Here is a 111,970-nt window from a genome sequence, read left to right as displayed (position 1 = left end):
TAAAGAAAATAATCATGATCAAACAACCCAAGTCTCAGACGTAAATTTGCGGGATATTGCTAATCAAAGGACCATGATACGAATCATAACTCACCATCAAACTGCTCAATAAGCTCCTCACTATTCTTTGCCACATCTTCTTCTGCTGAAATTCGTGCACAATTGACCTCAACGACATGTTGCTCATTGCCATCAGTAGCATTCCTGAACCAAACAAAACGGCAACACCCTATCAAATCGCATGGACCATTCGTGAGGCATCAAAGCAGTAAAATGGCCCAAGAAAAACAGAGGTAATAACGACATTAGTGCAACACTCCCTCTTCCCGCCTCAAATTTAAAGATCGGCAGCAAAGAGAGGCTCATTATATTAAGCATTGGCTCCGCCATGACACACACGGTTAATGTCCAAAATATAAAATATGGTTACAGTGCATATGACTTGCATGACAAAATTCTCAACACAACTAAAAATCATATAAAATCACTACAAAAACAAATTTCCAAAGTTTTATGGTTTTTCCATAATAAGGGTTCTAATAATAGAATTTTAAGAAACATATATCATGATAGTTAAAATAACTAGCTAAGTCTTACGAAAACAAACGTCGCACAAAAATTTGTGTTGCAGCGGTATCTCAACTTGAAATTTTATTTTTTCAATTGTATACGGTTAAGAACGGTGGGACACGAAGACGTATAAAACACAGTGATACGTTATTCTAGAAAGGTACTAGTGCTTAGGACTCATTACAATCAGTTTGCCACGCACCTGACAATTGATTCTGTTGCCGAAATATGTTTGGTCCCCATCTCATTCACAGCATCATGTGTCCTCTTTGTATGCTCAAAAGCCGACTTAGCAGTCTTAAAACTAGGGATTTAAAAAAGAGTGTTAGATTGTGAGTGAGAGTATCCGGATAAAGAAAATTTGGGGAAAGAACACTTACCTCTGCTGCATGAGCACCTCCATACGGCAATGCCTAGCAGCAGAAAAATCCGAAGTGTCTTTTGCATCCTTTTCTGCTTGCACGCAAAAGGCCTGCCATTTCCTTTTAGCATTGGTAACAATATCTCCCATTGAAGACAAATGTCCATCCAAGAAGGACTTGTTCTTCATTCCGCTTTCCCTAAGATCAACAAGCTTTGAGTCTACCTGCAAGCCGAACATCATTTGATTTCTATATGAACGACAAACTAAACTGACAGGAACATAAAATTTTCCGACCCTTCCCCCACAACCACCACTCAAAATAAAATGAACAATCCAAAACTGACCAGATCCATTTGTCGCCGAATGTGATCAGAAACTAAAGTAGTCATATTAGCAATAAGTTTCTCTGTATCTGATTTTGATTGTTCCTGCACAGAATAGAATAAGCTTTCCACATCAGATGTCAACAACCAGAACCATCTTTCAAATAATACTTGTTGGTGCAAAGTTAGAACCTCGTAAGCTTTTTTAAACTCATCAATGCTCTTCATTTGCACTTGGTCAGCCTGTGAAGCGTAGTCTTCAAGCTTTTTTGATTCTTCAAAAAGCTTATCCACAAATTCTTGAGAGCGCTCGGAGATATCCTTTATTTGTTCAATGCTGAGATTGAATTTCTTTGATTTACAATACACAATAATATAACAGTCAGAAGAAGATAAAAAACCATCAGTCTGAACAGAAAAAAGAAATAATAACAGTTTTGTACAGGACAGAAAAGAGAAAAGCATAACACGTGACGATTTAGTTTAGAACTAACAGAAGGAAAACTTGAAGCACGTACATTTCGTAACTCGCTCGCAAAAACTGCCAATTCACCCTGCTGAGTTGAAAGGGAACCCTGAAGATCATCAAATATTGAACCAGCTTCGGTAGCCTCGGATGCAAGAAACTAATTTATCACGAATTATAGATTTATATTAGTACTAGCAATGAAAAGCTTAGAAAAAAGAGCACACCACTAGCTAAAAGTTGAAACAAGTAAAACATACTTTTTCTATTGAATCGCCATTGGAGGATATAACAGAAGTAAGTTCCTCAAAGGCAGCATCAGAGTTCGCTTTATGCAAGCGCACGACATTTTGTACTGCCTCGATATGAGATATATACAAGGACCTCAGAGATGTCACTTTCTTTTTAAAATCAACAACGGCCTACAATAAACAAAGAGGAATTAGAGGATTTAGAGATAAAATATAACAAGACACACAAAAATACGGGGAAAGCAAGGATTTCAATGAAGTGGATAAGACCATGAAAGAAAGACAAACAACAATATTGGATTCTTTATGTACCCACCTTATCATGAACGTCCAAAAACGAATGACAGAGCTTCTTCACACCTTCCAGATGTTCATTCTGTTCAGACAATGACGTTGCAACAGTGCTGCACAGAGAACCAACTTGCTGAGCGAGCTCCGCCTGGTAATTGTTCACTACAGTTCTGTTATTTGAGTTCAACTTATCTTCTCTGCCTATAAATTAACAAACAGGTAAACAAGTTAATAGATACAACTTCAATTCTTAGTCAACAAAAACAGAGCAAAGAATAAGTCATACCAATTTTCAAAAATAACGAAGCATTATCCTGAAGAGATTTCTCCAAATCAGCACGTAAAACACATGCTTGATGATGCAGTGCATTTTCTGTCACACATAATTAACATAATCTAAGAGGACTATTAAACAAGAAACAGGGATAGAACATGATCATGTGTTTGGCATACCTGCTTTTCTCTGCTCAGAAATGATGAAGTCTTTCTCTTTCAAAGTGTACTGACATTTTTTTAATTCTTCCTCTCTGTTGGCAAGCAATTTGCTAGTCTTGTTCAAGTTTTTCTGTGTGGTTTATCACAATTTCCCTATAAGCAAGGATGTATATCTCATAAAAATAATGAGCACAAATTTTGTTAACTCACCTCGGTACTATCGAGTTTGTTGCTCAAATCGGAACACTGTTGAATTTGGTCGACTAATTTGTTTTGCAAATCCTCAAGTTGCTGGTTGAAACATAGAAAACAAGTCAGATATAACAGGAAAGAACAAGCAGGCACGCCCTATCTTCTAAGCATAATAGGTTGTTTAATAAAACAAACCTTTTGTTGCGTTTCTATTGTGAGCCCCATCTGTTCAATTTGATCTGACATAGCCTGAACAAAAGAAAAGGATGCACCAATGAAAGGCCTCAAAAGTGATTTTAACAACTATATCATAAAAATGAACATCAAACCAATATATATCTACCCATGAACAATATTAAAATCCATGCAAGAAAAAACGTCCAGGGATCTAAAATAAAATTATCTTCACGATCTGGGCACTGAAAGTTACATGGAACAATAGTACTGCTCTAAATGAAATTTTCATATTAATAAAAGATAACAGACTAATAGAAAGAAGAGAAAAATAACCTTCTTTTCACTCTCCTCCTGATAGAATCTTTCCTTTGGAATATAGACACCATTTTTCTCACGCGTAGCATAAACCTCTGATGAAAGTCACCAATTAAATGATTAATATCTTAAATAAGACAATATACCAAGAAACCTGAAGAACCCAAGAGATACTTCAGCAAGGACTAATGAGCCACACATTTCACCTGCTTTAAGACGTTCAATTTCACCATAAAGGTCTTTGATAAGTGTTGATTTCATCATTTTTTGGTTAACCTAAAATATCAGAAAAGAAAAACTAGGTTAAGGGAACAAAACGAAAAGCATCTCATATCCTGCATACCTTGTCCAAATAAAAACAGCTAAACTAGAGCTAAATAGATCAACACAAATCTATTCTTAAAACGAAAATGTCCCTAACAGCACTCGTTCAGTCCTTAAACAAAATGAACAAATCATGCTCATAATTTTGTCTTATATCCTACCTAATCCTAATACAAAAGAACATTCAAATCAGTCACTCTGTTTAAGACAGTTTTATCGTATACTAAGACAATAAATCTAAAACACAATGCAGTCAAATACTTTAAATATCTTTGTAGAAGCACTATGCTTGTAACATATTTACGTGAAATGTTTCAAAGACATTATCACTACTAAAGATGCATGGTATCATGGAGATTTTTAAACACCATGCCAATCACTAACAAACCTCAGGCTTATTTTTTATGTGTTTTGCCCTGTGTGCATAATCCAGCGTGCTCAAAGTTTCCTCTAAGCAATGAACTGCAGGAGACACTGTTGCAATGATGCATGTCTTGGTTCTTCCCCCGAGTGAATCACGCAGTAAGCGAGTTAACTTACTATCCCTATATGCCAACATTTCCATGTGAGCACACCCAGAAAAGGATAATGCTAGAGACTCAATAGAATGAAGCAGTGTCAAAGGCACAAAAAAAGAAAAAAACCTGTAAGGGATGTGACCAAGGTGCTCCACTAATGCATTGATTACTCGTCCTAAAGTAAGCAAACTTTTGTTAATTTCCCCAGCTTCCCTTGCACGGCCCTAACAATTATCAAACACAAATATAAACTTAATAGTTCAAAATTAATATGTATTAGGAGAAAGCCAGAGCGTACGCTGAACAAAGGGTATGTTCATGATAAATACCTCCCTGGCACCAGAACGAGATATATTCTCTGACCCAGCCAGATCAACCAAATTAAGTTTACCACATTTAATTAGTTCTTCTCCTTCCGGGGTTGCTTCCTTGATATGGATTGTAATTGAAAACAACGAATGTGACCGACTGTAGACAAAGAAAGTATTGGTGAGAGATATGAAAACATGATTCCACCACCTGTCAATTAAGGAAATAGAAAATAACAGTCACCTTGACTGCTTGTTCAACAAAGTTTCAGCAGTCCGTCGTTTAGCAGACCCTCTCTCCAGAAGCGTAAAAATCTCACTAGCACTTGTCACAATCTCTTCCTCCAATCCCCTTACAAGAACTCCACCTTTACCATCCTCCATGAGAGGCAGCTGTTTTTTCTGCTTCTCCTCCAAAGAAACCTTAGAAATCTCCTCCGGGGCAAGCAAATCAGTGATCTCTTCATTATACAGTTCCAAAAAGGTGACCTTCACACTATACTCCGCATTCTGGCCCTCAAGTGTGTCAAAAATCTGCTTGACAGCCCTGGGAATGACTCCAGCTTCCGGAGGTAACTCTCCATTGGGACCACTCTGTTTTAGAATAGTAAAATCAAATTACTAACATTGCTCGTTAACATGCGTCACATAAAATCAGCACACCTCATAAAATCAGAGCATACCTTGGCCCTTTTGCACTCCCCTTCCATAGTGTAGGTTTTCCCTGTACCAGTTTGACCATACGCAAAAATAGTACAATTAAACCCCTCAAGAACTTCATTAACTATCGGAGTAACAGCTTGTTCATAAAGATCCTTTTGCCTAGCAGAAGGACCAAAAACCTACACAAAGCAAAAGTGAACATATTTCAGATTTGCAATCCCCCTAAAACCTACTTCTCTTCTCACTATTTACTTTTCAAAGTGAGATTATCAAACAACAGAAAAGTGTGAGCAATACCTTATCGAAGGTGAAAACCCTATCGATGTGCTTGCCGGCGATACTCTGAGAGACGGCGACTTCTCGACTGTAATCATTGCAAGTCACAACTTGCGGTGCGTTGCTCCGTAACTCTTCGTCGCTGAACGGCCTGCGATAAATCAAATTGCGGGGTTAGAGTTGCAGAACGCAAAAAAAAAAAACGAAGAAACAAGGAAAATGGAAACGTAAACGGCATACCTGCAACGGAGGAGGACCTGGACGTTGACGCCCTTTTCTTTCTCGTGGCGCATAGACATTTTCAGTCACAGATCCGCTTCTGAAAGTTCCTTCCTGTCTTTCTCTGTGTGTGTGTGTGTGAAAGGTGTGAGAGCGGGGATGAAGGGTGGTGAGTTTGAGATTTGAATTTTTGAAATCCGCTCTTCTCATTTCCCCTTCCATATATATCTACGGCTCAGAGTTGGGGGGTCGTGATCTAACGGTGTTCCCATCTGTCTAAGTTTTACTGTTTTGCCCCTGTCTTTCCCGTTTCTATATTATCGTTGGCATGTTTGATTATTCGACTCAATTGGACTACCCTAACAATCAGTCCAAAATCCTCTTTACTTTTTACACCTCCCGTAATTTCTTTAGGTTATAGTAAAATACTGAAATTAATCTTTTAAAAATTTAATAATGTCAAAAATATTATCTTATGTGCATATATAAAAAAAAATTTCGAATTAAACTTTTCGAAACATTTCAAGAAATATTGATCCTGTAATGAAAAATTTGAAATGCATTCAAAATTTAATTGACTCTGATTAATTTTAATTGCTTTTAATTAATAGTTTTAATAACAAAACAATTTTCCTGAAATGACTTCAAATTTATTCCAATAAACTTTCATTTTATTTTCCGTAATAGTTTTTTAGAAGGTTACGAAAAGAGCAATGAGAACGCTACATGGCACTCCGGAAATATTTATATGATTTTTTTAGATATTTAAAATAATGTATTGTGTTTATTTAAACTTTTATTTATAGTTATATCAATAATTTAATAAATTTAATATATATTTTTTTGTAAAATTTTTATTTTAGGTTGAGAAAGTTAAATCTCACTTTTATTTAAAATGTTTTTGAAAAATATAACACTAAAACGTTTTTTTTTCTACTTCCAAAAACAAAGAATTTACCAAACATGTCTTCGAGACTATCCGTTTCTCATATTTATTAGTTTTTTTTTTGCATAAACTATTGTTTGTTTAATGATCATTCATCAAATTTTGAGTACTAAATAACTATAATGCGTTAATTGCTTATTGTCGAAATATATTCATAACGCTAGTTTGAAAATAACAGTTTAATTAAAATATTTTTGAATAAAAACTTACTATGAAAAGGTTTATATAATATCGAATTAAGTAAACTTAAAAAAAGTAAAATCATTATTGAAAATTTAAAACTAATTAAATAGTTAATAAATTTGCAATTTCAGTTGATGCATTAAGCAGTGAACATATATACACATAAAATATGAAAAGTTAAACAATTAATATATATATATATATATATATATATATATATATATATATATATATTATAAATTAATGCTGATACAATTAGTTCCTTCAATAGCCATTTTGATATAATTTATTACAAAACATTTAATATAAAATAATACAAGTCATCGTGTAAAAGTTGGATTAAATATTTAATGATTTTTTGCTAGTATGATTTTATGTAACTATAAAATCAGAGTTAAATATCTTATTTGACAAAAGTTGTTCAATTCCTTTTTTACAAATATAACCTATATGCATGTGCCATAATGTTTCTAAATCACAGTCTGTCGATTTTATGTTTAGTAATATGTAATTTTGTATTTAAGAATTCATGGTAGAAAGTCACTTTATCAAACATACATAATTTATAATGAGTTAAAAGTGAATCAGTTCCAATAATATTTAAATTTAAAGATAATATGAATTCATTATTTCCAATTGAAAAAAAGTATCATAATTTGTCCAAATAAGAAGTCAAAATCAAACTACACTTAAATGATAAAAACCAATACATAGTAATAATTCAAAATGTCTAATAGCTTCAACCTCCACCGATTTGTCATCTCTAACATCTATCCATTTTTCAAAATCATTTGACTTCTGATAGTTTAGGTAACCTTACATTCAAACACTGGTGTTAGTAGTGGTACATGAATCTAACCACTAAATGTTTTTTAGTATTGAAGCTAAATTGACCTTAGAACATACCAAAGTAATAAATGTACCTTATTTGCACACCAAACATGATGTTTTGTATCGTTCTTCTTTATATCTCCAACCATATTACAAAAGAAACATTTATTATTTTATATTTGTTTCTTTTGTAGTGAACCTATGTGAACTTCATTATTTGGATTCTCAAATTTATTCATTTTTGCCTTTATGTTTAAAAGTACGTGCTAAATGAACATTTTCACTATTTTATTGTTTTAATCTCTTATCTTATTGTACACAATATGAAATGAGCTCATTAAGAAACCATTTTTCTTCCTAACAATTATAAGACACTTTAAACTATCCAAACAATGAGAGAATAAATATCAAATTAATTGCATGAGTAAGTCTTCTAACATATAAAGTTTCAACCCCTTCAATTTTGAGGTAATATTTGACATTTTCAAGATGTATTATCTCACATTTCCTTTGCCATGATACTTTATGAAAATCAAACTCCGAAGAAATACGCTTATTTTTGCATTGTCGCTTTTTGCAATCTATTTTTCAATCTCAACAAAGAAGTATTCAACACTTGTTACTTTTTCAAATATACACTCTTAAAAACCTATTGAATGTTACGCTTAATGATTATTAGATTCATGTTATTTGAGCGACCCCACTTATCATAATATTTACTTTTTAAAGTGGTGCTTAAGTATGTAAGAGAATGAGTTTCTCAGTTTTAGTACAAGGTTGAGATCCATGTAACAAAAAATTATCTCCATGTTCAAGTCCTTAAGGCTTTGTTCACTTTAATGGATTTGGGGGAGAGTGATTGAAAGAATTTGAGAGGGTTTGAAAATAAATTTTGTGTTGTTTATTTGAGTGAATTTGAAGGTAAGTGAGAGTTGATTTAGAAGTAAATTTTTTTAATATGTCACATAAATCAAATTCTACACTAATTCTTACAGACTTTACTTCAAAAATCACTCACTTACTTCCAAATCTACTCAAATAAACAACAAAATTTACCTTCAAATCCTCTTAAATTCATTCAATCACTCTCTCTCAAATTCATTCAAGTGAACAAGACATAAAATTTGTTCCATTGAAAACCATAACTAAATTTAGATTCACACATTGAAGCAATTGTAAGTGTATTTAAAATAAGAGAAATAATATAAATAAGTTCATATCATAAAAATAATAACAAATATGTTCAAATAATGTAACACATCTCAAGATACCTTACGCACTATCAATATCAATTTTTTTAACAAGAATATTAATTATTAAGGATATCTTGGTGTAATGATATAATATGTATAAAAACAAACCTATCGTTAAATTGATTCAGCACACATTTATTATAACAAATGTGTATGCAATTTAACCAAATATTAATCTTCGTTTAATCAAATGAACACTTGCATGGATATACATAAACATTTAAGATTATAAATAAAAATCAAAAGTTAACAATAACCTTTTAATATATATATATATATATATATATATATATATATATATATATATATATATATATATATATATATATATAACTCACACACATGTAAAGAAAAGAAGCGTGTGATCCAAATTAGAAAACAACTACACTAAAACTAGAAATTGGAGGAAAACTCATACTAGTATTCATGTAATTTGGGAACAAAACTTAATTACAAATCTAACATGTTTTTTATACCAATTATTAGATTTTACATTAAAATCACATCAATAAATAATAAATAATTAAACCTTAAATTAAATTAATAATTCCCAAAACTTTTTTAGAACCGTACGTAGAAACGTCCTTGGATTGACGATTGTAAAGAATGTAAATGACAAAATGTGGTATTTCTATAAACTAAATCAGGGCTATAATCTAAATTAACTTTTAACAAGTAATAAGATATTTCTATAAACTCTCTTGGACAAATTTCACATGCTCATAACATTAATATCGTATAAGTTTCAACAAGTTAATTACAAGCTCTTTCACAGCGGCCATGTAAATTTGGTTACTCAGTGTTTAAATCTGAAGACTTTTGAATTTGTACTTTATTTTCTTAGAAGGTGCGTGCGTGACTTATGCGAGGATTGCTTCACATTTTTGTTTACTTCTTCTTAAATTATATTGTTTTAAGTAAGTCCATCCTGACTTAAAAGAAAGGAAAAAGTGAGTCCATCTTAATTTTAATTTTAAATCACTATACAATAAACGAAATTAGAATACCATAATTTAAATAATTTTTGTTTCGTAACTGAACTTGTAAATAACTATTTGATGGGTTTTAAAATTAAGATTATGTTTATTTTCTCAATTGTGTTTGTTAATTGAACCTATAAAACATTCCTATATCAAGGTTTAGCTAAATATTTACAAACAAATATTTTTTATAAAACATTCCTATTATCAACTGTAATTGTTTCTTTAAATCCCATAAAAACTAAAGTATAATTTGTTCAAAGTTTCAAGTCCACCAAAAATAAATATCAATTTAAAATATATACATAGACACAAAAGCTTATCTTACTTATAAGTTTGTAAGATTCAGTTAAGTTTAAAGTTCGATTTTTAACATAATCATGAATTAAAAGGTTATAACAACGAAACGATACCAGCTTCTTCTTGAGATCTGGTTGTTATGTTAAGTTCAATTGATACGATGTACTGCTCTACTATGTTCCTGCTTCTCACTAATGATCCGGAAATGCATTAAAATTATAAAGAGTGTTGTTGCAAGATCATGTGAAGATGCAAATCAAAGTAAAAAAATAGATAGAACCGCAGACCTCTAAAAGCATCAGAGTTGAAGAGAAGAACCGCAACAATTGACTGTGTATTGAATCTTCAAAATTTTACTTTTGAGGTAGATTCTACGCGATCTGTTGAATCTCCCCAGAATTATAAAATGAAGATATATGCAACCCCTGCATCTCAGCAATATCTTCATAGTTTGTACAAAAACGAAGGTTTCTGTTTCAAGCCTCAACCTTAACTCCCGGTTGACCACTAGAAATGGATGATTTACTTATTTCTTTATTCAACTATTTCAATCTACAAGTTCAAAATAGTTTCTCACCAAATCAAATTATAGCCATCAAACACAAAAATCCTTTCCTGTTTATAAGGAGATCAAATCCTGCTTGATACGCATATTAATTAAGAAAATCTTGCGATTAATTTAATGACACAACTGTTACTGGATGATATAGCTGTGATCCAGTTTCAAAATCATTAAAGTAAAGTTCGAACATGGAATCAATGATGAAAATTGTGGCTTGGCCATGTGAAAGATTAGCTAAAGGCAAAGACAGAAGATAAACCAATATTAAAGTTCATCGAATCACTATTTTAAGTCAGATCTATTCTATCTGAAAATGTTGCAACAACACAACATCATGCAGAGTTAAAGTTAAAGCTATACCTATCTGGAGTGTTGTGCATTACATGTGCGTGTGATAATACATTATAGCTTGAAAAAAAAGAGACTCTGCGTTTCATGCGATTCAAACAAACTCTGCAAAAAACTTTCCCAAGTCAAACTTGCCGTTGTTGCATTCTATGGCATTCAGAACCTCCTCAAACGTGGAAACACTGCATGGAACTACTAGTCCATTCCTCTGCGAAAATCCAAACTCATTGTAAGTCTTCTCCAGCAGCATCTTGAACAAGGGGTGAGAAAGGTAGCGCGTTGGAACCACGTATCTTTGCCGCTCTTCTCCGACATAAAGAGCAAAAAACCCTGTCGGGGGTGAGTTAGTCACACATTTTTCTTCATAGTTATTGAGCAAACCCTCATGATGAGCAGGGTAAGGATCAGGCTCAAATCCACCTACCCCCTTCACCCTTTTTGCCAGTTTCTTGAAAGATACCATCTTTTTCCCTAACATGTTCAAGGAAGATGAAGGATAGGTCAAAAAACTACGAAGAGGAACTAGCTATTGAGCAAATTGAAGGGATGGTTTATATATATATATATATATGATTCAATTTGAGTAAGATAACCGGTAATTAGAGAGAGACAGAGAGAGATTTTTTTTAAAAAATGAAACTAATGAGTAGTTTCATACTTTGAACAGAGGACAGTCCAATATTTTGAATGTGGAAAAGTAATCGCATTTTTTTATTCCAACTTTCAGTTATCTTGAAGTACCTCATGGCCAAGCATGACCCTAATCATTTAAAAAAAGAGGGTCGTAGTTAATACTATAATACACTAATAGTCCAATTTTTTCCACTTAATTAAATTAACTCTGAAACCACCAACAATAACATCCTTGGTGTACGGCACGGTAAACACATTAATTAGCGTAACATAGTTGGGGTGGTTTCAGTTTACGTGTTTGTTAGTTAGTTGGCCTTTGAATGTTGCCAAACAATAGGTTAATTATGGCTATAAAAAACTGATATATATATATATATTCATGACATTCAATTAAACAAACATCTGACATTCGTAATATGAAAAACGATACAAGATTATAATAATACCGCAGGCGTAATAATCAGTGGTCCATTATTCGCATCAATTTTTGTTTAAAAATATAAATGGCTTTATTATAATTATTTAATTTTTAGATTCTTCTTTTGCATTTTATATTTTTATTAATACGTGCAGGCTACACCCAGATCGCCCTTCACGTTTAATCTCAATTCAAATAAAGATAAGTGACCATTCAACGAACAAATAGTTTAACTTATAATGTTCCAATAATGGATATGGACTTTGGAGTGCTTACTTCAAGAACTTTATAAATCCAATTCAATGTTGGTGAAATAAATAAGTAAATGATTTTGTCATAATCGGAAAAAGATGGAATAGGTTAATATATGAAGCTATATTCATCAAAGAAAAACACGATGAAGAATATGCGCGGAATCATCCCAATTATCGCATTTATATTTTAGTATAAAAATGCGTATCGCCAACTAACCAGACTCTTACAGCAAACAGTATGATCTGTACGGAAGTTTGGAAAAAATAAGGGGACGCGACAATTTAAAAGGAGAAAAAAATGAGAAGAATGAAGAGTGTTGGAGACGGCTTGAACCAATCAAGAGTAATATATTATTGTAGAATAGATTGGTTGACTAAGTAAGTGAAAGGCCTTAACACAAAGACAAGTGTGTGGAAGGTAACACACGAATTTGTCTCCGGCAATGTCACGAATTTGTGTTGACAACGATCGATGATATTGTACTTCATTCTTGATTTTTCGTACTGCATTCTCTTTGTGTGGCGTTAAAAGAAGGAGACTCGGGTCTTCGGGTGTTATATACCGTAACTTTCCTATTCTTAGATAAGAAAAATAGTCTGTCGATAGGCCAATGCACCATTTCGGGCAAAAAAGAGAATGTCAGGTTTTAATTTGGGAATTCCAATGAATTCAATTCGTCAAGTCCATAGTCAGGTTAGATCAATTTGCAGGTTAAGTTTGAGTTAATGTCTAAAATAACAGTTTTTTTTAACTCCAGAGCTCTACATTATCTATTTTGTGTAAAAAGTAAATAATTTTAGCTTATTTTCATATTATATTAGATTTAAAAAATATATAAAAATGAGTCACTTTGACAATTCAATAAATCACACTGTAAAATTCAATTCATTTTCAATTAATTAGTTAACTCCATTCGATCCATTTTTATAAACTAATATCAAACTGGATTTAAAAATACTAGATTGGGTTATTTCTAATTCTTAATTACTTCTCGAAACTATGGTTTATTGCATCAATGTTTTAAATATTTTAATGAGAAATTTAATATAAAGTGTTTTGGATATGAGTTTGAGTCACTTCAAATACCTATATAATTTTTTTGGGATGCTGTCTAGTAACTGTTCGTCTATTCCTTATTTTCGTTTTACCGTTTGGAGGTGTACCTTTCTCTGATACTTAAGTTAGCAAATTGTCCTTACGAGAGTTCAGTATAATGGTAATAAATGCACAGTAAATGTCATCAACTACCTCTTACCTTTGACCTATATTTATAGTTTTTGACATGGACTTGAGATCAGTGAAACCTTAACCTCGACTCAATCTTAACCCAATTATCTCTAATTATCATTTACCTTAATCTTGTAAAAAAACTTGTTTATTAACTTAAGGCCGGACTTACCTTGATACTGCCACATTCAATCACTACTTAACCATCCAGGTCATACAGTACATAAAGTAAAAATTAAAATGAAAATTAATAAACGTTATTTTGATATTTTTAATTGTAGTTGGATTATTTATGAATTGGATTAATATATTAATTAATGTTATGTTTCGTAATCTTTTCTCATAAGCCACTAATGCAATCAGGACATGAGAAAAAAAAATGTTTAATCATCGGAAGTTCAACGTTTTCGTGAAGTTGGATGCTTATCTTGAATTGATATAACGCAATCCGATGCTAATTATATCAAATATGGTTGGAGATCATGGTTCAAATGTTTTTATTTGAAAATAGGATCTTTATCTTTTGTATTTGTATATAATTTAACGTACTGTATGTATGCACATCTTGATGTTCTCGCTCAATATCTTTACTAATGAAACCCGTCGTCTTTATTTAATTCATCTTTTGAATATTTAAATATAGTAATTTGTTTATAGATATTTGTTCACGAGAGGAGGATAAAGTAAAATGATATTCATTGTAGGTTCAGATTGAGGATTTTATAACTTCAAACAAAATTTAAATTAATTTCAATTCAAATATTTTGTTTAAATTTAATATTCTTTAAATATTTTATTTGAATAAAGTAATTCAAAAGTATTAAATTTTTAATTTTTTGAAAATAAAGTATTTCAATTAAAATATTGACAAAAAATATATTAGTATTAAATAGTATTTAATCAAAAAAATATTAATTTAGTGATTTTTTGTCCACTAAGACTAAATTCACTAATGTTTTTTTAAATTAAACTTAAAAAAAAAAATCAATTGATGTTGATAAGAGTTTTAATCAACTGACATGATACGAGTTTTTATAAATTAATATAAATTGATATTATTTTTAACTTATATTATCCATAATTATTTTAATTGACATGAGTTAGTAAAAATACTTAATGAATTTTCATAATTTAAATTCATTATTTTTTTTTCTAAACAATGTATTTTGATATAAAATATTTCAAAACTTTCAATAAAAGTAAAATATCTTATTAAAGATATTTATTCAAACACATTATCAAGCTTTGTAGTCGAGTTAAATAAGTTTAAGGCATGAAACTATTTTCATAATACTTTTAACTAAATTAAGTTAAGCATCTTCGATATATGAAATGTAGTTGAATATGTTGAGAACACTAAATTTAGCTAAAAGTGTTATGAGCACAAATAAGAGTGAGAAACTCCATAAAAGGTTTGTCTACATTTGTGTGATTGTGTCTACATGTGTGTGAGAGGTACACTATTATATTTTGTGTCAAAAGTTTGTCCATGGAAGATGATTGCACTCACATGGGTTTTGAAGACATGTTAATATCAAAACTACTTTATTTTTCTCTACTCTATTAATGTAATTTACATATTAATCATAAAATATATCATATTGTTCGATTATATACTTTATTTTTCATTTAATTAAAATATCATCTAATAAAATTCTAAACTAAAATATCGTACATAAAATATCACTAACTTAGTCTATGACTGACTAAGTTGATTAAATACATTTTTTTTGCGTCAAATTATGTACTTATTTATTTAATAGTAAAACTTTGTTATTAGAGGATTTCCTAAAGAAAAATGATGTTATTTGAAAAATAAATTTTGAGTGCATTTATTTAATTCTTTTAGTAAATTAGAATTCGGAAAAGAAAAGACTTTTGAGTATTTTGATAAGTAAATTTGATTAATTTTAGAAGTAAAAATCAAACAGAACTTCCAAAATAAAATATATTTTGAGAATTGACTGAAAATATTTTATATTTTGCATTACTTAACTCTAAAAATAAATTTTCCCATTAAAGAAAATGAAACAAACGGGCCTTAAGTATTGAAATGGGCTTCCCCTTATTTTGGTCCGTGATTTTTTGAATAAGAGATCCATGGGCCTTGTTGCAATTAAGTTTCATTTTCACGCTCGGCTTCGAAGTACAAAGAAGAGGGAATATTGCAACCGAAGTTAGGTTTTGGTTTTGGTACATTCGTGAAGTGAACCAAATTTTCTTTGCCACTGTTATCTTTCATCTCATCACCATGAGCAGATCAGGGCAACCACCGGATTTGAAGAAGTAAGCGTTTCTTCCATTCTCTACTTCAATTTCATTTACTTTCTTCGTTTTAATTTTCTCAATTTTCGCTACACTCACTGCGAATTGATCTGCAATTGTCTTTTGTTCGAGGATGCGGCAGGTACATGGACAAGAAGCTTCAGAGTAAGTCTGATTCTCTATATGTTACTTCTCTTATTCTGTATCTTAACCTTTGCTTGTTTTGTTTTCTAAATCGAACCACGTGATTTATTTCGAGCTGGAGTGTCGGTGTTGTGTTTTAGGGTTCAGGGTTTATCGTTAAACTCCAAATTTCTCTATCTTTTTATTTTTCGCGTTGAATTTATTGTAGCTTAAGCGGTTTTATTTTATTTTATGAAACAACTGTGTGGAATGAAATGTGCTTTAGTCCTGTTGTAGTTTCAGCTACTTTTTTTTTTTTACTTTAGAACTTAAGTTTTCAATGTCTGATATTTCAAGTTTTGTATTGTTTCTTTGACAATGATTTTTTTTCTTACATCGAAAATCATGACAATTGTTTGTGTTAGTCAGAGTGTCATTACACTTATATTTACTTCTATAACTGGGTTTGTGGGAACTTCTTTATTGGTTACTTTGTCAGTTATTCGTAAATATTTACTCATCAGGGAATACGTATACTTGTTTTTGTCTCTATCGTTTTTCTTTTATATATATATATATATATATATATATATATATATATATATATATATATATATATATATATATATATATATATATATATATATATATATGATGTCTATGGCATGCATATTTTATTATTATTTTTATTTTTACTTGTATTTTGACTGATGTATGTCCAATTATATGCCCATATGTGCTAAATTGAAAACCTAAACTTATTAGTTAAAGAGCCTCATATCTGGAAAGATGTATTACAATTGGGTGATAAATTATACTAATTGGTCGGTATTTTCTTGCAGTTAAACTGAATGCTAATCGCATGATTGTTGGTACTCTCCGTGGCTTTGATCAGTTTATGAATTTAGTTGTTGACAACACAGTGGAAGTGAATGGCAATGAGAAAACTGACATAGGGATGGTGGTGAGTTCTTTTGCATCTTCTTTTAAACATTGCTGATCAAGATATCGTTGTTAACAGATTATGATCTTGGATTTTGAATTGATAATTTTACCCCCTTTCTGCAGGTAATTAGAGGAAATAGTGTGGTCACTGTTGAGGCGCTTGAACCCGTGAACAGAACCTGATCCCTGTTTCTTGTAAACATTTATAAGTACATTTTCTGGTTTTAATAGCTGTGTATTTGAACAACGTAGCGGTTGAGATTAGCTTGTAATTGGGGACCTTAAGAGGGTCATCTTGGCCACTAATTCAGGGTTCGTTTCTGGCTAAATTGTGGGGGTGACCTATGATTTTGGCTGTGACTTGACTCTATTGAAATGTTCGTATCTATCCCTCTCAGCGAAGTATTCCTTGTCTTTTTATATTATATTTAAGTCGGAAACCTCTGTATTTCTTTCTGTTCACCATCTAAGTGTAAACGTGGGGTTGTTCTTTGAGCTATTTGAAGTTTTACCATAACGCTTTTTCTAAGGAGTTAGGAACTATATTTGTTGTTACACATAATTTTAGGCTGATTTGTTTGAATGTGTGAAGCTATATGTGGTCACGCATGTTTGAATGCTTCCGATAACCATGTCAATTAATTCCTTCTTTATATTTGTTTGTTGAATTCAAGATATGCTTGGCTTTAATGATAGATGGTTCTTATTCATTATTTATGTTATTGGATAAATTGTCGTTGTGGATTTTACATATTGAGTCATCTTGTTGCTAATTTTATTTTCTTTCAGTCTATTTTATCTTCTTGCATGAGTCATGAGTTTGAGGAGAAAATTGGAACTGTTATAATTGTAAAAATCTTCCAAACAGTTATTTCTTGAGAAGTATTTAGCTTGGGTAGTTTTATGATCTATGTTTAATGTGTTTTATAAATTTACCTTCGATATTTTTACTATTGATATCATCTATAGAATTAAGTTCAGTACAACTCTACCCAATTGATCTTGGATATATTGCTCTGCTTGTTTGCCTAACTTGCAGATTTTAAGATGTGACCAATGTGGTTTGCTTTCTTGTAGAAATATGTTCTTTGATTACTATATAGTGCAATCTTGAGGGATGTATTTACTGTTTTTTAAAACAAGGCGGGGTTCAAAACTTGTTTTGAAAACATAGACATGGCTTCCACTTGTCTGCGCTTTTTACCCTTTCATCTTTAAGAGAGCGTTTCAAAGACGGAAACAAGTTTTGGTTTGCTAAAATTATATTATGGTCACGATTGTTTGCTTCAAACTATGATAACATTGTATGATCCAGGGTGTCTGGTTGTTATTTAATAATAAGAAATTTTCCAGTACCTGCGCTCTAGATTTATGATAACATGTTTTGTTCTTATTTTATTTGCATGCTTCTGGTGACATGGTTAATTTTTCATTTTTTTGTGCTTAATTTTTACCTGTGTAATGAAATGGACTTTGGAACGGAATTCCGGATGTTCAAACTTGACTCTCTGGTAAGTTTTTTTTTTCCTAAATGTAAAAGGATGTAATCGGATGAATTGAATTGGATGAAGTATGAAGCAGCTTGTATTTCAGTTTGGATGTGGGCGACTTAGTAGTATTATTCACTGCCAGAGTTTGGCTAAATCTACAAGACCCATTTGATGGGCATTTCCGAAATCAATGCAGATCCAAAAGATCTCAATGAGACAACTAGAAGTTCATAACCATGCTTGATATTTTGCATATCTTATTTTCCTAGTATCTGGCTTGATAACAACTTGTTAAGAAGCAGTTTGGTGCAATGCTCAATCAAATCCAAAGCATTTGTTGTGCTTATTTTAAAACTAGTATTTAAACGGGATTCTATAGGAAGTTAATACATGACATTTGCCTCATTTTTCTTTTAAATCTAAATTATAAATTTTACTTTTAAAACCAATTTTAAATTTGGTTATAGATTTAAGTCATAAATGGTTTCTAAACTGGTTAAAAGAGATCAATATTTATCATTTAAAGTATGATATGAATTGATTTCTAAACCTTTTATTTAAAATCTTCTTATTAGGCAATACGTGTTATTACCGTTCTTTTTTGAAGGTGAAATTGATGCTATTCGGAAAGGTCGTTTTTAATTATAAAACAGTGTTCTTTCGTATGCATTTTGGAATGGTAGCTACGCATGCATGACTGCAAACACTAAATTATCTCGTGTAGTTGCCCAATGTGTTTGGACGGGCGTTTAGCAAATTAACATAAAAAATCTCAAATCATGCAGAGGCAAATATATATTGCTTCATGTTGGATGAAAACCAATTATATTCTTTAATTCAACTGCAAGCTTCATTCAGTAAAAAAATATTTGCTCTGTTTGATTTTGCTGTAGGGTTGTAGCGTAGGACCCTAGGAGCCTTATGTGCTGTCTTCAAAACACCAATAATAGAACCATAAAGCTGTATAAATGTCCCTTAAAAAAGGAGCTAAGCCCTTTTCATGGAATCTGGACTCGGAGAGCTACGTATGTTTGTGGCAGCCATTTTGAATTTTAGCATAATCGTTTATGCGACTCCTTCTTTAACATCATTGTAGTTACCACATTTTTAAACGTCAAGATTATTGTAAATTATGGGTCTTTTTAGTAAAATAAAAGAGAGAATACTCTAAGTAGTATTCACAACGGTTTTCTTCCCTAAAGTTGGTTTATGAACGCAGTACATAAAGCTTGTACAAGCAAGTCTCTTTTCTCACTTTATATCTAAACTTTTTGCAACGGAACAGAAATTTTATCAGTTGTTGTTACTAAATGTAAACCCTTGTCTCGGTATTATATCCGTTACCAAAGAAGTACCTCTTTGCAATTCTTTATTTATTTCTTATTGCTTTTAATTGTCCCTTTTTTTAAAGTTTCGTTTAACGATACTTTTGAGGAAACAAAAGAATTCAATAGGTTCTCTTAAAATTTAATAGGATTTTTCAAGTTTTTTTTTTCATTTCTACATTATAATAAATGTGTATATATGGAAATTAACTAAATATTAAGTGAAGGATAAAAATACAATAAAAAATTTGATATTAGTGTTTTCTACATTGAAAAGAAAAATTAAACAAAAACAAAAATCTTTCAAAACTATGATAGTAAATTTAGAATTTTATTTTGATAATATGCTATGCATTTAATAAAATATAATTTTTGAAAGTAAAACTTGAAATTTAATTGGTTAACAACACCAGCTTGATCAATATTGTAAAAAAGCTTCCATGGTTGCTTGCTTTTTTAATTCCCAAGCAAATTCATTGCGGACATTGTTCCTTGTTCTATCCTTTGTCATAGTAATCCAAACCTCATTTTTTATTAATGATACATTCACGAGAAAATGTTTATTGAATATTGAAATTATATAAAATTTTACGATCTCATTTTTATTTTTGGGGTGAACTTTTGAGATTGGTATATACGAAAACAATCATAAAAGAATGCAATTGACGCATGAGATAATTATTTACAATGACGAATTCTTTAATATTAAAATAATGAAACAACCCATCAAATTTATTGCATTCGTAATAGTTTATTGTAAAGAGCAAAACAATTGGAGAAGACGACTTTTAGGTATAACTTTTTACCAGCAGTTACACGTGGCATTATTTGGACATCCTTAAAAAAATCAATTATGGACAAGTGAATCAAGCACAGTTCGAAAACAACAAATAAATGAAAAAAAAAATAACGTGACATATAAATTTTTTATATTCATATGATATTATTTTTATTTACTTTTTACTTTTCTTTTTCTTCTGAAAAATATAAAAATTCACTAAATAAATATAAATAAGTGTCACCTTACAATTACTAAAAATTATTTTTATGATCTAGATTTAAAGCAATTCTGTATGTATTTTTTAACCGAAGACAATTTTACATGTCTTATTTGCTGTTAGGATAATTTATTTTAAAATTTTAAAGGTAATATAAGAATTTATTTCAATTTCAACAAATTTAATAATAAAGTCCACGATACAAAGTGAAAAAAAAAATGTAAAATATCACTACAACGAATTGATTAAGATTGAATGCGACTAATTTCGTTGCTTAACTTTCTAGACACGAATCCTAAAACTTTTATTATTCATTTTGAAAACATAAGAAGCATATATTAATATATAAACTATTGACATGTGAATGAAAGGGACACTTTTTTATTTTTTAAAATACAACATATAAAATAACATAAAAGGAAAAAACACTAAACAAATACAATTCCAATTTTCAGCACCTCCACTTCAAAATTCTCATCCTTTCAATGAAAGAAACACCGAATAACATAGCCACATACCACACTGCTATGACTAACTATAATTTTTCTGTGAAAAATGTGACAGTATACATTATTACTCATAAGATGGTTATAGTTTAGAACTACACTAATCTACCTTTCCAGAGTTTGAAAGGCCCTCATCAGAAGATGTTGCAAAACCTTATCTTTATTAAATTTTCTGAGACAGTGACAAGGATGTTAAAGACATGTGGAGACAATATTAGAGTTTCTGAGATGATTTAACCTACGATGTTATGTGGTGGAGTTGCATGTGGACCAGGGAGGAGGTGCACACCACCATACCATAATCTGTTTAGGTAGATTTTAGTGAGACTAACCCTACACAGAACATCACAAACATGCACAGTTAAAATGACCCCAACCAAAAAGCATGCTCAATAATAAAAATAGTAGGTTCCAAGAAGAGAAAACAGTGACAATTCAGTGAAAAAAGTGAGAAATGGATAGGGCAGTGAACACACGTCGTGATCATGGCTTCATTAATCATCTTGTTGGATTTTGGACTTTAGATTGGTTTGGTGTGTGAGAGTAATGCTTGTTATTCCCTATGAAATGGACACACAGATTAAAGAGACTAATAGTACATTACATACTTACACGCCACCCTACACAAACTCAATTTCAAAACATAACATTCATTTTTGCTGGTGTAGAGAAGTTGGCATTAATCTTGCAATAAGTTCACCCCAACTGAAATGCTGCACGCAGAATTGGACCAAAGCTGACATGTTAAGAACTGTAATTAAGTTTTCTTTAATACATTAGGTCAGAACTTGATTCAATGTCAGTTTTGTTTTCCAGTGTAAATTTAAAGTTGCATCTTAACTGTGTACAAGCATTAAAAGTGAACTGGTAGATCAGTTCTAGTAATTAGGTAACGTTTACTCAGAAAATAAATTATGTAACAGATAACTTGTGTTTGATCTTATCAAAAAAAGTTATCAGGTCACAATTATAATCCTGAAAAAGAAACATTTAAAGCATGTCATAAACGTTTCTTTTAAAAAACAAGACTGATTTCTATGACCATGAAGTAAATAGTTGTTACAAGATTTGGAATTGCTATCTATACAAAATCAGATTAACATGTCCAGTTAATGCAGAAACTGCTTATTAATTGTGGATAAATGTGGAGAAAGAGTATGCATATGAATCTGTGGTTAATGTAAAAAGTGTTACTGTATATACATAAACTGTTTGCTAAAAGTGCTATGTGAGAAATTTGTATGTAATTAATGTGGTATTTAACAATGGTAAAACATTGGTATATTAAGTGAGACCCAGAGGGTGTTGAGGAGAAGTGGGGTCAAAGGTGTGATCTTTGGAAGTGAATCTGGGAAGAAAGAGAATTAGATAGGACTCAAAGGGTGGAATTATATGAGTACCAGATTGGCAAGGTGTGAGGTGGAAAGCATCGCCAGTGCCACCACCAAAAAGATGAACAAACATTAATAAATAATAATAATAATAATAATAATAGCAACGACAATTCTTACATTATGCACATCTCTCTCTCTCTTCTTCTCATCATCTGCAGCAGTTCACCCTAACCATTTCCAACAACCGCATCTTCTTCTTTTTCTTTTCTTTCTTATATGACATGATTCGTCTCCGAAGGCAAAGCAATGATGGTAACGTCTCACCTTCCGAGACCCTTTTCTTGAAGGAAACTCTACTCCACCAAAATCTTGGCTTTTTTCGGTGAGGAAATAGGAATTAGAAGGAGAGGAATAATACTAATAATAACATAATAATAATAATTAATATATTATTATTGTGTTGTTGTTATTAAAAGTGGTGGGAAGGGAAAGAATCAAATATGACGGAAGTGCTTCAGTTGCCTTCATCGTCAAGCTGTGGTGGTCTCACACCCAATGATGGGTCGCACCCAAGTTCCCTTATTAACGCTCCCACTGTGGAAGAAGGGGTGCTGCCACAGTCCCCTTTGGATTTGGAAGCTGAAGAAGAAGAAGAGGACGAAGAAGAGAGAAAAAGGGAAAGAGAAAGGGATCAGCTTTCTATTTTGACCCTTTTGATAGCTACGTTTCGGAAGTCTCTGATTGGCTGCAGCACTACAGCTTCATCTACTTCTTCCATGGAGATTGGGTGGCCTTCCAATGTGAGGCACGTGGCTCATGTCACCTTCGATCGCTTCCATGGGTTTCTTGGTTTGCCTGTTGAATTTGAACCAGAAGTTCCCAGGAGGTCTCCCAGTGCTAGGTTTGTTCTCAAGGAAACTTGGGGCTTCTTCAAAATTTAATCTTTCATAGAAATTTGCTGTCATTGAATTGGACCTTTTTTTAAGAGGCTGGGTTCTGAAAAGAGTGTTTTGTTAGAAATCTTTATTAACGGGCTCATTTTTGGTTTCATGCCTGGAGTTTTATTAATTGAACTTGTGTGATATGGATTTTTAAAGTTGGTATCCAGTTCTTAACAGATGTGGTGAAATTTACAAGTTTATGTTTCCATATCGAGTTTTTTAGGTTATTCTGCGCTGACTGTGGTTGTATCATTGCATAGACATGGATATATCATTCCTTTGACCTTTTTCTATTTCCCCATATCAAGTCTCTGCTCTCATGATTTAGTTTTACATTGGTCTTACTTTCTAAAAGAGTTGAATGGTAGATACAATTGAAGGCTCTCTATGACATATAATTATACTTTGTTTTTTTCAGTCAGTGGTTTCTGTCATGTTATCCATATATAATTTGGTTAATTTCATACTGATAAAGTCTAAGTTGTCCGTTTTCTGAAGTGGATTTGGTTCATTGTAAAAAGTAAACGGTATAAGAAAAATGAGAGGCAGGGAAAGGCCATTTTATTTACTTGTTTGTTCATAAACAATTGATTATTTCTTGCTACTGGCACGGCAAGTAATGATAAACCCTGGTGATGTTATTTTCACATTTCAGTCAAGGGGCTGCCATTGTTGATACATAAGTACACAATGCCGAATTTGCGTTCAGTGTATGCAACCTATTTGTTTTATCAACTACTTTTCAGCGATCTTCTCCTATACCTGGCTCATTATGTGTTCGGTGTATGTATCCTTAATTCTATTATCCCCTAAACGTTGATATATTTTTTTATTTACTATCCGCAGTGCAAATGTTTTTGGAGTTTCAACAGAATCTATGCAGCTCTCTTTTGACGCCAGAGGAAATAGTGTACCTACAATACTGCTGTTAATGCAAAGACATTTGTATGCACAAGGAGGCCTGCAGGTATTTATCCTAGCTCTTAGTCCTTCCTTACCTTGTGGAGAATGTAAAGGTGTTTTGAAGAAGTGTGCTTCTTTAATAGTAATGTAATGTGAGTCACTGGATGACCAATTTCCACATTATTTTTACCATGTTTTGCTTGTGATTTTACCAGAAACCTTTTGTATAATTGTTTTTTTAATTTTAATTAGACTTGAATCTTGAAATTTAAATGTATATATCCAGGCTGAAGGAATCTTCAGAATCAATGCTGAAAACGGTCAAGAGGAGTTTGTGAGGGAAGAATTGAACAGAGGAGTTGTACCAGATGGCATTGATGTGCACTGCTTGGCAGGTCTCATAAAGGTAACTATTTTTTCCCCGTCAAGATCACAGATTTTTTTTTTCTAATTACTTTGAGATTTATTTAGAAGTAGGGTCTATGATTGTTGGATTTTGTTCTGGTCTTCTATTTGAAAGTTGTCTAGGTGAATTTAATAATATGTTGATTTTTTCCCTTTTTTGAACCAATGGGTAAGTGGTGGATGCATTCATGACATTATTTCATTAATTTTGATGTGCTTGTGTTCCTTCACAGGCTTGGTTCAGAGAACTACCTACTGGGGTATTGGACCCTCTCTCACCTGAGCAGGTAATGCAATCCCAGTCAGAAGAAGAATGTGCTCAGCTTGTGAGGCTTCTTCCTCCAACAGAAGCTGCCTTGCTAGATTGGGCAATAAACTTAATGGCAGATGTTGCTCAAATGGAAAGCTTGAACAAGATGAATGCACGTAATATTGCAATGGTTTTCGCACCAAACATGACCCAAGTAAGACTAGATCATTTTCTGTTACAAATGTAGTTTACAGTTCTATTCTTAGCCCCAATTTTTGTTATTGAATTCTTACAATACAAGTGAACCCCATCTTATTGAATGTAACTTCAGTGAGCGGAGCAAACATTTTTTGACATATAATGATACGTTTTTGTATATGTAGTAAAGTTAGCTCAATTGTCTTCAACGGAATGAATACAGAAATTGGTGAAAAAAGAATTGCAATATTAGTTTTTTCAACCTTAACAGGGGTTCAGGATATTTTTGAAGATCTGGGAAAACATTGATGTAAAAAGTCTAGTAGTTTCAGGATTTTAATTTTGAAATCGAGGCTTTGGGTAAATGTTAGTTATTACCGGAATTTATGCTATGCTGGATTATCTAATTCTAATCTAGAATAAGGTTAGCTTATTATGTTGAGTCTATAGATTGGCCACCACTGTAATCATTTTTCCTTTCCTTATTAATTATAGTTTTGAGATTTTATCTTCTTCAGAGACTATCTGACACCCTAGGCAAAGGGAGTACACTTCCGTAGAGGGCTAGAGTTGTAGCCTAGGTTCATTGTTCTAAATCATGTGCTTGTTGTGGAACTAGAGAATATTGTTTAGATGGTTGAATATTCATTCAGGATGGCGTGATATTTTCAAACCAGACCTTTTAATTCTTATGAATATTCAGAAAAAAAATTACACTTTAGTACCATGTAAATTTGGTAGTGGTTTCTTGCATTGCTAAAGTCACTGTTTTGGTGAAAGGTTATGGTTGATTTATGTTGCAACAGTGGGAATGTGTTTTTGCTCCATTAATCTTGCTTCTAGAGGTATTTTTTTTTTATGTGGTTATGATGGTCTATATTGTAATAACAGTATTTCTGTCTGGCATGTCTACTACAGATGGCAGATCCTTTGACTGCTTTAATGTATGCAGTACAAGTCATGAATTTTCTCAAGACACTGGTCGTAAAGACACTTAGGGAAAGAGAGGAGTCTATTGTAAAATCAAATCCTGGTCCAAACCTTAATTCTTTTGACGATGATGGACACCATAGCAATTCAGAAATGCTACACAAGGTTGACAGTGAAGGTGGAAATGATTGTAGTGACGATGAGGAAGATACACTATTTGTCACTGCAGAGCCATCTCAACAAAGCCCCAGTCATCTTACTGAAGATGCCTGTGAAACTGAATCCAAAAGTTTGCCGACATCTACCGAAAATTTGATTTCTGCAGGAACTAGGTTGTTGGTTGACAGTTGTCCCTGCAATCTTTTATCTCAAATTTGTTCTTTGGCAATTGGGCTTCAAGACTGTGGCCTCACCACTGGGCAGACAAAGGGGGATCCTGCAAAATTTTGCAGGAGCAAAAGCCTTCAGTTGAGTACTTATGATATAGAGAAATGTTCCAAAAAGGTGGTTGAGCTTCCGGTAGCAGGAGCTGCAGAGAAGAACCTCGGAACTGCCATCATTGGGCGATTAAATTCAAGAACAGAGTTGGCTGAAGCTTGGCGTTGAAAAGTTCTGATCCTTTTATCTTGCTTCCTGAGGGACAGGATGACAGAAGAGAAGTGGTACTCCCATAATGTTTCTGCAATTGTGATTTCTGCATAATTGCTGATGTCATGATGGAGGGCATCAGTGTTGTGAAGGCACCAACATGGGGAAGGAAAGGGAAGGGAAAGGACAAGGTGTAAAGGCCAGATCTCTATTTGTGTTTCCACGTTTGGAAATTCTCACTACTACTACTACTACTACTAGATTGGTGTTTGTGTTTTTCTGTTGTTGTTTCTTGCTGTGGTTTTTAACCATGTTTCTTTGTTCTCTGTCATTAACCATGCAGACTTTCCTAACGATTTTCTTTCCGTTGCTGAAGTATAGAATTTAACGAATTCAAAGTTGTCTGTGTGCTTTGTTCAACACATTTTTTGTATTGTCAGTTTGGATATTTAAGGAAGAGAGAAATGGTTTGAACATATGAAACATGATATAGAAATATTCATCAAAGTGTAGTAGTGTTGTTAAGAAATGAAGTCCTGTCTCGTATTCTGAATGAAGCTACTAAAAGGAGAAGAAAAATGGTGTAATAATGGAATTGTATCAGACAAAACTGACCTTTTGTTGGTTCTGCATTTTCAATTTAGTGTGTTATTGTTCTGTAGCTAAAAAAATTCACTTCAACAATGTTCTTGTCATCGCATAAACTACATCTTGAACAACAGTGGTCAGAAGCTAAGAAAGGTTTAAAATTCGCACTCTTCTTTCATTATAATTCGTAGTTATATTCGGAACACAACAAAACACAGGCGATGATATGAAAAACACGAGAAATGTGAAAATCTCATTATTCAAAATACTTCCAATTAAAACAATAAAATTAATATCTATGTATTAAGTGCAATATTGTGTAATATATTAACATAAACCTTTACATTTCTTCATATCTTGCAACATAAGGTGATATGCATAAATAAGTTATCTAGTAATTATAGAAGACAATATACCAACATGTTATTCAATATATAAAAGAAATAAAATACAAAAAATTAATTAAAAATAGAAATATTTTAAATACTTAATATATAAAAATTTAATTAAAATTATCTAAAATTATAAAAGACTTAAAATTTACATAAAATAAGAAACACGTATAATAAGAAGATAAAAAAAATCTAACACGATGTTTGATCACTAATAAAATAAATATGAATAAAACAATTTTTCCGGATTTCTTAAACAAATAAAATAATTTTTTAAATGACAAAGTGATTATTAAATTCATTAAAATTGATTAATCATATTTTTTAATTACTAATAAAGAATAGATATTAAAAAAAAGATGATGAAACATTGAGGCATGCCACGTTGTTACAGTGTTGAGTTGTGGCTGTGGATAACAGATAGAAAGGAAGCTCGAGAGGTTGTGCAGAGAAGAAGACATGGAAGCAGTAGCAGGTTCCCGCCATTTCTCCACTCTTTCCCTTTCTTTATCTCACAACAGAACCCTGCGTTCTTCTTCTCCCAAATCAGTCAAGCTTTCTCTTTCTTCCACCAAGGCTTCCTTATCTTCCAGAAACTGGTTCGCGGTATGTTGCTTACTGTTTAACACAAACACTTTCTGTGGTAATTAATGAACTGATTAGGGTTGTGTGGCAGAAAGAGGTATGGGGTTGGGTGAACTCCAACTCCAAGGGTGTGGCCGTGAGAAGGGACCTCGGATTGGTGGTGAAGGCTGAAATGTTTGGCCAATTGACAAGTGGCCTTGAGACTGCATGGAACAAACTCAAAGGAGAAGGTTTTCCAAATTTTACTAGAATTAAGGACTTATTACATTGTTTAGATTGTTGTTGAAATTATTTGTATGTTTGATTATGTGTGTAGAGGTTTTGTCTAAAGAGAACATTGTGGAGCCTATGCGAGATATTAGGAGAGCTCTTCTAGAAGCCGATGTAAGTTGCCTTTTCAACATGTTTTTGAGTTGTCTCAAATTCTAGGAAACTGTTTTTGAAAGTGGAAAACAAACAGGGCCTTAAGTAGATGCGTGTTGTGTTGGCAGGTTAGTCTTCCTGTTGTCCGAAGGTTTGTGCAGTCTGTCAGTGATCAGGCTGTGGGTGTTGGTGTCATTCGAGGGGTGAGACCGGATCAGCAATTGGTTAAGGTAACTCTGAACTTTGCATTTGAATTCAACTGATTTTATCTCCTTTTTCTTTTATGTTGGGCGGGGGTTGTCAAACTGCATTTGGAGTTTGTTGCATGGAATGCACCATATGACTTTTGCATTATAGCACTATTGTACTATTGCCTGTATCTTTGTATTTCGGTTTGTGTTGATAATATGTGCATATTTCACATGCAATAAAGGTGAGATTTGTATGAGATATTGTTCTATTTTTTTCTGAGTACTGAATATCTATACAAGAATAAAATGGGTGTTATGCTGATCATTGAGTTTTGCAGATTGTAAATGATGAACTTGTACAATTGATGGGTGGAGAGGTTTCTGAACTGGTTTTTGCCAAATCTGGGCCCACTGTCATTTTATTGGCTGGACTGCAAGGAGTTGGGAAGACAACCGTCTGTGCAAAGTTGGCAAATTATCTTAAGAAACAGGTGTTTTCTTCTCACTTATTCTACTTCCTTCCTTGTAGTTTGTAGTTCCTGCACCTTACTGAAAATTTGAAGCTAATCATTTCAATTTTATCTCAGGGAAAAAGTTGCATGCTGGTTGCTTGCGATGTATACAGACCTGCTGCTATTGACCAGCTTTCTATTTTGGGAAAACAGGTACTTGTTTTTTATTGCATTGAAGTTGATCCGTTGCAATTATTTGATGCATCCTTTAAATATTGCCATCAATGTCATTTTAAATTTTCAATTAAAGCTTTTGTATGGAGCCCTCAGATTCTGTTGCTACTACGACAAAACTGATAAAGAAAGTATTGCAGTGGAAGTGATGTGTTTTATTGCCTGTTATGCTTGTGTTGTTAGGGAGTGCTTTGGTATCTAGATATATTTTCTCCCAGGCATTTTCAGTGTATTTATTGATCTATATTTGGCTCTTAAAATATAGATTTTTTTAACCAACTGAATCGTACATCACAGATCTGATTAGTATTATTTCACTTATCTCATTTTCTTCTGTCATTTTATATGTAGTCATATTTATAATTAGTTGTAGCTTGTATCAGGTAGATGTTCCTGTCTACACAGCAGGTACCGATGTTAAACCTTCAGAAATTGCCAAACAAGGCTTAGAAGAGGCAAAAAAGAAGAAAATTGATGTTGTTATTGTTGATACCGCCGGTAGACTGCAGGTGATTCTCTATGGGACTGGAAATGTTCTAGCAAATAATTATTTAATTTTTTGTTTATTCTTGAATCATTTATTTTTTATTGATTACGGTTGTATTTCAATTGGACAGATTGACAAGACAATGATGGATGAGTTAAAAGAAGTTAAAAGGGCATTGAATCCAACAGAAGTGTTGCTAGTTGTGGATGCAATGACAGGGCAAGAAGCTGCAGGTATTCAGAAGTGTATTTGTACTCCTATAAATGAATGGAATTTTTTTCTACAAATAGTCCAATGAAAGAAAAAATATTTATATTTATGAAATGGTTAATAATTAATAATCATACTACTGATCTGTTTCTTTTGGCTTGTGTAGGTTATTAATTTTTATACTCCGACATTATAACAGTTCCAAAATTCTGACACTACTATTTTCTTTGTACAGCATTAGTGACTACTTTCAATGTTGAGATTGGAATAACAGGTGCCATCTTGACAAAGCTTGATGGTGATTCAAGAGGTGGAGCAGCTTTGAGTGTCAAAGAGGTTTGACTGCCTTTATCTTAGCTTTCATAAAATGTTTTTATTTTATATTTTATATTCAAACTTTGCTGCAACCTTGCAATTTGTTTATCTTAAGCAACGTTTACCATTCTATCCCATAATAATACTACAAACTCCTTCAAAGTTGGTTCCCTTAATTTACAGATGTGAATAATAGATGCTTGAGGAAAGGAAATCCTACCATCTTAGCTGTTCTTCTTTGAGTGATGTGTTGTGTCAATTACATTGACATAAGGCTAGAGATCAGAAATAACCCCACTCAATGGTGTTAAAATCCCATATTGGCAAGGAATATATCTAAAAGTACTTATAAAATTTGGCAATCATTTGGGTTAAGAATCAAAGTGTATCCAATCCTAGTTTTGGGTCTCTAATAGATGTTTAGTCTGGGAAACTTCATACTCTAAATGTTTGATCCTCAGATGAAGGTTGGGTTAAGAGCTTGGAATCCAATCCTAATTTTGGCTTACTTGTTAAGGAGATAAACTTCATGCTCCAAATGTTCAGTTCTTGGATGATGGTTGTGTTAAATCCTACATCAACTAATATGGCCAAAAGACTTTTTGTCAGACTTGGGGAGTTCTCCCTTTAAAGATAGCTTTTGGGTTTCAGACAGTGAAAGGCCCGGGTAAATGACTTAATTAAGCATTTATTCGGAAGTCATTTTGTCAAATGAGAGTTTATTTGTAAATTGGGGCTTATTTTGATAAGCTTTTCAGTGTAGGTTATCGAAATAGAGTAAAAATGGTTTATAGAAAGTTCATAAGACACTTCCATAAGCCAAAATAAGCTCTTCCAGACACCCAACTAGCCTATTTCTCTTTGATGGCTCAACCTCCCAACTTTTATGTTGTCTCTGAAATAACATAAAACAGTTTTTTTTTTTTTTACCCTGGTAAGTATTAACATAATAGGTCCCTGGAATGTATTTCAATTCAAGAACATAATAGCCTGAAAATGAAATGTTGACGAAGTTGTCTAAGGGTAAACAAATGTTACATTGCATCCTTGCTCTCATGTTGTGAATGTAAGTACCTAGGAAAATGTTGCAGATTTTCTCATAGAAATACACTTAGTGACCCTGCACCTTGTACTAATTACTCATGATTTATTCGAGGATCTGCCTTTGCAATATTGTCCATAAATATCTTATAGCCACATTGAATTTGGAATGGGTGGCAAATATCTAAACCTGACATATAGAACTCCTGGATTTCTGAGCCAAAATATACTAGTTATGCGTCATTTAGTTTGTGAATGGATAGAAGTTGGCATGCCCTCAATTATGGGAGGTTTTGGTATATGTAATTGATTTTTTGAAGAGACAGGTTTACATTTTGGATGAAGAAAACAGGGTGCAAAGGAATAAGCACATTTGGAACTGTGAAGTGATTAATATAACTTAGCGTTCAAAATCTCTTCCCTTCTCTCATATTTTGTTGACTTGGATTGTTCAATGATGACAGGTATCTGGAAAGCCAATTAAACTAGTAGGACGAGGGGAACGAATGGAGGATCTTGAACCTTTCTACCCTGATCGGATGGCAGGACGCATACTTGGAATGGGAGATGTTCTTTCTTTTGTAGAGAAGGCACAGGAAGTTGTAAGTCTCACTATGTTTCTATTTTTTTTTTAATTTCTACAATACAAAAATAAAGTTTTCAATATGAATTGTAATCACATCTGTTGTAGATGCGTAAAGAAGATGCTGAGGAACTGCAAAAGAAGATCATGAGTGCAAAGTTTGACTTCAATGATTTTCTAAAGCAAACTCGTACGGTTGCCAAAATGGGTTCCGTGTCTCGTGTCATTGGAATGATTCCTGGTATGGGGAAGGTATGAGATCCTGCTCATGAATTGTACTAAATATTATATTTATGACACTTTACGTACGTTATGCTCCTTGGAAATTGCAAATGATGGAGGGGAATTATCTGACCACCACTATCTCCCAATTTTGGTTTATGAGCCTTGAATTGAGCATTGCTATAATTTACATATTAATCTTGATATTTGTGGTGTTAATTTAGTAAATGCTTTAAAGCTTATATAAATCTACATGGATGCAGGTTACTCCTTCTCAGATTAGAGACGCAGAGAAGAATTTGCTGAATATGGAAGCAATGATAGAAGCAATGACCCCTGGTCCTTCCTTTCTACTGACCATAAATAAAATTTCCCATACCATTTTTATCTATGTAATTTTTTTCTTGACATGGGAGCATATTTGGTAATTAGATATGATAGAGGAAACATGCAGCATATGTTGATGACATGCATTACCTGGCTGATTTATGATACATCATCCTTTGATCATTTACTTCCACTTTTGCTACCAGTTCAATTATATCTATCAGCAATGATTGTTTTTCTGTATTTTTGACCGAGTTTCTTATACTTCATCCATTCTCCCCTAGGCTTTTAGTCAATTGGTGTTTTCCATGATGATTATGGCTTGAATGTCACAGTTTTTTTACGTGTATAGGTTTCAATGGTCATATTATTTGGCATATTCTTCTTCTTCTTTGTTATAATATATGCATTGAGAGTTCATAATATATATTATGTGCTACGGGTAAACACATCTTCAACGTGCAAATGATCATTACATAACAAACTTGTCAGAAACACTCGAGGGCCCAGATTCCCTTTGTTATCAAATCATAAAAGTGCTAATTTTATGCTTTTTTGTTATTGAAAGGAGAATTGACTGTTATTTTACCCTATGATTTCTCAAACCTAGATTAAAACCAATCTTTCTTGATTACTTCCAGAGGAGAGGGAAAAGCCGGAACTGTTGGCAGAATCCCCTGTCAGGAGAAAAAGGGTTGCTGTTGAGTCAGGGAAAACAGAGCAGCAGGTATGTAGAATGAATTTTCTTTCAAAATGAACTAAGTGCATTAGAAGCTGCGGTCTATTTACCAGGGCTATACTTCCTAACACTGAGAAATGAATATATCAGGTAAGCCAACTTGTAGCTCAGCTTTTCCAAATGCGTGTTCGTATGAAGAACCTGATGGGTGTAATGGAAAGTGGATCACTTCCAACACTTAGTAATCTTGAGGAAGCGCTTAAAGCGGAGGAAAAGGTGATTTCATTTTCTATATATATATGCAATTAACAGTTTTCAAGTTACTTTATTTAAATTTTTAATTAACTGAGGTAGTTTGTGTAAAATAATACTAGGTAGTCAAAACCTCATCTATAGGAATGACATGTAATCCATGCTATGAGATGATTCTGAAATAATCCTAATCTCTTGATGTCATTTTCATTTTTCTTATTCTTTGATTCGAAGTGCAAGTCAGTCAGGACCTTCTACATATTTTTTACATAGACTATCCCATTTAAGTCGTGAAACAAATGCAGGACAAAATTGTAAATCTCGAGCTTGTGTTTGCGTGTGCAATTGTGCATGCTACTTAACATAGCATATGATGATGTGTGTTTTCTTAATTCTGCCCGTATCAGGCTCCACCTGGCACTGCAAGGAGGAGGAAGAGATCGGAATCGAGGAGTGTATTTGTGGACTCAACAACCGGAAGACCAGCTCCTCGTGGTTTTGGGAGCAAAAGTTGAAAATCTCTAAAGGGTCCAAAACTAAACAATGAAAGTCTGGATCAACGGTCTTTAGTGATCAAAACGTATGATTTGGCTTTCTTCAGCTAAAATATTCTTTATCATTAGAGCAATTCATATAGCTCCAACTTGTTTGATTCAGCTTTCATCGGCTAAAATAATTATTTACCATCATTAGATAAATTCATATTGCAATGAGGGTTGTCCAGGAGTCTGATGTAATTTAGGCAGAGATGAGTTGTATCATATCTTTCAGGATACAAATCTAAGAAGCATGCGTGTCATTCTTGCACAATCTCAACTTTGTATCTTGGTGTGTTAGTGGAATGTTACACTTAAGACACCGTCCCATATTTTTTCCATTTGATTTTCTAACTTGCAGGCGTTACTTTGACTCCTGTTTGTAGTTCTGACATCGGAAAATGCATGTAATCGTGCAAGGATGGTTCAAAAATTCAAAATGCTATAGATGCCATCTTAGGTACATTTATAGTCTGGCTGGCTCATCTTACACCAGAATATTGCTGAACAACGGTACTTGTAGAATCTTTTATTAACAGACATTGCCGTGTTCTACGGACCTAGTACATCAGTTTATTCAGTAAAGTGGTAAAAAAGATATATTCATGAAGATATTTTTAAGATTGAAGATGTATTTTTTTATGAAGATGATTTTCTTCGAAGAAAGATAACAATTCGTGCTAAATAAAATTCTAAAAAGTTAGTGTTAAGTAAATTTGAAATATAGAATAGAATATAATGAACAAAGTTACATTTTTTTTAAGTAAACGTTTGAGTAAATAATCAAGTTTAACTACAAATTTGATTTTGTCTAAACAAATCAAATGTTGAATGGATATTTAATTAATAAGGTAAATTTGAGTCATTCACAAATAATCAATATTTTTAGAAACAATACTATCATTCATTCAAATGCCAAATAGCAAAAAGGAGTTTTCATAAGGTGAAAATTCAAACTTTAATGCTATATAAAATTAGTCTTTTTTTGTTAAACCTATAAATAACTGAAGTTATTGACACCTTTAAATTAAGTAATGTTAAAATGGATTGTAACATGATAGAGTGAGTTATATCCTATTGTTTGATAGCGAGGTATACTTTAGTTTCCCTGAGAAAACGCGGAACTAAAATGATTATAATAGCAATATTTAGCAGACAGAAAACAGTATGCACCGTTTTTCTATCATTTAAAGAAATCATTATGTATTTTTCTTGTTCGAATCATCGAAAGTTTAGCGGAGTCTGAGCAATTATCTCGGAGAGTTTGAGAACAGGAGGATCCATAGAACTCTCACAACAACCTTATTATTTGGAAAACCGACACTTGTCAATTAAATTTGAGCAATAATTTTGCATTGAATCTGCCATAAAACTTCGATCGTGCATGTGTTTTTTTTCTCCTCTCCGTCTCCAACTATCGAATTCAAAACGGAGGTTCCAACTTGCAGATTATTCTTGAGTAAAAAGTAGGAGAAGAAAATGGGAAGCCCCCCTGTGAGCTCAGACATATCGTTTCCACCAGCAGACATTGATGGGGAACTTGATACTGCATCTGGCAATAATGTTCATCTTCAAGTAGACCCAGAATCATCAGAGCTGGCTACCAAAAAAAATTCCAGGGTACTAAAGAAAATGTCACTTCAATACTGGAACAATTCTTTTTTCTATATATGTATAATCCAATATCAAAGTCAAACTTATTGTCGTTTATATATATAATTAGATCATGATTTATTTGGATACATTCTTAGACCTCTTACACATCATTAATCAAATGGGTTCTTCGATTTGACAACATGTGGCTTTCACTGATTGTTGTTGATGTTTGGTTGATTGTTTGAAGGAGCGAGCTAAGGCGAAAGAAGAGAAAAAGGAAGAGAAAAAGAAGGATGCTTTGCAAACACTAAAATCAGCCATTATTGTTTCAGGCATAATCGTGGCTGTGGCAGGTGTTGCCTTTGCCGTAACCAAGAAGTTAAGAGAGAAATGAGCTTTTCTTATGGAAGAATGATACTTGATATACATAATTTTTTTTCTTTGTCTTTTCTTACTTTTTACGTTTTTTTTTTCTAAAAAACTATAAAATTTACTCTTTTTAAATTATTTTATTCTTATTAGATGTGTTAAATGAATGTCAACGTCTGTGCCATGCTATCCTTATTCTCTTTTACACCAGAAATGTGAAGATTATAGTGTATAGAGATTGTCTTAGGTTGTTTTTTTGGTCGAGTACCTTTTATATATAAATTTTGTACGTAACTTAACAAATCCTCATCCCCAACAATATTTAACGTTGAAGGGACCATCATGTATGGCTTTTGCAATGTACCTGATGATTCACCTGTGAGTGTAAGTCACATGTATTTATATGGACACATTTTTAATGAGTAATTCATACCACCATTGTTAGTTGGATAACACTTATGCATCTTATATTTCTTTTCCATTTTCGAGGTTAAATAACAGTATATAAATACGGATAAATTTTATTTTATAAATCTTTTTAAAAAATAAATAAATTTAAGTAATTTTTAATTATGTATCTCAGTTTTTTCCTTAACAATCTTTTTTTTACTGTATCCAATTTCATACGGGATGACATACTTCCTTGATATAAATATAAAAATAATAAAAAGATTATATATATATATAATATATCTTTTAAGATTTGAAAATTAAAATGTTCTTTTTAAAGAATTTCACCATGTGGGAAGTTTCTATAACTCTTTGTTTAATGAATAGATTTGGGGGAGTGATTGAGTGGATTTGAAGATAAATTTTGTTGTTGTTTATTTGAGTGAATTTGGAGATAAGTGATAATGAATTTGGAGCTTGCTGTTGAGAGTGAAAGGGAAAGTGAAAATGATAGGAGATTGAGATTAGAGTTTTAAAAAATAAAAAGTAAAATTGATAAAGTAAAAAGCATAAAATTAGAATTTAAAAAATATTAGAGAGATGTAGGGAGAAGATGGGGTGGGGGATGTAACACCCCGAAATTTGGTGTTACGTCGACTAATTTTTTTTTTTTTTTTTTTTTTTTTTTTTCCGTAAAACACATAAGTAAAAATTCAAATTTTAATATTCAACCTCAACGGAAAAATAGTACGATATTTATTACAAACCGATTATTCCGAAAATAAAACGTTTAAATAGTCAGGATCGAATATAAACAAATACATTCCCGGTCATATATCCCATCTCTCTTTCATCCTTTATGCATGTTCAGAAACATCAGCCATCACATCTGCAATAACATCTGCTCCCGTATAACATCACACATTATACGATCATCGCATTCACATGCACAAACAAGCAAGGGTGAGCTAACAAAAATACAATTCTTATACATCATAACATACTCATAATAACATGCTATCATCCACACCTTAACCAGATCAAACTGTATACCCAAGTACGAATTATACTTCAACCACCTTACATACACCAATATGTATCACACCGAATCAGAATGCATACACCAATATGCATCATAAACAAATACCTGCATACACCAATATGCACATAAATAAACAACATGTATCCATCGATATGCATCATAAACAAATACCTGCATACACCAATATGCAATCACACCAAATCAGAATACATACACCAATATGTATCACACCGAATCAGAATACATACACCAATATGTACTAGCGTCACTCCCATCACTCTTTTCAGAGCTTCCCCGGGCCGTTACACATTACCCCAATGTGTAGTGCTGCTTCCCATCACTCTATAGGGAGATTCCCCGAGCAAGTACACCAGTCACCCTCCATCACTCTAATCAAGAGCTTCCCCGGACAAGTGCAAGTATACCCCTCATCACTCGCCTAAAGAGATTCCCCGGGCCCGCAAGCACAACGCCAATTTAATTATCTCGAGCTTCACCGGACTAGTACCCCACGTCACCCCCATCACTCTTACATAAATGTAAGAGATTCCCCGGGCGGTTACACATTACCCCAATGTGTAGTGCTGCTTCCCATCACTCTATAGGGAGATTCCCCGGGCAAGTACACAATGTCACCCTCCATCACTCTGAACAAGAGCTTCCCCGGACAAGTGCAAGTATACCCCCCATCACTCACCTAAAGAGATTCCCCGGGCCCGCACGCACAACGCTTACTATCCACCACTCGTTTAATAACATCATCTGACCAAAATACCCATATACAATAATCCTTACAATACCAATCCAACCATACCATAACGCCCATATCATATCATCATCACATATTCACCAACCATGAACTTAGCATATGTTCAATATATTCAAATGCATAAGTGAGATTATCACACTACCATATCATTAATAACCTCAATTCTTCATTCAACATGAAACTCATAATCAAATCATATACAACCATGATTTCAACAGTACTTAACCATCCAAACATCATTTTCATATCAATTTGCAATGTCAAACCGATCACACAACATTTCCATATCAAATAGATATATCTAACAACTCAAACAATGTACACATAACACATTTTCTTTATATCCTTTTAATACCCATATTTAGGTAACTCAAATAGCTTTGAAACCATCACCAACAGTTCCGGAAGGGTCAAAAACCCCCAAAACGAACTAAAGAACGTCCAAAACGGACATCCAGAACCCCAAAAACCATCAAAAACATAGACCAAGTCATTTTCTGCGAACACCTCGCGCCCGGGCGCAAGAGGAGGGGCGCCTGGGCGCGACTTTTCCGAGAGTCTCGCGCTTGGGCGCCATCGAGGGCGCCGGGCGCGACCCAGAAGTCGTCCAGCCCCATACCAGTTGACAGCAACCATTTTGCACCTGTTTTGATCAATTTGATGACTCTAACAAGTCACAAATGACTTACCTAAGGTATCCCAATAACCCACATGTACTCATAATCCTTACTTCCCAAAATCACTACCTCACTTCCTCTCAAAGTGACCCAAAACTCTATCAGCTTGTTCAAAACAGTGTATACTTTCCTTACCTTCCATTTAATCACCCCTTCAACAGTTTACACACATCATTTAGTCCTCAATCATCAAAACAAATTTGAAGTTGCATCATGCTTAAGTGAGTTTCCCAAAAAATCATCACTCATTCTACTCATCAAACCACACTTATAAACTCCATCGTTTTCCATCACATAAAACTATTACTATATCAAGATCTTAATTGTTAACACACCATACCTCCTTCTTATTAAAGATTTCCACACAAACCATCAATTCACCCATCCAAAATTCATCAACCAACCAAAATACCCAATTTTCGTATTTGATAAAAAAAAAAAGGTAAGACCATCATGTTTCTCATCCCATTTCACAACCCAATCCACCAAAAACTTCATATACATGTATATCAACATCCTAAAACGAAAATCCACCATCAATCCAATATATTCATCAATTTTTCATCATAAAGTTCATACAAATTTCTTATATCAAAGTTATAGCAAAAACCAATTTGATTCATCTTTTCACCATCAAAACATACTCAAAAAAACCATCATCTAAGAATAGGACATTTCCAATCCAAGATCTCACAACAAACATTCACATCCATCCCATTCAAACTAATCATTTGTTCAAGAAGTATGATTTTCGGATTTGGAAAAAGCTAAGGGAAAACCACCATGTTCTTCATCCCATTTCAAGAACCAATTCCTCTAAAACTTCATATCTATATATACAAACACATTAAAACGAATTCTCATCATAACTCCCATCATTCAATCCATTAAAACTCATCACATTTCACAGAACTTTCATCAAACAACACATGTGCATTTTTCCAAATCAAAGTTAGCTCCCCTTACCTCTTGAAGATCTCCTTGGAACACCTTGAATCCTTCACTACGAATCTGGGCAGCACCTTGCTCCAAAGACCTCTAGAAAACTCTCTCACGGACCACTTTCTTCTTTGTAATTCAGCACCTAAGTCTCAGTGCAGAATCCACCCCTTTCTCTTATTCAAATCTGCCCCAAGGGACAACCATGGCCCTTCACTCCATTAAGAAACACTTAATAATTGGAAAGGAGGTTTGCCCACGCTCCTCTCTGGCCCAAGGGACGAACATTATGATTATGGAGAATATTCCCCAACTTTCCACGCAATTCCCACTTATTTCAGATCTGAAAACTGATACGTTCGCGCCCGGGCGCAAGAGGAGGGGCGCCTGGGCGCCATCCACCCAGACAGCACATCTGTCACAACTTTGACAGTTCGGTTGAACCCCTTCCCGAAGTCGGAATTAGGCGTATGAGTACTCGAATCGAAGCTCTTTGAGTCTACTTTCCAATGGAAAAAGAATCAACCCAAAATATTAATTGTATAAAAAGTTATACATAAAATAGTAAACTATGTCAAATTTTGACAGCATTCAATTTTACACTACAACTTGAAATTTTTACAACTTGGTAAAATTTTGAGTTTACAAGGGTCTTACATTCTCCCCTCCTTTAAAAATTTTCGTCCTCGAAAATTGTACTTGTTAACCAAAAAGATGAGGATAAAGATTTTTCATTTCTTCTTCCAATTCCCAAGTCATTTCTTCAGTCTTCTCATTCCACAACACTTTCACTGTACGAATATCCTTCCCTCTCAACTGCTTCGACTGAACATCCAGTATTCGCACAGGTTTCGTATCCAATGACAAGTCTTCTCTGATTTGAACATCATCCAACTCGAGCACATGATCAGGGTTTGACACATACTTCCTCAACTGAGAAACGTGAAACACATTGTGTAAATTTTCCAATTGAGGAGGTAGTGCAATTTCATATGCTACTGGTCCTATCCTTTTGATAATCTGAAATGGTCCAAGAAACTTCGGAGATAATTTCCTTGACTTGATGGCTCTTCCAACTCCTGTCATCTGAGAGACTCGCAGAAAAACATGATCCCCCACCTCGAACTCAAGAGGTCTCCGTCGTTTGTCTGCATAAGACTTCTGCCTACTCTGTGTTGCACGCATCCTTTCTTGTATCAGCTTAACCTTCTCGGTTGTCTTCTGTAACAACTCTGGACCCACCGATATTACTTCCCCATCTTGGAACCAGCACAAAGGTGTCCTACACCTTCTCCCATAGAGAGCTTCATACGGTGCCATTCCAATGCTCGCGTGAAAGCTATTGTTGTACGTGAACTCCACCAAAGGTAACACCTCACTCCAACTTCCTAAGTGATCCAGTACACATGCTCTCAGCAAATCTTCCAAGGATTGTATAGTCCTTCCAGATTGTCCATCCGTTTGGGGATGATAAGCTGAATTCATCCTTAACTCTGTACCCAAAGATTCTTGCATCTTCTTCCAAAATCTTGACGTAAATCTTGGATCACGATCTGAAATAATGCTCTTGGGTACTCCATGTAACCTTATTATCTCCTTAATGTAAAGTTCTGCTAGCTTATCCAATGACATCTTCTGGTTGATGGGTAAGAAATGAGCACACTTTGTCAACCTGTCCACAATCACCCATATAGAATCATGACCTCTCGGGGACCTTGGTAAATGAGTCACAAAGTCCATTGATATGTCATCCCACTTCCATTGGGGAATTTCTAACTGTTGCAGCATTCCTCCTGGTCTTTGATGCTCAATCTTAGCCTTCTGACAAGTTAGACAAGAGGAGACAAATTCCGCCACATCCTTTTTCATTCCAGTCCACCAAAAAGAATCCTTCAGGTCCTTGTACATCTTAGTCATACCAGGATGTATGCTAAGACGACTCTTATGTCCTTCTTCCAGAATCTTTCTTATCAATTCCAACTTTGCTGGAACACACACCCTGTTTCTGAACCGCAAAACTCCGTCAGCTCCTAGACTAAAATCTTTAGCCTGCTCTGTCCCTAACAACTCCACCGTCTGTTGTAAGTTTGCGTCTTCTTTTTGCTCTGTTTTAATCTTCTCCAAGAAGTCACTTGTGATCTTCAAATGACTACACCAAATATGATCTTGGTTCAACTGTAAACCCAAGTTCATATCTCTAAACTTTTCGATTAGCTCTAGTTCCTTAACCATCATAGCTGACATCTGTATCCGCTTCCTGCTCAAAGCATCTGCAACAACATTTGCCTTTCCTGGATGGTACTGTAAGTCAAAGTCAAAGTCCTTCAAGTATTCCATCCATCTTCTCTGCCTCATATTTAACTCCTTCTGATCGAAAAGATACTTCAAGCTCTTATGATCACTAAAGACCTGAAAACGTGATCCATAAAGATAATGTCTCCAAGCCTTCAGAGCGAAAACAACAGCGGCTAACTCGAGGTCGTGTGTTGGGTAATTCCTTTCATGTACCTTCAATTGCCTCGATGCGTAGGCCACTGGTCTCTTTTCTTGCATTAACACACATCCGAGTCCTTGGTGTGAAGCGTCGCAAAACACTTCAAAAACCTTCGAAGTATCTGGGATCATTAGCACTGGAGCACTTGTCAGCCTTCTCTTCATCTCTTCAAAGCTTGCTTCACACTTGTCTGTCCAAGAGAATGGTTGGTCCTTCCGAGTCAACTGCGTCAATGGACCTACTATTCTTGAGAAATCTTTGACAAATCTCCTGTAGTACCCGGCCAGGCCCACAAAACTCCTCACTTCGGATACTGTTTTTGGACATTCCCACTTCAACACTGCTTCTACTTTGGTTGGATCCACAGAAATTCCTTGGGTAGAAATCACATGACCTAGAAACTGTACCTCACCCAACCAAAACTCGCACTTGGATAATTTCCCGAACAACTGGTGCTCCCTGAGTGTTTCTAACACTGTCCTCAAATGTTTAGCATGCTCTTCCTGATCCTTAGAATAAATGAGAATGTCGTCTATGAACACAACAACAAACTTATCTAACCAAGGCCGGAAGATTCGATTCATGTAATCCATAAATATTGCAGGAGCATTGGTCACTCCGAACGGCATCACCACAAACTCGTAGTGACCGTAACGTGACCGAAAGGCTGTCTTCTGTATGTCTTCAGGCTTCACTAGGATTTGATGGTACCCAGACCTTAAGTCGATCTTTGAGAACACGCTAGCTCCACGCAATTGATCCAACAAGTCTTCAATCCTCGGTAATGGATACTTGTTCTTGATCGTCAGCTTGTTTAACTGCCGGTAGTCAATGCATAACCTCGAACTTCCATCTTTCTTCTTCACTAATAGTACTGGTGCTCCCCAAGGTGAAGCACTTGGCCTGATGAATTTCTTTTCTAACAACTCTTCAATCTGCTTCTTTAGTTCGACCAATTCTGCCGGAGCCATCCTGTACGGGGCCACAGACACTGGTCCAGCTCCTGGTACTAGATCAATGGAGAACTCTACTTCTCTGCTTGGTGGTAATCCTGGAATTTCATCCGGAAAGACATCCGTAAACTCCTCTACCACTGGGATTCTCATTGCTTTTTCTCCAGGACTCTTCTTCTTCTCCTGAGCCATCACTACAAAACATGTGGCTCCATTACTGACCTCCTTCAAGGCTTCCTTAGTTGTGAACAACTTAAAATCGTCAGAGTCCGGAAACACCAACTGTTGTCGTCCACAGTCGAGAAGAATGTGATTTGCAATCAACCAATACATTCCTAGGATGAAATCTAAACCTTAGGATGGTAGAAAATCAAGTTCTCCTTGAACTTGTGTCCAGCCAAAAGATCGTGATTCCAACACAGACTAAACTGGTTGAGATCTAACCCGATATGTGTTGTAGAAAACACTAGTTCACACTAGTTTCTCATAAGAAGCTACACCAACAATTCCTTCGATTCTCTCAGTCACATTGTGAGAGTTGCAATTCTCAGTTCTCTGAGACATGATGCTCTTTACACGCATAGTAATGACACAATCAATTTCATAAACAAATAAGAAAATTACAAGAATGCATGATAGAATTTCTCACTCCCCAGTCCCCAAAATTTTATTTTCGAAAAATAATCACTGCTCTGATACCACAAGTGTAACACCCCGAAATTTGGTGTTACGTCGACTAATTTTTTTTTTTTTTTTTTTTTTTTTTTTCCGTAAAACACATAAGTAAAAATTCAAATTTTAATATTCAACCTCAACGGAAAAATAGTACGATATTTATTACAAACCGATTATTCCGAAAATAAAACGTTTAAATAGTCAGGATCGAATATAAACAAATACATTCCCGGTCATATATCCCATCTCTCTTTCATCCTTTATGCATGTTCAGAAACATCAGCCATCACATCTGCAATAACATCTGCTCCCGTATAACATCACACATTATACGATCATCGCATTCACATGCACAAACAAGCAAGGGTGAGCTAACAAAAATACAATTCTTATACATCATAACATACTCATAATAACATGCTATCATCCACACCTTAACCAGATCAAACTGTATACCCAAGTACGAATTATACTTCAACCACCTTACATACACCAATATGTATCACACCGAATCAGAATGCATACACCAATATGCATCATAAACAAATACCTGCATACACCAATATGCACATAAATAAACAACATGTATCCATCGATATGCATCATAAACAAATACCTGCATACACCAATATGCAATCACACCAAATCAGAATACATACACCAATATGTATCACACCGAATCAGAATACATACACCAATATGTACTAGCGTCACTCCCATCACTCTTTTCAGAGCTTCCCCGGGCCGTTACACATTACCCCAATGTGTAGTGCTGCTTCCCATCACTCTATAGGGAGATTCCCCGAGCAAGTACACCAGTCACCCTCCATCACTCTAATCAAGAGCTTCCCCGGACAAGTGCAAGTATACCCCTCATCACTCGCCTAAAGAGATTCCCCGGGCCCGCAAGCACAACGCCAATTTAATTATCTCGAGCTTCACCGGACTAGTACCCCACGTCACCCCCATCACTCTTACATAAATGTAAGAGATTCCCCGGGCGGTTACACATTACCCCAATGTGTAGTGCTGCTTCCCATCACTCTATAGGGAGATTCCCCGGGCAAGTACACAATGTCACCCTCCATCACTCTGAACAAGAGCTTCCCCGGACAAGTGCAAGTATACCCCCCATCACTCACCTAAAGAGATTCCCCGGGCCCGCACGCACAACGCTTACTATCCACCACTCGTTTAATAACATCATCTGACCAAAATACCCATATACAATAATCCTTACAATACCAATCCAACCATACCATAACGCCCATATCATATCATCATCACATATTCACCAACCATGAACTTAGCATATGTTCAATATATTCAAATGCATAAGTGAGATTATCACACTACCATATCATTAATAACCTCAATTCTTCATTCAACATGAAACTCATAATCAAATCATATACAACCATGATTTCAACAGTACTTAACCATCCAAACATCATTTTCATATCAATTTGCAATGTCAAACCGATCACACAACATTTCCATATCAAATAGATATATCTAACAACTCAAACAATGTACACATAACACATTTTCTTTATATCCTTTTAATACCCATATTTAGGTAACTCAAATAGCTTTGAAACCATCACCAACAGTTCCGGAAGGGTCAAAAACCCCCAAAACGAACTAAAGAACGTCCAAAACGGACATCCAGAACCCCAAAAACCATCAAAAACATAGACCAAGTCATTTTCTGCGAACACCTCGCGCCCGGGCGCAAGAGGAGGGGCGCCTGGGCGCGACTTTTCCGAGAGTCTCGCGCTTGGGCGCCATCGAGGGCGCCGGGCGCGACCCAGAAGTCGTCCAGCCCCATACCAGTTGACAGCAACCATTTTGCACCTGTTTTGATCAATTTGATGACTCTAACAAGTCACAAATGACTTACCTAAGGTATCCCAATAACCCACATGTACTCATAATCCTTACTTCCCAAAATCACTACCTCACTTCCTCTCAAAGTGACCCAAAACTCTATCAGCTTGTTCAAAACAGTGTATACTTTCCTTACCTTCCATTTAATCACCCCTTCAACAGTTTACACACATCATTTAGTCCTCAATCATCAAAACAAATTTGAAGTTGCATCATGCTTAAGTGAGTTTCCCAAAAACTCATCACTCATTCTACTCATCAAACCACACTTATAAACTCCATCGTTTTCCATCACATAAAACTATTACTATATCAAGATCTTAATTGTTAACACACCATACCTCCTTCTTATTAAAGATTTCCACACAAACCATCAATTCACCCATCCAAAATTCATCAACCAACCAAAATACCCAATTTTCGTATTTGATCAAAAAAAAAAGGTAAGACCATCATGTTTCTCATCCCATTTCACAACCCAATCCACCAAAAACTTCATATACATGTATATCAACATCCTAAAACGAAAATCCACCATCAATCCAATATATTCATCAATTTTTCATCATAAAGTTCATACAAATTTCTTATATCAAAGTTATAGCAAAAACCAATTTGATTCATCTTTTCACCATCAAAACATACTCAAAAAAACCATCATCTAAGAATAGGACATTTCCAATCCAAGATCTCACAACAAACATTCACATCCATCCCATTCAAACTAATCATTTGTTCAAGAAGTATGATTTTCGGATTTGGAAAAAGCTAAGGGAAAACCACCATGTTCTTCATCCCATTTCAAGAACCAATTCCTCTAAAACTTCATATCTATATATACAAACACATTAAAACGAATTCTCATCATAACTCCCATCATTCAATCCATTAAAACTCATCACATTTCACAGAACTTTCATCAAACAACACATGTGCATTTTTCCAAATCAAAGTTAGCTCCCCTTACCTCTTGAAGATCTCCTTGGAACACCTTGAATCCTTCACTACGAATCTGGGCAGCACCTTGCTCCAAAGACCTCTAGAAAACTCTCTCACGGACCACTTTCTTCTTTGTAATTCAGCACCTAAGTCTCAGTGCAGAATCCACCCCTTTCTCTTATTCAAATCTGCCCCAAGGGACAACCATGGCCCTTCACTCCATTAAGAAACACTTAATAATTGGAAAGGAGGTTTGCCCACGCTCCTCTCTGGCCCAAGGGACGAACATTATGATTATGGAGAATATTCCCCAACTTTCCACGCAATTCCCACTTATTTCAGATCTGAAAACTGATACGTTCGCGCCCGGGCGCAAGAGGAGGGGCGCCTGGGCGCCATCCACCCAGACAGCACATCTGTCACAACTTTGACAGTTCGGTTGAACCCCTTCCCGAAGTCGGAATTAGGCGTATGAGTACTCGAATCGAAGCTCTTTGAGTCTACTTTCCAATGGAAAAAGAATCAACCCAAAATATTAATTGTATAAAAAGTTATACATAAAATAGTAAACTATGTCAAATTTTGACAGCATTCAATTTTACACTACAACTTGAAATTTTTACAACTTGGTAAAATTTTGAGTTTACAAGGGTCTTACAGGGGAGGGAGCATCACTTTTTTTGTGATTTTTTAAAGTTGAGACCGTTTTTCTTACTTTTTTTTAAGATAATTAATTTTTATTTGTTTGTTTTAGTTTATAAACTTTGCTAAAAATCAATTTAGTTTTGCGCAAATTATTTAACATTTTGTTCATTTTCTTTCTGGTTTTAGATTTATACTTTATAATTATATTTGTATTTATGATTTTAGAAATCAAACTATAAATCGGTAAATTTTTTATTTGATTATTGTGTGTGTATATATATATATATATATATATATTGAATGATGATTTTGTTTAATTAGATGACTAATTGATTAATTGCTCAAATTTTAATAAAAAAAATTAGAATATTATTATAAGAATAAGTGTTTTGTTTTTAATCTATAAATTAACCTTTCATCTTCTCCTTATAAGTTTTTAACATTTGTTTGTATTTTTTATTTTGTTTGAACTCCCAAATTAATTTGCATGGCATGAATACCAAAGATGGAATACAATCAATAATGTGATTTAAGAATTAACTTGGTTTCTGTTTTGCATTGTAAAATTTAGATAAATATAATCATTCTTATCGATTCTATGAGGTGATATAGAAAAATTAGATAGTTGATATATAAATAAAAGGTAAGAAGATTCACGCTCAACAAATTATTTGATGCTAAAGTGAGTAAGAACATAAGAAATTATGAGTATAAAACAATACATGATATTGAACAAGTATTACATGAGAGAGTACATAATTTTTATAAGTGATAAACATTCATCTTGTTAATTTTAAGAAGGTAAAATGTTTTTGTTAATGTTTGTTTAAGAAAGTATAATGAAAATTTCTATTTGACATTAACATAGCTAAGTTATCTAGTTGTGAAGATTCACTTCAAAATACTTAAGGAAAGATATGAGAAGATGAATTCTATATAACTAAAGGAAATAACATAAGATATCAAAGACAACATAAATTGTAGAAGTATAAAATGGACAAAAAATGCTAAAAGTAAATGGAATCAAAGATGGAAAGACAAGAAGGGGAGGGGAAGAAGGTGGTCACGCTAGTTAGGATACTAAGACACCTTAGACAAGCGGTAATGTTGCTAGTTTTTTTATTCAAGATAAAAGAAGCTCAAGAAGAAACTCTCTAAACTTTCTTTAGAAATGGTTGAGCATATTAATTTTACTAAAAAAATATTTAATCCTTACAAGTGATGAAAATACTCTCTTAAGTAGGAAAAAAGAGAGGTCTCCTAGTAATTACAAAGAAAAATAACATTCTAGAAGTAAGGACAATCAAAGATGTTCTTGAAATCTTTATAAAATCATCTAATATTCAAAAGATGTTTTTCAAAAAGGTGTTTTTTTTTTCTCTCTCTCTACACATATACAACCCTAAATCTTTTCTAGGTCCCATCAAATATTCAAAAAAGTGTTTTCTTCTCTCTTCATGTTAATGTATGAATTTTTCACACAGACAACACAATGTCAACTTCTTTTCACCAAAATAATATATTCTAGGTTTTATTTACCCATATAGTATGCTTTTATTGTGTTAGTTCATAAATTATTTATTGAGAAACCAAATTTGTTTAAACATGTTATTGGTAAAATTCTAATGAAAAAACATTTAAAATTGAACCAAATTATGAACTAGAAAAAGTAATTAAAAGTGTGTTATATGTGTAAATAAAACCCACATTATGCTATTTTGGTAAAAATAAAGTTGACACTGTGATATTTGCAAGTGTAGCACTCATATGATCAGTACACTTCTTTTTAACCAAACCATGTAAGAGAAGATATTTTTATATTACTTGCAAAACACACACACACACATATATATATATATATATATGGTATGAATATTTGGACGAGTAAAAAAAAGGACTCTAATTGTTTTTTTTAATTATCTATATCACTAAAATTAGAGTAAAGAAATTTTGTATTCTAATATTAAAATGATATTTTTAATTTGATTTAACTATTTCAATTTTTTTTAATTTTGTTTTATATTTTAAAAGATGAGTTAATATCATAATTTTCATCAATTTAAAATAACGATATTACAATAATGAAGTTTAATATAAATATGAAATATAAATTGAGAACTAAATTAACAACATTGATAATATTGAAATAGAAAAGTTTATTTAATATAAGGAAATATTAAGATATTATAATATCTTTGATGTTTTGTTTAAATTTTTATATTTAATTGTATTTGATTGATGTCAACAAAAATTAAAAGACAAAAATATATGACTATTTACCCAAAAGGTTTTCTTTTCTTGTTTATCTTAATTTTTGTTTTGTTTCAAGAATGCAGTTTCACTCTAAGAAGTGAAAGTTAGTAAGCAAAAATAATCATAGATTGTAAGATACCTGTGACATAATATTTATTTTATATTGTCTAAAATTAATGTTACAGTACTTTTATTTGACTATCTGGCCTTGTGATGCAGTTAACTGGTCTACCGCAGCCGAGCAATTGAAAATTTCACCTCCAAAAAAACCCTCGAAGCCAGGGTTCGAGGATGGAGAGAAATGCGAAGAGAGTTCTATGGTTCCTCCGAAGATGCACTAGGAGGCTCGATTCAATGGACCAGAGGCTGCCTATGAAGCTGCAAAAGGGGCTGATTGAGGGATGCGAACAGAACCCTTTGTTAAAGCTGGTGCGAAGTCACTCGAAGAGGAGCGCGAAGCATGGGTTGGGTTTTTCTTTCCCTCCCCTTTTTCCTTCCTTTAGTTTTTCTATAAAAGAAGTTGTATAATAGTTTTTCTGTGGGGTTAGTTTTGGTTACTCTGGGTTCTTTTCAGTTTGAGGGTGATTAGTAAATAGTCTTAGTCTTGTTCTATTCTAAGTAGTGAGTAGAGGTTAGATAAAATTGTCGAGAATACTCACGGGCAGTGACAGGCCGTGAGTGGTTCTTGCAAGGATTTCTTGTACATGATGTAATTCAGCTCTTGATTCTAATAAAGTTTTAAAGTTTCTTTTGATTCCTTTGTTCAAATTCTATATTTCTGCCTTGCAATCCCTTTTCTTGCACACTCTTTAATTTTCCAATAATTATTGTCATTTACGTTCTGGAATTGCAATTTTTGATTCCTATGTTCATGCTTGCTATGTTTTTGTTTTACTTGGTTGAAGTTAGATTAGGAAAATGTTTTATTTACCTTTGTTGCACGTTTTAGAGTTTAGGTTCTGTTGTCTTGGCTTAAACATTTTGCTTAGTACATTTTGGGATGTTCTAGAATAGGGAAAAATGCAGAAGGACCTTGTTTGAGAACTTGAAGGAGAACATGCAACTTTTTACATCTGAATTGGATGTTACAGGACCCCAAAGTGGGCCTGAATTGTTCAAGATGTCTTCTTGAGACATGTTAGGCTTCAAAAGTTGTCAATTAGGGTCAGTTTTTTTCATTGCTTTATGAAAATTTGTTTGTGTTACTTAAAGATTGAAACTGTAAAATAATTCTTGAGGGCTTGATTGATCCCTCTCATAATCTTCTATTTATAAAAATAAATTGATACAATAAATTGATACAAGAGTACATGATAATTAGGATAATCTTAGACACAATATAATGATAGGGTAACCTAGACACAATATAATCATGATAAATAGGGTAACCTAGACACAATATAATCATGATAAATAGGATAATCCTAAACACAATATAATCATGATAAATAGGGTAACCCTAGACATAATATAATCATCATAAATAGGGTAAATATTCTAACAGTGTTCTTGTAATTGGACTTTCTGTAGAATTTAATGTAGGTAATCTTAGTTCTTAGCAATTTGTCGGTTTTGAAAAGTCATGGTGATATCCATTAGTATAGGTATTTCTAGCTAGCTTTCATAGGTTAGATTATGTACATTTTTCATTTCCTGTATTTGCTTTGCATGATCCAATTGTGGTTTTCATTCTTGCTTAGGAGTCTAGGTTGGTCATGACAGCGTTTGAGCAAGTGAATCAGAAGTGCCACATTTGGATTTCTAAATTAGAGATCATAAGACCCCAAAGTGGGCTTAAATTTTCAAAATGTCTTTTTGAGTTGCACTTGGGATTCATTTGGGTGAATGCTTGATGGTCCAAACCTGATTTCTTTTCTTGTCTTTTTTCTTTTCATTCTAACACTAATGCTATTGCCTATAAATTTCAGGAGCTAACATTTTTTTATTTATTCAATAAGATGAAAAGCTAGATTCAAAGCTAACATTTGAAAGGAACTAAGGATGACTTAGGATTGCCCTTTACTGATTCTAAGGGTGAAAAGGTAGATTCAGAGCATAGAAGAATAGACCAGTTTACTGAACTAAACTGCATTGTAAGTAAACTAAAAAAATAGTTCACTGAGCTGCACTACACTATAAGTGAACTAAAAAATAGTTCAGTTCAGTTTGTCCGAACTATTTTAAAGTTAACTGCAAATCTTTATAGTACAATGCAATTTAGTATACTTTACCCACCCCTAATTTGAATGGAGTCTGGATAATGATGTTTTAAGTCATGCGTGACATGTTTTTACTCTGGCAGGTAGAGTGGAGTCTAGATAATGATGCATCCAATGCTGCTGTTCTGGTTGCCAGTGAAGCACATGCCATAACTTTGGCAGTTGAAGGCCTGTTAGGAGTTGTCTTCACTGTTGCAACTTTAACAGACGAAGCCATAGATGGTGGAGAGATAATCTCTATAATTTCTGCTATTTTTACTTTTCCATATTGTTTTTTTCTTTTAGATATGCTACTCGATGACCTACTTCTTCTATGTCCATCCAGTTTGAGTATCGTAGATGTGATAATGATCCATCTGTGAAAATGGTATGGCAAAACTACAGTTCTCTATATCTCAATGGTTTATTCACTGTGATGCATTATCCCTTATTTTATCAAGGTTTGTTTTTCTGCATACACAAAAAAAAAACGACACTGGTTGAAAGGTCTTGCACCATTCGTTTAACATCCATGGACATTTTGATTAAGTAATCATGTTGATCTTGCATGCAAAATTTTAGAACAATGAGAAATGAATAAGCACGATTGGTGTTATTTTAGTATCGAGTCATATAGATAAAGCACCTAAGCTTCTTTCTGATTCATATGAGATTTTAAAGTTGAACAACATGGTCAAATCTTGATAATCTGCTGGATTTTATGAGTAAATTTATCATATAAAACATAGTTTAGTACTCTACGACAGTTTTTACCATCCTGGTTAGAAATAATCTTAATTAACCATATATTGTTTGTTATGATTTCAATATATTTCTTAACATTTGACTTGAGGTTAATTTGAAGGTCACATGGGGAGGCCATTGTTTTAGACATATTAAAGGGATACCAGCATTTACTCAAGTAAGTCAGTTTCTGCCTTGAAAACTTTTTTTTTTACTTTATTTTATTTGCATGACTTTTGAAATCAACTTTGAACTTAAAATGATATTTGATTGAAAACTTTGACAGGCTTGTGGGGTTCTACCAGTTGTAGAACCATTAAACTTCATCTCTTTTCAAATTTACAATCAATTTTCGTATTGAAACAGAAAGAAAGAGGTAAATGTTTTAAATCTGTTATTAGTAGTTTTTGTTTTCTTTCATTATGGTGCATTTCATCAATTCAAGTTTACATTACGGAGATTTTAGCTTAAATTTGAGATTTTAGCAGCGCTTTGCCGTTTCCTGCATCAAAACCATCAGAACTGTCACTTGATCAGAGGGATTATGTTGTGCTTACTCCTAAGAATGTGCAGGTGGTCCTTCTAGTTCTTTGAATAGCAATTTGTACTTTCCCCATTTGTCTCTAGTTTGGTTTTTTAACTGTTCATTTTCTGAGTTTGTATATTTGATTGTCATTACCAGAACTCATATTTCATCCACACTAGTCACGTGAACTAGGCCTTTTTGAACATTTCTAATTGGCCGCATAATGGTCTGACCGCATCCTGGGTCCTGGTATGTTCTATTTTTCCGCTGTTTTCTTTTATGTACATTCCTACCCATCTAAGTGAATGGTCATCACGAATACCTGCAGGTGTTGGTGGAAACTCTGACAGCTTTAATCGGGCAATTCATTCTTCACATGCCTCTACTCAGGTAATTATTTCTGTTTTGTTTTATTATTCAGGGATAAATTGCTTGCAATGTATGTATAGAAATTGTGAATTAGGTTAAGTTTGAGATACAAGTCAAAACCATTTTTGGCCCTCTTCCAAATAGGTTAATCTTTTTACGTAATAATTGGTTCTTGAGTTTTTATTTATTTTACTCAAGTGGTTATTAGGAGTTTGATTTTCACTTCCCTCTACTGGGTACCGTTATTGAATTTAAATTTTTGCAATGAGCACAAGTGAGTAGTGCTTTGTCTTTTCTTTGGTGTACAGATATTAATTATATTTTCTTCCATTCAGTTACTTACCAATATGGCTTTTGATGTTTCCTTTTGCATTTCACGTTCTTTGTTTTGGAGGGTATCATATCCTTTCTTGTTCTTGGATTAGGGATTTCTCCATGTCCACTTAAATCTCTACTTCCTTAGGAGTTTGAGTGATGACAATACTCAATAGTAAATTACTATTGAAATCTTGCTTCTATTAGAGGGCACATTTTTTCTAAAGGATGCACCACCAACACTTTTGAAATCTTTGGTTCTATTAGATGACACATTATGTAATTAGATGGCACGACTTTGGTATGTAATGGATTACATATTATTGTAATCGATTATTAGTGTATGTAATTCAAATGACATTGTAATTGTTTACAATAAAGTTGTAATAAATTACCAGTGATTGGTAATTGATTACCAAAGGGGTTTGGCTATAAAAAGTTTGTGATTTTTTTGTTTATACTCATTATAATTTGGATAGAATTTATAAAGTAGAAAACAAGATACATAAGGCACAACTTTAATTTATTAATATTATAAAATGATAAATATAAAGATTTAAGAATTATTGAAGAAATGAATATGTTCTCCTATGATGAGCTTGCGACAATAAGAACATTTTTTTGAGAATTTAGTATATAAATTTTGAACTAGTATACACATATTAATAATCTTAATTTCAGAGGGGTGAAATTGTACTTTACAAGCCTGGTAAACATTGTACAGGCTGTAAATGGAATCAATATATAAAAACGATAATCAAATGATGACATGATAGGCGAATAACTTGGAGGTGACCAAAATCACATCATCATTCATTTAGCCAAGCGTTTTATTAAATCAAATGTGGTCGATACTGGTGGGGTGGTTTAGATTTCTTCAATACCAAATTTCGTCTGGGTAACTAAATATGTAAATAATGATCAAAATTTATTTTATCTTATTTTTATTTTATTTTATAGTATTGTATTTTGTTGGGTTGAGTTCGATTAGGTTCGTTAGGGTTCAGTTGGGTTGAGTTAGATTGGGTTCGGTGTGATTCAGTTGGGTTAGGCTTGGTTAGGTGGGTTAGTTTTAGGTGGTTTTGGTTCGGTTAGGTTAGGTGGGGTTGGGGTCGGGTGGCTTTGGGTCGGGTGAGTTCAATTGAGTTCGATGCAGTTCGATTGGGTTGAGTTGGGTTTGATGCGATTCAATTGGCTTGGGTTCGATTGGGTGGGTTGAGTGTGTTGGGTTTGGGTGGGTTTGGTTAGGTTCGGGTGGATTTGGTTGGGTTTGGTTGGCTTCAAGTGGATAGGGGTGGGGTAGGTTGGGTTCAGGTTGGGTTGGGTAGGTTGGATTCGGGTGGGGTGAGTTGGGTTTGGTTGGGTTATTAGGTTGGGGTGGGTTGGGTTCAAGTGGGGTGCAGGTGGGTTTGGCTTGGTTGGGTTGAGTTGAGTTAGGTTGGGTTGGGTTGGGTATGGTTCCGTTCGATTTTGTGTGGCTGGGTTGCGTTGACTTGGGTTGAGTTAACTTCGATTGGGTTCAATACGATTCGGTTGGGTTGAGTGGGTTAGGTTCAGGTGGGTTAAGATCGGGTAGGTAGGGTTAGGTTCGAATGGATTGGGTTGGGTTTGGGTGGGTTGGGTTCTGGTTAGGTGGGATGGTTCAAGTGGGTTCAGTTAAGGTGGAGTGCGGGACAGTTTGGTTGGTTCAATTGGGTTTGGATGCGGTGCAGGTAGGTTCGGGTCGGGTTGGGTTGGGTTGTGGTTAGGTGGGATGGTTCGAGTGGGTTCGGTTAAGGTGGAGTGCGGGACAATTTAGTTGGTTCAATTGGGTTTGGATGCGGTGCAGGTAGGTTCGGGTTGGGTTGGGTAGGTTCGGGTGGGGTAGGGTTGGGTTTGGTTCGGTTCGATTCAATTGGGTTGGGTTGGGTTTGGTGCGGTTCGGTTGTGTTGGGTTGTGTTGGGTTCGGTTCAGTTGGGTTAGGTTTGGTTCATTTGGGTTGGGTGGGTTGGGTTGGGTTGGGTTGGGTTCGGTTAGGTTCAGGTCGATTGGGTTCGTTCGGTTCGATTGAGTTGGGTTGGGTTTAGTTCAGTTCGGTTCGATTAGGCTGGGTTGGGTTCAGTTGGGTTGGGTTGGGTTCGGTTGGGAGTTTGTTCGGTTGGGTTCGGTTCAGTTGGGTTAAGTACGGTTAAGTACGATTAAGTACGGTTAGGTTCGGTTGTGTTGAGTTGGGTTGGGTTTGGTTAGGTTGGGTTCGGCTCGGTTCGGTTCAGTTGGGTTTGCTTCGGTTCGGTTAGGTTGGGTTCGATTCGGTTGAGTTGGGTTCGGTTCTGTTCGCTCTGGTTGGGTTCGGTTCGGTTCGATTGGGTTGGGTTCGATTCGGTTGGGTTCGATTCGGTTGGGTTCGGTTCAGTTGGGTTTGGTAGGGTTGGGTTCGGTTGGGCTGGGTTGGGATGAGTTCGGTTGGGTTTGGTTATGTTGGGTTGGGTTCGGTTCAGGTCGGTTGGGTTCGTTTGGTTCGGTTTAGTTGGGTTGGGTTGGGTAGGGTTGAGTTGAGTTGGGTTGGGTTGAGTTGGGTTTGGTTGGGTTCGACTCAGTTCGGTTCGGTTCAGTTCGGTTGGGTTGGGTTCAGTTCGGTTGGGTTCGATTCAGTTGGGTTCGGTTTGGTTAGGTTAGGTTCGGTTCATTTGGCTTGGGTCCGGTTGCGTTCGGTTGGGTTCGGTTCAGTTGCGTTCGGTTGGGTTCGATTCGGTTAGGTTGGGTTCGGTTGGGTTCGGTTCGGTTGGGTTAGGTGCGGTTAGGTTAGGTTCGGTTCATTTGGGTTGGGTTGGGATCGGTTCGATTCAGTTGGTCGGGTTCGGTTCGGTTTGGTTGGGTTGGGTTAGGTTCAAGTCGGTTGGGTTCGTTCGGTTCGATTGAGTTGGGTTGGGTTGGGTTGGGTTGGGTTTAGTTCAGTTTGGTTTGGTTTGGTTCGGTTAGGTTCGGTTCAGTTCGGTTAGGCTGGGTTGGGTTGGGTTGGGTTCGATTGGGTTGGGTTGGGTTCGGTTGGATTTGGTTGGGTTCGGTTCAGTTGGGTTGGATTCGGTTGGGTTGGGTTAGGTTGGGTTAGGTTCGGTGAGGTTCGGTGAGGTTCAGTTCGATTGGGTTCAGTTCGGTTCGGCTCGGTTGGGTTGGGTTGGGTTGGGTTCGGTTAGGTTAGGTTCGATTCATTTGGGTTGGCTTGGGTTCGATTCACTTGGGTTAGGTTGTGTTGGGTTTGGTTGGGTTCGATTCGGTTCGGTTCGGTTTGGTTGGGTTGGGTTGGGTTGGGTTGGGTTGAGATCAGTTCGGTTCGGTTAGGCTGGGTAGGGTTCGGTTCGGTTAAGTTGGGTTCAATATGGTTAAGTTGGGTTCCGCGCGTTTGGGCTGGGTGGGTTAGGTTTAGGTGGGTTGGGCTGGGTTGGGATCGAGTGGTTTAGGTTGGTTAAGATTGGGTTGGGTTCGGGTGAGTTATGTTTAGGTGGGTTGGGTTCGGTTCGGGTGGGGTGCGATTGGGCTTGGTTGGGTTCAGTTCGATGTGGCTGAGTTAGGTTGAGTTTGGTTTGATTCAGAGAGGTTCAATTTGGTTGGGTTTGTTGCAATTGGGTTCTGTTAGGTTGAGTTTGGTTGGGTTAGATTTAGTGTGATTCGATATGGTTCGGTGTAGGTCGGTTAAGTTTGATTCGATTTGGTGTTAGTGGGTTGGGTGGGTTCGATGTAGTTGGGTTGGGTTGGGTTCAGTTAAGTTGGGTTCAATATGGTTAAGTTGGGTTCCGCGCGTTTGGGCTGGGTGGGTTAGGTTTAGGTGTGTTGGGATCGAGTGGTTTAGGTTGGTTAAGATTGCGTTTGGTTCGGGTGAGTTATGTTAGGTTGGGGGTAGGGTTGGGTTGGGGAAGGGGTTGGATTGGGTTAGTTTGGGGGTTGGGTAGGGTTAGGGGTTGGGGTTACGTTAGGGGTTGGGTTTGGTTTGGTTTGGTTGGTTTGGGTTCGGTTTGGTTTGATTGGGTTAGGTTGGGTTCTATTCGGTCTGGCTCGGTTGGATTGGGTTCTGTTCAGTTGGATTGGTTGGCTTGGGTTAGATTGAGTTGGGCTCGACCCAACCCAACAGAATCGAACCCAACCCAACCGAACCCAACCCAACCGAACCCAACCGAACCTAATCCAACCCAACCGAATCGAACCCAAGCCAACCCAACTGAACTCAACCGAACCTAACCCAACCAAATCCAACCAGATCGAACCCAACCGAACCCAACCAAACCCAACACAACATAACCCAAATGAATCGAACCCAACCCAACCAACCCCAACCCAAATGAACCGAACCTAACCTAACCGAACCTAACCCAACCGAACCGAACCGAACCCAACTGAACCGAACCCAACTGAACCAAACCTAACCAAACCCAACCAAATCAAACTAAACCCAATCAAACCCAACCCAACCCAACCAAACCCAGCCTAACCGAACCGAACCGAACCGAACTGAACTAAACCCAACCTAACCCAACACAACCCAACCGAAACCAACTCAACCCAACCCAACCAAACCCAACCAAACCCAACTCAATCGAACCGAACGAACCCAACCGACCTGAACCTAACCTAACCGAACCCAACCAAACCGAACTGAACCGAACCGAACCGAACCGAACCCAACCCAACCCAACCCAACCCAACCCAACCCAAACCAACCCACCCAACCCAACCCAACCCAACCCAACCCAATCGAACCAAACCCAACCGAACGCAACCGAACCCAAGCCAAATGAACCGAACCGAACCCAACTAAACTGAACCCAACCGAATCAAACCCAACCAAACCCAACCCAACCGAATCGAACCCAACCCAACCCAACCCAACCCAACTCAACTCAACCCCACCCAACCCAACCCAACTCAACCGAACCGAACGAACCCAACCGACTTGAACCCAACCGAACCGAACCCAACCCAACCCAACCGAGCCGAACCCAACCCAACCCAACTGAAACAAAACGAACCCAACCCAACCCAACACACCCGAACCGAACCCAACCGAACCGCACCGAACCGAACCAAACCCAACCGAACCGAACCGAGCCGAACCCATCCGAACCAAACCGAACCAAACCCAAACCAACTCAACCCAACCCAACACAACCGAACCTAACAGTACCTAACCCAACTGAACCGAACCCAACCGAACCCAATCGAACCCAACCCAACCCAACCTAATCGAACCCAACCCAACCGAACCCAACCCAGCCTAATCGAACGAAATCGTTCCCAACCCAACCCAACCGAACCGAACCCAACCCAACCCAACCCAACCCAACCCAACCGAACTCAACCGAACCCAACCCAACCCAACCGAACCAAACCGAACCCAACCGAATCGAACCCAAGCCAAATGAACCGATCTAACCTAACTGAATCGAACCCAACTGAACCGAATCAAACCCAACCGAACCGAACCAAACCAAACCCAACCAAACCCAACCCAACCCAAGCGAACTGAACCGAACCCAACCGAATCGAACCCAACCGAACCGAACCGAACCCAGCCCAACCCAAACCAATCCAACTCAACTCAACCCCACCCAACCAAACCCAACTGAACCGAACCGAACGAACCCAACCGATCTGAACCCAACCCAACCGAATCCAACCCAACCCAACCCAACCCAACCCAACCGAACCATAACGAACCCAACCGAACCAAACCCAACCGAATCGAACCCAACCCAATCGAACCGAACCAGAGCGAACCGAACCCAACCCAACCCAACCCAACTCAACCGAACCCAACCGAATCGCACCCAACCAAACCGAACCGAACCGAACCAAACCCAACTAAACCGAACCGAGCCGAACCCAACCGAACCAAACCCAACCCAACTCAACTCAATCCAACACAACCGAACCTAACCGTACTTAACCGTACTTAACCCAACTGAACCGAACCGAACCCAACCAAACCCAACACAACCTAACCCAAATGAACCGAACCCAACCAAACCGAACCCAACCCAAATGAATCGAACCTAACCTAACCGAACCCAACCCAACCCAACCAAACTGAATCGAACCGAACCTAACCCAACCAAACACAACCCAACGCAACCCAAATGAACCGAACCTAACCTAATCGAACCTAACCCAACCCAACCAAACCTAACCCAACCCAACCCAACCCAACCCAGCCGAACAGAACACAACTGAACCGAACCCAACCGAATCGAACCCAACTGAATCATACCCAACCAAACCCAACCGAACCACACTGAACCCAATCGAACCCAACCCAACCAAACCCAGCCTAATCGAATCGAACCGAACCTAATTGAACTGAACTAATCCCAACCCAACCCAACCGAAACCAACTCAACCCAACCCAACCCAAACCAACTCAATCGAACCGAACGAACCCAACCGACTTGAACCTAACCGAACCCAACCCAACCCAACTCAACCCAACCAAACCCAACCCACCCAACCCAACCCAACCCAACCCAACCGAACCAATCGAACCGAGCAGAACCCAACCCAACTGAACCGAACCGAACCCAACCAAACCAAACCCAACCCAACCAAACCCAATCGAACCCAACCCAACCCAACCGGAGCGAACCGAACCCAACCCAACACAACCGAACCCATCCAAATCGAACCCAATCGAACCGAATCCAACCAAACCGAACCCAACCCAACCGAACCGAATCGAACCCAACCGAACTGAATCCAACTGAATCGAACCAAACCCAACCGAACCGAACCGAGCCGAACCTAAGCCAACCGGACCGAACCCAACCTAACCGAACCGAACCGAACCGAACCCAACACAACCCAACCGAATCGAATCAAACTTAACCGACCTACACCGAACCCAACACAACCCAACCGAACCATATCAAATCACACTAAACCTAACCCAACCAAACTCAACCTAACAGAACCTAATTGCAATAAACCCAACCAAATTGAACCTCTCTGAATCAAACCAAACTCAACCAAACTCAGCCACATCGAACTGAACCCAACCAAGCCCAATCGCACCCTACCAGAACCGAACCCAACCAAACCCACCTGCACCCCACCCTAACCCAATCCACCCGCAACCTACCTAAACCCAACCCAACCCAACCAAACCCACCCGAACCCAAGACACCCCTCCCAAATCCAGCCTACCCCATCCTAACCCAACCGAACCGATTTGAACTGAACATAACCTAATCGAATCCACCCGAATCCAACCAAATCCACCCGAACCCAACCAAACCCGCTTGAACCCAATCCACTCAACCCACCCAATCAAACCTAACCCAACAGAATCGCATCAAACCCAATTCAACCCAATCAAATCGCATTAAACCCAACTCCACATAATCTAACCCAACCCATTTGCATCGAACCCGACTATATTCAACCAAACCCAACCTGATTGAATGACACCAAACCAAACCCAACCGAATCGACTTGCACCCTATCCGAACTGACCTACACTAGATCTGAACCCAATCAAACTGAACCGAACAGAGTCAAACCGTCCCGCGCCCTACTTGAATAGAACCCACCCAAACTGAGCGCACCCAACCAAAACCCAACTTGGGTGGGATGGGTTAGGTTGCTTTCAGGTGGGATGTAGGTGGGTTTGTTTGGGTGAGGTGCGAGTGAGCTTAGTTGGGTTTGGTTTGGTGTAGTTGGATTAGGTCGGGTTTGGTTTGATTTGGTGCGGCTCAGTTCAGTGCAATTGGGTTGTGTTCGGTGGGTTGGGTTCAGTTGGATTAGGTTTAGAGTGATTCAGAGTGGTTTGGTTTGGTTGTGTTGGATTGAGTGTGGTTCAGTTAGGTTCTGTTCGATTTGGTGTGCTTGGGTAGGGTTAGGTTGCGTGGGTTAGGTTCAATTGGGTTGGGTTGGGATCAGTTGAGTTGGCATTGATTGTGTTGGGTTAAGTTGGGTTGGGTTCGGGTGGGATCGACTTAGATGAGTGCGAGAAGGCTTGGTTCGATTCAAATCAGTTCGATTAACATCAATTGGGTTGGGTTCAGTTCGATTGGATTGGGTTGGGTTAGCTTCTGTTCGATTGGGTTGGGTTCAGTTCGGTTCGGTTGGGTTCGGTTGGATTCAGTTCGACCGGGTTGGATTGGGTTGGGTTAGGTTTGGTTCGATTGGGTTCAGTTCGGTTGGGTTGGATTGGATTCGGTACAGTTGGGTTAAGTTGGGTTGGATTTGTTCGATTGGGTTCGGTTCGGCTGGATTGGTTGGGTTGGATTGAATTCGATTCGGTTAGGTTGAATTCGGTTTATTTGGATTGAGTTCAATTCAATTTAATTCAGTTTGATTCGATTCAACTTGGTTTGGATTCTTGAGTTGCACGGCTCAGGCTGGTCACTAGGTCTGGTTCAGATCAACCGGTTTTGTCCGGTCCAGTCCGATCCGATCGGGTTCGAACAAAATGGAGCCGAGCAGAGCATATCGAAACAGATCGAATCGGATCTGTACGGAGCGGTTCTGAACGTTGCAGAACGGTGCAGAGCAGATCGAAAAGCTTAGGTGGTCTGTTCAATTCTTGTTCGTATCTCGTGGGTTGCCCCCTATCAGTTTGCGCGGGAATTCAAAATGGATAAACATATATATGAATATATTTTCAAAATAAAAATTGTATGCATGACGTGGCAGAGAGGTTTAATAGTCAAACGTCTCGTCCGCGACTCTTTAGCTTCTCTAAGAAGCATAACGTCTGGCTTTTCTCAACCACGATTCTCCCTTCCACCTCTTTTGGCTTTGAGCACAGCCGCCGTTCCCACCTCCGTCAACCAGGTATTATTGCTTTCCGTGCTTTTTACACCTTTTCATTCTATGCTAAATGTTCACCAAAACATCACGCTATAATCATTTTACCGAATATGTTCTGGATTTAGTTTAGATGTTTGAATGTTTTGTTCTTGGGGTATCATTTATGCGGGGTTTGTTAACTGTGTCGTTCATCCATGAACGTTTCTCTCTCATGCCATAATTTCTGGGTAAATACTGCTTTTTACATTATTGAGCGTTTGTTTTGTTACTTGCTAATGCTCTGTTTGGGTGATAAAGAATCAGGGGGTAGTTTCAGGTTAGGGCTCTGTTTGGGTAAGGAATCGAGTCTACCTAGGCACCTATTTTGACCGTTATGACTGTTGACTGGTAGGTACCGAGCTATAACAAAGCCTTTTAACTCATTGAAGCCCTCTGTCAGACATGGAATATGTCACTTAACTCCACCGCCTTAGGCTTATTGGCAGGGAACTGAGCAGAGAATTGCTTGATAGTTTTGGTATGACTTTTAGGTTTTATTTTACACCCGTACTATTAGTACACAGTAATCCTAATGAATGCTTTTTGTAATCTCTTGGGATTAGGTTATCTTTGAGTGAGTATTTTCCTTGATAATGCTTGCATTCAAGCTGATTATTAACCATGAGACCCTTCATAATATGATGCGTTTTTTTTTTCTCAGTGAACTTATCACTGCTCATATAACGCCAAATTACTGCGCTGCTGCCGGTGTTAGAAAGTTCCAGATATCTTAAGTTTATGGGGACTTGTCACTTACAGTAGTATTAGTGATCTAGTGTTGATACATAACTTTAAATTACTGGTCCACTGTCCAGAATGTACACCATTGGCATCACTAATGAACAACAATTGTAGTTAGTGAAAGGAATATTTGAACTTTTAACCAGAGTAAATTATGAGATAGGATTTATATAAATTAACGTCAGTTGTTTCATCAAACTGATCAAAGAAGATGACTTTTTCTTGCCATCAATTCTTGTCTTGTTCATTTTGTGGGTGGCTTGATGCTTTCTTTTCTGTAGTTGAATCAAATTATCTTCTTATGTCTTGAACAGAAAATGGACATGTCAAATCCTGCAGCCTTTGTCAATGCAGAACTACTGCACTTTTATGTTGGAAGGAGGGTAAGGGCCCTGATGCAGGTTGTGCGATCTGATGGTGGAGTCGTCATTGGAAAATCAACAGATGAGAAACAGCTAGTAGTAAAAGGATTTCCCCCTGCTCCTCTTACAACTTTTGTAGAAGTTTTTGGTATTGTTAACAGTGATAAGTCAATTGCTGCCGAGATATGGACCAATTTTGGTGATTCCATTGGTATTGTTTTCCTTCCCATTCCTCAAATAGATTTTGAGATATGGCCGAAACATGTGGAATAGTTTTTATTACTTGTCACTCATTAATTTTATGCCATTCTGAAGTTTATGAAGCCGTGGGTTCTGATATATTTTTTCCCCTGTTGCCAGATATGTTCAACTACAACAAGCTCTGTCAGCTTGCAAATGGAGAACTTAAATACCTGTTCCTGTGAGTTATAACAAGCTTATCTGGTTATATGAAGGTCTCTATCATGTGGAACACTAGGAGACATAACCATTATTTTGGCAATAATGTTTCCCATTTTTTTTCTGATATAAAGGTGACAATGAGGTGTCATGTCATGCAAAACACGCTCCTATGAACTAGGTCAATGCCAGTGGCTTAATTTGTAACAATTTAAACATTTATTAATTTTCTTGGTAAATAGTTTGATTGATTATAATTAAAATCTTATAATCTTTCTCATTTAGTCATGTGAAATGGGGATTGTATTTGGTATTTAAAAAGGTAGTCAGTCTCTTTAATTTTTATGATTAGCCCATATTTGGTTTACTTTTTCTGTTGTCTGTGAATCTGTGGAAACTTTCTTAAGCTCCTATCCAGCATAGTGGTGCAGAGATAGCATTTTACATCGAATTCTGTGCACTGAAGAGTGTGAAACTTATCAGACTGCATTGTCCCAGATGCATTTGCCAGATGTTAAGACACTGTCCAAGGACTAAACCTAGTTGGAAGATTGATGAATTGGGAAAGATAAACTGTTAGGAAGTTTCAAAAAGTAATATCCCTTCTGTGAACAAGTTCACTAGTAACAAAATGCAAACTAGAAAATAAGAGTCAAGTACGGTCACAACAAATTTTTGCTTAACTTCATTTTTAATCTAACGACATCTTAATTGCCATCAAATATGTTGTTTGGTCAACTAACGTATTTTCAATGCGCGGTAAGTCTTGAATATACATACACAATTTTGATTAGTTTTGATTTTTTTTTTTTTAATTTTTTCTTGAAGTTGTGAAGCTTGACTTAATTTCAATGTATTTTTTATTTATTAGTTAAAGTCGTTCATATGTTACATGGTTTTGAACTATACATTTTCGTAATCTTTTTGTTGAAATTATACTACTAAAGTTCCTACTACGAAGGCATGATTATTTTTAGTTCAACTTGAATAATAATTTTAAATTGTTATTCTGTTAACATTTTTTTTATATTACATGCATGCACGATATTCATATGAATAAAATATATTTTATGGTTTTTATTTCTATATAGTTTGATACTTTTGTTTATTTTTGTGTTTTATGTCCACAAGAATGAATTTATAAGAATATAATAAGCTAATGTCGGCCTTAAAACAAACATTTTCTACCTCTCCCTATATATGCTCATACTATTTTTTAGGTTATTCGTTCTATTTTACTATATTTAGTTTAGATAAAATTTTACATGTTTTAAGATTTAGAAATTTAGATTTGGAATATTTTAAAGACAGATTTGAGATATATTTGAGTCATCCTAATTTTTCATCAAGAAAAGTCTTCTTAATTTCGTTTCATGCCTTGTATTCTCTACACAAAAATAATAATTTTGAAAATAATTGGGTTAATGATGAATTACTTAGTTTGAGAAGTAATATTTTTTCCTTTGTTGACATTACTATTCTTTAAATATTTTGTAAAATGTGTGGTAATTATAATTTTATACGTTTATAATTGCACATAGTATAAATATTGTAGTAATATGTTTACAAATTATGTGGTAAGATATCATGCTTTTTCGTTGTAATCAGTTAGAAATTGAGTTTATATATATATATATATATATATATATATATATATATATATATATATATATATATATATATATATATAGATTTGAAATGGTAAGATTGAAACCCAAATAACTGGGTCAAACATTCCTATTGTTTCTGCCTCTTTTATGTAATATGATTAGCTAGTCATCCCATTTTAAACACAAAAAAAATGTAGAACCTTCATTTAATTGTAGTATACTATGACTAGCTAGTCATAGTGTTTTGATAATGGAGTTGGGTTAGCTTGCTTTCAACTGAAGTTATACTAATTTAATTTGAGTCTTCCGCAATAAGTTATGGAGGAATTATTTTGAAATGATTGTTACTTTATTATATCAAAACAGTTCATGTATTTATCTATTCAAATTTTACAATGAGGAATTTGTTATTATTAAACAAAATATTTAGACTAGATTTTAATTTATTGGATAAAATTCAACACAATCATGACATAATGACATTTAACCTAAGTTAAGTGAAAAAATGACCAATTTCCTAGGGACACCTTGTAGTAGCAAAATGTGCATTATCTAAACAAAACTATATAGATATAAAACCTAAAAAAAAAAAGCAAACGAGACTTGAAAATATAAACAATGATAGCTATGATTTAATTTGTTCCTCAAGACATTTTATCAGCTAGTTCTAATTTGTTTAAATCCAAATAAAATAAATAGTATGTACAAAAACATAGTATTTTATGATAAACAAATTTCAAGTTTTTAAGCTTGGACTGAACAAATATTTTTTTAGAAATGAAAGAAAATAATGTTTTTTAAAAAATCTCTAATATAAACTTATCCGTTATTCCTTTCTAACTCATTTTTTTAAGTGCACCATTTATTAAAAACATGTTTTAGATTTAATCTTTTATTTAATGATTACTAATTATAATTATAATTTTTTTATAAATTTCAATCAATAACAAAACATGTAAATAATACAACAATGATACTTCTATTTAGCATTAACATCAATACAATATTTTAATGTGAGGGCAACATCGTATTTGTGGTTTGTTCACTTAACTGAAAATAAAATTAAAAGGAATGAAAACATTAATAACCATATATTTTATTATGTTTGATTTAAGAGAAGCTACAATAAAAATAATGAAAGAGTAGATAATGTATAAATTTTTATTTTATTTTTTCAATTCAAGTTTTCTTTTCCACCTTTTATTCTTTTTCCATCCTATCAAATAAAGTCTTCGTGGGTTCAATTTGAATTAATCAAATTTTGAAGGTGTGAATATATATATATATATATATATATATATATATATATATATATATATATATATATATATATATAAGAGGTTGTCAGATTATGTGATTCAGAAGGCCCAGTCCTAAGGCCCAAGGCAAAATCTCTCCCTACACCACTTAGCCACTGTGAATTTCACCCCACAACTGCATGAATATAAGGTGCATTGATTAGGGTTTTGAACAGTTTGGATTTTGATTTCAACCTGTCCTCAGTTAGGTACTTTCTCTCCTCTCGCTCTGGTTTTCTAATACACAAATTGACACTGTTTTACATATATAGTTTCATATTCTTGCGAATGGATACACGAATGATGTTCCATTAGTTTCTTTGACAATCCATGAGATTAGCATGGCTATTCTACTAGCAACTTGTTCAATGAGAATCACTTGGTAGATTTTTAGATAACACATTATCATGTTCACAATGAAAACTCCATGGTTCTTAGGGAGTAGTAACATTGCTTTTATATGTCAAAATAACTGTGATAATATGCCTCGTCTTAGACTCCCATTAAACCTAGTTTAGTAGGGAGGGCATTGGAGCAGAATGTGATGTTCTTTACTTTTAATTGCTCTCTCACCCTCGGTTATGTAAACTTTTATGTTTATTATATTTGTTGTTCAGATTCTTATTTCTTACTTTTGTTCCTTTCCCACTCTGTTCTGTGTGCATTGTTCTCCAACAAATAGTTAAACAATTAACTGGCCTCTATTTTTCCGGGCAACTCTTGGCATCTAAGTATGGAGAAATTCTGACATTCATTTCCCCATAGATGTTTTTTTTTCTTTGATTGCCCTTTTGAGCATTGCTATCTTCTTGATTTTTAGTTGAGAGTTCTCTCTTGGCTGTCTCTGTTACTTTTGTTGCAATGTTACAATGATCCCTAGATTAAATCAACCATATCACTACTCCTTAGTCCACACCCCATGGAACAGTTTCAATCAAAATTCTTTCTCTGCTATTCCAATTGGCCTCTCATATTGTTTCCACCTTACCATATTTGCAATCTCTCTTCAATACTTCTGGCGTATGTGCTTCCTTCACAGTTCCCCTGCGAGTTTGCTTTTTCTAGATGCAAAAAATGCCTGGGACAGGACATAAAGATGTATTGGTCAAAATTCCAGAGTCACCAGAGGGGAACAGTGAGCCTGAGAAACCTACAGATTCTGATGAGCAAGTAGACTTTGACGGGGAAAATGATCAAGAGGAGACAATGGAGGAAGAAGAAGTTGAGTATGAAGAGGTAGAGGAGGAGGAAGAAGTAGAAGTGGAAGAAGAAGAGGAGGAGGAGGAGGAGGAGGAGGAAGGGGAGGAGGAAGAAGTAGAAGAGACTAAGCCTTCAGATGTTAAAGATGAGACAGGAGTGACAGACACTGAAGATGAGAAAAAGAAACATGCTGAGCTTCTTGCACTTCCACCTCATGGGTCCGAGGTTTACATTGGGGGCATTCCTCCAAAAGTTTCTGAAGAAGATTTGAGCATATTTTGTCAATCTGTGGGAGAAGTTTCAGCGGTTAGATACATGAAATTCTTCTATCCTTTTTCTTTTTCTTTTTTCATGTATTTCTTCCGAAACTGATTAAATTTGTACAGGTTAGGATAATGAAGGGCAAAGAATCCGGTGAAGCAAAAGGATACGCTTTTGTGACCTTCAAGACAAAGGAATTGGCATCTAAGGCTATTAAGGAGCTGAACAACACTGAACTTAAGGTATTTTGGTACAGTAGTTGTTGCTATTTTTTTCTAATCTGTAGTTGTTATCCTGTTCATTGATTAGGTCATCTACTTCTTTACTCCAGTTTTCTGTTTTTTTCGCTTATAATTTAAAAAAATTCTATATCCTATCTGTTTAGCTGGCCAGTGGCCACCCTAGCCTGTGGTACTGTGATCTGAATTAAGTGACTTCTTTTTTCTGAGTTCCCAGGGAAAAAAAATAAAGTGCTCAACATCTCAAGCTAAGCACAGGTTGTTCATTGGTAATGTTCCCAGAAATTGGACTGAAGAAAATATGAACAAAGTTGTTTCAGAGATTGGCCCTGGAGTCATTTCTGTGGAACTATTGAAGGTTTGGTTGACTTTATTTCTATTATGTCATATAGTATGATTTTAATTTGCTAACTCATGTTTAAAGTTTGTTCTTGTCACCAAAACTATTAATTGTGATGTATAATGGGTAATTTCTGCCTTGAATTGGCAAACTGTATCGTTGTACAGGACCCACAGGTTTCTGGCCGTAACCGGGGATTTGCTTTTATTGAGTATTACAACAATGCTTGTGCAGAATATTCAAGGCAGAAAATGTCAAACTCAGACTTTAAACTTGGCAGTAATGCTCCAACAGTTAGCTGGGCTGATCCAAGGAATTATGAATCATCTGCAAACTCTCAGGTGATTTTAATATAAAATTAAATTTTATGAATAAATTCATTTTGAAGAAAAAATTATGTGTAGGCCAGTATAGCTATAATTTGTGCTGAGATATAAATCTACATCATATTTGTTGATACGTTGCATAGCTACAGTTTATGTTATATAGCATAATGCAACTATTTGAATGTCTCATCTTATGAACAAGATATGATGTATTGAATACTATTCAAATGGCAACATGAAATAGTTCAGAAGATTTTCGAATAAATTCATAATAATTATAATTGATTATTTTTATTAGTTTGAAAAGATCTATTTTATATATCTATTATACCATTGGGCTCTCCTTGGCCTTGGTTCAATCCAACAAGTATGAGTTATATAACAGCTGCAAATAGACATAAAATAAAATTTGATAACCATTGGTAAATTCAAAAGGCAAATATTGATAACGTCAACAGTGAGAGGATACAATGCAGACAAATTGAGTCTGCAATAGGACACCTCCAATGAACACACTGAAAGAATATAACATAAAACGGTGGGGTAATTCATGCAAAAGAAAAGCATCGAACCTAGTAATTAAATGGTGAGATGACCCTTCTGGCCCCATAGTGTGACATTTTTCAAACTGTGTTGTTGGTGACCCTTTTATTGCTACTACTATCTAATTGGCATTGAAGCTAAGACAAAAGTGGTTCAACTTATCCAATTTGTTTTTATATGCTCAATGCACACAAAACTGAAAAAAAAACACTTAGATAATTTGTATTCTCCATTTTCTGTCTTCTTGGTGCAGGGTTGCTTCATGCATCTGCTTTGTGTTCTGGGCATTATATTACTAGCTGTTCAGTAACACATGGTACTGTTTTTATTAAAAGGGAGATTTACAATAGGAAGAGAGACAAACCCTAAAAAATGTAATTAATTAATCCTAATATAATGTTATTATTCATCAATTAATTGCTGAGTTTTTTGGTTTAAACAAGATATTAGTGAGTAAAATATTTTGGGAAGACTTGAATGTGAAGACTTTCTGTCTTATTATTGAGCTGTCGCTGGGATTAAATTTCCTGTATCTTTGGTTGTTGTGTTTCATGTTAATACTGTCCGCGCAACTGTTGTGAGAACGGGATTAATTTTCCTGTGGCTTTCCTCATGAAATACTTTTTATATTTTAGTTATGCTTTATAGAGTTGTATAATTTTAGTGCTTTTTACAGGTAAAAGCATTGTATGTAAAGAACCTTCCAGGAAACATTACTCAGGATCGTCTTAAGGAGCTGTTTGAACATCATGGAAAAATCACAAAAGTGGTTGTCCCTTCTGCTAAAGCTGGCCAAGAAAAGAGCAGATATGGTTTTGTTCACTTTGCTGAAAGATCAAGTGCCATGAAGGCATTGAAGAACACAGAGAAATATGAAATTGATGGTAGTTTTTTTATTAATTTATGATCCTTTTTTTCCTAAAATATTCTTTAAAAACAGTGAACTAGACAGTTACGAATGTGTTGTTTTCTTTGGGGACGGACAGGACAAACATTGGAGTGTTCATTAGCAAAGCCACAAGCAGATCAGAAGTCATCTGGGGCAGCTAATCAACAGAAGTCAGCTATACTTCCCACTTATCCACCTCATCTTGGTTATGGTATGGTTGGTGGTGCAATAGGTGCAGGATATGGTGCTGCTGGCTTTGCGCAAGTAAGTTTCTCTATGACGGATTGGGTCTCAACTATTTAGATTTGCAATATTTGGAAAAGATAATTGATGTTTGGAGGTTTGGCTAGGAATTTACCTCCCACAAACACTGGCAAATGTGGTGTCACCTTGAGAGGTTACAGGAGTGGATTGCACTCTAGTAATTGTATAGTTATCAAGTTTGATTATTGATGTTTTCATCATTCCAACATAATTTCACTTGCAGTAAATGATCCCCAACAGTTAAATTTCTTTTTAATTTAGTTGATGTACTTGTGATTCACAATATATATCACCGATACATATTAATACACATACCCAGTTTAACTGTATCCACTTTTTTCGCTCCTTACTTTTAGTCAATAGTTACATTCAACAAAACGAAATGCGGTCCTCCGTAATTTTAAGCAAAACTGCTGATACTGGTACGTGTATGTCTCAATATGTCTCTAACCGATGTTGATGTTCTTAAATATGCAGCCACTAATGTATGGTCCTGGACCAACCCCTCCTGGCATGACAATGATGCCGATGCTTTTACCTGATGGAAGGATTGGATATGTATTGTGAGTGTCATCATGATTTATATAATTTTAGATATTCAATCCATCATTCAAGTTTTTCCCGCAGTGAGTAATTAACAATTTACTATTGGCAACATCTATATCTGAGATTTTTTGCTTTTATCCATGGTGGTACATATAGACAACAACCAGGGTTTCAACAGCATGCCCCGGTGCTGGAATCCCAACATAGGAGGAGGGGCAGCGGTAGTTCAAGTGGTGGGAAACGCAGTAATGATAATAACAGCAATAGTGGGCTTGGCCGATATCATCCCTACTAAATGGGCTTTAAGGAGCTAGGAAATTGAGGTTTGTTCCTACTCCGTTAGTGCTCTACCTCCATCAATTCTGAATTAGTTTTGATAAATTCGGGAGAAAAGATCTAGCCAAATGAAATTACAATTTGATTCATATATATTTTTTGAAATTCATACTTATAATGATTTGCACTTCCTTCGTTTATATCTGCATGATGGACAATGTATGAACGGGATTTTACTGATATTATTCTGTCTCCCTCAGCAGATGCACCCGAGGCTTTAATTGTTGTGAATGGAGTTGTTACAATTTTTGTACCAGTACTACATATTTGTAAAGGCATTTACGTATAATTTTATCTCTTTTGTACACTTTTTCGTTCTCAAATTCCTAAATAGGCAACAGTGATCTGAAAAACATGACAAATGTTACTAGATTCCCGAAAGTTTATGAATATGTCTTGTGATCTCTCTCTCATACATGCATGTGTGTGTGATTCTACCCATCGTGGTAGAAAAAATCTAACCATCGTGGTAGAAAAAATAGAATTTAGAACGAAGTTATCTGTGACTGTATGCAATATTTTATCTCTCGAAATATAATTTATCTGCAGTCAATTCAAGGATTTTAATGATTCGTTCCAAAATATAAAAGGGAGAAATGATACCACTTTTATATATACTCCATTTCAGTTGCGGATACTTCGTGAAGGAAAGGACTTGACTCAAGAAAGTTTGTGATGTTTAATTCTAATCTTTCTTTAGGGTTTACGGATTAGGTAATTAGCACGAGTGTCATGTATATTACATTATTTACAAAAAATAGTTGAAAATTATTTCCACCTAAATATGTTTTAATTCCTATAGAATGAGTTTTCTTTTGTTGGATCAATGAAAAAACGTACTTTTGTTCGTCTAAAGTAAAAATTCACTATCTTTGATCACTATTATATGATACTAATTAAGTGTCTGTATAAACCATAATTTATGTAATCATTCTAAATGAAGCATGAAAAATATATGTAGCGTCTAAAAATACTCTTTAAGATATGAAAAATAAATATTGTCTAATAGAAGTAGTGATTTCAAATTCTAGACTAATTAAAATCAAAGAAATAATTTAGAGACTACAGTTAAAATTTACCTTTTTTATGAGAACGGAAAACAATAACTAAAATTTTATAGGGTCGAGTTCAAAACTTATTCAATTTATGAGCTCTAAAAATATGTTTAACTTTTTTTAGTAGCATACAATTTTTGAAATGTTTATAATTTCTTTTTTAATTAAATATTCTTATGAATAGCTCCAATAAAAATTTCCCACTGAATTTTTTGAAATACCTTTTCAAAAATTGTTTTGAATTTATTTAATTTATATTTTTATAAAAAGGTATTTATTATGAGATTTTAAAAACGGGTATTGATTTTGAAATAAAAATTGTTGCAAATATACTTTTAAATTCAATGAGAATAATTTTTTCTCAGATTTTTTAAATAAATTTTAAAATTATAACACTTTATTAAAATTTGTCTAAAAAATATGATATATTTTACTTTCCAAATTTAAAAATTAAATAGATATACTATTTTAAACTAATTACATTAAATTTTTTAAACTTTGAAAATCATAAAAAATATCAAAATTTCATACATAAATTTTGCGTCAAGTACACAAAATATCGACTGATATTTTTATCCTCAAAAGCAATAAAAATATTTTCAAACTAAAATACAGCAAATATGCTAACAAAAGTGATTACTATTTTTCACATCATTAAATTTTAATTACCAACTCAAGTTAAATTCACAAGTTTCCTGAAAAGGAAAAACAGTTTTTGTGAAAATAAAGATTAAAAAAATCACTCTTCAATTTCCAGAAGATATTTTTAAGAGTTGCATGTTTAATAATGAATGTTATCCATTGAGAGTTCACCAATATGATTCTTTTCCCTTAACAAATATAGCTAAAATTGAATTAGTAGACAAACTAAACTAATATTGATAAGCATAGTAAAAACAAACTATGAATCATGGCCAAAAACTAAAAAATGTCTTTATTATTAATATAAACTAATTTTCTGCATAAGTACTGCTGTGTTGGGGGCAAAAATTCATAATAGTCAAAGATCAACAGATACGAAATGAACAAAAGGGGGCACGTCTTTTTCGCTTCCCTCTTAGAGATGTCCATTCCTTCACATATTATAAACTACTGATGCCCAAAATAATAATTAATAAATCACTAGATTAGCATAAACTACGTCTTCTGCTGTGCTGAGCCCAAAAATCTTGATGTTCCAGGATCTGCAAAGCTGGTAACCAAGGAGGCAAGTCTTTCGTTTCCCTCTCACAGAGGTCCTTCCTTCACATGTAACTTCAGTTTTACACATACATTAGCCTCCTACATGCACCCTGCAAACAGGGCATGCTTCTGAATATTCACATGTTCTGCATTGGGAACTGACGTTGAATCAAAATGCTGCATACAGACATAGACATCATGTTAGGAAATGTTGATCCACCACTCACAAGCAGAAGGAACAAACATTACAGAAAAAGAGGGAGAGCTAAAACTCCACACATGAGAAGGTATAGAGGAGTAATCTATAATCTAATAAAATATTGAAACAGAAAGTTTTAATATTCATTTGAAAACAAGATATATTTGATCAATCAAACAACAGATTGGTCTAATCAGTTTAAGCACCCAAGAAAGAAAATCAATCATGAGGTTGCTAGTTGCTACAGAACCCTTCAACAACTGAATTTCCCATCACAGACCACTTCATCACACACTGACCCTTGCCTATACAAGGTTCTTAACATTTTTAGAAATGCAGATGTATAATCCCACCATCAAGCTGAATTAAGAAAAATACGGATGCCAGTTGGTGCTCTTACTAATAGGTTGTCTAAGCCAGTCAAATTTAATTATACGGTGGCTCTAACCACCTGAGAAGGCAACAAAGCAATACAAAATTCACAATTTGACGATATTAAGTACCCAACTTTTAGAAAAGTTTCACAAAATTTGAAGGTGAATGCAATAAAAGAAATATGTAAAATCATTATTGAAACTGTAAAAAATATGAATTATAAAATCTAGTATACAGTGTGCACAGATGTTACTTGACTTGGTTCCTTCTGCCATTCCAACATTACACAAGTGCTCTTAAAATACATGCAGGCATACAATTATGTTTTGCAGTTTTACCTGTAACTTTGATCCTTTCTCATTTCCATAGCCAATTATCAATCACATTTGACTGTAATCATACCATATGGCACATAATACTAAAGCATAAACATTTCAAATTTGCTTACAGCCATTCAATGGATAAGATACAGAAAATGTAAAATCTTAGTGGTTAAAATTGAAAATGGAGATGCTATTAGTGGAGATGTAACCACAGGAATCCAGTTAAGATTTGCATATAACTCAACACTGATGCATGCAGCCAGGATTAACTTTTACGGGAAAGCATTGATAAACAATCAAGAAGATTAAGAGCACTAAGGAAAATTTTAAATATACATAAATTAAATTAGTAAGCAAAATTTAGTTGCTCCATAAATGTCTCATTATACTAGCTACAAAAGCACAGATCCAACAGTTATACACAGTCAAAGTCTTGGGTTATAAAATGAAGTAGAAAAACATTCTATACACAATACTGACTTTGTAAATGCTTACTTGGTTCACTAAAATTCTTCACATGCAAGCCGAAAAGTCCTTTGGTGGTTCAATCCAGATGTTCTCAAAAGGATCTTGTTCTCCCCAGTCATGACACTGTTTACGGGGATAGTATCTATAGTCATCAAGAGAGAATGATATGCAACGCTTCCCATAGAAACGAACTTTAGAGAAGTAGACATTGTTCCTCATTACTCCAATGAGGTCGGTCCTGGAATGAGAAGACAAAAAACTAGCAAAAAGAGTTACTCCATCTAGAGTTCTCATCTCTTCCCATTTCATTAATGTCTGATCTAACTTGAAAATAATGGGGTTCTCACTACAGCATGTATAGATTACTAATATATCTCCTCCGTGCTCTGTCATAAATTTCCCCTTCCACCAGTTTTTGGCAAAAAAATTCTCTGGGCATTTAGGTGGAGGTACTGCTAGAACACTCCAAATACATTCAACCGGGTCAAACACCCCAAGCCAACCTGTGAGGCTCAAACAATAAAATAACCCATTACAAAACACAAGCTTATTCCAAATGCTACTGACAAAGGGCAAGCGATTTGGGTGATTAATAGTGGTCCATTCTGTCGCCCCAGGATAACAAGTGCTAATAGCCACAACAGTAGGACTAACATGCTTAACAGTAAACAGAACACAGTCAGGTGATGTTGGGGCACAAGAGAAGGCAACAATCTGGTATGTCATCTCAAATCTTGGCAGTTTTATCAGCTCCCGAGTAAAGGGATTGAAGAAGAATACTCGGTGAGTTCGGGGCCGGTATAGCAACAACCAACCATCTTTTGTATAACAAACTCTGGATCCATTCAACTCTGGCAACTCAAGGGTGTAGGTCTTACGCTGCACAGGATCATAGAATTCATAACAGTCACCAAATTTTGGAAAATACATAAGCCATGGTGATTGGCTTACTACACGGACATCACTAGCAACAGAATGCCATCTCTTGCAAACAGCAGAAGCACGGATATTATCAGCAAGGATCAATCGGGACAAGATTAGTTCTAAGAGTTCAGCAGGGAGATCAGCCCAGGATTGCAGCTCCAAATGTTCACTTTTCATCTCATCAACTGACCTTCTATTGTCTGTGATTGTGTCGCTTAGCCTGAATAATTAGGATTAGCAAAAGCATTCTGGATAAAAGTGAAACAAAATCCAACAAAAAAACTTATGATGCAATAAGAATAAATAAAGAACCAGGATTTTGTAATTAGAAACAGTTTTCCATCCCAACAAAGATGTAAACAAATCCATATTCTAGCAGTTAAGGGAAATCTCAAACAAAGAACAGAAAAAATATTTAAACAGAACAATGGCATAAACATGCAACAAATTTGTATCGTTTATCAAAACTTGTAAATGTCTTAGGTACAAAATTTGGGGGCTTACGTAACGGGAAGTATACAATATATCATACAGCTACATTAAAGATCTACAGGAGCAATCCACAACCATGAAACCCAGAAATGGTTATTCATAGGGCCAGTCATGAAGCACCAATTACAGCTCCAAGAGAAAGGACAAAATATCAACACTAAACTTCAGATACAGGCAATAAGTGTAGATGAAACAAGAAAATTCCATCAAATTGGAAATAAGAAAACATACAAAATAGCAACTGTCACTTAAAAGTCAGCACAATAGCATTCTAGATAACTGAGAATCAAACACAGCCTGCAGACAACCTACAAGCTACTAACTCAGCAATTCAAAATTAGGTCAACCCATTCTTCACCTCAATCGTCTAAACCATATACTGATCCGATCCACAAACCCTAACAAACATTGTCAATTACAACCCCAGTAAATTAGGGCCAAACAACTTTATGTTTCTTTTTTGCGAAATTCAAACTCAATAGTTAAAAAGGAACTAAAGAAAACCGACACATCCTGCAAATCCGTACTGATCCGGCATTGAAACCGTGTGAAAATGCTTCATGTCCCTATAAACTATGCAAATTAATAAAATAATAATAATAACAATGATAGAGAGATATACAGAGATGCAAAGTTCAAATTGGGAGTAAGGATGAACAGAAGTTACAATTTCAACTTCCTCTTTCTCTTCCCCGACATTTTCCGCAGACAATTGGCTACCGAAGTTGCGTTTTGGAGAGAGAGAAAGAGAGGATTTTGCGTTCCAGAGAGAGAAAGAAAGGATGAAGTTGCTTGCTACACTTCACAACTGCACAAAAAAGGTTAAGAGCACATGAACAACACGTGTGACTGACTCACACACTTATACACATAATACCCTGTGAACACTTCCACAGCCACCGCTACACCCACCAATCACCACGTGATTGATAATGACGTGTCAGAGATCGGTGGGTACCTCTTCCATGCTTCTGATTACATTGTAAAATTTTGTTCACTCTGGTCAAAGTCAAATATATTCACCCCTTTTCCTTTTTTCTATTCCACTCTTTTTCTTTTTTCTACAATTCTCTTGCTCTCAAATTATCGCATCTAATAATTTATCTATAAATTAAATTGTAAATTTTATTTAATTGTAAATGGATTATATTTTTGGTTTGAACACATATTTATTTCATTATGATTTAATGATCCGATGACGAATTTAAACAGTTCACAAACCTTGTTACTTTTCTAGCTAAATTTATATGGGAATCTTGAAAATTATAGTTATTTTATTTTGTAAGGTTTAAGTATTTTCTATGTCTTATGTACAAGCAAAATTACATAAAGCGGCAATAGTTATTGTATTCTTGAAGATAATATATATACATATATATAATCCCTTTGCCAGTAAATTATAACCTTTTTATTAAAAGATTGATATTTTTTTGTATTACAATAAATGTTAAATGAAGAATGAGGAGATATTAAATTAAATGTGGCGTATTTATAAGGGTATAATGTTTTCCAATGGTATTAGCACATGGCGCAGGTAGGTGATGACAATACTCCAGTCTTCAATTCTATTCATCATTCTCGCACACGAACCTCGTTTAGACCAAAAGTTGCATCTTTATAACCGTTCCCATTAGGGTTTGGTTTGCCTCGCCCCAGCCTCTCTCCCGTACTAACATCATTAAGTTAAAGTTAAGGTGAGAAAGGGTCCATAATATCTATAAAAAAAAAATCAATTACAAAGAGAAATAGAATATACATACATAATAAATAAATAAAGATTTAATATTTTTTAGGTTTTGATTTTGTTGAGAAGTATCAATTAGATTTTCAATTATTTTTTCTTATTTGGGTTTTTATTTTAGAAAATTAAAGAAATTACGTTATTCCTGCTAGTTTCGTAAAATAGGTGTCACGTGTTCCTGTTTTTTCTTTAATTATTTTTATTTTTATTTTTTACTTATTTTTAATTTTTTAAAAAATAAAATAAAAATGTCACATGTCAAACTGATATTGTGTCACGTAGCAATGACAGTGTGACGTGACACTGACAGTGCCACGTGTCACTCTCAGACCACATGTCATTGCATTAGTTTCAGTTTGGTTCTTGTATTTTTATTTTGTCTCAATTTGGTCCCTCTATTTTTATTTTGACTCAATTTAGTCTTAATTTTAAAAATTAAACAATTTTGTCCCTCCTCAAATTCAAACAAAATTTAAATTGTATATAAATCTTAACAAATATTTTTATTAAAATTGATACTTTTATTAAATATTTTTAACAAGATTAAGTTTAATTAAATTTATATTTACTTAATTATATAAAATTTAATTATGTTATTTAAATATACCTATAAGAGTTTAAAAAAAGAGTGACATAACATGCTGGTGCGAATTTTCGTGAAAAAAGTTTCCATGGAAGATCATGAAAGAAGAAACTACCTTTAATTACTGTTTTCACGAAAACTTTCTCCAATTTTTTATTTGAAAAAAAAAAGTGAAATTTCACGTCAATAATTTGTTCCATGAGCTAACTCATTTCGAAAATTCACACGACCGTATTATGTCACTGTTTTCTTTTAACTCTTATAGGTATATTTAAAGAACATAATTAACATTTATATAATTAATTAAATAAAAATATAAACAAACTTAATCTTGTTAAAAATATTTAACAAAAATATCAATTTTAATAAAAATATTTGTTAATATTTATACACAATTTAAATTTTGTTTGAATTTGGAGAGGGACAAAATTGTTTAATTTTTAGAATTATGACTAAATAAAAATAGAGGGACCAAATTGAGATAGAATAAAAATACAAGGACCAAATTAACACTAATGCAATGACATGTGACCTGATAGTGACATGTGGCACTATCACTGTCATGTCACACTGTCATTGTCACGTGGCACAATATCATTATGACACGTGACATTTTTATTTTATTTTATTTTAAATTAATAAAAAATAAAAAATAATTACAAAATTAAAAAATAAAATAAAAAAACAAGAACCGACACGTGACACCTCCTTTTACGGTGTTAGTATGAAACTAACGACAATGACGTAATGGCTTTAATTTTTTGAAAATAGGGATCCAATTGAGAAAAAAAAAAACTGAGAACCTAATTAAGACTTCTCAGCAAAATTAGGGATCTAAAAAATGATTAAACCATAAATAAATAAATAAGGAAGACTTAAATGAAAGAAAATCATACAAGATGAAAAGTTACAACGAAGAAAAAAAAATTAATATCATCATTTTGGTTAAAAAAAATGTTTTGCAAGTGAGGAATGCACTAATATGGACAAGACTTCCTATTTTGTGAAGGGCAAGCAACTTTACAAGATCAATTAATTAGTTTTTAAGTGGTTTTTATGTTACCGAGTTAGTTTTCTAGTAATTTTTATGTTCACTAGTCGGTCTTTAAACAATTTTTACATTAATCAGTTTGGATGATACTTGCAAAAGAAATTTTGATGTTAAAGTTAATAGAAGATCGTAGGGAAAAACATTAGTTGCGATGATGCATGGGTTGTGTATGGATTTTTTAAAACCATACCTTAAATTTTTATATATAATAGTTGTTATGAATTTTTATCTTTTTGTTTGTCTAATCACGCGTAAATCATACCTTAATCAGTAATAAGTAGGTTGATTCATGATTATCATTTTTTTAATTTGACCTTCATCATGTACCTAGTTGGCCATGTCGTTCAGTCAAGATGGTTGGTCAAGGGTGGTCGCCTACGAGTCATATGTCCAAAAGGTCAACAAAGATGGTCAGTCCAAAGTTGTCAACCCAAAGTGATCAGCCAAGGGTGGTCAGTCAATGATGATCGATACACACACAATATATAGCTCCCCGAGCCCGAGCATTAAATCATTTACAAAGGGATTTTGATTTAGTCGTTCATTACATTGAAGGCCAAGTACCTGTCACTCATGTATGTTGAATGTCGTTGTCCAATCGAGAAGGGTTCCTTAGTTGGAATTTGTCCTTCACCATTAATTGTGCGCTTTGTGTGTTGATAGCAGGTAATCAATATAGGTTTTTTTTCTAAACTCTTCCTTGGTCGATCATTTGTGAGACAATTTGGTTGATCGCTTATGAGACAACAAAGGTTATTTTCATAACTCTTCCTTGGAAGATCGCTTGTGAGATGACATAGGTTCTTTTCAGAATTATTCCTTGACTGTCTCAGTGCTCCATCTATAAGAGTTCACTTAGGTGAACTCTTCCTTGACTGATCGCCCGAAAGGTGTAATAAGGGTTCACTTAGGCCAACTCTTCCTTAACCAACCCATTGATTCTGAGAGGTTTGGATTGACTGGTTGAGGCCGAATGGGCGAGTTGAATGGTTAGGGCTAGATGATTGAGCACAATGGTTAAGGCTCGATGGCCGACTTGTTAAGACTGAAAAGTCGACAGATGATGACGCCAAAAGGTCAGGGGCAACTGATTGAGGTCGAACTAGGTTGAGAGCTTAAGGTCGAACGAGGTCGAGCTATCAAGATTGAAAAATCAACGGATTGAAGCCGAAAGGTTGAAGTATCGTGACGTGAGTTTAATTTTTTTAATGAAGTTGGGTTGTCCCGACTTGACTCGCAATCTGGCTTGTCAGGCTGTTGGGCTTGGACTACAGTCTGACCTACTGAGCTAGGGGGTTTGGTGGGCTAGGTTAATTCGGGCTCCCGGGTTGAAAATGTTATCCCAACCCACCTTTTCTGGTCGAACTAGTGGGTTGGCTTGTCAAACTTGACCATTTTTGTCTCTCCACCCATCAAGTAACTCTTAGTGTCTGATTCCTGAAACTCTAAAATAGTTTAGCTTCAAGGCTTAATATGTTTTTATTTATTAAATTTTCACATAAAATTAAAATTTGTTCTTGTTTAATAAAACTTTAATATAATATACTCTCCCAAGTTTAAAAATAAAATTGACATGATTTTTTTAATTCAATGACATTGATTATTTTACGTGTTAAACAATGTTTTATACTGAAATTTAAGAGGTGAAACATTTCAAACCGTGTAAGCAATTCACATATTTTTGACAAAAAAATTTAACTCGATAACTATATTTACTTATTTTTTAAAGTTGATAGATCAAATAGTATCAAAATTTAAAACCAATAAATTTCAATTTCGAATCAAAATTTAAGAAAAAAAAACATAATTTTATCTTTGGTTTGAGAAAATTTAAAACATTTACATAATAAGAAACATAGTATTTGGATCCTTTTCAACGTAATTCCTAATTTGACTACAAGTAGATGTTACTTAAAAAATATATTTCATGATCGATAAGAAAACAGTAATCATTGTGTAAATTGAAGAGAGGGTGTGTAATATCAATGTTTTCTTTAATAAAAAAAAATGCGAGTGTAGTAGAAAAATTGGGCGTGCAAAATAGCATTTTCCTTGCTACTTTCCCCGCTTTTTGGGCTTGAGATTCAGAATCACTGCACAATGGGTTTTACTCCCTACACCACCTCACTTTACTTCCTGCACCACCACATTTTTTTAAAATGCCAAAACTATCCTTTATATTTTAAAATATCCTACACCCCACCCCTTTTCTTCAACGGATGTCAACATCCGTTGAAGAAAAAATTCTTCCACGGACATGCTACATCCGTTAACGGATGTGGCGACATCCGTTGCCTTTTTTTGTTTTTTAGTTTTTAGTTTTTTTATTTTTTTTGTTTTAAATTAATATATAAATATTATTTAATTATTTTAAAATTATTACTTAATTATTTATAAATTAATTTTATTTTATTTAATAAAATAATTATTATTAATTTTAATTTATTTATTATTATTTAAATAATAATTAAAAAATTTATTATAAATATATTAAAACGGATGTGCCACATGATGTGGCGACATCCGTTGCTTTTTTTGTTTTCTAGTTTAGTTTTTTTATTTTTTTTGTTTTAAATTAATATATAAATATAATTTAATTATTTTAAAATTATTACTTAATTATTTATAAATTAATTTTATTTTATTTAATAAAATAATTATTATTACTTTTAATTTATGTATTATTATTTAAATAATAATTAAAAAATTTGTTATAAATATATTAAAACGGATGTGTCACATCCGTTAACGGATGTGGCGACATCCGTTTCCTTTTTGTGTTTTTTAATTTTTAGTTTTTTAATTTTTTATATTTTAAATTAATATATAAATATTATTTAAATTTTTAAAAATGATTATTTAATTATTTATAAATTAATTTTATTTTATTTAATAAAATAATAATTATTTTAATTTATATATTATTATTTAAATAATAAATAAAAAACTTTTTAAAAATCTATTAAACGGATGTGGCACATCCGTTAACGGATGTGGCCACATCCGTTGAAGTTTTTTTTTTTTAAATAAAAATAATAAACTAAAATATGAAATATGTAAATGGATGTTACGGATGTCAACATCCGTTGAAGGTGAAACGGATGTTGACATCCGTTTTATAGAAGGGCAAATAAGGTATGGGGAGGTGCAGGGAGCGGTTGGTGGTGGTGGAGGGAGCAACTCTCCTGCACAATCGGTGTGGGTTCGGCGTGGCCCAAAATTTAAAATTTGGAATTTCTTCCTCACCAAATTGTTTTCTTCCTGCATCCCAACTTTTGTTGCAGTTCCCATTTTACCCTTACAAAATATATATTAAATAAATAAATTATTATTATATATGTGATATAGAGTGTATGAAATTGGAGATTCTAAAATCCAGTTCAAGATATCACCGGATTACGGGATCTGATTAATGAAAATTTACATAATACTATATTTCAAAATCCGATAAACAAAATAAAATTAACACTTATTTAAATTTCAAAATCTGATAAATAAAAAAATACAATTAAATAATTTTAAAATTCAATGAAAAAAAAATTCTCATATAACTAAATTTTGAAATCCAATAAACATAAAAATTTGACACTTAAAGATTTTGAAATTTAGAAAAAAAAATTGACATTTAATCTAATTTTAAAATATAATGAAGAAAATTAACAGTTAATAAAATTTTAAAATACAATAAAGAAAGTCACGGGTTTCGAAATATGGTGGAAAAAAAAAGAACTCTAAGTTACTCCCACCACCATAGGTTGTTTCGTGCACCTCCTCATTCCCATTTTGTCCTATAGTTAAAAGTTTTTCTCATGAGAATTGATGTAAATCAAGATCGGCTAAACAACGTATTTCCCACCCCTCACTTTTTTAAAACCCTGATTCTACCGCACCCACCCTCTCACTTTTCTCTTTTAACGATTCTTTTTATTTTTCAACAATTTTTTTATACATAAAAAATATTACAAAAATTATTAAATTATGTTAAATCTACACGAATAAACATTTACAATGTTCAAAAATTAAAATCTACAAAAAATGAATAAACTAAAAAAATTAAAAGAGTTGAAACTCAAATGCTTGAATGGCTGTGGGAAATCCGTTCAACCTTCAACGAATCTCGACATTTGTGGACGGATCTCAAGATCCGTTGAAGGCTAAACGAATTTTCCACATCCATTCAAGCCTTCACGTTTATCTTCTTCCTCCTCTTACACAACACATTACATACATCCATTTACAAAGCACATATATAAAAATAACAAAACGAAGGAAGCTTTAACCACAAAATGTGCAAGGGAATAATAAACCAAGAGAGAGAAAGTGAGGGGACGGAGACTCTCTCTGTGTGAAGAAGAGAAGAAGAGAGAAAGTGATGGGGTGAAGTTTATGTTTAATTAAATAAAAAGAAAAATTAAGGGTATAGGTGACATAATTAGGGTTTTGAAAAAGAAAAATAAAGTTAAATGGTAAAAGTTAAAAAAATTTATCCTAAAATATTTTTGGAATAAGGAAAAATCTCGAAAAGTGTATGGAACAGTTGGGGGTGGTGGAGGGACTTACTCCCATCAAAGTATAAAAGGTAAATATGTATTAAATTTGGAGGTGTAAAAAGAGAATGTAAGGTGTAGGAAGAAGTCCACTGAGATGTTCTAGGAACAATTTTGAATTTTTTTATTGAAAACTAATGAATACAAAAATTAAAATTTATTATTTATTTAATTTTTATATATTTACTCATGAGAATAAGAAAATAATGTTAGGAATTGTACGTTGTGATGAATAACGAGATTATAACATAAATTACGTTATTTTTTAAAAACGTTATGTGACATTTTTGAAGTGCTCTTATATTTTAAATCTTGCACTGCTTAATGTATCTTTGACGTAATCCAAATTTACTTGTACTGTTTTCACAATATAAAACTCAATATTCCATCGTTATCGGATCAAATTATATGAATTATGAATTCATTCAGTCCAGTGACAATTTTGTGAATAGAGTTGACGGACTCATTCAATCCAATTGAGTTCGTGTAAAGTGGGTTGAATTATTGGATTAGGTTGAGTTTTGTTTGGTGCATTCGGTCAAATTAAATCCAAATATTCAAAACCTATAATACTATAATCGAATCCAATTCGAACATTAATATATCATAAAAAAAATTTATTAATACTTTTACTCTTCAAATAATTTTAGTTTTTATTGTTACAAGTCATATAAACTATTTTTACAATAAAAAATTATGTGGACTAAGTCAAATTAAACAATGGAACCTTAAGTCTTTATATAATTAAGTAGAAAAAAATAGTATTTTATATTATCAAAACTGTAACTTTTAATATAATAATGAATGTTACATATAATATTTATTATATAAATACTTTTTTTATATATTTTACACATATAACATATATATATCAACTTGTTTCGTTTTGGTTGGTTTTATATAATATTTGGTTTACTGAATTTGTGAGTAGGCTCGTCTTACTGGTTTTATTTTTATTTAATTAGATTAGTATAAATAATTATATTTTTATAAGTCTATTTTTTAAAATAAATAATATTTATAATTTTTAAGTATAAGTATACTGAAAATATAAATGATTTTGAATTAGATTTGAAGAAGGAAGAAACCTGAACAAGGGAACTACTTTTATATGTATTGTACACTAATAAGAAAATTATTTTATGATGTATTAGAAAAAAAAATGTAAATAAAGAAGTTGTTTAGAAAAACACACATTTTATTGGTGTGTTTAATTTTTGGAATTTAAGTCATTACAAGTTATACAAATTTATAAAATGAAGATCAACTTGTTGTTAGTCTAGATTGCGAGTTATGTGAGACGAGACAAAGCAAAAACTAAAATACTTTTAATTTGTCTATATTTTATTTTACGAACTTTTAGACAGCATGACTCGTACTATGTTGTCCTATCCAATATTTTAGAAACATGTAATAAATAATAGATATTTATTTTGAAATATATATTTTTAAAGATAATGATGTTTAAAAATAATTAATTTAAGTTTTATTTTTTCTAAGTACTAAAATTTCGTGAAATTTTCAATTGAGTTATCGTCTTTATTTCTTTTTGTTAAATTTATTTAAATGATACAGTTATTTTTTTATCTGTAATTGTGTTCCTTTGTCTCGTTAAAAAATGTAAATTTTGTGATAAATAAAATATTATAATTAATATAAAATGACAAAAGACTTTATTGTTTTATACTCAAAAAATTGTATTTTTAACATGAAAAGATAATAAAATAAGATGACAGAAACAAAATAATAGTTATATTATTTAATTAACGGAAAGAAATTAAATAATAAATATTCAATTAGAATGTATACAAAATTTTAAGCATTTAATATACGACAAAAATTTAAAGACTTAAAACTTAATTAAACATATAATTAATAAATTACAAGACAATTATATAAGATATATAGTTTTTCGTAAAATTTATAAATCAGAACTTAATTTTTGGAAAACTATATGTAATTCTAACGAAAAAAAATATCATTTAAGTAAGCGTATGATTATCTTTATTTAATTTGTTACAGTGTATGTACTACAATATTATAACTTATCCATCGTGTTATCATATCATATACTCTTATAAATCTGTCTTCCTATGCTTCTGGGGTTAGTATTATTGTATTTGTCTTCTCTTTCTACACTTTTAACTCTTGTATCACATCTTCCTTTTGATTACTCACATATTCGCAAGCATACCTAATGTTTTAACAAACTTTGAAATTACATATATTTATACTGTATGATAATTTATATAATATAAATTATATACTATTTGTTGACTACTTTATTAATGTGAATAATGTAAGGATTGTCTAGAAGGTACATTTGGGAGGAACTTGGACTATTTAAATATTTCCGCAAACTTTGTCTCTATTTTAGTTGGAAGATATTATTGAAAACAAAGAAAAAATATTATAAATTTATAGTTTATAAAAGGAAAATGATACTTGAACAACTATTTTTGACAACATTTAGACACGCGCACACGTGTCAAAATCTGAGTGGTCCAGTTGAAAAAATTAAATGAAAATGGACCACTCAGATTTTGACACGTGTGCGCGTGTCTAAATGTTATCAAAAATAGTTGTTCAAATGTCATTTTCCTTTATAAAATAAAAGAGAGGCCCAGCTATTGATTAAGCTAAAGAACAAATGACTCAAGAAGAAGGAAAAGGACAGCACAGCAACGTTTGAGCACTTTGAGGAAAGTTGTCGGTTTCAGTCTTTCAATTGGTGACACTACATAATCTGTAACAGTTTAAACCTCAAAACTATCCCAAACCATCAAGTTCCAAGTTCCAACCAACCTAATCAAAGAAACCAAGACAAAATACACTGCCATTTTTTCAAACCTGCTTTACATTTTTAACCCCTTTCATTTTAAATAAAATCAGGTTACATATCACTGTAAATTTTAACATTTTAACTGTGCTGACACCTAAAGCAAATTCATTTCATCAATTTTTGAATTATATATGATCTTAAACCACTTTAGTTAATATATTTTACTTTAAATTTTGAATTTATTAATGTAAAGAATAGTCACAGAGTTATATCAAGTTTTTATTAATCTGTTGCTAATTTTGTTATGGTTCCTTGTGTTTTAGTTAAATTGTATTTTACGCACAAAAAAGATAATAATTAAAAACATAAATTATAAAAGTCATACCATTTAATTTTACTAATATAACGTTTCGTTACATTTTTGTTTTCTTCAGCTAACAACTGACTTTCACACGTCATGCAAAAATAAATCCGTTATAATTTTCATGAAAGAAACATATTTTAATATATTTCCATCACATTTTCAATACTAATTAATATAAATATCTTTTAAATCATAAAATCATTAAAAAATATATCTTGAATATGCTTTACAAGTAATAAGTCATTAAAAGAAGATCCTAAAAGGTATAAAACATTAACAAAATTAATTTATTGTATTCTTCCTTCCTAACTCTTGAATTAAACACGATTATCTTTATATGATAAAGGATATGTTCATTTTATTTTATTAGAAAGACTTTTGAAAGAGACTCGTTTTAATTGATAACCAACGAAAGTCCTTAATTCAATTTGATACCATTAATGAATCTTTTAAAAAAATCACAGACAAAATATAATACAAATAAAACATAAACCTAATACAGATAAATAATTCACACAATATTCAATCTAAAATCTTACTATAATAAGTTTATAATTTTTATCTTTAATATTTAACTTCTTGTATGAAATTAAGACTCTTATTTTAATTTATAATAAAAAAAATAATTAGAATAATTTAAATTAACATTATATTGTAAATAAATCCATTAAAAAAACTCGACCTCATATCTGATTTTCGATTTATTTAATTTATTTTCTTTTCCCCCTTGAGATTGATTTAAATGTATAAGTATTTTTGTGGACATCTTTACCCTGTTATCTTTTTCAATCAAGGACACTCTTTAATACTATTAAATTATTATACGGAGAGCTTCAAGTACTTTCGTCATGCACGTCAATATAATGGGTAATTGTTAAGATATATTTAATATATATTAATGAATTGCTTGCAATTGTATATAGCCAATATTATACTAAAAATTTGGTGGAATTAACATAATAATATAAGTCTTGGTTCACCTCATCATTCACCTAATCCATAAGTTAATGCTCGTTTGGTTTAGCGTTGGAGACTAATAGTAGAGACAGAATTCATTTCTCAAAAGGAAAATATGTTCTTTTCTTGTTATAATAAATTACAACACATATCATTCATAATTGGGCCCTCAAAAGGAGCAACTTACGCTTCCTTTTAATTATTTCGCGTACAATATTTAATATTAAATATCATTGTTTGGTTGGTTTACCATTATTGCTTACATAAATTCCATAGAACTCATTTTGAAAAAAAATTCAAACCAATTTATATTTAAATTTCCATTTTCATTAAGAAATGCAACGACTAAATTTTTAATAACGAAACTGAAGAGTTTTAAGAAAAAAAAAATCAAAAATCATCCATAGTTAATCTGTTAAATTTATTTAATAAAAAAATTTATTGCAAGAACTTTTTAAAATATAGTTCTTTGTAAAATTTTAATTTTCAATCTAATTTTACTCCATTTTATATACACACACACATAATGTTGGAAAATTGTCCCCTTTAATATATTTCATCTAATATGCAATGAAGTGATTTGTCGCAAATTTATCTAATAATTACTAATTTTACGCATCATGTTGTCTCAACATCATCCCATAACAACTCAAATGAGTCAAATTACATTCCATCAAATAATTTCGTTTAAACACAATAATTCAAAAACAACTTAGAAGAGTGAAAATGAAAGATAAGTTATTAAGCGAGATATATTATGTTTTGGTTTCGATTTTTGTATGTAGTTTTTTACAATAATACCTTATTCAATCTATTTTTATCATAGGTCATAAACACTTGAATATGAGACGTTGGTTTCATTATGTTCAAGGTCTCAAATTAGTTATTCTTGAAATTAAAGGACCCTTAAAAATCATGATAAAATGCATCATCTTACTAAATGCAGACACGAAACTTTCATTTAAACAACAAATTAGGCATCTTATCAGTGACGTCTAATTAGATGTTTATAATCTTGTTTCGATTACATTTATAAAAAAAAGTATAAATGTATGCCATTACTTACATATAATACATAAAAACAACTTTGTAGGGTGTTGATTTTATTTATTTAACTTGTAAAACATGATTTCATATAAATACTCGAAAACTTTAGTTTAAGAAAATATTCAAATTAACATGCGTTGGAAAATTAAAAGTTGAGTCGAAGTTGTTTTCAGTCTTAATCTGATTAGGTTTGAATTGAGCTAAACGATCCTATACCAAATTTGAATAAAATAAAGTAAAGATGAAATGAACCCATTATATATAAAGACTCATAACTAGTTTCCTGTCGGAAGCAAAATAAGAAAAATAATTAGTAATTCATATCACATACGAAATCTAGATGCATGTAATAATCTCAGTCGTGATTTTGGTTAAATTTTTTATTTAATAGTTATCCAATTATATACAAACATATTGATTTTGTATTGTTTGGTTATTAGAATGAGTTGGTAGCATGTATATATGATCATATAAAAATAATGGTGGATGAGAGAGAGAAATAAGTATTAGTGTGACTTAAAATAGAACCATAACGTAACGTGTTCTCTCATGTGCGTACATATCCATGTGAACATGTTGATATTGTAAAGATAGCTTGATGAATCGAAGAAATAAAATTTTGAATAAGAATTATAATACCTAAGTTTCATGTATAGTTAGAGTTGTCAAAACGGATAATTCGGCTCGACCTACCACGGGTTGGTCACTGAATTAACCTAACCTGATTTACTTATTAGGAAGCTAAACAAATTTGAATCCGATTTGACCTATCACGGGTTGGCTCATGACTCATTTAATTATAAGTTTTTTAAAATAAAAATATTATAATTTTTTTTAATTCAAATATAAATAAATTTCACTTTAAAATGATGTTAAACTCCAAAACAATTCAAAAATAAAATAAAAAACAAATATCATACAATCCAAGCGAATAAGCACAAAAAGCGAACAAATAAGTTTTTAATATTGATAATTTTTGTATCACTTGGCCATCTATAATATTATAGTCTTGAATAGATAAATCTATAATATTTTTCTCTTTTGAAACATCTTTTCTTATCCCATCTACAACATAATAAAAAATGCTAACTAATAATATCAAAACACAAAATAATAAATAATTAAATTAAATTAGGTGAGTTGGTGAGCTAACTCGGCTCACCACAGGTTCAACTCGCGTGAGCCGGGTGCTAAGTGAGTCGGGTTGAAAACTAACCCGCATAAAAAAATTACATTTTTTTCAAATTCAACCTTGCTCAAACTTGTAATGGACGTGATTGACTAGCAGATTACAACCTATTTCAAAAGCGTTGTGTATATTGGAACGAAAGAAGACGAAGGTGTTGAAGGTGAAAAAGGTAAAGAAGCAAGAAAGGTAGGACTTTATGGAACTAAAAACAAATAAAGAGTTATAGGTTAAGTTAAAATATGTAACCCACTCTTTTAAAACAACCAAATTCAAAACCAAGGGCGTAGACTCTGACTATGCGTTGCGTTTAGTTTCGCCATTGCTTTCGTATACTTTTGACCACCTCAAAAAAAGATGCTTTTCTTCCTCATCCTCGTCTTTTTCTTCATTTTTTATTTCTCACATGCAATCTTCAATATAAATACAAATATAAAACTGTTGTTTAATTTACTCATTTCATTTTAAAAGTGGCTTTCTTAAATTCATATGGAAAATAAAACCTATATCTCTGGAATATAAATGGCATGAAGCTATTTAAGTATAATAAGTGATATAAAGTTCGCTATATTACGTTCACTAAATATACGTTACCTATAATATATGTGATTCATACCGTAAAGAAAATGAAAGCTCAATTAAGCAACGATGTTTGGAAGATGATATCATCAAATATTTGAATTTATTGTTAATGAGATTTTTACTACTTATATCTAGAAAGAGTGTCATACTGACACACTTCTATCCAAATACAGTAGTAAGATCATTGTAGTAGAACCTTCTCAAAATATCCAGTGTATTTTAGTCCATACTTTTGAAGGAGTGTGATTTGTGTTCAAATATTTTAAAAAGAAGAGATAAAGATAGTAATAGATTTTTGAATAAATTATTTAATTTTTTAAAACTCAAAATCAAATTTGTACACTAAACTAAACATATAAAAAAAAAATTCAATTAAATTCTAAAAAACTTAACACGAAAGTAATATTGATATTTAATATTCAAACATGGAGCAGTAAATGCAACAACCTGATCAATGTTATGAGTTTATCCATGAGGTTGGATAAAATGCCAGAAAAAAATGATATAAATGATTTAAAATGGTTTTTATGATTGAAGATGTAGAGCTGGCATTAGGAAATTTAAAACCAAACAAAAACCAGCTACAGTAATAGCTGACTAGTCACGTTGAAACTCTCTCCCTCCAAATTATATATACTCATTTTCTCTCTCCTTTACACAACCACATCACAAAGTCACAACACATCCTCAACAATTTCCTTAACTCCTCCGCACTACCTGCGCCTCTGTTTTTCTCCCTCTCAGTAAACATTTCATTTCGGGCTTCACAAATGCTACAGGTGGAAACACTGGTCTCAGCGTGCGCCGGCGGATCCAGCGATCGGAAAATCGCGTGCGAGACTCTCGCCGGCGACCACGCCACGGATCCACCGGAGCCCCACCCGGATTCTCCGCCGGAGTCCTTCTGTCTCTCCAGGGACGAGGAATACGACTGGTGGAACCGCAACGCCGTCTACGAGCGCAAGGAATCGACCAAGGCCAATTCAACTTCCACAAACCTCAACCTCAACATCAACCCTGGCACAAACTCTAACAACAACTCCCAGCGCTTCTCTCTCAATTTCAAGTCCAAGGCTTCCACCATCATTGGCTTACCCAAGCCTCAGAAAACCTCCTTCGTCGACGCCAAGAACCGCCGCAACCACAAACCTGGCAACACCAGGTTGTTCCCGAAACGCAGCGTTTCCGTCGGAAAGTCGGAGTCCGGGTTCGTGGAACCGTCTTCGCCGAAAGTCTCTTGCATGGGAAGAGTCAGATCCAAGCGCGATCGAAATCGCAAGCTGGTATGTCCCCGGAAGGATTCCCAGGGTTCGCATACAAAAGAGAAACCGAACAGAAACGGAAAGAAACACGGTTTTTTCGAGAGCTTTCGTGCGATTTTTCGGTCCGGTCGAAAGGAAAAGCCGGACCGGAAACCCGATACTAATGTCGTGACGAAGAGCGTTGCAGTTAATTTGAAAGCGCGGGACAGCACGTCGAGCGTGAACGACGCGTCGTTCGAGGACTCAATCAGCGTGTCGGAGAGCGAACCGCCCGGTTTGGGTGGCATGATGCGGTTCGCGTCTGGAAGAAGGTCTGAGTCATGGGGAGTAGGTGATTCCGAAGGCCACGTGCCGCGATAGGATTGGTCGGAGTAAACCATCCGGCGGGGGCAACCACGAAGTGGGGCCCTATGCCCTCGGGTGTAAGCAATTGATAAAAAAAATGTTATAAAAATCTGAGTCTTTTTGTGCGGGACCCAGGCGTGTGGAGAGTGCTTCCGGGGGTGACGTGGCGCGTGGAAAATTTTTCAGTTGTTACTTCTACTGTTTGGTTTTTGTACTGCTGTGGTTGAATGAATTTACTGGGTTGGTTGGTGTTTTTCTCACTCTATTTTGTAGCCACAAAGTTTTGTAAATACACACGAGTCATGAGTGGTTTTGTCTGTTAGAATCGGGCAGATTATGTATATTTTCAATAATTGTATGAATCGTCCAACGGTGCATGCGTGGAGGCTTCCTCCACTTTGCGATTAAACAAAATTATTAAGCATGGGTGTTGCTTTACTGTTCTCGATCCCATGTTGTTGAGGAAGACTACACGCTACATAATGCAGAGTTTTCATGAATTATTGAATTCAATCATCGTCCATGGAGGATATATATTCCAAGGTTTGAATCTTTACCTCTCGTTTTTAATTAATTCTTCCTATTACTGTCTGAATAATAACCTTACTAAGAATGGAAGAAACCATTTTTAATTTATTAAATCTTTTTTACTTGCTAGATTAAGAAGATCTCCTGTTAGAGAATGTTATTAAATACGTTTATTTTTTATTAAGAGAACATGTTTGGAGTCGTAGCAATTCTAGAATTTGCGTTTGAAATCAAATGCATGATAGGTGTAGTGATTTTTTTATTGGATGGGACGGAAAATATGAGAGTTGAAGGTGAAATCTTATCTCAGCATGAAGTGATAGGTTAATGTTTATGGTAGAATGAGCGTGATAGAAGGTGTAACTGGAGTTAGAATTTGGAAATATCGATCCACATGGTTAGAATAACGTCAAAGGAGAATGATATGGTGAGGCACTAGCAAGCCTCTCTTATCTTAAATGGCTCAAATGTCAAACCCCATAACACGTGATTCAATTCAACGCTTTTCCACTCTAATTTCCCATTCAATCATGCTTTCTAGCTGTAGCTGCCCTAATTTTCTACATTACACCTTAAAACAAACTTTTTGGTTTCTTATATTTGTTTAAGTTAGACTCTGCAGGTTTTGACCGGGGTGACTAAGAACCTTGAAGAAGACCACAAGGTTGAAAAACCTTCCCTTCACACACGAAATTCTTCAATAAGATAATTTTAGACGCCCTTGTTGAAACTATTTAAAATAAATCAACAGTTAAAACCAACCGTAACATTACATTAACAAGACCGAAAGCGAAAGCGTCGGAGACTAGATTATGTTCTGTAATGCGTGTAGACGCGGTTCATACCAGAGCATGACTTTCATCTTCTACAATTAATATCTTAAATGTCTACTCCAATTAAACTTGTAGTCGGTGCTGTAACAATTTATTATGTCCATCAATAATAAGTCTCCAGAGTTTAAATATGTTGCAATATATCTCCACTTTTTGTTTGACTTTACAAGTTAAAGCTCTCAAAGTTCAAGGAATCTTTGTGCATAATTCGTCCAATTCAGACTTATAATTTTGGGAACTATGTGTTTAATGTTTCGAAATTGGATTGACTTCTTATCTGTTTGTTCAATCAACCTACTCTTTGTGTGGACTATGAAGAGCGGTGCTGTCCAACAAAATCTTTATGGGTGCAGAAAGAAATTTATGGCGTGCAAGAAGTAACGCCCAAAATCTTTTCCTTCTGGCCTCAAAGGTTTGCTTTCACCACTCCAACTAATTTGTTTTTAATCTGAAATCACTAAAAATTAAAACATTTTAAATTGAATTAAAATAAGATGGAAAAAATGTGTGATTTTAAAAATTATTGATCCCAATCTTTATTGTGATTTTGTTGTTATTACATGATCGAATAAATCTAGGAATGACAACACGAAAATTTTAGACAAGGTATTGTAATATTCCTCTCCATACATGTTTAGAATATTATTCATGTTTGATCCCATACCCAAATAAGTATCAATTCTAATATCGTTTTCGTATTCATTTATATTAGATTCGTGAAAAAAAAATTATAGTTTTGTTGATAAAATTTATGTCTACGAAAATGGAACTCATTGAAATATTATACAATAAAACGATAATGTTTTTTTTTTCACAGATACGCAAGCTTGTGGGTTATTTTTTCTTTTTAATTTTTTTTAAGGAGGACATGTAAGGGAAATATATAAATATAAAATAAAATAAAATGTGGGATGACATTTTGTATCTATTCTGTTATGTTCATTAGCAGTTGTCGACAATATAAATATATGATTTGAAATATTGTTTGAGATCTACCAGGTGTCTATGGATCATACCTACGGTGGTTCGAAAAAAAATTATTGTAATTCACATCTGCTTTTATTTCACTTTGTCTTTGGTATGTTCTCTCCTTCTCTATAATATGTGAGCAAATGATTCCACCAACGGACAATAATGAAAACAGACAAATATCATCAATGAGATCCGGCATTCTCTTAAATAATAACCTAAACATTGCCTTTATGAGATTTTAATGACTTTACCGTTGTTTTCAATGTTTTCTACGTTATAATAAATTAATGAAACGTGTAAATTATGAAAATAAGAATATTTTTATTTTAACTGAAATATTTACTTTTTTATTTTATATATTTTTCACTTCAAATGAATTAAATTTAAAATACTAAATTTTAAAGTACATGTTAGCATTTTGGCAATTGTTTTCAGTCAAACTTCAACATTGGTTTTAAAGTAACTCGACTGGACTCTAAATTCAGAATACCAACACATCTTATTGGTTTTTACCATATCATGCTAGAGCTTAGAAAAAGTCACAAAAAAATACTTATGAAACTTTTGGTAACAGTTTAGAGCCCGAAAAGTATAATCAAACTATGCCTGAGAAGGCCCAAGGTCGATGTTATCATGCACTCATGATGCAATTTGGTCAACTTCACAATGTAAAATTGGTCAGCTTACTCGAAATCAACATATGAGAAGCATATTTTGGTGTATTTTTCTCTATCATTTTATTTTAACACTTCAGGCAGAAGGCACAAGTGAAGAAAAAAAAAAAGAAAAATTCAATGATTGACCATTTTATATGTTCAATCATCATGCCTTACCATTTTCAACTCCTTTGAAACTGAGATAATTGATCAAGAAATGTCATAAGGGGATCATATATACAAGTTCTGTAATTCATTCATACAAAATCTCAGACTCTCTTTTCAATGAATCTAATTCTGATCTTCTGCTTTCTTGAGCACACTGTTAAGTAAATCGTTTCAGTCTGATCCATCTCATGGGTTTCCCCTAAAGATTTGCTATAAGAATTTGCATTGAATGAATGAAAAAAGAGAGAGCAGAACGTGTAAATTAGAATTAGATTAGAGAAGGAACAACCAGTGTCCCAAAATAAAAGACTACAACAACAAAAGAATCAACCAAGAAGGGAGAACTAAAACACTCTTTAGAACTCCTATTCTAGAAATATGACAACTGAAATAGACAACTAACACGCACACCATGTTTGTTCTGTCTCTTTTCCTAGAAATCAAGATCAGAAAGAAATCATACCAAAAACCAAAACCAACGAACACACAACCTTAACGACACAAAGGACATTGAACCAGTCCATTCTCATTGCAGTGACCACACCTCACATTCTTCTTGCATTCCTCATCCAAAACCTTACAACTTCCATTACACTCCACACACATCACAAACCTCACTCCACCACACCCTTCACAATCACCCATAGTCTTCTGAGGAATCCCCTCAAAGAGAACACCCAACTTCCCCTCTTCTTCCAACTTCACAACTTCCTCAGCTCCACCAACCAACCTTCCTTTCACAAACACAACCGGAACCTTAACTTGCTTCGTCTCCATCAGCTTCCGCAACTCCTCCTTGAACCCCGAATCCATTGACACGTCTCGCTCAATCACGTGCACGCAATATGACTCAACAATGGACCTAACCTTATTGCATTCCTCAAACGTCTTTCTGATCCCTCGCAGTGTGGTGGTGTAAATGACAACGCAATTTTCCCCTTTGGGAGGACACTTTTCCTCAAAGGTGTTAACAAAAGTTTGTGCGTCCAAAGATTTTCTGATTCTTCTGGTTTTTGGGGTGGCCCACACCATTCTCTTGATCTGTTCTTCCTCTTCTGTGAGTTCTTTTTCGTAGGAGGCGAGAAGCTCTGGGTCAAACAGAGGGCTAGGACTCCTCCTCTTCGTATCACTGCCGAAACTGTTTCTTCGAGGACGTACCGGAGACCCTTTTAAGGGAGAAGAAAAATTAGAGGGTTTGAGGATCCCCTTTGGACTAAAATTGTAATCCAAGCGTCTTACACCGCCATTGGATTGACCTTGTTGAGCCTTGTTCTCCTTCCCTGTGAACTTCTTAAGACTCTTGGGTGATCCAAATTGGTTGAGAAACTTTAATGGGGATTTGGTGTCAGCAGCGAGGAACCCACGAAGGAAAGGTGTGGACTTGGGGCTTTTCTTTGGGTGATTTGAAATGGGCACTCCCTCTTCGAGACCCTCCATCAGTTCCCAAGCATTGATCACTTCCGGTTCTTCTCGGTTCCTGGGAGGAGATGTTTTGTCGGTTTTGGAATCTTCATCTGTGGGTAGTTGCTGCTCCTTCTCCTTGTCCAACATCAGTGCTCCATAGGTGGATGAAGTGAGGGATACCACGTGATTGGAGTAACCGCCGCCATTGGTGACAGTGACTTGTTCTTGCTCGATTTCTTTCTTTACGAGTTTTGAAGAGACGCAGCCCATAGATGGTGATGAGGGAGTGGGGTTATTTCTCTCTCTCTTTGTCTCAGTATTCCTTTGTTGGTTTTAAGGTATTGGAGAAGACGAAAAGGTGAAGAAGGCAACGGCTCTGGAAGTTTTCTCTTGTCCCAACGGTTACGTTGTCCTCAACGGGCCCAACGGTCAAAAATTCGAATCTGGAGCAATTCTATTTCTACTCTCATTTCCTTCATCACATCCAGTTTACTTTCTATTATTTTCAATAACTACAAAAATACCATTTTAAGAGAGTTTTCAGACAATGCATTTATGAGAATAAGACCATGGAAATATAGAAATTCAATATGTTCTTAAATTTTTCTTTTCCAAATATAAGAATTTGTTTTTTTCTCCAAAATTGTTCATTTTAGTTCTGTTAATTATTACATTATTCAATACAAAAATCAATTTGTTTTCTTAATAAGACATTTTACTTTTTTTTAAACCCTCCAAAACATTAATAGTCAATATGCGTTTAAGTTAAATGCTTATAAAAGTTAGTGTCCAAAATATATTAAACGTCCTTTTTTTAATATATTTATTGTAGAGGTTGAACATTCAATTTTAATTGATTGTAATTTAATATGAAATCAGAATTAAATCAAATCAATATTTTGTGATTTTGTTTAAACAAGATTTTACTGATTTTGTTAATATAAAAGTGTTAGATAGTCTTAAAATGTTATTAAATATTTTAAAATGAAAAATATTAAATATTCTGTAATAAAAAGTTGAGATAAAAAAAAGTTATAAGATTTTATATAACAAGTTTATATTCGTAATTTTAACAAACTATATAATTTTATCATTAAAAATGACAATATAAATTTGTTATAATATTTTAATAAAACTTTATTATAATATTTTAATAAATAAAAATGTATTGTGAGAATAATAGACTCCAGTTACAAAGCAATACCAAAGAGGCACATATGTATGTTTGTATTGTAAAATTAATACAGTTAAATTATAAAGAGAGTGTATTTCTTTAAGTAATTCGTTATTTTAAATATAATATAATATTACAATCGAGTAATTTGGTTGAATTATTGATTTTTAATGCAAACAAGAACATGTTTTAAATTTAACTTACAATAATTTTATATTATTTAAAGATTGGGGATAATTTATGAGTTTTTAAAAAAATTGAAATGTGTTGTTACTTCACTTTCATTTTCTATTATTTTATTTTTTTCATCTCATTTCTGTTGGCTCAATATATACCACCACAACAAATAATTCAACATCAATCTTCTTTCTACAAAGTTCGACACTAATATAAATGCATAATCTCGTAGTTTAGTCAAGAAATATCAAAAACCAAAATATTATACTTTGGATGACAAGAAAAGATACAAAAGTTGATTGGATGGGTGAAGTGGTCTAACTAGTGTGACCACTTGGACGAGCTAGATTTCAAAATCTATAAGCATTACCTTGACCCTCTAACCGTGTCCATGTTTATGAAATTACAAAATTTAAGCAATTGTGAAGCTTTTTTATAACTTAAAATCTTCGGCCGCAAGTGTTTTTTGCTTTTATTGGGAATGATTATATGAATGAAACGAAAATATTAGTCACTTCTACTTTGCTATTTAATTGAGCGTGTGTTTTGGTTATATATGTATTTTTTGTTTCAATTAATCTGTGGACTTTTTGTTTCAATTCATTTTTGTTGATTATTTTCTAGTATTGAGGGTTTTTGTTTTGGTGCCCAACATTGACATATATAAATTGTAAAGATGAGTTTTATGATAATATTTTAAAATTGTAACTGAACACTATGAAGATGGATTGAGCTAGCCAGGAGGACATGATGGACGAGATGAACGAGGATGCCAGTCTTATCGAGATGGATGCGATGGTCGAGCTTGTAGGGATACACATGATGGAAGGATTGACGGAATATATCGAGTTAGTCAAGATTGACGGGCTGATGAGATTGTAGGGATGGACAGACTGACAAAGATGGACAAGCTAATGTGAAGGTTAGGATGGACTAGGCTGATGATATGGCCAGATTAGACAGATTGTCAGGCTTGTTGTGCTAACAAGATGACCAGGATTGACAAGCTGATGGGATGGTTGTGTTGACAGGATGGATAGGCTAGCGTGTTGGCAGGGATAGACAAACTGACAGGATGAACCTGATTGACGAGATGACTAGAATGAACGAGCTGACAGAATGATTAGGATGAACTTTCTAACCAAACTGACAAGATGATCATATTGAACGGAATGGATAAATTGACGTGATGATCGAACTTAATGGAATTGAAATTATTGCTGAAATTGATCGAATTGGTAAACTTTTAGAGTGTCTAGACTGACATGATGATGACCTATCCTTAGAAATATAAATATATTATGTTTTAATTTTATTATTATTAAAAAATAAATTAAAAAGAAAAAAAGATAGGCCCCGTGACCACGTACTTTAAATTATATTAATTTCATAAAGAGAGAATAAAATAATGTATGAGTGAAGGATTTAGTGGTGCCGTCTAACCAGTGAAAAGAAAGTGTCACCATCTTCGTCTTGAATCAATGTACAAACAAAATATTATTATTATTATTAAGACCCAAACGAAGAGGGAATTTTGGAGAAAACTATGTCTTGGGTGTGGCAAATGGTGAAGCTTTTATTTATAAAATTCTGATATTTCCCTTTCACTCCTTCATCTCTAACGTCAACAATGGAGAAGAAAGTCATGCTTTACTGCACAACTGCAAAACCCAACTTTGCATTCCCCTACACAGAAAAGGTTGGATAATCACAATACTTATAACAATCTTCTTCACTTCTTCCTTCATTATTATGTCTTGCATGCCAAACTAAACAATTCTTCTACTAAGTTTTTTTTTTCACGTATGTTTTCTCAATTAATAAATATCTTCCACATATTTTTTAAAATAATTACCATGAATTTAGTCAAATAAAATATATGATTATTTGTGATAGAATAAATTTTTTATCTAAAATAAAAATATTTGTCCCTTATATAATTATTTTGTTTTATTTTAATCTCATTGTATTCCCTTACAACATCTCTGTATTATACCAAATTTGTGTTGTTATATATAAAGTTGAATAAGTCACTCTAATAATGTAATGAAATGATCATTTTTGTCTATTACAGACACTTTACCATATATAAATAACTGATTGAGGATGAACTAAAAAAGTGTGTGAAATTTACTATTTATTTTCTTTCAATTATTTACTTAATTTCATTTATCAATTTACTCTCTCTTTTTTTTTTCACGTTTCTATTAAGGCAAACAGTTTTATTTTCAATCAATTTCTTTCCTATTTTTATTCACTTTTCCTGTGTTCTTAAGTATTATAAGATTTCACCCATCTCAAAAAAATTAGTATAAATACAAATACCTGAAAACAATCCACCCACTATATATAAAATAATGATATACTCGTGATAATAACTAATATATGTAAAAGTTAATAAATCTTGGTCTTTTCCTTTAAAGGTTGAAACATTAGTAAAGGAAAATGTTACACCAACTAATTTATTCAGCCAGTTTTGTCTTTTATCTAATAATGAAGTCTGCTTTTCTGCTTTAGTTTCTATTGATATGACCGAGTCAAAAAAAAAATTTAATAGTTACTCATAAAAAGCTAATAATTAAGCTTCATTTATCTAAAGATGAAGTAAAATGGTATTTGTCATCTATATGAATTTTGGATTATTAATTTTGACTTTATAATTTAAACTAATCAATATATATAATATACTACGTTTATTTTTAACAGAATTGAAGAGAACCGATTCATGATCAATACTTTATATATGTAATTTATTTGAATTAAAATTATATTTTAAACTATAATTTTTCTACAATATTTTCACAGTAACCCTACAATTGATAGATAACTATATGCTTCTCAAGAATTCTCACAAATTTATTAAAACTATTTTCCATAAAATTAGTCTACCAATATTCTTATAAAAATACCAAACAAAAACAAACATATTTAATGCAATATAAACCTAACATTTTCATTTAATAACTAAAACAATAATAAAACTATTACACAAAAATACTAAATTATTAAATGTGTAAAACATTCACGAAATGGTCCAACTCAACACAAGTTGCTATTGGTTTATTCACTTTTAAATTCTTACTGCTTGCTACATCATGGTGCACAAATATATCATAATTGAATTTATAATTTTTTTTTTCAGAAAAGCTGCAGTACTAGCATTATTGTAATAATCATCTTCTACTATAGCCATCAACTACAATAAATCAACAAATATATATGGCCAACGTAACTGGTTGCACCACCTTCAAACCTAATTTTCATCACAACTAAAAGTATATATTTCTTTTTGGAAATATCTACTAGATATTATTTTGTGTGACATAAATGGCAACAAAATATTTATTCTAAAAATGATAGATTCATATATATCTTAATGCTGGAAGTGGTGCAGCATATATCAGGCTAAATACCAGTGAAAGTTTGCCAAGTTTAACACAATTATGAGAATGCTATTCATCATTTTCCATCAAAAACATAAATATCTTTGGTTAATTTGCTTGACATCAAAGCGTCTTTCACTTTACACTTCATTTAATCAACAAAAGCACATTTGTTTTTCCTAAAAAAGGAAAAAGCATGTTAGATTTTTTGGAAAATTTCAATGGTTTAATAATGAAAGTTTTCAGCTTGCCATAGATCACATAACATCTTTGTAACTAAGCAATCGAGTGTAGAAATCTCATTCTGACAGATTTTTTCACATGTGAAAGGGTCCAGTGTTATGCCAATTACAGATTCTTTTCACACCTGCTTAAATCACTCACACATATAACTTGGAATACGCTATAAAACATTTTGCAACTCAATATATATGAAAATGTTAACACGATCAGTTTTTAAATTGGATTTTAAGTATTTTAAAGTAATACTTTTTCATTAGAGTTCATAAATTTTAGCTTCAATTAATTTCAGTAATTTTCATCTTTTTGTGAAGTTTTTTTTCCCATTTCATTTCCTTTTTAAGTAATGTTTATAAGATTGTGAGATGGGGCTAAAAAAAATATAATCAATAACCTCTTTTAAAATATAGATTTCTATTATAGCCTATATTTAGTAATATCTTTTGTTATTTATTATTTCTCCTTATTTTAATTTCATGATAAATATGTAAACATACACTACTAGAAAAACACGTATTTTCTGACAATTTGTTTTAGAATTTTTTTTAGAAAATAATTACAAATTTTGTTATGAAAAATAGTTTAAAAGAAATTTCTATCAATTATCTGGCAAAATATTTTGTACGCAACAGTTTTCACAGGAAATTTTGTAAAAAATACTAGCAAATTAATCTTGTAAGAAATAATTATCCATGAAGGAATTACCTGTTAATTAAAACTCTTAGAAAAAATGATAAAAAAAAGTCTTTTCTTAAAAAAATTAATAACAAATTTACAAGAAAAAACCCATAGAATATAAAAAATTCTAGTGATAATAAAAAGTTGGAACAGGATAATATATTTATTTGGTTGAGGAAAAAATTATTAGATAAAGAAATTTATTATTTCTATCCTTATTATGTATTGCTTCTTTAGGAAAATAATGGAGTGAAAGAGAAAATTAAATTGTAACTTTTTGTTTGAAAGTAAAAATAGAAATTAAATGAATTATTAGTGAGCTAATAAGTGTATAATAATTAAATGATAAATTTTTTGAAAGATTTATTTATAATTATTTATATTAGATGAACTTTATTAAGTGCATATTCTTCTTGTAACTCTGTATTAAAGAGTAATTATTTGTTTGTAATCTAGAACGGATTGTGTGATCGATATGTACTCGATTGACTTGAATCATTAAATAAGATTATTAAGATGATCTCCGCCATATACTGTACATAAATACATCATATATTTCATCTTTAATTGCAAGATACCATTTACTTGATAAAAGGCAACAATATTTGTTAAAAAAAATTAAATTTAACTATGTAAAACGAAATAAAATGTTTTAGTTATTGTATTTTATTTCATGTCATCCATTCAAATTGAGTTGATCTAAAAAAAAAAATTAAATGGTCAAATCAATTATTATTTTAAATAATAAATGATTAAATAATTTAAATGGAATGGATTAGCGTTATGCATTAAGCTTTATTAATAGAAAAAATGAAAGAGAGAAAATATATAAATGAGATCTTTGAAAGAATAGAGAAAAAGGAGAATAGAAAAGGAAATAATTTGATAAAAATGAGATTTTTCCCCTTGTTTATTCTTTTTGTTTCCACTTCATCAAAGGCTAAATTGACACAAATTGTATGAATCCTTAAATGTTATTTTAAGGAAGGTGGTTGTCTAAGAAAGAACAAATATGAATGAATGGTAATGATGTTAAAGTAGGTTGTAAGAAAGGCACTTCCTTTTCTGTGTTATGCAATTCTAATATTCCATAGATTTTTCATTTGAATAGTCCTACTTCCTACCTCCACTATCACAACAGCCTCCAGAAGTTTCATTATTCTAAACCATGCGTCTTCACAACATCACACTCCACTACTTTACCTTACTTTTGCTTTCTATATATCTTAAGCCTTTTCATTATCTTTTTTCAAAATACTCTCTCAAAAATATTAAACATTTCTCTTAAACATGTAAAATTGGCTCATAATAATTAGAAATGTACAAAATAATGTTTTTTTACCAATAGAAGAATTGGTTGAGATGATAAAATAATAATAATAATCTATATAATACATATATAGTGATGTGCACAATATATATATATATATATATATATATATATATATATATATATATATATATATATATATTTACATGTGTTATTTCTAAAATGTAAGATATGAGATATAAATCTAGATTATTATGAATTATTTAAATTAATGATTTAGATATATGTATTTTAATTTTATGGAGTTGAACGTATTATGTAAATTTTTTTTAATTATTCTACGAACTCTTATTATTTGATATTTGTTCTCTAAATTTCCTTCATCTTCTATTGAATGGTTAGATATCTATACAAGATATTCTGACGGTGTTAGTATTTTGATAAGAAATTCTAGTCAAATTTAAATTAATGTAAAAGTGACATCAAAATATTATTTAATAATATTTATATGGGTGTTTTGCTTACCAATGGGTCTCAGTTATGAGTTCATTGGCTTATAGGCCTAATAGTCAACTTATTTGTGATAAACTGCAATCATTATTGGCTAAGTTACCTAATGTGAAACTGTCTTTGGTAAACAGGAGTAGGTGTTGGTAGGCGACATATTGTTCTAATAAAGAGAGAATGAGTGTAACATTTGATTCGAGAAACATAATATTCGATATTCGATCATCAGTACCCTCGATATTTGATAGATAGTTCATCCATTGTAACGTATTCGGTAATCATCCTATTAGTTCTACTAGTTACAAGGTATCTAAAACTAGATACCCAATAAACAATATCATGTTAGTCTCTTAAATAATCATTTCAAAATTATAATTGATAGGATCGATTGAAAAGTAATTAACCACATAGAATACATATTTAAAATCATATGTAATTTAAATTCGTGAGACTATATAGGATATATTTCTTATTTCAATAATCATAATAAAAACCTATTTATAGAATAAGTTGATGAGTTTTTAGAAAATCATGATATTTATCCTTATTAACATAATACTGTATCAAAATTTTTGTTAGAAAAAAAAATCTTTTAAGTTGTACACTTTATCCTATATGCCAAACCCAGTAACGAACAATTTAAGAGATGTATCCGAACTTGTAATTATAAAGTACCTAATAAATTTTAGGAAGAACATCCTGTTGAAGCATGGCAGTGACTAATTTGGTTAAAAAATTTGTGAGCTGGACCACCACTAAGCTAAAATGACAGAAGACCAAACCAAAGCATGTTAATGATAATGAATAGGAAGGAATATATATAGGACGATGTAATGGACGGAGATAACGATGTTGGTGTATGAATCCAAAGTGGTGTTAGATTCCTGTACCAAATGTTTCCAAACAATACCAAATCAAAACTTAAAAGCAACGTTTCTATTGGAAGAAGGTGTTGCTATTTTTAAACGTGCATTATAAGAATATACACCACAAGCAATAGAAACTGTTATCACAAGAAGAGGATAAAGAAGGTATATATATAGTCTTTATTTCAATTTCGTTTTTGAAACGAGCATCGATTAAATGCTGGGACAAAACAATCATTACCTTTATTGAAGTTTGAATTTGAATAAATTTTGCTAACCCAAACAAGATTGTAAATTTTGTGGTAGTTCTTAGCCTTAACTTCCCCTAATATGTACTAGGATGACTCAACTATGTTAAGGTAAAATCATTCTAGCTTCTTACGAGATGAAATGTTATTTTATTAACACCATAATGATATTTTACGTTATCAATACTTGGTATTTCAACTTGTAAAGTAACCGAAATTTTCTTAAACTTTGAATTTAAGTATTATGAATTGAGAACTAAGAAGTGTGAAGAAATAGATTTTAATTGACAAACTAACAACAAATTTTGCTATAATATTCTCTAACTTATAAATGTGATGCTATGTTAAATTTAACTTAATTTTGTTGAAAATTTGATAATAACATAATTTAAATTGATTTCTTGAGAAGTAATATCCTTAAGAATTTATTCAGTGTGTGTGTAAATCTCACGTAAATGTCTCTGTACTGAAAAATTCAGAATTAGTAAGAAGAACCTTTTAAAAAAAAAAAATATTAAAAAAAATATTGTAATAATTTTCTTGTTTATGCAATTTTTATATTCGATATTCTTTTTGTTGTTTGACATAAGCAACTACATTGTTGTTGTGTTTTTGTCGTCCAATATATATGGTCATCTCTTGGGAAAATGAACAACATTTTCATAATTATTTTGGAAAAGACAAAAGAGGAAAGTTTGGAACATGTTTTAAAGTTTCAACACTGTTGCCGACTTTCATGAGCATGTTTTTTTGTTTGATGAATCTGTAGAGATGGGAGAGGAGGAAATAGTCTGTGTGGCAGAGATTTAGTCAACACAACTAAATCCATAGTGCACAAGTGGTCAACCACTTGAGCTTTTCGGGACCCCACTTTCATCCAACATGCTCGAGTGCACCTTCGACCGCCCAAACTCCACTTCTTTTTTATTTTCTCCAAACAAATCTTCCAACACAACACAATTATACTCATCATGTCACAAAATCTCACCTCCTCTAACGCTTAATTTAATAACAAATTATAAAATAATGTATATGGTTGTTATTTCAGTTATTAAATTGGGGCTATGTGATTATTAAATTTTGTGTATTTTAATGTTTGTCTTTTTTCCTTCTTTAAACCATTTGATCAAATTGAAAAATTATTTATTAAAAAGTTATTTATAAAAGAGATAATGATATTTTGACAACATTCTTGAATGACACGTAAATGATGTTAAAATGTTGTAAAAACAAAATATTGTCAAAAGTATCATTATTCTTATAAAAAAATACTCTAATACTAAAAATAATAAATGTAATTATTTATCTCTTTATTTCTATTAATTATTTTTAGATTTTGAAGAAAATTTTAAATTATCAACAATTAATCATGTTTTACAATAAATTAAATTTTATCAAATTTAATTATTGTTTAAAAATATTTATTCAATTTGTACGTTACATTCGCTTAATCACTGAAAAAGTTTCGTTAACATGTGAACAGTCTCGTACTAAATTAACCTATGGTCATACAACACAATTAAATACAAAACAATGAGTAAAAATACTATCTTTTATTATATATTGTATTTTGTTTATGTTGAAATGGGACGAGGATGTCGCCTAAGTGTTACTCCTGTGTGTCGAGCGTTTTCTTGGCCTCATACTTCGCGCAACCGATCGATATAGGGGTGACCTACAGAATATACTCTGATGCTCAAGTGAGAATCTTTCTCTGCAGGCCTTTTGTAATTTTATAATGAATAAAAAGGTGAGTTTACCTCGAAATTAATCCTCTGTTTATAAAGTTTATAGGAGTCATGAGATGTTTTTTGATATGTCAATTCCACGGTTTGTCACTATACCCATTTGTTTAGTTATAAACCCATAGTAACATATTTATAGAATTTTTTTAACATTTAAGTAAAGATCCCACATCTTGAGATCAACTCCTAATATATCATAACTAACTCTGAATATCTCGGGCTAGATAAATAGAAATTGGATGATGAAATGTAATTAAATAGAAAACAAAATAAAATGTTTTTCTTATTAATTAATCCACACGCTATCTGATAATAACTAACAGGCTAGGAGGGTAGGAGATAGATAATGCAACTCCAAAAGAAGACAAAAAGGAAAAAGAGCAGAAGGTATTTTCGTAATACTTGCCGCAACACGAGGGTATTCTCCAGAAGCCATCGGTTTAAATATTGCACGTTTCAGAGCTCCTTTTCTTGCATTCACAAAAACCAAATTGCCTGGTACTACAAATCCACCATCTTTGCTTACCAAGAAAACCACTACAGAAAAAGCCATGGGAAATTGCTTAGTGCTGCAAGAGAAGGTTGTCAGAATCATGAAAACAGATGGAAAAATTCTTGAATACAAAACACCCATCAGAGTGGAAGAGGTTTTGCTACAATTTTCTGGGCATGCAGTATCAGAATCTCTCACAGTCGTGCGGTATCTGGAGCCTCAGACAAAGTTGGTGAGAGGGCAGTTATACCACCTTGTGGCTCTACCACCACCATCACCAAAAACTAACAAGAAGGTGAGGTTCGCGGATCCAGAAGTTCAAGATGTACAGAAAAGTAACGTGGTTAGGATCAAGCTTGTTATTAGTAAGCATGAACTGCAGAATATGCTGCAGAATGGAGGGTTTTCTGTTAGTAATATGTTGTCTCTAGTTGATGAGGTTAAGGTTGAAGATTTGTCTCAAAAGAATGATGATGTCTCACAAGGGTGGAAACCAGCGTTGGAAAGCATACCTGAAGTAAAGTAGCAATGTATTTCAAGTTCCAATACAGTTTCATGCATCAATTTTCCCTTTTTTTTCTAGCTTGCCTTATACAGTGTAACACACAATAGATGAAAAAGGAAAGAACTTTAGACTTATTTTTGGTATTTTCTCCTCAAGGCTAGCTGTCTGTTCTCATTACAATCAAACCAAAAACGTAAGTAATTCAGAACAGTGAGATGTAGCTTTTTGATTGATATTGCCAATGGAAACTATATGATCAATCAAGAAACTAAGATTCACTGTACAAGAAAAAACGCATGTTAGTGACAGATTTTATCTGTCAATAATAAAACAAAATTTATCAGTAATTTAAATTTATTGATTAATTAAAGAAAAATATATGATGATGAAGAAACAGATAAGGGTCCACGCGTATTAGTAAATTTTTTTGGATAATTAATGTTATTTAAGTGAACACTCTTGATAACTGATTTCTTACATAAAATCTAATCGATCATCTTTAACCTTAAGTTTAATCTAATTAAGAACAATTATATGCAGAAAAAATAGGGAGGCAAGCACGTTGTATGTGATTGTGAGATAGTAAAGTACTGCAAAAGCTTGAGGCTCAACTCGGCTGCTAAGATCCAATGAATAACAAATAAGTGGTTTGATTATTTTAACTTTGACTGAGAAATTTTTTTAAAAGGTCTATTTTTATAAATAATTAAAATACTTTATGACAAAATAATATGGTTTTGATATAAGTTTTAAAACAAATTAATTTTTTTAAATTTAGGAAAAAAATTTAATTACTTAAAATTATAGATCTCCAAATTTTATTTTTGAATCTTTTTTTTTTTCATATTCTGTCTTCAGTTTAATTTTATAAGGATATTTTTTATTGAACTTGGTAAATATGTTGACATTTCAATTTACTTTAAAGTATTATTATTTCAATATAATTGTTAAACGGTTGTTGATGAACATTTCTCTAAAGATAATGATTATTTTTGAGTCATTATTCTCAAAGTTACTGTTATTCCTTCGTTGATGAAAATTATGATTGTTTTTATGGAAATCTACAGATTTTTAGTTAATGTTGAATATAATTTTTTTAGTTAATATTAATATTTATTATTTTCAGGGTTGATGTCAGTTAATGTTGTTTTCCACCAACATCCATCAATATTAACAAAACTATTTTTCTCAAAGCAAAATTAATCAAGATTTTCTCTACTAACAGTGAGAGAATTATTTTTTGATTTATGAAAGCCAGGACCTTTATCAATGTTGAAAACAACATTTTCAGCTTATTTAAGTCATAGTTTTTAGCTGTTGACATGAATTATGTGTGGCTTAATATTGTAGAGATTATTTATCAACTAATGCAAATTATAAATATTTCTGACTTGATTTTTGTCAAAATTTTCTCAATTAATGTTGATGAGGCTAATTTTTTTGTTGATAATAACCACAGACTAGGATATGGCTTGTGAACTAAACTACTCTAGCTTTAAATTGAGATGACTAATCACTTATCTTTCTAATTTTTAACTTAAAAATTAACTACAAACTCAAGTGAAAGCTCAAACTCCTCTCAGTTATTCATTTTATAAATTAAGGTTATGTTTTTATATCCCCCTGTAATATATACCACGAGCATGATTATCTATTTTTATAAAAATAAATTATAAATATTATAATAATTTATTAAAATAAAATATTATTAAAAAATAATTATAAAATTACGGATGGAGAGAGAGACAGACATAAAGGTAATGGCCATTTACACAAAGAAAATTAATATTTGCAATTAACTATGGATCATTTTATTTTCGCATGTATTTTCTACTTCTCTACAGTGTCCTTTCTATTGTGTAATTTGTTTTTTATAATTATGTCTTGGGTACAAAAATATTCATCAACTTTATCAACTCTTAATCTATATTTACCCGTTTGAGTATCTCTCAAGATATGGTCACGATGTTTCCTAATAATGATACGAACATTTGATAATACAAGTAAATTGTACTAACCACGTCGAAGTTTCGTGAAATTATACACACATCTTCACCTTTTTTTTAACAGCTATAACAACCTCCATACAGATACACTATAATGTTTCTCAAATAGTTAAGGATGTTATGTAATGTAAAATAGATACCAAGTGTAATATTTTTAAAACAATTAAGAGAGACAATTGTAAAGATAAAATGACATGAAATGTTTATGTAATTTTAAACTCTTGGAGTAGTTATTGTAATCTACTATAATTATGTAGATTTATAATTATTACAACTTTAATTATATCAATTGAATTATGTAAACGGACAAAAGTAATTTAAATTAAATTAAAAAGTAAAATAAAAACGGATCAACAACAAGAAATAAGAAAAGATGTGGAATGGTGGTTGGATGTGTAGAGCAAGTTAAATCTG

General features: G+C 33.3%; 11 protein-coding genes and 1 pseudogene across 22 annotated transcripts in view; 8 read left to right on the top strand and 4 right to left on the bottom strand.

Annotated features, from left to right (window-relative positions):
- The window catches only part of LOC124832658 (P-loop containing nucleoside triphosphate hydrolases superfamily protein), a 6,620-nt gene extending 749 nt beyond the window's left edge, over nt 1-5,871 (bottom strand). The window contains exons 1-21 of the mRNA XM_047306918.2: nt 5,714-5,871; nt 5,495-5,624; nt 5,218-5,376; nt 4,779-5,128; nt 4,556-4,694; nt 4,353-4,450; nt 4,097-4,253; nt 3,591-3,660; nt 3,403-3,479; nt 3,088-3,141; nt 2,911-2,991; nt 2,719-2,830; nt 2,552-2,638; nt 2,291-2,466; nt 1,984-2,145; nt 1,776-1,883; nt 1,450-1,608; nt 1,279-1,362; nt 951-1,156; nt 773-874; nt 95-204 (exon numbers count right to left, since the gene is read on the bottom strand). Coding sequence (XP_047162874.2) covers nt 95-204; nt 773-874; nt 951-1,156; nt 1,279-1,362; nt 1,450-1,608; nt 1,776-1,883; nt 1,984-2,145; nt 2,291-2,466; nt 2,552-2,638; nt 2,719-2,830; nt 2,911-2,991; nt 3,088-3,141; nt 3,403-3,479; nt 3,591-3,660; nt 4,097-4,253; nt 4,353-4,450; nt 4,556-4,694; nt 4,779-5,128; nt 5,218-5,376; nt 5,495-5,624; nt 5,714-5,772 — 2,680 coding nt within the window. The 5' untranslated portion in view covers nt 5,773-5,871. The remainder of the gene's footprint in view (nt 1-94; nt 205-772; nt 875-950; nt 1,157-1,278; nt 1,363-1,449; nt 1,609-1,775; nt 1,884-1,983; nt 2,146-2,290; nt 2,467-2,551; nt 2,639-2,718; nt 2,831-2,910; nt 2,992-3,087; nt 3,142-3,402; nt 3,480-3,590; nt 3,661-4,096; nt 4,254-4,352; nt 4,451-4,555; nt 4,695-4,778; nt 5,129-5,217; nt 5,377-5,494; nt 5,625-5,713) is intronic.
- A 5,125-nt stretch (nt 5,872-10,996) lies between these two features.
- Nucleotides 10,997-11,650, bottom strand: LOC124832664 (auxin-responsive protein SAUR21 pseudogene; annotated as a pseudogene).
- Nucleotides 11,651-15,769: 4,119 nt separating this feature from the next.
- On the top strand, nt 15,770-17,386 carry LOC148198075 (Small nuclear ribonucleoprotein family protein). Its single transcript, XM_088115250.1, has 4 exons — nt 15,770-15,914; nt 16,036-16,058; nt 16,859-16,980; nt 17,085-17,386. Exons 1-4 carry the CDS (start codon nt 15,880-15,882, stop codon nt 17,142-17,144), a joined length of 240 nt encoding a protein of 79 aa, XP_087971376.1. The 5' UTR covers nt 15,770-15,879; the 3' UTR covers nt 17,145-17,386.
- Nucleotides 17,387-22,820: 5,434 nt separating this feature from the next.
- On the top strand, nt 22,821-27,305 carry LOC124832656 (rac GTPase activating protein). Its single transcript, XM_047306916.2, has 5 exons — nt 22,821-23,515; nt 24,402-24,522; nt 24,745-24,864; nt 25,097-25,327; nt 26,230-27,305. Exons 1-5 carry the CDS (start codon nt 23,115-23,117, stop codon nt 26,845-26,847), a joined length of 1,491 nt encoding a protein of 496 aa, XP_047162872.2. The 5' UTR covers nt 22,821-23,114; the 3' UTR covers nt 26,848-27,305.
- Nucleotides 27,306-28,193: 888 nt separating this feature from the next.
- On the top strand, nt 28,194-34,604 carry CPSRP54 (chloroplast signal recognition particle 54 kDa subunit). The gene is made up of 15 exons (XM_088116807.1): nt 28,194-28,415; nt 28,486-28,624; nt 28,711-28,778; nt 28,886-28,987; nt 29,287-29,439; nt 29,536-29,613; nt 30,018-30,143; nt 30,252-30,354; nt 30,567-30,667; nt 32,152-32,289; nt 32,379-32,522; nt 32,756-32,831; nt 33,461-33,546; nt 33,649-33,774; nt 34,158-34,604. Exons 1-15 carry the CDS (start codon nt 28,269-28,271, stop codon nt 34,263-34,265), a joined length of 1,695 nt encoding a protein of 564 aa, XP_087972933.1. The 5' UTR covers nt 28,194-28,268; the 3' UTR covers nt 34,266-34,604.
- Nucleotides 34,605-35,765: 1,161 nt separating this feature from the next.
- LOC148198073 (uncharacterized) lies at nt 35,766-36,276 on the top strand. Its single transcript, XM_088115520.1, has 2 exons — nt 35,766-35,906; nt 36,130-36,276. The coding sequence occupies exons 1-2, from the start codon at nt 35,766-35,768 to the stop codon at nt 36,274-36,276; spliced, it is 288 nt and encodes a 95-aa protein (XP_087971646.1).
- Nucleotides 36,277-49,944: 13,668 nt separating this feature from the next.
- On the top strand, nt 49,945-64,753 carry LOC148198072 (replication protein A 14 kDa subunit B-like). Of its 8 annotated transcripts, XM_088091552.1 has the most exons (10): nt 49,953-50,047; nt 50,137-50,381; nt 52,220-52,358; nt 52,462-52,503; nt 52,981-53,037; nt 53,146-53,235; nt 53,348-53,432; nt 53,542-53,775; nt 63,940-64,198; nt 64,348-64,753. In XM_088091552.1, exons 8-10 carry the CDS (start codon nt 53,665-53,667, stop codon nt 64,410-64,412), a joined length of 435 nt encoding a protein of 144 aa, XP_087947678.1. In that variant the 5' UTR covers nt 49,953-50,047; nt 50,137-50,381; nt 52,220-52,358; nt 52,462-52,503; nt 52,981-53,037; nt 53,146-53,235; nt 53,348-53,432; nt 53,542-53,664; the 3' UTR covers nt 64,413-64,753. The 8 variants fall into 8 exon arrangements, 7 of the variants coding, with proteins under 7 accessions (XP_087947678.1, XP_087947676.1, XP_087947679.1 ...); XM_088091550.1 differs by having other exon boundaries at nt 52,220-52,503; XM_088091553.1 differs by having other exon boundaries at nt 52,220-53,037; nt 53,542-53,634; nt 53,714-53,775.
- Nucleotides 64,754-67,369: 2,616 nt separating this feature from the next.
- LOC124839674 (RNA-binding (RRM/RBD/RNP motifs) family protein) lies at nt 67,370-72,653 on the top strand. Of its 4 annotated transcripts, none has more exons than XM_047315570.2 (10): nt 67,370-67,503; nt 68,334-68,800; nt 68,881-68,997; nt 69,212-69,352; nt 69,502-69,675; nt 70,880-71,087; nt 71,190-71,356; nt 71,834-71,919; nt 72,059-72,225; nt 72,439-72,653. In XM_047315570.2, exons 2-9 carry the CDS (start codon nt 68,360-68,362, stop codon nt 72,195-72,197), a joined length of 1,473 nt encoding a protein of 490 aa, XP_047171526.2. In that variant the 5' UTR covers nt 67,370-67,503; nt 68,334-68,359; the 3' UTR covers nt 72,198-72,225; nt 72,439-72,653. The 4 variants fall into 4 exon arrangements, with proteins under 4 accessions (XP_047171526.2, XP_047171527.2, XP_087947672.1 ...); XM_047315571.2 differs by having other exon boundaries at nt 67,417-67,503; nt 68,360-68,800; XM_088091546.1 differs by lacking the exon at nt 67,370-67,503 and having other exon boundaries at nt 67,510-68,530; nt 68,591-68,800.
- Nucleotides 72,654-74,204: 1,551 nt separating this feature from the next.
- On the bottom strand, nt 74,205-78,077 carry LOC124839675 (F-box/kelch-repeat protein At1g57790-like). Of its 2 annotated transcripts, none has more exons than XM_047315573.2 (3): nt 77,924-78,077; nt 75,868-76,984; nt 74,205-74,652 (listed from the first exon to the last, which is right to left on the bottom strand). In XM_047315573.2, the coding sequence occupies exons 1-2, from the start codon at nt 77,953-77,955 to the stop codon at nt 75,886-75,888; spliced, it is 1,131 nt and encodes a 376-aa protein (XP_047171529.1). In that variant the 5' UTR covers nt 77,956-78,077; the 3' UTR covers nt 74,205-74,652; nt 75,868-75,885. The 2 variants fall into 2 exon arrangements, with proteins under 2 accessions (XP_047171529.1, XP_087947566.1); XM_088091440.1 differs by lacking the exon at nt 77,924-78,077 and adding an exon at nt 77,879-77,897.
- Nucleotides 78,078-92,745: 14,668 nt separating this feature from the next.
- On the top strand, nt 92,746-94,219 carry LOC124842446 (uncharacterized). Its single transcript, XM_047318928.2, has one exon. The coding sequence runs from the start codon at nt 92,867-92,869 to the stop codon at nt 93,716-93,718; it is 852 nt and encodes a 283-aa protein (XP_047174884.2). The 5' UTR covers nt 92,746-92,866; the 3' UTR covers nt 93,719-94,219.
- Nucleotides 94,220-97,116: 2,897 nt separating this feature from the next.
- LOC124842448 (Glutaredoxin family protein) lies at nt 97,117-98,813 on the bottom strand. Its single transcript, XM_047318931.2, has one exon. The coding sequence runs from the start codon at nt 98,532-98,534 to the stop codon at nt 97,353-97,355; it is 1,182 nt and encodes a 393-aa protein (XP_047174887.2). The 5' UTR covers nt 98,535-98,813; the 3' UTR covers nt 97,117-97,352.
- A 10,202-nt stretch (nt 98,814-109,015) lies between these two features.
- LOC124842440 (uncharacterized) lies at nt 109,016-109,684 on the top strand. The gene has a single exon (XM_047318919.2). The coding sequence runs from the start codon at nt 109,104-109,106 to the stop codon at nt 109,569-109,571; it is 468 nt and encodes a 155-aa protein (XP_047174875.1). The 5' UTR covers nt 109,016-109,103; the 3' UTR covers nt 109,572-109,684.
- The last annotated feature ends 2,286 nt before the right edge of the window (nt 109,685-111,970 follow it).

Source organism: Vigna umbellata, chromosome 5 (assembly GCF_029865625.1).
Source record: "Vigna umbellata cultivar VRB3 chromosome 5, Vumbellata_1.0, whole genome shotgun sequence".
In the NCBI taxonomy this organism is placed as follows: domain Eukaryota; kingdom Viridiplantae; phylum Streptophyta; class Magnoliopsida; order Fabales; family Fabaceae; genus Vigna; species Vigna umbellata.
This window is presented reverse-complemented; position numbering and strand designations above follow the sequence as displayed.

Coding starts and splice junctions, on each gene's coding strand:
- LOC148198075 (XM_088115250.1), top strand. CDS start 15,880: ATGAGCAGATCAGGGCAACCACCGGATTTGAAGAA. Junction 15,915..16,035: donor CAACCACCGGATTTGAAGAA/GTAAGCGTTTCT, acceptor AGGATGCGGCAG/GTACATGGACAAGAAGCTTC. Junction 16,981..17,084: donor AAACTGACATAGGGATGGTG/GTGAGTTCTTTT, acceptor CCCTTTCTGCAG/GTAATTAGAGGAAATAGTGT.
- LOC124832656 (XM_047306916.2), top strand. CDS start 23,115: ATGACGGAAGTGCTTCAGTTGCCTTCATCGTCAAGCTGTGGTGGTCTC. Junction 23,516..24,401: donor AGGAGGTCTCCCAGTGCTAG/GTTTGTTCTCAA, acceptor TACTATCCGCAG/TGCAAATGTTTTTGGAGTTT. Junction 24,865..25,096: donor GCTTGGCAGGTCTCATAAAG/GTAACTATTTTT, acceptor GTTCCTTCACAG/GCTTGGTTCAGAGAACTACC.
- LOC124839675 (XM_047315573.2), bottom strand. CDS start 77,955: ATGTCGGGGAAGAGAAAGAGGAAGTTGAAATT. Junction 76,985..77,923: donor AGAAAGAGGAAGTTGAAATT/GTAACTTCTGTT, acceptor CTAATTATTCAG/GCTAAGCGACACAATCACAG.
- LOC148198073 (XM_088115520.1), top strand. CDS start 35,766: ATGGGAAGCCCCCCTGTGAGCTCAGACATATCGTTTCCACCAGCAGAC. Junction 35,907..36,129: donor CTACCAAAAAAAATTCCAGG/GTACTAAAGAAA, acceptor GATTGTTTGAAG/GAGCGAGCTAAGGCGAAAGA.
- LOC124842440 (XM_047318919.2), top strand. CDS start 109,104: ATGGGAAATTGCTTAGTGCTGCAAGAGAAGGTTGTCAGAATCATGAAA.
- CPSRP54 (XM_088116807.1), top strand. CDS start 28,269: ATGGAAGCAGTAGCAGGTTCCCGCCATTTCTCCACTCTTTCCCTTTCT. Junction 30,144..30,251: donor ATACCGCCGGTAGACTGCAG/GTGATTCTCTAT, acceptor TCAATTGGACAG/ATTGACAAGACAATGATGGA. Junction 33,547..33,648: donor CAGGGAAAACAGAGCAGCAG/GTATGTAGAATG, acceptor TGAATATATCAG/GTAAGCCAACTTGTAGCTCA.
- LOC124842448 (XM_047318931.2), bottom strand. CDS start 98,534: ATGGGCTGCGTCTCTTCAAAACTCGTAAAGAAAGAAATCGAGCAAGAA.
- LOC124839674 (XM_047315570.2), top strand. CDS start 68,360: ATGCAAAAAATGCCTGGGACAGGACATAAAGATGTATTGGTCAAAATT. Junction 68,801..68,880: donor CTGTGGGAGAAGTTTCAGCG/GTTAGATACATG, acceptor AAATTTGTACAG/GTTAGGATAATGAAGGGCAA. Junction 68,998..69,211: donor TGAACAACACTGAACTTAAG/GTATTTTGGTAC, acceptor CTGAGTTCCCAG/GGAAAAAAAATAAAGTGCTC.
- LOC124842446 (XM_047318928.2), top strand. CDS start 92,867: ATGCTACAGGTGGAAACACTGGTCTCAGCGTGCGCCGGCGGATCCAGC.
- LOC148198072 (XM_088091554.1), top strand. CDS start 62,713: ATGCATGACGTGGCAGAGAGGTTTAATAGTCAAACGTCTCGTCCGCGA. Junction 62,870..63,940: donor TTCCCACCTCCGTCAACCAG/GTATTATTGCTT, acceptor GTCTTGAACAGA/AAATGGACATGTCAAATCCT. Junction 64,199..64,347: donor CAATTTTGGTGATTCCATTG/GTATTGTTTTCC, acceptor CCCTGTTGCCAG/ATATGTTCAACTACAACAAG.